This window comes from Indicator indicator, chromosome 11 (genome assembly GCF_027791375.1).
Source record: "Indicator indicator isolate 239-I01 chromosome 11, UM_Iind_1.1, whole genome shotgun sequence".
Taxonomy (NCBI): Eukaryota; Metazoa; Chordata; class Aves; order Piciformes; family Indicatoridae; genus Indicator; species Indicator indicator.
The window spans coordinates 33,262,787-33,406,247 of NC_072020.1; the positions used below are offsets into that span (position 1 = coordinate 33,262,787).

Sequence of the window (143,461 nt, forward strand, 5' to 3'; positions counted from 1 at the left end):
GGGGGTTGGACTGGATGAGCTTTGGAGGTCCCTTCCAGCCCCTAACATTCTGTGATTCTGTGATGTGGCAAAGGAGAGAGTAATGGGAGGCAAACAGTTGTTTCTGGTGCTGAGCAAGGAGAGCCTTCTGTGAAGGGTTGTATGCAATTTTGTTCAGCTGAGCAAAGTAGAGACTGCTTAACAATTTTAAGATAGTCAGCATGCTGTGCTGATACCCTGGGTAATGGTGTTTGCAATGGGTACATTCCTGTAGATAATACAAGACAAATAACTCAGTGCATTAAGAAGCAGTTCTCTTCACCGTGGTTTCTGTCTCAGGCATGCTCTGCAGACAAGACTTCAGAGAATAAAAGCACCAAAAGTGCTCTTTGAATAAATGCAGCCTGCTAAAGTGGTAGGATGCTTTTAATAATTTTTAGTGGTATTATTTAAAAACAAAATCATCTAAGTGATCCTTGCTTTGGTCTCAACTATTTGTTATTTTTTACTGTGGCTAAACCTTATCAACACAAATTCAGAAGCTTTGGTCACTCATTTTTAATGGCTCCATTGACAGGAGGGCAGAGGAAGTTAAATACAGGAAAAAACTATTTGGCTTATACAAACTTGCAGCTCACTGACTTGGTGAACTCCAGTTTTGCTCCAAGAAGGTGGAGGGAAGCCCCAGAGGTAACCTGCATATCCCTTTGGGTGGTAAATAGACTTCTAGGAACACCTAGAGAAGATTGGCAGTGCAAAACTGCTGTAGCATACTGAATTCAGTTGCTCTCAACAAGCAGAAGCAGCTATGTTGTGTTGTCCTGGAATAGGTTGCTGCTCCTTTGACAGCTCCTTGGGATCAGTTTTCCCTGATATTCCTCCAATGGCATTTAACACAAACATTGATTCCAAAGTGTAGATTAAAATGAAAGTGACAATTGGCTGCAATGAAAAGTATTGATAAAAGCAGGGTATAGGCATAGGCACTTTGAGGGAATTGGAGCAGGAGTTGAAAAATGTCTTAATATCAAGGGAGGTTCTCCTCCCCCTCTACTCTACCCTAGTGAGACCTCACTTGGAATATTGCATCCAGTTTTGGGCTCCCAGTTCAGGAGGGACAGGGATCTCCTGGAGGGAGTCTGAGGGAGGGCTACAAGGATGCTGAAGGGACTGGAGCACTGCCTGGGGAGGAGAGGCTGAGAGCCCTGGGGGTGGTTAGTCTGGAGAGGAGAAGACTGAGAGGGGATCTGATCAATGTCTATCAATATCTAAGGGCTGGGGGTCAAGAGGGAGGGGACAGGCTCTGCTCACTTGCAGCCTGGACTAGGACAAAGGGCAATGGGATAGAAACTCCAGCACAGGAGGTTCCACCTCAACATGAGGAGGAACTTCTTCACTGGGTGGGTCACGGAACACTGGAACAGGATCCCCAGAGAGGTTGTGGAGTCTCCTTCCCTGGAGATATTCCAGCCCTGTCTGGATGCATTCCTGTGTGACCTGTGCTGGATTTTATGGTCCTGCTCTGTCAGGGGGATGGACTTGATGATCTCTGGAGGTCCGTTCCAACCCCTAACTAACATCTTGTGAGCCTGTGATCCTCCTGTTACTGCTTCTCTCAATCGGAACTGGAAGAAATGGGAGGAAATACCATCCAATTTTTCATCTGAATTCTCTGGCTTCTAATGGAAACTTCAGTGGTGTAAGGGACTTATCTTATGTTTCTCTTCCACCAGAGCATTTCTGAGTGACAAGTAGCTCAGTCAGTTTCCGTTAAGTCTGATGAAAGATACCTACCAAAACTCATGCTTACTTTCTCTAACTAGGTTGATATTCCAACATATGTAAAACATAAACTCCCAGTAACATTACAGGCTTACCAAAAGTACTGGCTGTAGCATAGACCCAGAGTTGAGTGTTGCATGGAGTGTTCTCCTCCCCCTCTACTCTGCCCTGGGGAGGCCACATCTGGAATATTGTGTCCCTTTCTGGGCCACTCAGTTCAGGAAGGACCTCAGGGAACTGCTTGAAAGAGTCCAGCACAGAGCCACAAAAATGCTGAAGGGAGTGGAACATCTTCCTTCTGAGGAGAGCCTGAGGGAGCTGAGGGCTCTGGAGCTTGGAGAGGAAGAGCCTGAGAGGTGACCTCATTGCTGTTGCTAAAGATGTGCAGGGGGAGTGCCCAGAGGCTGGAGCCAGGCTCTGCTGGGTGATGCCCAATGACAGCACAAGGGGCAGTGATGGAAGCTGAGGCAGAGGAAGTTCTATGGAAACAGAAGGAAGAATTTTTTCCCTGTGAAGGTGACAGAGCCCTGGAAGAGGCTGCCCAGGGGGGTTGTGGAGTCTCCCTCTCTGGAGATATTCAAGACCTGCCTGGATGTGTTCCTGTGTGACCTGCTCTAGGTGCTCCTGCTCTGGCACGGGGGTTGGACTGGATGAGCTTTGGAGGTCCCTTCCATCCCTAACATTCTGTGATTCTGTGATTCTGGAAAGCCAAGCCTTCTCTTGCATACAGTGTCTAGTTCAAGTAAGCTAAACAACTTGTTTTGCTAATTTTTGTTAATTTTCTTAGAAAAATTTAGCTTTCTTGAGACTCCAATGGGATGCTGAAAGTGTTATAACTTTGTTCTAGATAATAACAAGTAAGAACCATGAGCATCTTCCAGTATTTTGATAGTGGCACTTTTTATGCCATCCGGATGGAAGATTTTCAGGAAGGGGAAAAAAAAGGAGGGTTATGCATTCTGAAGGTACAACTTTGGGAAGGGTTTATTTCTTGATAAGAGTTGAAGTCATCAATACTATAGGCAAACTAAGCTCTTGCCTCTAATTCTGAAGAGGTTCATTTCTGAAATTGTTGTTGGGTTTTGCTTCTTCCAGACAAGTCTGCTAATTTTATTCATAGCAGAGGTGTTATTAACCACACAACTGTGCCCATTGCCACAGGCACTCTCAGTGCTTGCTGCTATCTCTTTGCTTTTGTTTTGTATTCCTTTGGCTGCTGTAGCAACTGTGTATGGAAGTACCTAGGAAGTACCTACTTACACCACTGTAGCATCTGGGCAGGCAGCTGTGACTCCCTTTTACTTTCCTGAGCTGCTGTTGTTGCAGCACCCACTCCACTTGCACCTCATTTTGTACATCTCCAAGAAGAGCAATGGGGGGAAAACTGACAACAACAACAAAAATCAAAATGAGTATCTGCTGTACTGTAATAAAATCCCCTTCTACCCTTTTCCACATCCTCCTCCTTTCTGGAGAAAAATAAAAAATACTGAGCTTTATTGATGGCTGTTGATGAGAGAAAACCAAAGGAGGTGTCTGTGGAAGGGGGATCTGCTTGTACCTGAAGGGAGGAGGGATCCACCATGAAGGAGCAATGAATTGTCACCATGCAGAGAGTGGGTGGGAAAGAAACCACCCTCGAGCAGAAAATAGAAAATACAGGGTCTGTGAAGAAGAATTATCAGTGACACAGGAAGAGGAAGGATGAAGCTTTGACAGGTGTTGGAGCAGGTGGACTTCTAGAATGGAGATGAGAGAGATCTGGGAGAACAGCAGAAGAAATTCAAGAGATGAGCAGTGCTGAGTCTGTCCCAAAGCCAGCCACAGAGCAGGGGGAAAGCACAGCTGAGAACTGTGGTTGCTCCTGGGGCTGTGGTGCCAGTGCTTCACAGTGGCACTGCTTTTGCACTTTTTTGCACAGGGCTGGGCTGATTCACCTGCTGATGTTAGCATCAGCACAGCTCCTGCTGACTGACTTCTTCCCTCATTGATGTTACTGAGCAACCACTCTGCCAGCACAGCCCTACTGCTGCTCTTGTGGCTGTCCTCAAGCATGGGAACAGCCCCAGGTCTGAGGACCAGGCCAAAGCAGCACTTCTGCTTAGGGCCAATTTCTGTACTGTCACCATGTTCAAAGCAGAGCAGAGATATGCACTGGGTTTGTCTTAGTGTGGCTTCATACGAGCTTCTCAGGAGGCATATCTCACTGTTTTGTCACATCCATCCTCCATTCTCACCAGCTCTGCTCTTAAATCATTTGGCCAGTCTTCCAATACTTTTATATGCACTTTGCCCTCTGGGCAGCTGGCCTCCCAGAAGCATTCACCAAGAGCAGCTAGAGGCAGGATCTGCTCCAGCATAACTTAGATGTGCAAGAAACAAGATTGCAAGAAAAAGTGTTACATGTCTTATAAATGGGGAGAGTTTTGTGATGAGCTTCTCTCCTCAGAGGGAAATAACACAGTCAAGACTCTATGTGACAAAAGGACAGGAAGAGGAAGAGACTAGAATCATAGAATTGTCAGGGCTGGAAGGGACCTCAAGGATCATCCAGTTCCAACCCCCCTGCCATGGCCAGGGACACCTCACACTACAGCAGGTTGCTCACAGCCACATTCAGCCTGGCTGCTAAAACCTCCAGGGATGAGGCTTCCACCACCTCCCTGGGCAACCTGTTCCAGTGTCTCACCACCCTCATGGTGAAAAACTTCTTCCTAACATCCAATCTGAATCTACCCATTTCTAGTTTTGCTCTGTTTCCCCCAGTCCTATCACTCTCTGACACCCTCAAAAGTCCCTCCCCAGCTTTCTTGTAGCCCCCTTCAGATCCTGGAAGGCCACAAGAAGGTCTCCTGGGAGCCTTCTCTTCTCCAGACTGAACAGCCCCAACTCTCTCAGTCTGACTCCATAGCAGTGGAGCTCCAGCCCTCTAGAGTGTTTCCTTCTTCTTTCTGCTGTCAAATGTTACTGAATTCAGAGGGTCTGCATCCTTCATGGACTGCACTCAGTGCAGGAGCACCCCAGATGTGATCTAAGGCACTTCAGACTGGATAATGCTGGATAAGAATTAATTGCCATAGACAACGTCATGGAATTTGAATTCATGGACAAAGTTACTATAATATCCTGGTCCTGGTATATTCTGACTTGCCATAAAGGATAAGGATAAAAATGAAATTAAACTCACACAGTCCAGAAGAATCTTTCCATTTCTTTCTGAGTCCTGAAGAAGGCCTCCCAGGCATCTTGCTTTCCTGTTTAACTTGGCCTGACTACTTTCCCACACACTGTTAGCCTGTTGTAACTAGAAGGCAATTTAAGCTACAATTCCTTCTCTTACTTCTATGCTTTGTGCTGTCAGCTTGCCTTTGCTTGGTGTTAAAAGAATGCAGTTACACTTTAAACGTGGATACCATCAAGATTCAAAGCCCAAGAATGGAAGGGAACACAGGGAATTTAGTCTTCATTTTCTACAGTTATGCTACTGCCATTGATAGTCACTGGGGAAGCATCACCTACCATCAGTTAGGTCAGAAAATAATCATGTTGGTTTGACTAATTTATTCCATCCAATCAATAAATAGAGGAGGCTCTTGTTTCTTTGAATTTCTGGATCCTAAATTCCTGGAGTTATCTGGAAATTAAGTACACTTGTATACAACTCACAGCTTTAATAAAACTAAAAACTGTCTGTGCTTTCTTGAGTTCTCCAGCCAGATTTTCATCTGGGGTGTTTCATAGATACTGTTGTTTTCATGCTCTGAGCAGAAATAAACCATACAAACAATTGCCTCGTGTGTGTTGGAGTGCCCAACGTGGGGCAATTGCTTGTATGATTTGTTTCTGCTCAGATTAGGAAGCAAATAAAGCTGTATTTATAGGCAAAACTACAACCTATGATGAAATGCAATGATTATGTACAAACAGACACTACTCACAACATTTACAAATATGTACAATCAACAGGAAAACATGACCAAGCCCATCTGGCCCCCAGAAGGGGCTATGCTTCTTTCCCAATGGACCTCCCCCCCACCCCCCAAAGCAGGCAAGAGAGGGAAGAGAGCCAGGAAGCAGAGAGGCTGTTAGATTTAGCTTGTCAAGGTCAGTGTGTTATCTTCAGCCAGGAGAGAGAAGAAGCAGGCAGACTGAGAGAAGGTGGACTGCGAGACTGCCTGACTGCCCGACCTTGTTCTGAGTAGTGGTTCTTAACCATTTCCCTCTCTCCAATGGAAGTGTTTAGAACAATCATTATTTTGCTTTCCTACACCCAATAGTGACTTATTTACACTCTTTCACTTTTCTGCTTGAACTTAGTGAGAAAAATCAAAGACACCATCTTACAGCCATCACACATGCAACCCTCCAACTGCATGGTTTGACACTCAGTATTCCAGCTGTTCTAAATGCTGGGAAAGCTTAGTGTTTAAAATGGGTCAAAGCAGTTTTTAGCAGCACTACTTTCAAGTGACTGCCTGCTTAAAACCTGTTGAGAGAATAGAAAGTACTCAGTGCATTAAGCGTGTTGAAAGCAAAATCATTTCACTTACAGCAGCTTCTAAAGCATTTAGCTGCTAACTGTAACTGGTGTGCATACCTTTCACCTGCAAGGATGTGTGTGGGAAGCAGTAGCAGAACAAAAATAAATATTTAAGGAGTGGAAAAGGACAGTGAAATACAAAGGAGACCATTTTGCATATCTTGACTCCTTTGTCCTGAATTTCCTACACCCATACTGATGTCATTCTGGCAGAGGAAAAAGGCTGGCTCTGTGTCCACCCACTGCAGCTCTTCCAGTGAGCAAAGCCTCCCCAGCAGCTAAACCAGACAATAATCTGTACAGTGTCTCATCAGCTGTAGTGGAAAAATTACAGCAGAGAGCTGGCTCTTGACAAGCCATTGATAACATCAAGTTTCCAGGGCCTTTATGCTCAGCTGCACCTCCTCAGTCCTATGCTACAAATTTCTGGCTAGGAGATAACCCTGGAAACGTGTGGAGTGCCAGCTCCAGAGTCACACAGCATGGCTTCTCACTGGGCTGCTCCTCTGCCTTACCCTGCAGGTTCATTTGGCTTTCAGCACCAGGGCTTGAACAGGGAGGCTGTTCTGGTGGCCCGTCAGGGAACCTGTCCATCTCCTAACCACCACATCCTTATAGTTCAGCCACTTCCACTTGGAGCTGCTGAGGCACCACCATTTCTCCTCTGAAGCTGCCAGTTGTAGCAGTGGGTTAGTAGCAGGCAGCATGCATATGCTCTGGCCCTGGGTCAGCAGAGTTCAAGACAGATTTACTCTGCCCTTCACTGAGCAGGTACACATCTGAATCTGTCTTTGCAAAGAACTTCTGGCACTGTGTGATGGGTTGAAATTACACACACCCCACCCACCCCCCCCCAAAAAAAATCAAATTGCCAGACCAGCTCAGTTGGAAAGCAAATGAAGCTCCAGTTACAAGCAGACTAAAATTTAGAAATACAAAATGCAATGAATATGCCAAGCAGAGCCTGGGCTGCGTCAGGAGAAGTGTGGCCAGCAGGACAAGGGAGGTGATTCTCCCACTGCTGAGACCCCAGCTGGAGTACTGCATCCAGTTCTGGAGCCTCTATTACAAGAGGGATATGGACATGCTGGAAGATGTCCAGAGAAGGGCCACCAGGATGATCAGAGGGCTGGAGCACCTCTCATATGAGGACAGACTGAGAGAGTTGGGGCTGTTCAGTCTGGAGAAGAGAAGGCTCTGAAGAGACCTTCTTGTGGCCTTGCAGTATCTGAAGGGGGCTACAAGAAAGCTGGGAAGGGACTTTTTAGGATATCAGGTAGTGACAGGACTGGAAGGAATGGGGCAAAGCTGGAAGTGGGGAGATTCAGACTGGCTGTGAGGAAGAAGTTCTTCCCCATGAGAGTGGTGAGAGCCTGGAATGGGTTGTCCAGGGAGGTGGTTGAGGCCCCATCCCTGGAGGTGTTTAAGTCCAAGCTGGATGAGGCTCTGGCCAGCCTGCTGTAGTGTGAGGTGTCCCTGCCCATGGCAGGGGCTTGGAACTGGATGATCCTTGTGGTCCCTTCCAACCCTGACTGATTCTATGAATCTCTGTACAAAATATCCAATATTTACATATATTTACAATTTATAAACAACACAAGAACCCCCCTGGACAGAACCAGGGGGCTACCAACAGCTTCCCCCTCTTGACCCCCACTGTACAAGGGAAAAGAGAAAAGAGAAGAGAACAGCAGACAGTAGCTTTGTTAGTACTTAGCCACAGAAACCAAGGTCAGCAACAGCTAAGCAAAAGCCACCAACAAGTATCAGCTAGAGTGAAGAAGCTAAGAGACCAAGTTCGTTTATCCAACTAACTTTATTATAGTTATCAGACCAATGGGATTATTTAGACCTTATCATTATTTCCCCCTTACTTCCAATGGTAATTTATTTACATTCTACCACTTTCTACTCAAGATCTGTAGAAAAATCATCAGTCTAAAACTACCACACACTGGGATGTTTGGTTCGCTTTCTCAGAGATCTGTGCTCTGGTTGCCAGTACCATTAATAGAGCTTGAATATAAATCAAACCAAATGTTAAATATTTGAGCTTCAGTGTGCTGGGCAGATATCCATCTAGAAAGAAGGGCAATTAAATCCTCTTGCATCACAAACCTTATAGAATAAGTCTCTGGCTGAGGTCTTGTGCATGTGGGGATTTTCTCTGGTGAAGACCGATGAGTCACTGCTCTGTCTGCCAATAGTGTGGGTAAATAAAAGGCTTAACAATTAGGAAAGAAGGAAAACAAAGATAATACACTTGTCAAACTTTTTGTATTATTAATGTGCAAGTGAAAAAAAAAACAACAACCCTGTTGTGCTGGTGCAGGCTGTTGCCCTTCAGGCCTGCTGTTAGCTGTGCACATGGCTCAGTGTTTCCCAGGGGCTGAGCAGCCTCGCTGCCAGCGAGCACTCTAACAGGCAGCCAGGGGAGCAGCAGCCTCTGCACACACTCCACAGCATTCAGGCTATCCCCCACATTAATAACAACACTTAATAAAGCTTCATCTCTCATCTGTAAGGGAAACCTGCAATTAATGTTAATCAGCATCCTCAGACTGCCATCAGGCTTGGGCCGTAGCTGGACATGCTGAAGCAGTTCAACTAGCAGATGGAGCATTTCCCAACTATTCTAATTAATGGCTGCTCATTTCAGATGTTAGTGCAATTAAATACATGAGCAAAACAAATGGAAAACGTACACATTCTGAAAATGCTGCTGTCAGAGACCAAAAAGTGAGCTTTGCTCACACACTAAAAAGGCTCAACCATCTCCCCCTGGCTACATAGAATCACAGAGGAGTCCAGGCCAGGAGGGACCTCCAAAGCTCATCCAGTCTGACCTCCCTGCAGTCAGCAGGGACATCCCCAATTAGATCAGGCTGCCCAGGGCCTCCTCCAGCCTCACCTTGAACATCTCCAGGGAAGGAGCCTCAACCACCTCCCTGTTCCAGTGTTCCACCACCCTCAGAGTAAAGAACTTCTTCCTAACATCCAATCTAAATCTGCTCTGCTCTAGTTTGAAGCCATTGTCCCTCGTCCTGTCCCTGCAGGCCTTTGCAAACAGTCTCTCTCCAGCCTTCCTGGAGCCCCCTTCAGGTACTGCCAGGCTGCTATTAGGTCTCCCCAGAGCCTCCTTTTCTGCAGGCTGAACACCCCGAGCTCCCTCAGCCTGTCCTTGTAGCAGAGCTGCTCCAACCCCCTGAGCATTCTCATGGCCTCCTCTGGACCCTCTCCATCAGCTCCGTGTCCTTCCTCTATTGGGGGCTCCAGAGCTGTACACAGCACTCCAGGTGAGGTCTCCCCAGAGCAGAGCAAAGTGGCAGAATCACCTCTCTGGCTCTGCTGGCAATGCTGCTTTGGATGCAGCCCAGGCTGGGATTTGCCTTCTGGGCTGCAAGCTCACACTGCCTGCTCCTGTCCAGCTTCTCATCTATCAGCACCCCCAAGTCCTTTTTCTCATGGCTGCTTTCTATCCCCTCTTGCCCCAGTCTGTATTGCCAGTGAGGATTGTTCCAGCCCAGGTGCAGAACTCTGCCTTGCTCTTGTTGAACCTCATGAGGTTCACCTGGGCACCACCTCTGCAGCCTGTCCAGGTCCCTCTGGATGCCATCCTGTCCCTCTGCTGTATCAACAGAACCACTCAGCTGGGTGTCATCTGCACACTGCTGGTGGTGCCTGGATCCCTCTGTCTATAGCATTGATAGAAATCTTAAACTGCACAGGTTCCAGTAGGGACCCCTGAGGGACACCACTGTCACTGCTCTCCAGCTGGACTTCAAGCCATTGAGCAGCACCCTCTGGATGTGACCACCCAGCCAATTCCTTATCCACTGAACAGTCCACCCAGCAAATCCACATCTATCCATCTTGGCCAGCAGGATGCTGTGGGGACTGTGTCAGAGGCCTTGCAGAAGTCTTAAAGGGACAGGGCTCACATTTGCTGCTCTGCCCAGCTGCTTCTCTGAGATTTACGTTTATATCACTGCCATTGTAACCTGGTGGCATCCCCTGAGTCATTGCTTCTCCAGCTATTAGAACATTTTTCTGCAGAAAATAGGAAATACTTTCTTCACATATTATGTGCTTTTCTCCATGTCAGATTTAGACTTCTTGCCTTTATTTCAACTAAATGATTGCCTTTTTTTTAAGGGTTTTCTTTTATGTGAACATTGTGTATCATAGCACTGATAGAGGACCATGTGTGTTTGAGCTTATGAAGAGTTCAATTAGCCTCTTAATGCCTTGTTCAGTCACTGTTAAGCCTTCCCTGTTGACTCAGGATTGGCCTTCCTAAAGGCAGTGGTGATGTTTTTAATTATTCATTCCCTGGTTTCTTTCTTACAGCAGTCTCAGCTGTGCTTCAGTATTCAAAGTTGTCGCGGATAGGGGGAATAGGGATGGAGAATGGTGATTATTAATTATGAATTATGAAAATATGAGTTATGAAATTATTGTTTATTATTTTTAATATTCGATTAATTACTTTGTATATATTGATTCGGATGCACGGTTGTAATAATATAGACCATAACTGATTTAGTATTTACAATTATGCCCAATTATAATATTTACAGTCAATTTCTAATGAAGGGAACGAAAGGGTGCAGTTCCACCGCTTGTCCACTAGATGGAGACTCGACAAGGCGCTTGTGGCTGCGAGCTATGTATAGGGATATTTATAACCTTGTCACGAGGCAGGTTAAGCTGGAAATATCACACGGCTGTGCGCGGGCACTTTGAATAGAACGTTACTAAATGTTATACACATGAAAGATACATGCAGCGAGACAAATTGCCGGATCACGCGGGCTCGCTGGGTATCTGGCCCCGTTCGGGCGGCGCTTTCTTTCTCCCTCCCGGCTCTGGGGGGTGGCAAGGTTGGCTTTCTCCTCCCACGGTCTGCGGGAAGGGCAGTTCGCTTCTTTGTCCTCCCGCGGTCTGCGTGGGGGGGACTGGCTCCCTGACCGGAGGACGGCTCAGGAGGGCCAGGTCTTTTTGGTGCTCGACCCTACGATCGAGGGCAGTTTTCCCGTAGGCAGGTCTCCGGTGGGGGGTGCGGTGACGCAATGCTTCCCCCCCTCGCTCAGCTCGAGTTGTGAGCTGACTGCCGCTTCTCTGGGCGACTGCTTCCATTTAAATTATAATGGTACAGTCATTGCCTTGACTTCAATGGAGAGGCTAATCTTTGCTGTCTCGTTTCCCTCGGGGAAAATCCCGGGTGTTTCGCCCTGATACGGGCTGCGGAGCAGCTACAGGGGGTGGCTCCTTTCACTCCCGCGGTCTGCGGGAATCACGCAAGATGCGTTTCTGCTTATTTGGCTGCTTAATTAGCTTGCAGCGTTTCTGGACAGCCAGGCTTGGGCTAGTCCTTCCCCCTTTGGGTTACATCTTACCCTCTTTGGGGGCTTCCCTCAGTCCTTTTCGACTGGGTCTATGTCGCTTCTGGTGATGGGATCATCCTTTGCGGGTCCTCGATGCACACTCCGTGGGCTGGCTTCCATGTTCACAGAGGCTTCCGAGTACGCTTGCGTGGGAAGGCTTATAGCTTACTCAATTGTGAGTTGCATGATGGGTGAAAGCAAAGGAGAGAGCAACGTGGCACCAAAATGGGGCAATACTTATAGACACTCGAGGTTGGACTTAGCCAATGGGCTCACTTGCCAATAACCTGCTTCCACCTATAGAAAGGTGAAGCTAGAATTATACCCTTAGATGGACAGAGCATAGGCATCCCATTGAGATGGGTGCCCTCAGTTCTTTGCCCCTTAGGAGACAGGCTGGTGCCTGAGCCTTTTGTCTTCCCTTCCTGAAAGGAGGGTGGAAGGGGGACTTTCCCAGAACATGTTGGGACAAGTTAGTTGGTATCTAGGGGCAGAATTCTGGGCATGTGATGCCTTCATGACAAAGTCTAATGCAAACTGAGAAGTGGGTAAATTGTGTTTGTTTGGCAGCTAGCAAGCTGGTGTATGACAGACACTGTGAAATATGGATAGCAACACTTCTGCTGTTGTGACACTCAAAAAGCCAGGTGGTGGAACACTGGCACAGGCTGGCCAGGGAGGTGGTTGAGGCTCCTTCCCTGGAGATGTTCAAGCTGAGGCTGGAGGAGGCCCTGGGCAGCCTGATCTAGTTGGGGATGTCCCTGCTGACTGCAGGGAGGTCAGACTGGATGAGCTCTGGAGGTCCCTTCTGGCCTGGACCATTCTGTGATTCTATGATTCTATGATTTTACCCGCAAAGCAATTGCTAATTTTGTACTATGGCTGATAGAAAACGAGCATCCCATAATGCTATAGTGTCTGTCACCCATTTTTGTTAGGCAAGCACACAGTTTAGAAAGCCAAGGAGAAATAACAGCTGTTGTGGCAAATGGATGTTGGTACCATGGCTAATGAAGTGCACCATGCAGCACTGAGCCACACAGCTCTGTGCAGGGGATCCTGCAGTCAGGAGTTGTGATGAAGGGAGCTCAAGGAGTTTCAGGTGAAGGAGGATTTGATGAACTCCCAGTGAACAAAATCAATAGTTGAGCAGTGAACATGACATGACACCATATAATAGTTGTATGCCCCAGGTACATTGTGAGACATGGAGCATAGCCAAGAGCTTTCATCTGTCCTACACAGAGAGTTATTTCACAAACCCCTGCACGCTGTGGAAACTTTTATTGCAAATATAATAAGAATTGTTTTGCTAGAAATGTCTTAAGACAATACCACATCACTTATTTGAAATATCTACCAAAACTTGTGTGGTGGGTTGAAATTACCCCCCAACTAATTTGGAGAAAATTACCCCCAAAATAAATCTCCAGACCAGCTCAGTTTGGGATGGAAGCAAATGAAGCTCTAACTACAAGCAAATAGAACTCTAGAAATGTGAAATGCAATGAATATGTACAAAATATCCGAGAGGTGTACAACATAGAGATATTTACAATTTATAAACAACACAGAAACTCCTCAGACCCCCCTGGACAGATCCAGGGGCACCGTTCACCTCCTCCCCCACTCCCTCCCTCCTTCCCATTACCTCACACGGGAGTCACAACAGAGATCCCCTGGCAAGGCCACAGGAGAGGGACAGAAGAAGAAAAGGAGACCAAGAACTGTTTCTGCCTCTACTGTCTATCCCATTAGCAAGCCAATTAATTCTATAGACCTTAGCATTATTTTCCTTTCACATCCAATGGTAATTTATTTTCAGTCTTTGCAGTCAGGGACTAGGCTAAAGTTCCCCCTTCAAACTGTGACAACTTTTCCCTGAAAAAATCTTAATCAGGTATCTGGAAGTCACCATCCCAACTGATCCTAATTAAAACTCAGATCCTATATCAGTGACTTGTATCAGCAGGCTGGAGATAAAAAAAAGTATGAAAAGTCTTCATATTCCTTAAGAGGCCACCCTATGCAAAATATGTATTTTTGTGGACAAATGTGATGTTGTTTGAAAGGAGGCTGTGTTGGCTTTTGGAAGAGGTATGTCCATGAACTTTTCTTAGTTTTCAATTTTATTCTGCTTAGGAAATGACCACGTGGGTGAGAGATTTTTCTTGCTTCACACATTTTAAGTATTGTTTCAGTGTTGTGTTTTTAAACAAGGGCTTTGAGTTAACATAATCCAACAACTTAAGCCAGTTTCTGCTTCTAATAATTTTCAGACAGGGTAACAATTGCAGAGTAAGGCAGCCTGCTGTGCTGGTGACTGGAGACCTTAGGTTAGTCATTTGGAAACTGCAGCTGCAAGGTTGTTTGTACCCTGCTTAATCTTTCCTACAGCCTGTGCTCTGTAATAATGTGCATAATTGCACTACTCCTGACTGAGGAGGTAGGTGGATGAGGAGGTAGCTGAAAATGGGATGGCTTATGAGCCAAGAGAGTGTCAAGACATCTCAGCAAACACTCTGTATTCCTGCATGGTAAATACTTCACATCTGCCCACTAAAATATCTGAGATAAGAGAGTTGGGAATTTTGCGGTGCTGATTTGAATAATTTATAATATATGCTTAATACTTCTTTCTGGCTGAGTGTGTTATTCCACTGACAAAACTTAGGATACCTGTTCTGTCTTTTATTAACTGGATGTGATAAACCATTTTAACTTGTAGTATTATTGCAGAAACAGCAGTGAGCAGTGCTGCTGGGAAAGTATAACTGGTGCAGTAAATTCTTCCTTGTATGTGGTTATGACATGGCTCTTTTGTTTTCTATTTTAGTGCTGGACCCAAAGGAGACAACATTTATGAATGGAGGTCAACTATACTGGGCCCTCCAGGGTCTGTATATGAAGGTGGAGTTTTCTTCCTTGACATCACCTTTTCACCGGACTACCCCTTTAAACCACCTAAGGTTAGTAGGAGAATATTAAAATTCTTGATAGGAATCCTTTCCTTGTAATATTTTTTTAATCTGTATGTTGGTATATTGTTGTAGGATGAAATATAAAACTTTCAAGGCAATGATGAATATTTAAACTGGTTTAATGGGAAAAAAAATTAATAACTGCCTGAAATTTGCCTGGCTGTTGTCAGTATAGCTGGATGGATATGGATTTATTGAGCAATCACTTGTTTCATTTGGATTTGTTTCTAATATGAATGCATTTCTATTCAAGTTGAAGCTCACAGAATCACAGAATGTTAGGGGCTGGAAGGAACCTCAAAAAAGCATCCAGTCCAACCCCCCTGCCAGAGCAGGATCACCTAGAGCAGATCACACAGGAACACATCCAGGCAGATCTTGAATCTCTTCAGAGAGCAAGACTCCACAACCCCCCTGGGCAGCCTGCTCCAAGGCTCTGTCACCCTCACAGGGAAAAAATTCTTCCTCATGTTTCCATATAACTTCCTCTGCCTCAGCTTCCACCACTGGCATTGGGCTGGCATTGGGCATCACCCAGCAGAGCCTGGCTCCAGCCTCTTGGCACTCACCCTGCACATCTTTAGCAACAGCAATGAGGTCACCCTCAGGCTCCTCCTCTCCAAGCTCCAGAGCCCTCAGCTCCCTCAGGCTCTCCTCAGAAGGAAGATGTTCCACTGTCCTGATCATCTTTGTGGCTCTGTGCTGGACTCTGTCAAGCAGTTCCCTGAGGTCCTTCTTGAACTGAGGAGCCCAAAACTGGACACAATATTCCAGATGTGGCCTCACCAGGGCAGAGTAGAGGGAAAGGAGAACCTCTCTCGATACTTGATCTTTCCTGTTGACCTGTGTCATTCACCAGAGGTCTGTGGCAGTCTGACAGAAGTACAGACCCTTTGCACTGCCCTGCACAAATTTCTCCTGCAGAAACAAGGTGCTCTATTGTTCATGAAGTTCTAAGTAATTGCTTTTACACTATTTTTCTGGGAGAATGTGGAAATGCAACAGCAAAGGCAGGAGACTGAAGTGAAAGACAGATTTACAGAACTGCTATGGCTTCATTTCCCAGTGCTGTTAATAATGCTGCTAATCACAATCATGGAACTGTACCAGTAAACGACGGGGGCAGATCATTAGGATGGTCAAGTCAGCTCAGAGTGTCAAACAGGAAAGTTCCAGTGATTAGGAAGACTACAAAAACAGAAACTGGATGAAATATGGTAGAGTGGAATGTCATCAATAAGCAGCAGTAACAATTGCTGTGTCCAGGTGGGGATTATTACAAAGCACCCATCTAATGCATCTATAAAAACAGCACATGCACTCCTAAGGTGCATCCTCTGGCATTGCCTGTAGGGATGAGGAATTACCAATGTCAGACACAAGACACTTGTAAGACCTTGTCTGGAAGACTGAGTGCAATCCTTAACACACATGTTTAGAATAGAATAGAATAGAATCAAGAAGGTTGGAAGAGACCTCAAGGATCATCGAGTCCAACCTGTCACCCTACACCTCATGCCTATCTAAACCATGGCACCAAGTGCCACGTCCAATCCCCTCTTGAACACCTCCAGGGATGGTGACTCCACCACCTCCCTGGGCAGCACATTCCAATGGCCAACCACTCTCTCTGTGAAGAACTTTCTCCTCACCTCCAGCCTAAACCTCCCCTGGCACAGCTTGAGACTGTGTCCTCTTGTTCTGGTGCTGGTTGCCTGGGAGAAGAGACCAACCCCCTCCTGGCTACAACCTCCCTTCAGGTAGTTGTAGACAGCAATGAGGTCTCCCCTGAGCCTCCTCTTCTCCAGGCTAAACAGTCCCAGCTCCCTCAGCCTCTCCTCATAGGGCTGTGCTCAAGGCCTCTCCCCAGCCTCGTTGCCCTTCTCTGGACATGCTCCAGCAATTCAACATCTTTCCTAAACTGAGGGGCCCAGAACTGGACACAGGACTCAAGGTGTGGCCTAACCAGTGCTGTGTACAGGGGTACAATGACCTCCCTGCTCCTGCTGGCCACACTATTCCTGATGCAGGCCAGGATGCCATTGGCTCTCTTGGCCACCTGGGCACACTGCTGGCTCATGTTCAGCTGTTGTCCACCAGTACCCCCAGGTCCCTTTCCACCTGGCTGCTCTCCAGCCACTCTGACCCCAGCCTGTAGCTCTGCATGGGGTTGTTGTGGCCAAAGTGCAGCACCCGGCACTTGGATTTGTTGAATGCCATCCTGTTGGACTCTGCCCATCTGTCCAGCCTGGCAAGGTCCCTCTGCAGAGCCCTTCTACCTTCTAACAGATCAACACCTGCTCCCAGCTTGGTGTCATCTGCAAATTTACTGATGATGGACTCAATCCCCTCATCCAGATCATCAATAAAGATATTGAACAGGATGGGGCCCAGCACTGATCCCTGGGGGACACCACTAGTGACAGGCTGCCAGCTGGATGTGGCACCATTCACCACCACTCTCTGGGCTCGGCCCTCCAGCCAGTTCCTAACCCAGTGCACAGTGCTGCTGTCCAAGCCACAGGCTGCCAGTTTGGCCAAGAGTTTGCTGTGGGGGACAGTGTCAAAGGCCTTGCTGAAGTCCAGGTAGACTACATCCACAGCCTTTCCTACGTCCACCAGGCTGGTCACCTGATCATAGAAGGAGATCAGGTTGGTGAGGCAGGACCTGCCCTTCCTAAATCCATGTTGGCTGGGCCTGATTCCTTGGCTATCCTTCAGGTATGCAGTGATTGCCCCCAAGACAATCTGCTCCATGATTTTCCCTGGCACTGAGGTCAGGCTGACAGGCCTGTAGTTCCCAGGTTCTTCTGTCCGTCCCTTCTTGTGGATGGGTGTCACATTGGCCAGTTTCCAGTCTTCTGGGACCTCTCCAGTGAGCCAGGACTGGTGGAAAATGATGGACAGAGGCTTGGCCAGCTCATCTGCCAGCTCTTTCAGCACCCTAGGATGAATCCCATCAGGTCCCATGGACTTGTGAATATCCAAGTGACTCAACAAGTCTCGAACTACTTCCACATGGATTTCAGGAGTACAACACTGCTCCTTGACCCCATCAACCAGCTCAGGAGGCCAGTTATCCTGAAGTCCTCCTGCCTTACTGTTGAAAATGGAGGCAAAGAAGGTATTTAGAATCTCAGCCTTCTCCTCATCCTTAGTTACAATGTTACCCTCCACGTCCAATAAAGAGTGGAGGCTCCTCTTGCCCCTCTTTTTAGCATTAATATATTTATAAAAATGCTTTTTGTTGTCCTTCACAGAAGCGGCCAGTTTAATTTCTAACTGTGCTTTTGCCTCTCTAATTTTTCTTCTACATGATCTAACAACATCCTTAAACATATCACTAGTTGCCTCCCCCCCTTTCCAAAGGCGATAAACCCTCTTTTTTTCCCTTAAATCCTTCAGGAGCTGCTTGCTCATCCAGGCCGGTCGTCTTCCCCGCCGGCTCGTCTTACGGCATGTGGGAACTGCCAGTTCCTGTGCCTTTAGGAGCTCCTGTTTGAAGTAGGTCCAACCATCCTGGACCCCTTTCTTCTTAAGGGCTGTTACCCAGGGAACTTTCTGAATAAGTTGCCTGAACAACCTGAAGTTTGCCCTCCGAAAGTCCAAAGTGAGGGTTCTGTTACTGCTCCTCCCTATTTCCCTGCATATTGAAAACTCCACTATCTCATGGTCGCTGCACCCTAGACAGCCTCCAACCATCACATCTCCCACCAGCCCTTCTCTATTTGAGAACAGCAGATCAAGCAGAGCCTTGCCCCTGGTAGGTTCACCTAAGAGCTGCATCAGGAAGTTGTCATCCATGCACTCTAGGAACCTTCTGGACTGTCTCCTCTCTGCTGAATTAAGTTCCCAGCAGATGTCTGGTAGGTTAAAGTCCCCCACAAGGACAAGGTCTGATGATCTTGAGACAGCTTCCATCTGCTTATAGAATATCTCATCGGCCTCCTCGTCCTGGTTGGGTGGTCTATAACAGACTCCAACCAGGATGTCAGTTTTGTGTGGCCTCCCTCTGATTTTAACCCACAAGCATTCAACCCTTTCTTCTGCAACCTCAAGTTCTGAGGCATCAAAGGATTCCCTAATATACAAGGCCACCCCTCCTCCTCTTCTCCCTTGCCTGTCTCTCCTAAAGAGCTTATAACCCCCCAGTGCAGTACTCCAATTGTGAGAATCGTCCCACCACGTTTCTGTGATGGCAACTACATCATAGTTCTCCTGGTGAACCAAGAGTTCCAGTTCCTCTTGTTTGTTGCCCATACTGCGTGCATTGGTGTACATGCACTTCAGCTGGGCTGCTGATTTCACCAGTTTGTGTGGTCCTCCCTCCTCTCCAGGGAGACTGGTTTCCACACCCACCCCCTTCAGACCTAGTTTAAAGCCCTCCCAATGAGTCCTGCCAACCCCAGTGCCAGCACCCTCTTACCCTTTCTAGATAAATTCAACCCATCTTGGTCCAGCAGGTCGGGTGCAGTAAGAGTTGCCCCGTGATCAAAGAAGCCAAAATTCCGCTGCTGGCACCATCTCCTAAGCCAACTGTTGATGGTGTGGGTTTTCCTGTTCCTCTCAGTGTACACCACAGCTGCTGAGGGAACTGAGCAGAACACCACTTGAGCTCCTGCCCCGTCAATTGATTTCCCAAGGGCCTTTGATTCCTTTTTAATCTTCCTGGTGCTGCTCTTTTCAATTTCTTCACTTCCAGCCTGGATTACCAGCAATGGGTAATAGTCAGAGGGCTGGATTAGTTTAGGTAACCTCTGGGTGATGTCCCTCACCCGGGCCCCAGGTAGGCAGCACACCTCCCTATGGGATGGGTCAGGACGACATATGGGTCCCTCTGTTCCCCTCAAGAGAGAGTCTCCAATAACTATAGCCTTTCTCTTTTTCTTTGTAGCACTGGTCCTTAAGGTTTGGGGGTGCTGCTTCGTCTTTGGTATCTCCTTGATTGGTTCCTCTACAATACTCTCATCCACATTGCCCTCAGCCTGCAGAGTCTCATAGTTATTGCTCAAGGGCAGCGGGGGAGGGGAAGAGGGTCGGGGTGCATTCCCTTTGCTTCCCCTGACAGGGACCTGTATCCATCCTCCACTGCTCCCCTCAACTGGAGAGGGTTTCAAAGCCTGTTCCCACATATCCAACTCCCTTTCACATTCTCGTATGGTCCTGAGCCTTGCTACCTCCGCTTTCAGCTCAGCCACTTCATCCTTCAGCTCAGCTACCAAATTTAATAGACAATTCACCTGGTCACACCTGACACAGATGTCTCCTTCACCCTCCACACCAAGTGCCAGGCTTGAACACTCACTGCAGCCAGAAGCCTGAACACCAGCATGCTTGTAGAGAGACTCAGTCTGAGAACCTACTGCATGTTTAACGCCCTTTGTCCGAGTTGCTACCATGGTAGGTACCTGCAGACAAGAGATCTTAAGATCAGAGATTTTATTGAGGGTTGGTTTTGTTTGTTTGTTTGTTTGTTTGTTTGTTTTCCCCTGTACCCTGTCAGCTGCCCTGGCACGTGCAAGCAGGCAAGAAGCCTATAGCTCACCAGCCACAATGGCGTCGGGCGCTCAGCCCCGCGGGTTTTAAACATTCCCGCGGCTGACGTCACAATCCCGAGCAGGCAGTGAGAGGACGACCGCTGGTTGTCACTCTCTGCCAGGGTCCTTCCGCCCCGCAAACCCCGAAAAGAAACGAAAAGAGAGAGAACCCAAAGCAGGCACAGCGGACCCGGTGTCGATCCTGATCAGCTCACCAGCCAAAAAGGCCATGTTCACTAACAGGAACAGAAGCTGGGAAAATATATCCTGCAGGGCTGTTCACAGAATCAGATCAATTGATGGGCCTGTCTTTTAGGAAACACAGTTAAAAAATAGTGAATTTTGATCCTTGCCAAGGTGGAAAGTGAGGATCTAGAAGGAGTTGCTATGGGAGCAAAAATATTTGCCTTTGTTGTGACACCTTTATGAAAGAGCTAATATTGCCATGCTGGTCTGTACCAGAAGGATATCACATTGAAGGAGAGAGTGGCTGATTCCTATTTGATTGAGTACATTACTGAAAGAGAAGTTTTTGTAACCAGAATGTTGATGCCACAGTAGTACTGTTTACAGTAGTTAACTCTGATCAGGGTGAGGTGAATTCAAAGTGCTTATCCTTCTGTAAATGTCTTGGCTTAAAGAGCAGACAGAAATAATTTTACTCCCAAAGGAAGTGAAATAAAGAGGCTCTCGTGGAGTTGGAGAGAAATACAGAAACTGTATGCAAAAATATAGAGGAAAATACAGAATACATGAATCCTTCACACCTAATACATATACAGGATACATGAAAACTCCCAAACACCTTCCCCCAACCAGTCTAAACCACAAACATCAGTTGCTCCTTTTCTCCCCACCTGGGGTTTAATGTACATCCCAGGGCTCTTTCTTCCTCCCCCATTGCTAGGCTGGATTCAGGCTGGCCAGGCCTGAAACAGCCTTCCCTTGGTTCCTGGCATTAAACCTAAACAGGCCAAGATTGAGCAGTAAAAAGTAGTTCAGCCTGGAAGGCCACAGATAAGTCTGGAACCATCCTCCCCCCACAGCAGATAAGGGAGCTGGCTGCATCCAGCGAGGAGAAAGGGAAGCAAGAGAAAGACAATAACTTTGCAGTCAGATTTGTGTAGATGCAGGATTTGTGGGAGGAAATACAAAGATTAAACCTTCTGGTACACCTCCTGGACACTCTGCCTTCTGGAGCTCTGCAACTGTGTGGCTTTGTTAAGGGCAACCAGCTCAAACTGGGACAGTAAATTGGCCTTTCCCAGCCCCTGACCTAAAGGTGGGTCAGCAGACCAGTCTTAGAGATGGCCTGACTTTGATTCCCACTTTTAGCCTTCCAGTTTAGGGAAGCTTTGAAGTCACTGACAAGTCTTAGTGGGGTGGTACAGCTTGCTGACTGCATATTCTCTGACTACACAGTAAAGAAAGAATTTGAAGCTTTACAATTTCTCCTGTAGTTAGTTAAAGCTTTGGGCACTGATGTCCTGGTTTTCCTCCCTTCCTCTCAGCCCAGGCCACTCCAGACATACCCTGTTGTAGGATCTCTCAAACTGCTGCTATTGCGTTACATCTCTTTTCCAGACCCTAGAAGCTGATTTCTTAGGTAAAAAGTAGCTTGGGAAATCCCTTGAATAAAGCAGTGTGGGAAGATGAGTGCCTGTCACAAGGTAAATGCTGCCAATCACATTTCTGGGAATGCTGGGTCAGTAAGTTCACAGGCTTATCTCTGATCTGTCTGGATTGCAGGAGAGCATTTGACACTGTCTCCAACAGCATCCTTGCAGCTAAACTGAGGCAGCGTGGTCTGGATGGTCAGGCAGTGAGGTGGATGGGAACTGATTGAAGGAACAAGTCAGAGAGTTGTGGTCAATGGGACAGAGTCTAGTTAGAGGCCTGTGTCTAGTGGAGTCCCTCAGGAATCAGTCCTGGGACCAGAGCTGTTCAATATATTCATCAAGGACCTGGATGAGGGCACAGAGAGCACTGTCAGCAAGTTTGCTGATGACACCAAACTGGGAGGAGTGGCTGACACAGGAGGGTTGTGCTGCCATTCAGTGAGACTGAGACAGGCTGAGAGTTGGGCAGGGAGAAATGGAATGAAATAGAACAAGGGCAAGGGGAGAGTCTTGCACCTGGGAAAGAACAACCTCATGGAGCAGGAGAGGTTGGGGACTGAGCTGTTGGAGAGCAGTGAAGGGGAAAAGGCCCTGGGGGTCCTGGTGGATGGGAGGTTGACCATGAGCCAGCAATGTGCTCTGGTGGCCAAGAAGGCCAAAGGCATCCTGGGGTGGATTGGAAGGGCTGTGGGGAGTAGGTGGAGAGAGGTTCTCCTCCCACTCTACTCTGCCCTGGGGAGGCCACATCTGGAATATTGTGTCCAGTTCTGGGCCCCTCAGTTCAAGAAGGACCTCAGGGAACTGCTTGAGAGAGTCCAGCACAGAGCCACAAAAACGCTGAAGGGAGTGGAACATCTTCCTTCTGAGGAGAGCCTGAGGGAGCTGAGGGCTCTGGAGCTTGGAGAGGAGGAGCCTGAGAGGTGACCTCATTGCTGTTGCTAAAGATGTGCAGGGGGAGTGCCCAGAGGCTGGAGCCAGGCTCTGCTGGGTGATGCCCAATGCCAGCACAAGGGGCAGTGGTGGAAGCTGAGGCAGAGGAAGTTCCATGGAAACAGGAGGAATTTTTTTTTCTCTGTGAAGGTGACAGAGTCCTGGAAGAGGCTGCCCAGGGGGGTTGTGGAGTCTCCCCCTCTGAAGTTATTCAAGAGCTGCCTGGATGTGTTCCTGTGTGATCTGCTCTAGGTTATCCTTCTCTGGCAGGGGGGTTGGACTGGATGAGCTTTTGAGGTCCCTCCCAGCCCCTAGTATTCTGTGATTCTACCTAATGATAAGTATTTTTTTTTTCCCTGTGAGGGTTACAGAACCCTGGAAGAGGCTGCCCAGCGGGGTTGTGGATTCTCCTTCTCTGGAGATATTCAAAACCCCCCTGGATGTGTTCCTGTGTGACCTATTCTAAGTGATCCTGCTCTGGCAGGGGGGCTGGACTGGATGAGCTTTTGAGGTCACTTGCAACCTCTAAGGTTGTGTGATTCTGTGAAATGAAATGTAGTGTGTTCATGGAATTTAGCCCATGGCCTCACACTATGGTGCTCTCTGTGTCACTGGATGTTGACTTCTGCTTCATCACAAGACTTGTGCTATTTGGTGCTGCTCTCACAGGCATGGATCCTAGTGTTATGGGAAGAGATCATCTTATGTGTTTTTTCTAAGTAGAGTCCCATTCCTTCTGGCTGTATCATCTTTACAAATCTAGAGATAAAGTGCAAGGCTGTGGAATGTGCTGAGGACATGGAATGTATTCCCAAGTGTTCCCAGGATTGCCTCCCTGTAAGCACATAGCAGAAAGGGCCTCGCTCACATTTGTTGCTGTGACCAGATCCATACATTGCTCCTGAGATTTCTGTGGTCCATTTTCATCTCTTTTTCACAATGAAGTTAGGAATCATTTACATGAGTGCTGTAAAAATCAATCTTCCAAAAATCACAGTCTCACAGTCTCACAGTATATCAGAGGTTGGAAGGGACCTCCAGAGATCATCAGGTCCAACCCCCCTGCCAGAGCAGCATCACCCAGGGGAGTCTGCACAGGAATGCAGCCAGGTGGGGTTTGAAAGTCTCTAGAGAAGGAGACTGCACAACTCCCCTGGGCAGCCTGCTCCAGGGCTCTGTCACCCTCACTGGAAAGAAGTTTCTCCTCATGTTGAGGTGAAATCTTCTCTGTTCAAGTTTGAACCCATTGTTCCTTGGCTTATCACTGTGCACCGCCAAAAAGAGCCTGGCCCCCTCCCCTTGACACCCACCCCTCAGCTATTGATAGACATTGATCAGATCCCCTCTCAGCCTTCTCTTCTCCACACTAAACAGCCCCAGGGCTCTCAGTCTCTCTTCACAAGGGAGATGTTCAAGTCCCCTAAGCATCCTCCTGGCTCTCCCTTGGACTCTCTCCAGCAGGTCTCTGTCTCTCTTGAACTGGGGAGCCCAGAACTGTGACCATGAAAAGCCTGGGAAGGAACAGAAACTCTTATTTCCCAGATGCAATTACCTGACCCAGCCTGAGGTCTGAAAGGTAAATACCCAGGTCACATACCATAGGTAGTGTTAAAGGGACTAAGCCCAAGTGTATTACAATCTGCAGGAAGATCTCCACAATCCCATTTCCTTATCCATTTTCCTGTGCTGTGCACACTGCATATGTTGCACTTGGGTGTTGGGAAGAGTAAATTCGTTTTTAGAATAAGAAAACTGTGTTGAAAGTGGCTTCTGAATATTTGTTATTATTGTTAAAATTAATATATGTTAATTACAGACATATATTAGCTACATGTGTTAACTACAGACTGGTGAGCCTCACCTCCATCCCTGGAAAAATGATGGAGCAGCTCTTTCTGGAGGGCATCTCTAGGCACTTGGAAAAGAAGAAGGTTATCAGGAGCAGTCTGCATGGATTCACCAAGTCCTGCTTGGCTAAGCTGACAGCCTTCTGTGATGTCCTAACTGAATGAGTAGATGCAGAGGGACCAGGGGGTGCAGTCTACCTTGACCTCAGCAAGGCTTTTGACACTGTCTCCCAAGACATCCTTGTGAGCAAGCTCAGGAGGTGTGGGATAGAATAACAGACAGTGAGATGGATTAGGAACTGGTGTTCCATAGGAGTGCAGAGAGTGGTGATCAGTGGTGGCAAGTCCAGCTGGAGAGCAGTGACCAGTGGAGTCCCCCAGGGATCAGTGCTGTGTCCAGTCTGTTCAACATCTTCATCAATGACATTGATGAGGAGACAGACAGACAGACAGACAGAGTCTGCTCAGCAAGTTTGCTGATGATACCAAACTGGGAGGCTTGGCTGAGACACCCCTCCAGTATCTGAAGGGGGCTACAAGAAAGCTGGGGAGGGACTTTTTAGGGTGTCAGGGAGTGATAGGACTGCGGGGAATGGAGCAAAACTAGAAATGGGGAGATTCAGATTGGATGTTAGGAAGAAATTCTTCCCCAGGAGGGTGGTGAGACACTGGCAGAGGTTGCCCAGGGAGGTGGTGGAAGCCTCATCCCTGGAGGTTTTTGCAGCCAGGCTGGATGTGGCTGTGAGCAACCTGCTGTAGTGTGAGGTGTCCCTGGCCATGGCAGGGGGATTGGAACTGGATGATCCTTGTGGTCCCTTCCAACCCTAGCAACTCTAAGATGCTATGTTTCTAAGTCAGAGTACAATTTGCTGTCACTGATATTCATTTTATCCCCTTTGAAGCCAATCTGTTTCAGTCTTTCTACTTAGTCTCATGCCTTGAACCTGGCTCCATACTTTCTGAGCCGAAGGTCAGTGACCCTTTCAGCTCTGCTTTCCTTTTAAATCTGTGGTGTTTAGCTTCACTCACACTCATACAAAGGAGGGAGTTGTTCTCCCCCCCGCCAAAATTTCTGTGAGTGATGCAGCCAGAATAGAAGTGGTTGGAGGGTTTATCTCCAGTTCATCTCTGCAACCAGAGAACATGATTTCTAGAACGGCTCATCTGAGAACTGACAAATCAGCTTTGGCTCTCTGGGAGGCTCTAATCAATTAAAAATATTTCTTACCTCCACTGTAAGGAAGCTTCTGTAGCAGTGCAGAAATTAACTGAGCACCCAGTTGGCTGAGTCAGGAAGAAAGCAGAGAGCCTGCAGAACTGCAGTTCTCTCTTCAGCTGCAGCCCAAGTATCACACTGGTTTTGAGAGATGCCAAGCAGGGGCAATGGATGGAACAGACAATGCAAGGCATAATTGTGGATGTGATCTTACTTTCTACTAAAGGCCAGATGCTGCTGCAGCTTCAATCTTGGTCACAAGGTGAGGTTTCACTTCAGTCCCAAAATACCACATCTCCTTTGTAGTGAAGCAGGCTGAAGAATAGAGAAAGCTGTGCCCTGTTCAGAGCAGTCACTTCAACGAATAAAACTCCTTATGGCCTGCCAAGGAAGTTACCTTGTATTTCTCCAGTGCCTCAATGACCCCTCAACATTTTTTAGAAATACCTTTGAGATTTTCTGTTCCTACTAACTATCTTCCTTTCATCCTTAATGGCTTCAGACAGTCCAGCCCTTAGCTTTAACAAAGAAAAGCTCCCTCTTGCCCTCCCTCTTTCTTTGGGGTATTGAATGAGCTGTACAGCTCTGCACAGATAGATGTCTGGGGGTGGGGAGGCTTATTTACCTGTGGGTGTACATTTGTACATATAGATGCATGTTAAACCCAGCTGGCAGCCAGGCACCAGTGGTGTTCCTCAGAGCTCAGTGTTGGGACCACTTCTGTTTAACATCTCTACTGATGACCTTGATGAAGACACAGAGTGTGTCAGCAGTGAGCTCACAGATGACAAGTCAGGTGTCAGTGTTGATCTGCACCAAGGCAGGGAGGCTCTGCAGAGGGACTTGGATAGATTGGATCCATGGCCAACATTAACAGGAGGAGCTGCAACAAGGCCAAGGGCCAGGTCCTGCACTTGGGTCACAACAACCCCAAGCAACACTCCAGGCTTGGGGCAGTGTGGCTGGAAAGCTGCTGGCAGAAAGGGACCTGGGGGTGCTGATGGCCAAGCAGCTGAAGAGGAGCCAGCAGTGTGCCCAGGTGGCCAAGAAAGCCAAAGGCATCCTGGCTGGGATCAGCAATGCTGTGTCCAGCAGGAGCAGGGAGGGGATTGTCCCCTGGGACTCAGCTCTGGGGAGGCCACAGCTGGAGTGTTGTGTCCAGTTTTGGGCAGCTGAATGCAAGAGAGATGGGGAGGTGCTGGAGCCAGGGCAGAGGAGGGCAAGGAAGCTGTGAAGGGCCTGGAGAAGAAATCTGATGAAGAGCAACTGAAGGAGCTGGGGCTGGGTAGTGTGAAACAGAGGAGGCTGAGGAGAGACCTCATTGCTGCCTACAACTCCCTGAAAGGAGGTTGTGGAGAGGCTGCTGCTGGTCTCTTCTCCCAGGGAATTAGTGACAGAACAAGAGGGAATGGCCTTAAGCTGTGACTGGGTAGGTTTGGATTGGACATTAGGCAACATTTTTTCCTGGCAAGAGTGGTGAGGGATTGGAATGTGCTGCCCAGGGAGGTGGTGGAGTCCCCAAGCCTGGATGTGTTTCAAGGTGGTTTGGCTGTGGTGCTTGGGGCTCTGGTTTAGGGGTGAGCCTTGTAGAGTAGGGCTTTGGGTTGGACTTGGTGATGCTGAGGTTCTTTTCCAACCTGAATATTTCTGTGCTATATAGATATATATAGGTATAGATAGATAGATAGATACAGATATATAGATATATAGAGATATGTATATAAGTGTGTGTGTGCATATGAATAGGGATTTCACAGCCAGATCTGACAGAAAAAAATTTCAGCTCAGTTTCTGTCCTCAGTGCACCTAAGGAATCAGTGACTTTCTTGTGCAAATTTTTGATCTGAGATTCTTGGAAGTTTTACCCTTCATGACAAACTAACTCTACATCTTTCTGTACACTGTAGTCACTGAAGGAAGAACAGCAATTTCCTCCTCCTGCATCCTGTCCCTGGGGAGCAGGCAGCCTTGCCCCCTGGAGAAGCCAGAGCAGGTTCTTTCACGCAGGTGTTTACAGAGCAATGAATGCTCTGAAAAGAACTCTGCCCCCAGGAATTGTCACTGCAGCAGTGTCTGCATTTTCTTCAAGAATATTCTTTATTAATACCTTCTCCTCTCCTGTTTGACTGCATTCAGTCTATTACTGTGTCAATTCAATTTAGCTGTGGCTGATACATGGATGTATGGATGTATCTATCATTATCCTACTACTCTGCTTGCTTTAGCTTCCACTTTGTGTGATTTATAAAATCTCTTAATCCCAACTCTACAATTAATCTTGATAGGGGCCTTAATCTCAGCTGACTGAAAGGTTCACAGGACCGGAAAGCTGCAGTATGCTAAATCACCTCTAAAGCAAAACGGAAATCAGAGAAAACTCCTTTTCCTCCTTGTAAATCTTCGACGTCTGTCGGCTGACTGAATTTTTTTTCTCAGTACTTGAAAGCTTAGCTGTTTAAAATCACATGCCTGACTACAAGGAGAGGCTTTTTCCTTTGTAATGCACAGGGTCTATAGAGTCTGGTGGTAATGGCACTACCAAGCATCTCTTCTGGTTTGGTGGTGGGGTTTGGGTGGTTTTTTGTTTGTTTGATTTAGTTTGGTTTTGGTAACTGTCCTATAATGCACTAAATACCATTCTCCTGTGGAATCCTTCTCCTGTGGTACAAAATTTCTATCTCCTTAGTTCAGCCTCATGAACAAGGGGCAGTTCTTTCTGTTCTTGGCTTCTACTCTACTTTCTCAAACTTACTTTGTATAGTGTTTGGCTTTCAGGGACACTTTTATCTGTAGTGTGATAGAAAAACAAGAGCAGATGAGAAAAAAGAAACATTTCTTGATATTTCTAGCCTAAATTGTTAAAATGGACCTTACAAGGCAGGCCCACACTTCAACTTGCATAGCTCACCATTAACACAACATACATTTGAAGCTTGCAAACTCAGAATAACCTTAAGTACAGCCTATTTCATCATTGCTCTTTAGAATATCTGTGACCCTAGTGCATGCAGGACTTCAGTTTACCTTGCCCCTGCCCAGATGTTGCCATTGTATGGCCACCCTTCAGATGCAAGGGGCTCCTGTCACTTTTATCCCTCACATTCCTTGCCTCATCATACTCCCCTCATAGTCTCTGTCACATCACATTAGCTGCCAGTGCCACGCTGTGCCGCTCACAGCTTTTCTCAGCTGCCTCCTGCCCTCCCCATCCTCCTCCTCCTGATCATCTGGTGGTCACTCCCGTTGAGCATTCCCACACTGCTGCTCCCCTAGCCCCTTTGCTGTGCCTCCCCACTCCCTTGTTCTTCACCCAGCCAGGCTATTTGCATCTTCTCACTGAGAGCAGCCCATGGATCCTTCATCTGTGACAATAAAAGGAGTTGGCAGGCTTTCCCAGCAAGCCAAGACTTAGGGTGGCTGCAGGCTGAAATCAGATGCATGGGAGTCTTTGAGATGGAGAAATGGACAACCTGCCACCAGCAGACCATTGTCAGAGATCAGCCCAAGTCCTGCTCTCCTCCAAGCAGCTCTTCCCAGGCAGGCAAACTGCAGCGCACAGTTCCCATCCCTGCACCACCTGCACTGAAACTTGGCTGCTTCCACAGGTCCCATATGGTGGCAGTTTTAGGCTGTGCCTAGGAAAGTTTTCCACAGATCTTGAATAGAAAGTGAGAGAATGTAAATAAACTACCATTGGATGGAAGAGGATACTAATGATAAGGTCTAAATAACCCCACTGGTCTGATAACTAACAAAAGGTTAGTTGTGGAAACTAACTCTTGCTCTTTTTGCTACTGGCTGGCTGCTTGCTGACCTTGGCTCTCTTTCTTTGTTGTGGTTAAGTACTAACAAACCACTCTCTGCTCTTCTCTCTTTCTATTTTACCTTGTGTAGGGTGGGGGAAGGGAGGAGGGCGGGGGAAGCTGTTGGTAACCTCCTGGTTTTGTCCAGGGGGTGCTTGTGTTGTTTGTAAATATCTGTAAATGTTGGATATTTAGTACATATTCATTGCATTCCATATTTTTAAATTGTAGTTTTGCTTGTAAGTAGAGCTTCATTTGCTTCCATCTGAGCTGGTCTGGCAATTTTATTTTGGGGGTAATTTCAACCCACCACACACAGCTTCAGCAAACACTGAACCTATAGACTAACATGCAGTGGTAGAGGGCTTGGACCAGCTCCTTGAGAAACTTCTTGTCTCTCAAAATGGCAGAATCAGAAAGACATCATGTGGACAACAGAGATGCAGGCAGACATAGGTCAGGTTGAGGAAAGAATCAATAACTACATTTTATTGTGAATCAATGCAAAAGTCATTTTTTTCTAGGAAAACCATCATGTAAATCTCTTTTTCCTTTGAATTCAGTCATTTGGTAATTCTTCCAGTAACTGCCAAACTGAATTGCCATTGCTTCTAGTGATCAACCTGCTTTTTCACTCTGCTTTTAATATACTAATTTATGTCAGTAGTTTGTACTGATCTATCTGGTACTGATGAAAATGTCCATATCAAACTAACATTAAGCATCTGAAGAGGAGCCAGCAGTGTGCCCAGGTGGCCAAGAAAGCCAAAGGCATCCTGGCTGGGATCAGCAATGCTGTGTCCAGCAGGAGCAGGGAGGGGATTGTCCCCTGGGACTCAGCTCTGGGGAGGCCACAGCTGGAGTGTTGTGTCCAGTTTTGGGCAGCTGAATGCAAGAGAGATGTGGAGGTGCTGGAGCCAGGGCAGAGGAGGGCAAGGAAGCTGTGAAGGGCCTGGAGAAGAAATCTGATGAAGAGCAACTGAAGGAGCTGGGGCTGGTTAGTGTGAAAAAGAGGAGGCTGAGGAGAGACCTCATTGCTGCCTACAACTCCCTGAAAGGAGGTTGTGGAGAGGCTGCTGCTGGTCTCTTCTCCCAGGGAATTAGTGATAGAACAAGAGGGAATGGCCTCAAGCTGTGACTGGGTAGGCTTAGACTGGACATTAGGCAACATTTTTTCCTGGCAAGAGTGGTCAGGGATTGGAATGTGCTGCCCAGGGAGGTGGTGGAGTCCCCAAGCCTGGATGTGTTTCAAGGTGGTTTGGCTGTGGTGCTTGGGGCTCTGGTTTAGGGGTGAGCCTTGTAGAGTAGGGTTCTGGGTTGGACTTGGTGATCTTGGGGCTCTTTTCCAACCTGAATGTTTCTGTGATTCTGTGATTCTGTACTACCTTCTTGTTTTCCCTCTCTAAAACGTAGGTGGTTGATCATTTCTTCTCTCAGAAGGACATCTCATGGGGAGTAGTTTCTGCCTTACAGGGGTGGTTTGAATGCTGCTGTCAAATGTATTGTCAAAACAGGTTTTCTGATTTTTATTGGATGTTTCAGAAACTATCACACATTTTTTAATGCTGTATAAAATGCACATGTGATCTAAAAATGCAGCATATAGCAGTGTTCTTTCTTGTCCTCTTCTACACCTGCACAGATACATATATACAGATGTGAGAGAAATAATTTTATGTACATTATTACTATGGAATAAGAACAGATGAACTGATTAGGACAGAAAACTATGGGTCTGAAGTCAGTCTGCCTGGAGCTCTCTCCTATAGGGGCCACCTAAATAGAATCATAGAATCACAGATTCACAGAATGGTCCAGGCTGGAAGGGACCTCCAAAACTCATCCAGTCTGACCTCCTCACACTCAGCAGGGACATTCCCAACTATATCAGACTGCCCAGGGCCTCCTTCAGCCTCTCCTTCAATATCTCCAGGGAAGGAGCCTCAACCACCTCCCTGGGCAACCTGTGCCAGTGTTCCACCACCCTCATAGTGATGAACTTGTTCCTGATATCCAATCTCAATCTGCTCTAGTTTGAAGCCATTGCCCCTTGTCATGTCACTGCAGGTGCTTGCAAACAGTCTCTCCCCATCCTTCTTGTAATCAGAACCAGAATCCTTTAGTCTGGAGAAGTCCGTTACCCTAACACTGCCAAATTCACTGCCAAACCATCTCCCTGAGCACCACATTTACACATCTTTCAGATGCCTCAGGGATGATGATTCAGCTACTTCCCTGAGCAAGCTGTTCCAGTTCCTGCTGGATACTGTCAGCACATCCCACCAGCTGGCAGCCCTGTGCCCGGAGCCCCATGGCTGCCACACCTGCCTCTGCCTTGATCTCCTGATGGTACCCAGGTGCTCTTTTCTTACAGAAGCAGAGCAGAAATAGGAAGAAAGTAAAATGCCAGCTACTGCCTGTCACATGGTCATACAGGACTTTGTCTTTTTTCCTGTAGAATCAGTGTTTCTGTGTGCTAGGATTACTCACATTGAGATGAAAAGAGTTGGATTGCATTAATGCAAACATGAAGGACCACTCTGGCAAGCTCAGAGAGGTGTGCACCTAGGACAGCACAGCCTGCAGGCTGTGAGCTACCAAAGAGAGGATTTCTTTTATAAAACTTTAATGGCCACTAAATCTTCACCATTTCACTGTCTATATGTGGCAGTTTAGGCTGGGTGCCCCCTGCCACTGCTACATGAGATACACCTCTGGTGTCCCAGGTGCCCACCCAATAGGGGTGGACACAGGAAACGGCGTATTTCTACCCATAAATCCTGCACCCTATAAAGCCATCTGCAGAGTCATCCTCTTCCTCTTTCTTCCCTCTCTGCTCCCATGGGAGATGTCCTCTCTTATCGGGTAATGCCGGGGGGGGGGGGGGGGGGCAGGTATCTCAGGCCTCTTAGGCCTGACTAGGCCTAGTGCCAGGAGGAGAATGGAGGGGGGGGGGCAGTCTCAGACCTGGCCAGCCTGAGACTTGCCTAGCAGCGGGAGGCGGGGAAGGAAGAGCCCTGAGGGATTGGGTAGACCCTCAGGTGGGAGGAAAGGAGGATTGGGAAGCTTTTGGGAATTCTGTGAGGGGGTTCTGTATGCTTCAGGATGTTCTTTTCCACTATGCTTTGTAGTTTGTAGTTTTCTGTAGCTTCTCCAATTTGCTTTTCCATTTAAACTTTCCATCACTCTCCAATCCGTTTGCGTGTGTCATTCTTTTGTCCCTTTCGGGGGCAAGAGATGTTCTGGCTGGCCTCAAACCAGCACACTATAAAAGGGCTTCATTGCTGATTTTCCATATGGAGTTACTGATTGAAACAAAGGTTATGCTGATTAATGAAAATAATTTCAAAAGACTCCTATTGCCTTTATCAGACAAAGCTTCTGCTGCTCTGTACCTTACAGTATTGTTTGTATTCTGAGCATCCCTCATCTGAACAGTAAATCCATTTCCCTTCTTCTCTCCTACTCTTCCTTTATATTCAGAAACCCTTGTACCGTTCAGAATAATTTTTATTTGCTCTCTCAGGTACATCAACGATTATCAAGGTCCCTTTTTCACTTTTTCTGCTATTCAATCCATGTGCAAAATGAGTACATTTCTATAGCCCAGATGTTCAGTACTACTGTGCTAATTCAATTCCTTTCCCTGCAACAGTCTGTTCAGAGAAGCTGTGTCAGTAGTTACTCAGCTTCATAATTGTCATTAATATAATGAATAATTACTTACATTGCATAGTGCTGCATTATTAGGAATATAAAAGGTTAACTTTATATAGAGGGGATCTGCTGGAGAGCAGCCCTGTGGAGAAGGACCTGGGAGTGCTGGTGGACAACAAGTTCTGCATGGGACAGCAATGTGCCCTGGTGGCCAAGAAGGCCAAAGGGGTCCTGGGGTGCATTGAGAGGAGTGTGTCCAGCAGATCCAGGGAGGTTCTCCTCCCTCTCTACTCTGCCCTGCTGAGACCTCACCTGGAATATTGCATCCAGTTCTGGGCTCCCCAGTTCAGGAGGGACAGGGATCTGGTGCAGAGAGTCCAAGGGAGGGCTGTGAGGATGCTGAAGGGACTGGAGCCCTGCCTGGGGAGGAGAGGCTGAGAGCCCTGGGGCTGTTCAGTCTGGAGAGGAGAAGACTGAGAGGGGATTTAATAAATGTTTATCAATATCTGAGGGCTGGGGGTCAAGAGGGAGGGGACAGGCTCTGCTCAGTTACAGCCTGGGATAGGACAAAGGGCAATGGATAGAAACTCCAGCACAGGAGGTTCCACCTCAATGTGAGGAGGAACTTCTTCACTGTGAGGGTCCCAGAGCACTGGAACAGGCTGCCCAGAGAGGTTGTGGAGTCTCCTTCTCTGGAGACTTTCCAGCCCCATCTGGATGCATTCCTGTATGACCTGGGCTGGATTCTCTGGTCCTGCTCTGGCAGGGGGTTTGGACTCTAAGACCTCCAGAGGTCCCTTCCAATCCCTAACATCCTATGATATGCTGACCCTGTGATCAGTTTTGGCTTCCTATGTCTCACATGCTGTGTTTTGCCAGAGAAACTCAGAGCAGTTTGCATATCAGGATTTGCTGCAGGTCAAGTTAAAGTAATAGCAATTCATTATTTCCTGCTCATGCAGATTACCTGGATTTTCCTTCTACTAAAATATAACTACCAAATAAAATTAGATTGAGCAATTTTTTTTTTAAGAACTGTCTGGAATTCATTTGTTGGTATATATTTAAATAACGCTCTTTAACAGTGAGCGTTATGGGGGCACTCATGCACTTTGTGTAATAATCCATTAAGCAAATCCTGCCTGACAAACCTGGTGGCCTTCTATGACAAGGTCACAACATTAATACATGAAGGCCAAGCAGCTGACATCATTTACCTGGACCTGAGCAGAGCCTTTGACACTGTCCCACACGACATCCTGGTCTCCAAGCTGGTGCAGTCTGGGATGGATGGATGGAGCATTCAGTGGATAAAGAACTGGCTTCAGACTGAACCCCAAGAGTGACTGTCAATTGCTCCATGGCTAAGTGAAGGCCAGTGACAAGTGGAGTCCTTCAGGGATCAGTCCTGGGACCAGGCTTGATTAATGTCTTGACTGGTGACATGGACAGTGGCATTGAGGCACCCTCAGCACCAAGCTGTGTGGTGCAGCTGACAGCTGGAGGGAAGGGATCCATCCAGAGGGAACTGGACAGGCTGCAGAGCTGGGCACAAGCCAAATTCATGAGGTTCAAAAAGACCAAATGCAAGGTCCTGCAGCTGGGTCAGGGCAATCCCAGGCACTGATATAGGCTGGGAAGGGACTGGCTGGAGAGCAGCCCTGAGGAAAAGGCCTTGGGGGTGCTGGGAGATGAGAAGCTCAACAGGAGCCAGCAGTGAGCACTTACAGCCCAGAGAGCCAAGCAGAGCCTGGGCTGCAGCAAGAGAAGTGTGGCCAGCAGGGCCAGGGAGGGGATTCTCCCCCTCTGCTCCACTCTGCTCAGACCACACCTGGAGCTCTGTGTCCAGTTCTGGAGCCTCTATTACAAGAAGGATCTGGAGGTGCTGGAAGGTGTCTAGAGAAGGGCCATGAGGATGAGCAGAGGGCTGGAGCTGCTCTGCTCTGGAGACAGACTGAGAGAGTTGGGGCTGTTCAGTCTGGAGAAGAGAAGGCTCCCAGGAGACCTTCTGGTGGCCTTCCAGTATCTGCAGGGGGCTCCAAGAAAGCTGGGGAGGGACTTTTGAGGGTGTCAGGGAGTGATAGGACTGGGAGGAATGGAGCAAAACTAGAAATGGGGAGATTCAGATTGGATGTTAGGAAGAAATTCTTCCCCATGAGGGTGGTGAGACACTGGCAGAGGTTGCCCAGGGAGGTGGTGGGAGCCTCATGCCTGAAGGTTTTTGCAGCCAGGCTGGATGTGGCTGTGAGCAACCTGCTGTAGTGTGAGGTGTCCCTGCCCATGGCAGGGGGTTGGAACTGGATGATCCTTGAGCCCTGACAATTCTATGATTCTAAGTATCTCAACAATTGTTCATGTGCATGCTGCAAATTTTCCGTGGAGCAGAGGCTGGGTGCTGTGCACAGCTGAAGTGCCCTCTGTAAGAATTGTTAGGTTATTGTATGACCATTCTGGCACTCTGCACTACAGACATTTTTCCCTTAGGTTGTTCTGGAGTATTTTTCTAACATGAAAACTGTAGGCACAGTCTTGTTTTTATTATTCTCTCTATTCTAGCAGACAAATCTATTGCTCATAAAGGCTGACAAACTGAGATGGGAGCTACTTACTCCCTCCTGAGCTCCATGAACATCATCATAAGTGGCATTATATTTTTAATATATATATATAACCTTTTCTGTATGCAGTACAGCTTCTTGGCACTTCAGGGTAGTGCTACTGCAGTTTTATTAAAACAGAACTCCTGGGGAATATTTGAGGAGAATGGAAGTTTCATCTCAGGCAGGCAGGCAGGATTGAACCCTTACAAGAAATGAAGGAGTTTGAAAGAAACTTTCCACAAAGGGAGGAATGAGAGTGCTGGGATCTCAGCCCTGCTTTGACTGTTGGATGAGCAAAAGAGAGTTGGTTTTGTTTACCCTCCTCTTGACCCCAGGAATCTTTCATCTCTCCCTGCACAGTCACCAGGCTTCAGTGGGAGGAATGAGGAATAGGAGGTAAGGGTTTGAACCCAAGCAGGCTGAAGAAAAGAATTTCTCAGTGCACACTGTAACTCCTCCCGTGCCAATATGGAAAACTGAAGCACCATTTCTTCCTCCAGATAGATGTTTGAAGAGTGCTGTGGAGTCAAAGAGATGGCTCTGGCCAACCTGATGTAGTGTGAGGTGTCCCTGCCCATGGCAGGGGGGTTGGAACTGGATGATCCTTGTGGTCCCTTCCAACCCTGACTGATTCTATGATTCTATGATGTGCTATGGAACCAGCCCTTGCAAGTCACACACGTGCATGCCAACACCTCAGTGGCTGCTTGGGCCTAGATCTAACATAGGAACGTTTGGTGTGAGACAGGGAGAGTGAGATCCAGGAGTGATCTTGCCTACAACCAGTTGACTCCCATCCCTCAGCTGAAATCCATCAGTTTTCAGTCCTTAAACTAACAACAGAAGGAGAAACTTCTTTCCAGGGAGGGTGACAGAGCCCTGGAGCAGGCTGCCCAGGGAGTTGTTGGAGTCTCCTCTGGCCAGATTCAAACCCCACCAGGCTGCATTCCTGTGCAGACTCCCCTGGGTGATGCTGCTCTGGAGGTGGGGGTGGGGGGTGGACCTGATGATCTCTGGAGGTCCCTTCCAATCTCTGCTGTGATTCTGTGAACTCAGTGAGCAGCCAGCCACAACTTTACGTTTACTACTTTTCTCTCTAAGCATTTTTCCTCTCCCTTTCAAAGAGATAACTTAATTTTCTTCTTAGAGACTATATAAAGGGTCCTTTTGTTTGTTTAATTCTGTTTGACAATATTTAGAAGGGTTTGACATTCAGCAGAAGATAAACAGATTAATTTGTTATTGTTTACTTCCAAGACTGATTGAATATGAATTCCTTATCATTGCTATTCAAAAGCTTGCTTCTATTACTCTTACAGCTTTCAGAAGGTACTTCCATTTCTCCTTATTTCCTGTCCCTCTCATTCTTCTGACCTGCACTTTTATTCAATTAAAATATGATACCATCTTAAAGCTGCAGGATCAAAGAGAGTACATCCATAGAGGATGCTTATCATTCATAAAAAAAAAATATTCCTCATTACAGGTTGGAATTAAAATGTAAACAGAATTTTCATAGAATCATAGAATTGTCAGGCTTGGGAGGGACCTCAAAGATCATCCAGTTCCAACCCCCCTGCTGTGGCCAGGGACACCTCACACTAAAGGTGGCTCACAGCCACATCCAGCCTGGCTGCAAAAAACCTCCAGGGATGAGGCTTCCACAACCTCCCTGGGAAACCTGTTCCAGTGTCTCACCACCCTCATGGGGAAGAATTTCTTCCTAACATCCAATCTGAATCTACCTATTTCTAGCTTTGCTTCATTCCTCCCCAGTCCTATCACTCCCTGACACCCTCAAAAGTCCCTTCCCAGCTTTCTTGTAGCCCTCTTCAGATACTGGAAGGCCACAATAATCCTCACATTTTTTATCATGGAAGCACAGGAAAGCATTTCTGCTCAGGAAAAAAAAGAATTAAGCAAAAACTTTATTCCAACTGTGTCCTGAGCAGTAAGCATACAGTGCTTAACATGAAACATGTTTGCCTGAGTCATGGGACACCATGGCTGGAGGGGTTACATGATTCACTTTACATCAAGTAAAGGAATAGTGGGAGTTACGCTGTCTGGAGACTTAATGAGCACTGCCTTCAAATTCAGAAGGTGCTCCTCCACACCAGCTCCCCAGATGGACACTTCTGATATGCAGTTTGTGTAAGGTGGTTTACAGTGTTGGGTATGGTTGGACTAGACGATCTTAAAGGTCTTTATCCACCTAAACAATTCTATAATTTTTGGTGATGGATTACCACTTCTGTGTATTTCATAGAATCATAGAATCAACAAGGTTGGAAAAGACCTCAGAGATCATCAAGTCCAACCTCTCACACAGCACCTCATGACTAACTAAACCATGGCTCCAATCCTTTTTTTAACACCTCCAGGGACGGTGACTCCACCACCTCCCTGGGCAGCACATTCCAATGGCCAAGTTCTCTTTCTGGGAAGAACTTTCTCCTCACTTCGAGCCTAAACCTCCCCTGGCACAGCTTGAGACTGTGTCCTCTTGTTCTGGTGCTGGTTGCCTGGGAGAAGAGACCAACCCCCACCTGACTACAACCTCCCCTCAGGTAGTTGTAGACAGCAATGAGGTCTCCCCTGAGCCTCCTCTTCTCCAGGCTAAATACCCTCAGCTCCCTCAGCCTCTCCTCACAGGGCTGTGCTCCAGACCCCTCCCCAGCCTTGTTGCCCTTCTCTGGACATGTTCAAGTGTCTCAATTTCCTTCTTCAATTGAGGAGCCCAGAACTGGACACAGCACTCAAGGTGTTGCCTAACCAGTGCTGAGCACAGGGCAGGATGACTTCCCTGCTCCTGCTGGCCACACTATTGCTGATGCAGGCCAGGTTGCCATTGGCCTTCTTGGCCACCTGGGCACACTGCTGGCTCATGTTCTTATTTGTAATCTTACTTGTTCTAAGTCACTTCACTTTGTAGACGAATATTGATTTGTATCACCAAATACTCTTTGCTTGATCTTGCAGAAGACTTATTTCACTCCAAATGCTTAATGTGTTTGGATTCCTAATGGGGGTGGGGGGAGGGGGAAAGTAGATATCTGTCTATAGTGTTTGGATGGATTGAGCTCATTGTGCCAGAAGCATTTTAAATTCTCATATGTAAGTTCCAGAAGTGAAGCACTTAGACAGAAACACAATAAGCAAAACCACAACTGGGGAAAGGGGGAAGAAATAAAAGACCATTACAAATATGTAAGGTATGGAATAGAAAAACTATCAAATTATCTTATTAATTGGCAATGCCTTAGACATAATGTGTTTTAAAACTGACAAACTTGCTTTCATGTTAAAGAACTCACTGGTGCATGACAGTGGGCTCCAAAAGTACTTTCCTAGATTTATGTGAAAAAGTAGTTAGGAGAAAAAGTATTTCACGGTGAATGTAATACCAGTAATATACCACATTTCTTTACATTGTTCTGTCAAAGCTGCTTGATTTAATCCCAAAGGGCAGGATTTCTCAGTGTTAGAGAATGATCCTTAAAATCAAAATGAACTCAGGAAAAAAAAAGTGTTCATAAAAACAATTCTACAGATTCAACTTAAAATATAGGAATAAAAGCATTTTATCTGAGCAGCCTTTCTCAAAGATATTTGACTTGACATTTTCCAGGAGTTAGTGATGTGATGCCTCCTCATTTTTTTCCAGCTTAAATCTATTGGGTCAAACAGTGAACAGATGAAGGCAGTGGAAGAATCTCTCTTCTTCTGCCTCACTTCAAACTACAAAGTAGCTGTGGGCCTGAGTTACAAACCTTGTCCAGAACAGGGGCTAGAGTAGCATTTTGCCCATTGGAATGTGCTGCCCAGGGAGGAGGTGGGGTCAGCATCCCTGGAGGTGCTTAAGAACAGCCTGGATGAAGCACTTAGTGCCATGGTCTGGTTGATTAGATAGGATTGGGTGCATGGATGGACTTGATGATCTTGGAGGTCTCTTCCAACCTGGATGATTCTGTGATTTTTTTTTGGCCCCATCTTAAACTAGTGAGATGGATGAGGTCAAGGCAAGAGGAAGCTTGGGAAACATGTCCCATTTTCACCTTGCCCAAACCAGTTCTACTGCGGTTCACAGGTGGAAGAGACAGACTTGGCTTGTTCTATTTCCTCCTCAATGTCCCTATTTTGCCCAGTCTTTAACTGACAGTAGCAGAAGAGTGTCCTTTTGTAACAGTGTGAGAGCTGAAATTCCCCCACACCGACAATGACCAGGCTAGCTCAGTCTGGAAGCAAATGAAGCTGTATTTACAAGCAAAACTACAATCTATGATGAAATGCAATGAATCTATACACATAGACACTAGTCACAACATTTACAAATATGTGCAATCAACAGAAGAGCACAACCAAGCTCCCTTTGCTTCCACCAAGGGGCCTTCCCCCCAGCCAGAAGGACTCCCCCCAGACCCCCCTGGCAGAAGGCAGAGAGTCAAGAAGCAGAGAGGCTGTTAGACTTAGCTTGTCAAGGTCAGTGTGTTATCTTCAGCCAGAGAACAAGCAGAAGCAGCAGACAGAAGCCCAGCAAGCTGAGAACTGCCCAACTCCCCAACCTTGTTTTGAGTAGAGATTCTAAAACATTTCTCTCTCTCCAATGGAAGTGTTTAGAATAATCATTATTGTGCTTTCTTACACCCAAGAGTGATTTATTTACATCCTTTCACTTTCTCTGCTTGAACTCTGAGAAGAAAAATTAAAAAGGCAGTCTTTAAAACCATCAGACCTTTCAACCAGGAAAGCAAAATGTTAGTTCATACAGTCTTTCAATTGCTTAACAGTGGTGCAGTTCTTGGCTCAGACGCTGGTGTACTTAGATTTGCTCTCTTTTCCAGGTAACATTTCGGACAAGAATCTACCACTGTAACATTAACAGCCAAGGTGTCATCTGCCTGGACATTTTAAAAGACAACTGGAGTCCAGCATTAACCATTTCTAAAGTTCTCCTCTCCATCTGCTCCCTCCTCACAGACTGCAACCCAGGTAAGACTTTCACAATCACATTCATTCACAGCTCATGTTTGATCAGCTAGGAGGGGCCATACTGTGCAATAAAATTATATATTTTTGTATTTTTTACTATTCAGTGTTTCTGGCAGTGGTATCTTCAGACACCACCAGAACTTATTCACAGAGTATATTCACAGGTGCTGGTATTCGGTTGGGAGTGATACATCCCACATATGAAGACAGTTAAATGATTTAAGCACAGATCTAAGAATTTCCAACACAGCCATTGAAATTGGAAATAAAGGTCCTGTGACCTGCAGTTTCCCACCAAGGGGATTCTGTAGCAGATTAGTAGAGGACTCAGAGCTTGCCTCTCTGTCCGATATCTTCCCAGGTGCTGTGACTATGAGTGGGTCTTGGCTTGGAGAGGGCTAGGAGACCTCTCCCTCCTCTCATGCCCAGTTCACAGTCTGGAGCTTTCCCTTGGCTAAGAGAGGTCTAAGGAGCCTCTCTCCTCTCATGCCCAGTTCACAGTCTGGAGCTTTCCCTTGGCTCAGGGAGGGCTAAGGGCCTCTCTCTCTCGTTTGCTCTGTTGCCAGACCATAGCCTTTCCATGGCTCTTCTGGGATTCGGTTCTCTTGCAGCTTTTCCCCTTTCTGCCTTGGTCCAGGTGCAAGGCCCAAGTGTGGTTTGCCTGTTAGGAAGGGATCTTCAGCTGCAACTCCAGCAGCATGTGGCTCTTGTTGCTGTCTGATGAGAAGAAGGCCAATTGCCTACCTTCTTGGCTGGTTAAAATATTAAATACTGTCCCAAGGCAATTAATGCCCTTTGGTAACAGAGAAACCTGATAGCTGAACCTATAGAATGGGGCATATCCAAACATGGCCAGGGGCACACACAGGTCACAGCTGTGTCACAAGGTTAATTACATCTGCTACACGTTTGCCTGCACCATCTGCACCCCAGGAGGTGTCCAGGTTTGCACACTCACAGGTGCTTAACCCATTGTCTGGGCTAGGGCATGTCTGGGGGTTTGACCCTTTGGGACATACTGATACCTGCTTTAAAAAAGCTACACAAGTGTAATTTTTTAAGCCATTTATTTAAATTGAGACATAGTCTAGAAAGAAAGCAGAATTTCAGGAGCTCAAAAACATTTTTAGTACTTGAGAATCAAAACCTTCTAATTCAAAAGGTTTAATCAGTAGAAAATACCTTGCAGTAGTTACTGGATATTACAACCAGGATATTAGCAGCAAGAAATATTAATGAGTTAATAAATATTGAAAAGGAAAGCTTTCATTGAAATGTGCTGATGATATGGTCCCTGAAAAGAATATTAATAGTACTGACAGTGATAGATGTCTGACACAGACTCTACAAATAATGAAAATTAATTTAAATGAGGTTTATTCAATATCCTGGACAGCCACTATGAGTATTCAAAGCAAGCTGTCATTCTTCTTAACTACCACAGCACTTAACCTCTTCCCTCAGCTCTTTCAGATTTCTATTCTGCCATTGACCACTGGCTCTGTAATTTCCACTTTCTCTTACCCTGTTTACTTATGAATGGTTCTGACTGGAGCCTTGGAAAACTGCAGCTGATAGAAATTTTTCATGAATCATTGAAGAAAAATTAAGTGATCTATTTATAGATTGTGAGGGTTGCTGCTGTTGTTGTTTTTTTGTTGTTCAGTTATTTTTTTCTTTTATTTGGCATCTAATTTTTAAGACTTTCCATCTAATTTTTAAGCCTTCATGTTTCCTCATTAAACACTTTCTTCCCCCCCTCCCCCCTCCCCCTGCCAAGGGCTAAAAACTGCTTTGCAAAAGCCAAAAATGTGAGATGCTTGTGGAATAGGGGCTGGGTCAAATGCTGTAAATGAAAGCTGAATTGTTTCAGCCCTCAAAATAGAGCAGAAGTGGACAAAAATGAAATTGATTTGGTTTATTTTTGTGTAGGTTTGTTAATGGATAGGGCCTTAAAATTCACAGTGTTCCTTCCAGCTAAGAGCTGGAGCGGTGGAGGAGCCCTGTGTTAGCATTTCAGGCTATTTCAGATGTGTTGGATGCTCTCTGCTTGTGTCTCTGAAAGATAGACTTCTGCTGTAGGAAGTGAGGCAGATTGGTGACAGAAGTGTAAAGAAAAGCAAATTAATATTTGCTCATGTGTCTTAGAGAGCAGGTAACGAGCTAGAAACACTGCAAAGTAGTATTGGGGCTGAGAAACTGCACTTCAACACATGCTCATTCCAGGTCACAGAACCACAGCATTAACCAGGTTGGAAAAGACCCTTGAGATCATCAAGCCCAACCTATCACCCAACACCATCTAATCAACTAAACCATGGCACTGAGTGTCTCATGCAGACTCTTCTTAAACACTTCCAGGGATGGTGACTCCACCACCTCCCTGGGCAGCCCATTCCAATGGCCAATCTCTCTTTCTGGAAGAATTTCTTCCTCACATCCAGCCCAAACCTCCCCTGGTGCAGCTTGAGACTATGTCCTCTCCTTCTCCACCAGTCCCCCCAGGTCCCTCTCTGCCTGGCTGCTCTCCAGCCACTCTGTCCCCAGCCTGTAACACTGCATGGGGTTGGTGTGGCCAAAGTGTAGGACCCTGCACTTAGACTCAGAGTCTGCCCAGCTATGCAGCCTGGTCACCTCATTTTGTAGTGATCTGGCAAACCTGAAAGCTGGCCACATTCCAGCAGCAGTTTGAAATTTAGAAATTTACTGCTCTGCCCACTCAGGTTTTTTCCCCTCAGACTTCTACAGATATTGTCAAGCAGCTGTTTTAGCTGACCAAGTGTGTAAGAGGAACACTGAAAGAAGTTACTTGTGCAATATTATCCTGTGCAACAAGTTACACTAAAACCAGAAGTTTATTCTTTTCAGTTTCTTTCAGCTAGTAGCTGTAAGCATTGCCATTGCCATAGTAAATAAAAGAATTTTATGACATTTCATTTTCAAATGGTTGGGGTTTTTTATTGTTATAATTTTCTTACTGCTTCCTGTTAAAATTGTCCTATGATTTTTCGAGGAACAAAAGCAATTTCTTAATTTGCATTGTGAATTCCCCTCTCCTGATTCTCCCCCTCTGCTCCACTCTGGTGAGACCCCACCTGGAGCTCTGTGTCCAGTTCTGGAGCCTGTATTACAAGAAGGATCTGGAGGTGCTGGAAGGTGTCCAGAGAAGGGCCATGAGAATGAGCAGAGGGCTGGAGCTGCTCTGCTCTGGAGACAGACTGAGAGTTGAGGCTGTTCAGTCTGGAGAAGAGAAGGCTCTGAGGAGACCTTCTTGTAGCCTTCCAGTATCTGAAAGGGGCTCCAAGAAAGCTGGGGAGGGACTTTTGAGGGTGCCAGGGAGTGATAGGACTGGGAGGAATGGAGCAAAACTAGAAATGGGGAGATTCAGATTGGATGTTAGGAAGAAATTCTTCCCCATGACTGTGCCCCACTGGCACAGGTTGTTCAGGGAGGTGGTGGAAGCCTCATGCCTGGAGATTTTTGCAGCCAGTCTGGATGTGGCTGTGAGCAACCTGCTGTAGTGTGAGGTGTCCCTGCCCATGGCAGGGGGGGTTGGAACTGGATGATCCTTGAGGTCCCTTCCAACCCTGTGATGGCAGGTAGCTGTGAACTGCTGAGTCACTTCTACCTTTGAGATTGCCTTTTTCATTTTTAGATACTTTTAATGTTAAAAAGTGAGCTTTGAATGTTAGTGATGTACACAGAAAACTTGCAAAAAACTTCCAAGTTCCTACTTTTCAGCATGTTGTTCAATATGCTACAGCTTTTTTGGCTGGACTGCCTATCCAATTATTTTTTATACCTTTCCTCTGTAACAAATTGTTGTTTCCTCGCCATCCAGATTGAACATGATGAATAGATAAATAGATACATCTTGATATGTATCACTGAGATACCTAGCACTGAAATACATCATACATATAAATGTCTATCTAGAGACAGAGAAACATGCATAGATGTATTTTTCTGTCTGTCAACTGGCAGCAATTTTCTAATCCCTCAGTCCTGTCTTCATCTAACTCGTCTGCCCCTTTCTACAGGCAGAATCCTAACAGGGCTCTCAATTTGATAAGCAACTTTGAAACTGTTGTTCCCCTTTTATCAGCCAGAAGCAGACCAGGTCAAATGGAAAGCCAGCACTGACTCTCCCACAAACATAAACACTTGGGATGGGTGAGTTTTCCACCCTGGCCTCTCCGAAGGGAAAAATCAAGTATCAGTTACCCCCTACCCTTACATTTATGCAAATCTTCATTAGGACAACAAATAGCAGTGAGAATGGCAGCTAATTAACCCTCAGTCACACTCAGTGATTAAATGGAGCGGGAGCACAGCTGCAGCTTCCTTGGCAGGCGCTGCTATTCTTCTCCAGCAGGCTGAGCAAATGAAAAGAGGTCTTTGCTCCTGCCACTCCTGTCACTCACACAGTAATCCACAAAAGCCCTGGAGAGAGTCTCTTTCCTTCCCAGTTACACACCACCACCCTTTGTTCCCTATCACTCCATGCAGGAGCCAGTTTGTCCTTTTTAAACCACCAATACAATCCTTTACTCTGAGCTGTCCCAGCCCTTTCACTCTTGATGATTATTGTCTCTGTTTTGCTTGGCAGTCTCAGCCAGAAACCTGTGGTAATGAAATCAGTGAATTTTGTAACAGCTGGCTGACTTTTGTTTTCATGGGGGGGAAGGGGTGATGTCAGGTTTGTGTATCAGTGAACAAGTGTGAAAGAGCCAGCAGGAATGCTGTCAGTGAGGTGGGAGATGTGATGGGGTAGACCTGAATTCAGGGAGGTGGGAGATGTGATGGGCTAGACTAACATTCAGTGAAGTGGAGATGTGATGGGCTAGACTAACATTCAGTGAGGTGGAGATGTGATGGGCTAGACCTGCATTCAGTGAGGTGGAGATGTGATGGGCTAGACTAACATTCAGTGAGGTGGAGATGTGATGGGCTAGACCTGCATTCAGTGAGGTGGAGATGTGATGGGCTAGACTAACATTCAGTGAGGTGGAGATGTGATGGGCTAGACTAACATTCAGTGAGGTGGAGATGTGATGGGCTAGACTAACATTCAGTGAGGTGGAGATGTGATGGGCTAGACTAACATTCAGTGAGGTGGAGATGTGATGGGCTAGACCTGCATTCAGTGAGGTGGAGATGTGATGGGCTAGACTAACATTCAGTGAGGTGGAGATGTGATGGGCTAGACCTGCATTCAGTGAGGTGGAGATGTGATGGGCTAGACCTGCATTCAGTGAGGTGGAGATGTGATGGGCTAGACTAACATTCAGTGAGGTGGAGATGTGATGGGCTAGACCTGCATTCAGTGAGGTGGAGATGTGATGGGCTAGACCTGCATTCAGTGAGGTGGAGATGTGATGGGCTAGACTAACATTCAGGGAGGTGGAGATGTGATGGGCTAGACTAACATTCAGGGAGGTGGAGATGTGATGGGCTAGACCTGCATTCAGTGAGGTGGAGATGTGATGGGCTAGACTAACATTCAGTGAGGTGGAGATGTGATGGGCTAGACTAACATTCAGTGAGGTGGAGATGTGATGGGCTAGACCTGCATTCAGTGAGGTGGAGATGTGATGGGCTAGACTAACATTCAGTGAGGTGGAGATGTGATGGGCTAGACTAACATTCAGTGAGGTGGAGATGTGATGGGCTAGACTAACATTCAGTGAGGTGGAGATGTGATGGGCTAGACTAACATTCAGTGAGGTGGAGATGTGATGGGCTAGACTAACATTCAGGGAGGTGGAGATGTGATGGGCTAGACTAACATTCAGTGAGGTGGAGATGTGATGGGCTAGACTAACATTCAGTGAGGTGGAGATGTGATGGGCTAGACTAACATTCAGTGAGGTGGAGATGTGATGGGCTAGACTAACATTCAGTGAGGTGGAGATGTGATGGGCTAGACCTGCATTCAGTGAGGTGGAGATGTGATGGGCTAGACTAACATTCAGTGAGGTGGAGATGTGATGGGCTAGACTAACATTCAGTGAGGTGGAGATGTGATGGGCTAGACCTGCATTCAGTGAGGTGGAGATGTGATGGGCTAGACCTGCATTCAGTGAGGTGGAGATGTGATGGGCTAGACTAACATTCAGTGAGGTGGAGATGTGATGGGCTAGACTAACATTCAGTGAGGTGGAGATGTGATGGGCTAGACCTGCATTCAGTGAGGTGGAGATGTGATGGACTAGACTAACATTCAGGGAGGTGGAGATGTGATGGGCTAGACTAACATTCAGTGAGGTGGAGATGTGATGGGCTAGACCTGCATTCAGTGAGGTGGAGATGTGATGGGCTAGACTAACATTCAGTGAGGTGGAGATGTGATGGGCTAGACTAACATTCAGTGAGGTGGAGATGTGATGGGCTAGACTAACATTCAGTGAGGTGGAGATGTGATGGGCTAGACTAACATTCAGTGAGGTGGAGATGTGATGGGCTAGACTAACATTCAGTGAGGTGGAGATGTGATGGGCTAGACTAACATTCAGTGAGGTGGAGATGTGATGGGCTAGACTAACATTCAGTGAGGTGGAGATGTGATGGGCTAGACTAACATTCAGTGAGGTGGAGATGTGATGGGCTAGACTAACATTCAGTGAGGTGGAGATGTGATGGGCTAGACTAACATTCAGTGAGGTGGAGATGTGATGGGCTAGACTAACATTCAGTGAGGTGGAGATGTGATGGGCTAGACTAACATTCAGTGAGGTGGAGATGTGATGGGCTAGACTAACATTCAGTGAGGTGGAGATGTGATGGGCTAGACTAACATTCAGTGAGGTGGAGATGTGATGGGCTAGACTAACATTCAGTGAGGTGGAGATGTGATGGGCTAGACCTGCATTCAGTGAGGTGGAGATGTGATGGGCTAGACTAACATTCAGTGAGGTGGAGATGTGATGGGCTAGACTAACATTCAGTGAGGTGGAGATGTGATGGGCTAGACTAACATTCAGTGAGGTGGAGATGTGATGGGCTAGACTAACATTCAGTGAGGTGGAGATGTGATGGGCTAGACTAGCAATCAACCCCTGGTCTCATATTTTTCCTTTAAGGTGGTGTGCTAGGTTAAGACCAGCCCTGGAGAGGTGGGCTGAGAAAAAGCTAGCCTCAGGTGGACAAAGAAACCCATCCCAGGTGTGCAGGGAGACCTGGCCCCTTCCCCGGGGGGGCTCCCCCGATCAAAGGCTATTCCACTCCCAGTTCCTGTCCATGACCCTATTGAAGGGGAGCCATTGCCTGCCTCGCTCTCTCCTCCTGCCCTTGCCTCTCTGGTCTTCTGCTGCTGTTAACCAGATGGTCAGGCCTGTTCTATGCTGTTCCAGACACCTAAGGGAATTGCTCTAAAGAGAATGCACCTTACATCCAGAGAATCCTCTGCCAGCTGTGTCTGGTTTTGTATATATTTTCACTCATCCCTTTCCCTTATACCTTTGTAACCTTCCTTTTCCTCAAATGCCTTTTGCATTTTGTCAAACGTACCTTTTTACTTCCAGATCGGCTCAAGACTGTTCTTTCACAGTGTTACCTCTCTCTTCTCCTGCCTGATTAGATTTCCATACTGGGGAAAAGGGAGAGGGGAGGCAACCTACATCTGTTTCAGTGGGCTTTTAGGCTCTGGGAAAAGCTTAACCACAACAGGTGGTACTCTGGGGCACTGCACAGATTTCTTTCTGCAAAGCAGGACCCCGGTCCTGTAAATATTTTGACATGTTCATGAGCAGCAGTACAAAATCTGATAGATAGTTCATCTGCATGAAACTGAGCCTGTAAGTGCTCATGAGCTCTGTGCCTCAAGGCTGAAAACAATTCACAGGCTCACAGGATGTCAAAAGTTGGAAGGGACATCCAAAGAACAGAGCAGGACCGTAGAATCCAGCACAGGTCACACAGGAACACATCCAGATGGGTTTGAAAAGTCTCCAGAGAAGAAGACTCCACAACCTCTCTGGGCAGCCTGTTCCAGTGCTCTGGGACCCTCACAGTGAAGAAGTTCCTCTTCATGCTGAGGTGGAACCTCCTGTGCTGGAGTTTCTATCCATTGCCCCTTGTCCTATCCCAGGGTGCAACTGAGCAGAGCCTGTCCCCTCCCTCTTGACCCCCAGCCCTCAGATATTGATAAACATTTATTAAATCCCCTCTCAGTCTTCTCCTCTCCAGACTAAACAGCCCCAGGGCTCTCAGCCTCTCCTCCCCAGGCAGTGCTCCAGTCCCTTCAGCATCCTCACAGCCCTCCCTTGGACTCTCTCCAGCAGATTCCTGTCCCTCCTGAACTGGGGAGCGCAGAACTGGATGCAATATTCCAGGTGAGGTCTCAGCAGGGCAGAGTAGAGGGGGAGCAGAACCTCCCTGGATCTGCTGGGCACACTCCTCTGCATGCACCCCAGGACCCCATTGGCCTTATTGGCCCCAAGGGCACATTGCTGCCTTCCAGTGCTAGCTGCCAGTGCTTGCCTGCATGGGTAGTCAGTCATTCCAGAGCAACTCCACATGTAGACACTGCCCTCTTGGGAAAGTCACCAAAACCTGTCTTATTTGGAGCAGAAGTCAACTGTTTCTTAAGTATTCAAGTGGAGCCCAGGGAGTGTAAATTCCCACACAGCCCTAAGCCAGAGGAAGGAGGTGTTTTATTTTTACTGTTTGAAGTGCAAAACCTAATTAATTATTTTTCTATTTAGAGAGCTGGCAATGCTAATCTGGATTAAAATGATTACTGTTCTCAGCTGGCCATTGCCACCCTAACCCTGCCAAAGGTTTTTAAGCCCCAGGAAAACTCTCATTTGCAAATTCTTCTAAGAAAATAAATTTTAAAACTGATGAGCCTACACCACAAGGTTTTTCTATGTGTTGCCTCCTTCACATGTTCAAAGTCTGGAATTGGTTGGCCTGCATTTCTCTGATATCTGAATAATTCAGTCTAACATCAAACCATGTCTGCTTAATAACTCGTGGCTAAGCCTTGGTTAGAACATCAAAATCAAGCCTGCTACATCTTCATCACACCAGCCTTTCCCTTTTGGTGTCATCCTCTACCTCTAGCTCCTTACCATTGTTCCCACACCCAGCTTCCACAGTCAGTGGGGATTTTGTCCCTCTAATTGATGTTCCCCACCCAAATGCTTCAGCACTACTCCTGATCCTCTTCACCATGGCTGGCTGTGCCTGACTACAGTCTCCTGTGATGAGGAGAGCAGGTGGTGCAGGGAGTCCATGGTCGTGCAGGCAGAGGGTGAGGGGAGCAACCTGAGACAGGGAGCAGCCACAGCATTGCTTCCCCACAGATGTGCCTGGTTAGATTGAACACTTGGCTGGCAGCTGTAACCAAAGTAACTGCTGAGGGGCTCCACAGAGCTTCACTTGCTTTGCTCTTTGGAAACCTTGTCCTGGTTTCTGACCTGAACTGACTCAGAGGAATTTTATACCTTCCTGTTTTAAAGCAGCTGTCATCCTGTAGCTTAAGTGACCAGTGTGCTGTTTTCCATTCCTGATGTATTAATGAAGAACCATCCTCCTGCCTCCTGATCTTCCTTTGCTGCACAGTGTGTCTATTAGCCTCCTTCCGTAAGAGATGAGTTCCATTCCTCTGCTCATGCTTGCAGCTCTCTCATCTCCCTGCATCACACTGCAGTCATCCTTCCTGAACGTGCCTGACTTTTCTGGAGTTCTTCAAGGCACAGAATCACAGAATCACAGAATTACTGAGGCTGGAACAGACCTCTGAGATCATCAAGTCCAGCCTGTGACCTAACACCACCACATCAGCTAAACCATGCCACCAAGTGCCACATCCAAGCTTTGCTTACACACCTCCAGGGATGGTGACTCCACCACCTCCCTGGGCAGATCAACCCAGTGCATGAGGCACAGCTAGACAGGCTAACCCACTTATCATCACTGTCACCTGGGTGGAAATTGTTATTGCTCTCCCTTGGGTGTTCCTATCTCACTGGCAGTGCTGCCAAAGGTTCTTTCTTTCTTAGCCCTGTCATTTTCACTGCTTGTCAGCTTTCTATCCCAATTTAGTGAGATGGTGGAGAAACAAAAAGGAAAGGGAAAAAGTGAAAGGAAAAGAGAGAAAAAGGAGTAAGGGAAAGGAAAAGAGAGAAAAGGGAATAAGAGAAATCAGAAGAAAGAAGAAGCTTTTGCTTAAAAAGTGCATTAAGCTTTGGCAAAGGAAATGCATAAAGGACTGCCAGCAGCACTCACTTCACCTGGGTCAGCACTACCCAGGTTAGTTGGCCTGAGGCTCAGACACTTCAGTGGCGTATTGTATTGGCAGTGTAAAGCTGTTTGTCTCTTGTTGTCCACTAAACCCACCAAAAAGTGTGCAACAGTTTGCTGAGAGTTAGGTGGGACAGTGTGAGAGCAGAAATCCTCCTCCCACACTGACAATGACCAGGCTAGCTCAGTCTGGAAGCAAATGAAGCTGTATTTAAAAGCAAATCTACAATCTATGATGAGATGCAATGAATCTATACACATAGACACTAGTCACAACATTTACAAATATGTACAATCAACAGAAAAACACAACCAAGCTCCCTTTGCTTCCCCCAAGAGGCTTTCCCCCCAGCCAGAAGGACTCCCCCCAGACCCCCCTGGCAGAAGGCAGAGAGTCAAGAAGCAGAGAGGCTGTTAGACTTAGCTTGTCAAGGTCAGTGTGTTATCTTCAGCCAGAGAACAAGCAGAAGCAGCAGACAGAAGCCCAGCAAGCTGAGAACTGCCCAACTCCCCAACCTTGTTTTGAGTAGAGATTCTTAAACATTTCTCTCTCCAATGGAAGTGTTTAGAATAATCATTATTGTGCTTTCTTACACCCAGTAGTGATTTATTTGCATCCTTTCACTTTCTCTGCTTGAACTTTGTGAAGAAAAATTAAAAAAGACAGTCTTAAAACCGTCACATCAGGTGTAAAGTTTGCTGTGAACACCATTTGAGATGGAAGCGTATGTGTCCTCACAGGAAATACACTGTGTACACAGGAAGTACACAGAGTACATGAGTTGGACAGAGACCACCACATAGCTTTAATGTGAGCCCCATGAATGCCCATAGGAGTTGCAGAAGCTCAGCATATCTGAAAAGGAGACTGCTTATGTTCAAGAACTTTGCACTGCCTACTGTGGTTCTCCAGTACAATGTCCCTCTGCTAAATTTTGCAAGCACTGCCATGAGTCATGAATTTACAGCGATTCATACTTGGAAGTCCATGCTTTGAATTCCATACATTAATTCATACTTTGGTAACCCACATTAGGTAACATGGATGTGAATTAAAAAGGCTCTTCTGTTTCCTGACACTGGAACAGGTTGCCCAGGGAGGTGGTGGAAGCCTCATCCCTGGAGGTTTTTGCAGCCAGGCTGGATGTGGCTGTGAGCAACCTGCTGTAGTGTGAGGTGTCCCTGTCCATGGCGGGGGGGTTGGAACTGGATGATCCTTGAGGTCCCTTCCAACCTTAACAATTCTATGATTCTATTACTGTATGGCTTACAGTTAACCCACATTAAGTAACATGGATGTGAATGTTAATGACTTACATCTATCTAGGCATAAACAAAGGCAAACAAGATCCTAAGATTATGAGGATCTTTACTTGTCTCACTGAGGGACACGGGAAATGCTTTCAAGCTTTCCTTATGAGAGTCATCCTTGTGTTTTGCCTTTATCTTCTGCAGAGATGTCTTTATTTTCATCACAGAGCAGGAATAACTGGCAGGTTTTGAGAGCCTCCTATTGTTTCTCTGTGGCATTGGCAAGTTAGCCATGGGGTTTAGCACCATTTAGTTTTGCCCAAATTTTCTGCCAGAAAAAATACAACACCCTTACAGAATCACTGAATCACAGAAAATTAAGAGGATGGAAGGAACCTCCAGAGATCATCAGGTCCACCCCTCCTGCCAGAGCAGCATCACCCAGGGAAGTCTGCACAGGAATGCAGCCAGGTGGGGTTGGAATGTGTCCAGAGAAGGAGACTCCACAATCCCCATGGGCAACCTGCTCCAGGGCTCTGTCACCCTCACTGGAAAGAAGTTTCTCCTCATGTTGAGGTGAAATCTTCTCTGTTCCAGCTTGTACCTCGTGTTCCTTGGCTTATTACTGTGCACCACCCAAAAGAGCCTGGCCCCCTCCCCTTGACACCCACCCCTCAGCTATTGATAGACATTGATCAGATCCCCTCTCAGCCTTCTCTTCTCCAGACTAAACAGCCCCAGGGCTCCTCAGTCTTCTCTTCCCCTAAGCATCCTCGTGGCTCTCCCTTGGATTCTGTCCAGCAGGTCTCTGTCTCTCTTGAACTGGGGAGCCCAAAACTGGATGTGGATATTGATATTTAGAAAACTTTAGAGATGGGATTGAGTTATTACAATGTTCCTTTTTTCTTTTTTCTTTTTTTTATCCCCTCTTGTTATTTTCCAAAAGGTTTGCAAGGTTCTGTGCTCTTACTGCTGAGAGTGTAAAATCCCAGTTCTGTCATCTTAGCAAAAAAGATTCCACAGTGCAATTTTTAATTCATATCTTTGACCCTCAGTGGGGTCTGAAACAGCACTTTGCAGAGTGACTTTTTAGCATAAGCATTACAGCCCTGAAAGCCTGAATGATATTTGCCCTGCTACACAGTTGCTGGAATTACTGCTGTCTCTTTCCAGAACTTCTGCAAAGCAGTGGTAGGTGGACAGATAGAAAGTCAGACAGCTGTGAGGGGAAGAATTGAATTAGCATTCTGTCTCCATGTCTCAGTCCCCTTGTACTCAGCTCTGGGGAGGCCACACCTGGAGTGTTGTGTCCAGTTTCGGGCAGCTGAATGCAAGAGAGATGTGGAGGTGCTGGAGCCAGGGCAGAGGAGGGCAAGGAAGCTGTGAAGGGCCTGGAGAATAAATCTGATGAAGAGCTCCTGCCCCCTGCACTGCTCATGGGATTGTCCTCTGCCCATGCTAGGTGAAGAGAAGTGTGTTCACTTGAACCCTCTCAGGAAAACTTCTCTTCCACTGAAAGCTGGGGTGATGCTGCCAGCCCTTAGAATCATAGAATTGTCAGGGTTGGAAGGGACCTCAAGGATCATCCAGTTCCAACCCCCCTGCCATGGCCAGGGACACCTCACACTACAGCAGGTTGCTCACAGCCACATCCAGCCTGGCTGCAAAAACCTCCAGGGATGAGGCTTCCACCACCTCCCTGGGCAACCTGTTCAGTGTCTCACCACCCTCATGGGGAAGAATTTCTTCCTAACATCCAATCTGAATCTCCCCATTTCTAGTTTTGCTCCATTCCCCCCAATCCTATCACTCCCTGACACCCTCAAAAGTCCCTCCCCAGCTTTCTCGTAGCCCCCTGCAGATACTGGAAGGCCACAAGAAGGTCTCCTGGGAGCCTTCTCTTCTCCAGACTGCACAACCCCAACTCTCAGTCTGTCTCCAGAGCAGAGCAGCTCCAGCCCTCTGCTCGTTCTCATGGCCCTTCTCTGGACACCTTCCAGCACCTCCAGATCCTTCTTGTATCAGAGGCTTCTGAACTGGACACAGTGCTCCAGGTGTGGTCTCACCAGAGACTTGATGTCTACTGCCACACTCCTCTCTCCTGGCTCTGCTGTGAGCTGATCATCATAGAGGGGCAGTAACATCCAAAATGCCACAACCTCTTACCAAGCAGGCATGTGTCACTGTGGTAGGGTCCACAGGAATAGCTCTGTGTGTTCAGCTGACAAGCTCCAGCCATACCAGTGTGCATTCAAATGCACTAATAGATGTCTACTGGATCAGAAAAAAGAGAAGAAAAAGGAAAAAAAATCTGTTTTCAGGATTACTGAGAGATTTGAAAGAACTTAGCCTGTCAAAAAAATGAAAATAAAAATTAAAGGTTGCAGATAAGTCTAAGGCAGCTTAATAAAGGAAAATGTGTCCTAGTTGTAAAAATAAAATCTGTTCCATGATGGAGCACCTGGCTCCAAGTGAGGATTTGGCTGCCTTGTGGTCACAGCTCTGCTGTTTGGCTGCCATGTTCAAGCTCTAAAATAGCTTCCCAGCCCTGCATAATGGAAAACAGGTCTGTGCCCCTCAGCACTCAGCAGATTGGATGTATCCTATTTCCCTCTGTTCTTCTTCTCTACATCTCAATGTAGCAGGAAGCCTGGATGGTGTTTCTCCTCGTCTGGTGCTTCTCCAGAGCAGAGGCTGCTTTCTGTCTCTGCTGGCTCACAATTTTTCAGACTCCCCAGTTATCATCCTTTCTTCTCCCCTGTCCCCCAGTTGTGAAGTGGATTTAGACAGCCTGGATGACAGCAAGTTCAAGGGATGAGCCACTTCTCATTTCCCTCACTCTTGTAATCTTTTTTCCCTCAAAGCTATAATCTGCACATTTGTTACTATCAGAAACTGCTTCAGATTCCAATCTGATTTTTTTCCTTCCTATTCAGCATCTTAAGAGCTTTGTGCAGCCTGTCAAAAAGGACTCCTGCTCTTTCCTGTGCCCAGATGTATTCTGTGCTGGGTTGCAATGAGATTTTATTTCCTTTAAAACACTTTTGTCAGGACATGCAGAAGACAGCAAAATCATAAAAACTCCTTCTGTAACAATCTGTAGTGGGGGTTGGACTCGATGATCTGCAGAGATCCCTTCCAGCCCTGTGAGCCTGTGGTCCATCACATGTATGAGTAGGTTTGTTAAAGGTGGTGACTGGTCTGGAAAATGACTGAAATACTTAGAAGCTGGCAAAACAATATTTAATTTGTCCAGTTTTATGAGGCTGGCTAACCCTTTGCTATTTTGATTCTTCCCAGACAACCACAGGCTACCAGGCACAACGTCAAGTTGCAGTGCTATCAGACATAACACAAAATCATCTCCTCTTGCCATATATCGTTTTTGTAAGCAGCAGAGGATCATGTAAACAATGACATTGCTCTGCTGTCTAAGATTATTTCTATTCTTTAGCCTGAAGCTGGTTTTCCCTTTGCTTCAGAGTTTGTGTACTGTTCTCTCTCAGGAAAAGGGCAGGTTTCTGTTCCAGCACACTGGAAAATGCTTTCTTTGTATCTGGAGCAGGAAAATATTGCCCTGTCACTCAAGCATGGCTCTCACAGTACCACAGTACATCAGAGGTTGGAAGGGACCTCCAGAGATCATCAGGTCCAACCCCCCTGCCAGAGCAGCATCACCCAGGGGAGTCTGCACAGGAATGCAGCCAGGTGGGGTTGGAATGTGTCCAGAGAAGGAGACTCCACAACCTCTCTGGGCAGCCTGCTCCAGGGCTCTGTCACCCTCACTGCAAAGAAGTTTCTCCTCATGCTGAGGTGAAATCTTCTCTGTTCCAGTTTGTACCTCTTGTTCCTTGGCTTATTCCTGTGCACCACCAAAAAGAGCCTGGCCCCCTCCCCTTGACACCCACCCCTCAGCTATTGATAGACATTGATCAGATCCCCTCTCAGCCTTCTCTTCTCCAGATTAAACAGCCCCAGGGCTCTCAGTCTCTCTTCACGGGGAGATGCTCAAGTCCCCTAAGCATCCTCGTGGCTCTCCTTTGGACTCTCTCCAGCAGGTCTCTGTCTCTCTTGAACTGGGGAGCCCCAAACTGAATGCAGTATTCCAGCAGGTCTCAGCAGGGCAGAGTAGAGGGGGAGAAGAACCTCCCTAGCCCTGCTGGCCACACTTTTCTTGCTGCACCCCAGGATCCCATTGGCTCTCTTGGCTACAAGAGCACATTGCTGTCCCATGCAGAACTTGCTGCCCACCAGCACTCCAAGGACTTTCTCCGTGGAGCTGCTTTCCATCAGGGCAGCCCTAACCTGTCCTGGTGCCTGTTGTTATTCCTCCCCAGGAAACTGCACTTGTCCTTGTTGAACTTCATGAGACAGTTAAACAAAAGTTAGAGCAGCAAAAAATCAATTCATATATTAACAAGTTTTGGTTTGTTCTGTGTTGCAGTTTAACCTTTCAGTCCCTTTTTAAATTTCTGCCTTGGGCTGTCTCCAAATGAAATGAGCTCATTCTGGAGGCCCTTGCTTAGCAAATAAAAAATGCAGTGTGCAGTTCCTCTGCTGTCTTGGTGGTGCTCAATTGGGAGCAGAGTGGATGGATGTTTTAAATAAAGGTCATCATCATAATTTGTCCTAAAAGAACACAGAAGGAAAATGCAGCAGGGAACTCAGTGAGCAGTGACATCAGGGATGGAATTGCCTCAGGAAAAGCCTGTCGCCGTAAACCTACCACCATCAGCTTTGTTCACATGAGCAAAACCATCAGTTGTAACAAAGCTCTTTTTGCTAGACAGACTCATCTTTAAATACTGTGTGTTCCCCTCCAGTTCTGCACAGCCCACTGTGTGCTTCCTGAAGTCACACCTACAAGTATTTGGACTGATTGTGCCATGCATCAGAGAGTCACACAATCACAGAATGGTCCAGGCTGGAAGGGACCTCCAAAGCTCATCCAGTCTGACCTCCACACAGTCAGCAGGGACATCCCCAACTAGATCAGGCTGCCCAGGGCCTCCTCCAGCCTCACCTTGAACATCTCCAGGGAAGGAGCCTCAATCACCTCCCTCGACAACCTGTGCCAGTGTTCCACCACCCTCAGAATGAAGAACTTCTTCCTAACATCCAATCTCAATCTGCTCTGCTCTAGTTTGAAGCCATTGTCCCTCGTCCTGTCTCTGCAGGCCTTTGCAAACAGTCTCTCTCCAGCCTTCCTGGAGCCCCCTTCAGGTACTGCCAGGCTGCTATTAGGTCTCCCCAGAGCCTCCTCTTCTCCAGGCTGAACACCCCCAGCTCCCTCAGCCTGTCCTCAGAGCAGAGCTGCTCCAACCCCCTGATCATTCTCATGGCCCTCCTCTGGACCCTCTCCATCAGCTCCATGTCCTTCCTCTATTGAGGGCTCCAGAGCTGTACACAGCACTCCAGGTGAGGTCTCCCCAGAGCAGAGCAAAGTGGCAGAATCACCTCTCTGGCTCTGCTGGCAATGCTGCTTTGGATGCAGCCCAGGCTGGGATTTGCCTTCTGTGCTGCAAGCTCACACTGCCTGCTCTTGTCCAGAACTGAGATTTACAAATTCTTGATAGTCTGTCAGTGCTTCTTCTTTCCATTCCTTTCAAAAGATACTGGTACTGTACTCTCTGTATTGGAGTATGTATACAATATTAATTGCTATTCTGTAGTTTCAGAGCTGGAGACACACTTCCAATATATTAAAGCATTCAGGCACCTAAGGATGACAGCAGGCAGCCAGCAGGGTTTTCAGTACTTGCCATGGGATTTAGGCATCCAGAGTCACACTGAGAGTTTCTCAGCACTGCCAGTAATAGCTTTTCTATACATCTGGTCTTTAAATATTTGCAGACACACAACACCTGTGTGCTAAACTCTGTGGATATGATGTATAAACATGAAATCAAGCATGAGCAATGCAGCAGCACAGGATGGGAGCTACACAGAGAGAAGCACTGCAAGATAATTAATTGGCTCTGCCATAAGGACCTGATGAAAATGTTACACTGTTCTGTTCTTATCAGTTGCCCAAGTCCCCTCAAAATGAACCCATGGCTCTGGGGATTATTATAACAGCAGGAAAAACATTTGTGAACTGTCATGCCTTTAGTAGTCCTCAGGAAAATATGTCTTGGAAAATCTCCTGATTATGTATGCAGGTGGGGGAGGCTTGGTTCAGGATTGCTGTTTATGTTGGCCTAAACCTTTGCTCTCTTCAGCTGCACCCTGACAGCACCTTATGGGTAGAGGAGTGCTGTTGGTTAGCATAGAGGAGGCTTCTTGTGTGCTTAGGTTTAGGCTATTCAAAGCTCACAAGACACCATTAAAAAGATTAACACAACTATAGAAGTTGGATTGTTTAGAAATACTGAATTTTAAACCCTCCATTGTGGTCTCAGAAGTCTGCAATCTGTTTCAATTACTTTTTTCCTCTGGAAAATGTCAGGAGCTGTTTGCATAAGAAAAATTGGTGGCCTTATGTAATTTAGAGAGTGAAGGCAGAGATGACTTTTTTAAAACATCAAGGGCAATCTTCCTTTTGTGGTATCCAAGGCAGAAAGCAGTCATTAGCTCCAGATACCAGTCTCACATGCATTTACTCTCTTCTTCCTCAGCTGTTGGATCTGCAACTCCACAAAGAGTCATTCCTAAAGCTGGAGCATAGTCATTCTCTAGCAGAAAACCAGTCCTGCTTGGTTCAGTCAGGTGCATTGCCTGCAGCTGCTCATTGCTCAGTGATTCAGTGAAAAGTGTGAAATTCCTTCAAAGCACTTCACTCATACAGTAATATGCTGGGGAGGAAATTCCCTCTGAACCACAGATCATGATCAGATGAACTGCTGAAGCCTAAGCCTTTGCTATGGTGACTTAGGTGCTGCCATAACTGGTGTTCACAAATTCTTTTTCTAGTTTTGTTCAATTACCTTCTAATATTCCTCCACAGTATTCCTACACTATTTGGTGTATGAACCATCTACTTCCTTTATAACTTTTGCTAAATATTATGGGGGTTTGTTTGTATTCTTTTCTTCTCATGGAAGAGAGAATCACAAAATCACAGAAACATTCAGGTTGGAAAAGAGCCTCAGGATCACCAAGGCCAACCCAGAACCCTATTCTACAAGGCTCACCCCTGAACCATAGCCCCAAGCACCACAGCCAAAACACCTTGAAACACATCCAAGTTTGGGGACTCCACCACCTCCCTGGGCAGCACATTCCAATCCCTGACCACTCTTGCCAGGAAAAAATGTTTCCTACTGTCCAGTCCAAACCTACCCAGTCCTTCCCGAGCTGGGGAGCCCAGAACTGGACGCAGTAGTCCCAAACTGGATGCAAGGACTGACATGTTCTTAATTACATTGGAATATTTGGAACAAAGTAGATACAACCCTTCTGGTCTTGGCCAATTTTCTCACTAATGGGATTGCATTAAAGGAAAAATAATTTAAACTAGAAAATGAATACACTTAGACATCACATTTTACCTGCATTCCTGCACTTAATGCTCTAATCTCTTAATAATTTAATCTAATATTCATGACTCCCAGTTAGTACAAACACTCAGATCTCAGCTGGAATAAACTGGCATCAGTCCTGCAGAGTTTTTGTACCCCAGCTTTTTCATTTAGAGTCTGTTCCACTGTACTCAGTGAGGTTTGGGGGCTGGTTTCGATTTTGTTCATTTTTTTCTTTCTCTGTACCTTTTTCAACCTGAAAGCAAGGACTGATTTTTCAACTTTTTTTTTGTCATATGTTTCAAACTGCTTATGAACCACCATCAAGGCTCTGATTAGCACAACTGTTTTTAAAGCTGCTTTTTCCTGCTCTTAAGATACACTTAGACTTGTTTCACCATGGAAATCACACTGCTCCACATTCCTTAAGCCCCAGAAAAGAAGCCTGCTGTATTTGATTCTAGAACAGATTCACAAGAGGAATGGAGTGTCAGTCCTGGAAAGCTCAATTAATCATTAATAGCTATAAGTGTGTTAGATATTACATCATTTAGGCTGTCACTTTCTTCAGTAGGATCTCAGAAATTAGTACTCCTGAGTCATCCAGATTCCAGCTACAAAGATGATTTACACTCCTGTGAGGCAGTGCTGGCACCAGTCTTGCTTACCATCTTTGTTGGTGACACGGACAGTGGCATTGAGGCACCCTCAGCACCAAGCTGTGTGGTGCAGCAGACAGCTGGAGGGAAGGGATCCATCCAGAGGGACCTGGACAGGCTGGAGAGGTGAGCACAAGCCAACCTCATGAGGTTCAACAAGACCAAGTGCAAGGTCCTGCAGCTGGGTCAGGGCAATCCCAGGCACCAATATAGGCTGGGCAGGGACTGGCTGGAGAGCAGCCCTGAGGAGAGGGACTTGGGGGTGCTGGGGGATGAGAAGCTCAACAGGAGCCAGCAGTGAGCACTTGCAGCCCAGAGAGCCAAGCAGAGCCTGGGATGTATCAAGAGAAGTGTGGCCAGCAGGGCCAGGGAGGGGATTCTCCCTCTCCACTCTGCTGAGACCCCACCTGGAGTACTGCATCCAGTTCTGGAGCCTCTGTTACAAGAAGGATCTGGAGGTGCTGGAAGGTGTCCAGAGAAGGGCCATGAGGATGAGCAGAGGGCTGGAGCTGCTCTGCTCTGGAGACAGACTGAGAGAGTTGGGGTTGTGCAGACTGGAGAAGAGAAGGCTCCAAGCAGACCTTCTTGTGGCCTTCCAGTATCTGAAGGGAGCTCCAAGAAAGCTGTTGAAGGACTTTTGAGGGTGTCAGGGAGTGATAGGACTGGGGAGAATGGAGCAAAACTAGAAATGGGTAGATTCAGATTGGATGTTAGGAAGAAGTTGTTCCCCATGAGGGTGGTGAGACACTGGCACAGGTTGCCCAGGGAGGTGGTGGAAGCCTCATGCCTGGAGGTTTTTGCAGCCAGGCTGGATGTGGCTGTGAGCAACCTGATGTAGTGTGAGGTGGGCAGGGGGGTTGGACCTATGTGATCCTTGAGGTCTCTTCCAACCCTGACAATTCTATGATTCTAGGTCTCTTCTATTCTGCATGGCTCAGTTCCTACATCATTCAGCAGGAGGTGGGGGAGAAGACAGTTGTTTGGGTTTTAGTTTTGCAGATCTATCAGAGGCACCAAATAGAACAAATTACATACAGTGTGTGCTTCAGAATCTCTGTTTTCACAGCAAATTAAGCTCAGGTGCATTAATTAGAGCAGCAGACAGTGACTTAAGTAGCAGAATGTGGTGTAATTGGCCCAAATGTAAGGATGAGCTGCACTGCAAAATTTCTTATTCATATGAGGTATAGAAATGGAGCTCTAACTGGTGCATTGTTTGTGGAGCTTTCTGTACAAGGCTTAGAAAAAGGCCCTTCTACCTTAGGAAGCATTTCTAGTTTAAAGAGGAATTATCTCTTGGAAAAGCTTCAGAAGTTTAATCCTCATTGCTTGGCTCTTTGTAATGCTGATCAGATAAAGAGTCATGAAAGTAGAAGTTACTGTAAGACAAAATACTATACCGGCAGAAGGAATTCCTTCCTCACCTTCCATGGTCTTTTCCATCTCTACCCTGGATTGCTTTTTTTCTACAGCTCAGGTTTAGGACTGAGGACTCTTATGCCAGCACCAGAATTCATTTGGCAAACTGATTATCATTTAGGCATCACAGGACCACAGGGTGTTAGGGGTTGGAAGGGACCTCCAGAGATCATTGAGTCCAACCCCCCTGACAGAGCAGGACCATAGAATCCAGCACAGGTCACACAGGAATGCATCCAGATGGGTCCTGAAAGTCTCCAGAGAAGGAGACTCCACAACCTCTCTGGGCAGCCTCTTCCAGTGCTCTGTCACCCTCACAGTGAAGAAGTTCCTCCTCATGTTGAGGTGGAACCTCCTGTGCTGGAGTTTCTATCCATTGCCCCTTGTCCTATCCCAGGGTGCAACTGAGCAGAGCCTGTCCCCTCCCTCTTGACAATGGAGTCAATGTGACCCCTCCTGCAGGAAAGATAGGATTTCTAAGTAAAGTTATTTCACTTGCTATTAAATGTGGAATTATTGCTGTAAATATCCTAAATCCAGTAGTTATTCCCCATTGCCAAGTAACTTCATTGCAACTAATCCAGGAGCTAAACCTGCCTGCATGATGAATGCTAATTGTTTTGTTTAACCTGTTTTTCTTTCCAGTCCTGTTAGAACCTGTTTGCAATTAAACCTCATCTTATTCCTGTTATGAAGTTAATTTAGAAGTGAGGAGTCCATTTGGTTACTAAAATGAGGTGATTTCATCACTGTACTGCTGTTTCCTCAGCCATTGCCAAAGCTAGCACCACTCAGGTCCCCTACCACATCACCTCATCAATCAGCCTTAAGAAATGTTGCCATAACTGGCCTGGACTGCTCTTCAGGGCAAGATGGTTCCCTGGTTTTCATGATCTTTAGCTGTTGTGTGTTGCTGGAAGCATCTTCCTTGGATGCCTCTTTCGTCAGAGCAGCATTGCTGCAAATTCTGTAGGAGGTGAGACCTCACCTGGAATACTGCATCCAGTTCTGGGCTCCCCAGTTCAGAGGGACAGGGATCTGCTGGAGAGAGGCCAAGGGAGGGCTGTGAGGATGCTGAAGGGACTGGAGCACTGCCTGGGGAGGAGAGGCTGAGAGCCCTGGGGCTGTTCAGTCTGGAGAGGAGAAGACTGAGAGGGGATTTAATAAATGCTTATAACTATCTGAGGGCTGGGGGTCAAGAGGGAGGGGACAGGCTCTGCTCAGTTACACCCTGGGATGGGACAAGGGGCAATGGATAGAAACTGCATCACAGGAGGTTCCACCTCAACATGAGGAGGAACTTCTTCACTGTGAGGGTCCCAGAGCACTGGAACAGGCTGCCCAGAGAGGTTGTGGAGTCTCCTTCTCTGGAGACTTTCCAGCCCCATCTGGATGCATTCCTGTGTGACCTGGGCTGGATTCTCTGGTCCTGCTCTGGCTGGGGGGTTGGACTGTAAGGTCTCCAGAGGTCCCTTCCAACCCCTGACATCCTGTGAGCTGTGATCCTGTGTGTTGGCTAGACAAAATCTGTATGAAATAAAGAAAATTTACTTAATGGCTATAAATGATTGGAGTGTATTTTGAAAGGAAAAGACATTTTACTATCAACTTTGGAATTTATTCACATTAAGCTAGGATTCTATGCTGGATTCTCTGGTCCTCCTCTGGCAGGGAGGTTGGACTCGATGATCTCCTGAGCTCCATTCCAACCTTAGCATCCTGTGATCCTGTGGGTACTTGTGGGATCAGACTTCACCACTCTGGACCGTCAGAAGCCTGCTGAGCACAGATGTTAGCAGTCAGACTGACTGCAGAGGTCCCTGTCCCATACTCTGCTGATACTTGTATCTATGTCTAATTTTTATAGTGCAGTAACATCTTGGGATCCTTGCTCAAGGAGCACATGGACCACATCTGCAAATGGAAACACGAGGCACAGTGCCAACATGCTCTCACACAGCCAAGCTCCAGTAACTCCTGCCTGCAATCCAGAGAAGCCCCAAGCTCATCAAAGGCAGCACCTGGGCTACACTGACAAAAATCCCCCACAAGTTAGTTTCCAGGCATTTGCTTTCCACTCCCTCTTGTTGTAGATAGAAACTTAGACACATATGAGCCAGATACAGCCTTCAGCTAGGAGAAAGGGAAGTGCAGAGAGGGAATGGAGAGGCCTGACTGGATTTTGGCTTGTTGTTTTGGGGTAACAGTGTGAGGTGTGTTAATGCAGGACACACCTAAGTTCCAATCCCTGTTCCAAGGGATGTTCAACTTGTCAAGGCATTTCAAGGAGTCCTGTTGCCCTTGAGCAGGGATAAAATTCTTCCCCACCCCCTTCCGTAAATGAAAGCCTGTTGTGTTCTTTTTACATTTTGTATGGGATTCCCAGTAGCAGTTTTGGATTTAAAAGCATCAGATTAATGATACCATTGCATGGGATGATAAGGAGAAAATCAAATTTAGCCAAAGTGAGCAGCATTCATAACAGAGGTAGGTTTTTCTAGTTGCTCCAAAGATTTGTTTTGATAAAGGAAGATAGATTCAAGAGCAGGATTTAGATCATGCCTGCATCTGACTCAAAATAATCCTAATGTGTGTAAGTTGAAGCTTTTGGTACTGTTTACATCCAAACCATCCTTCTAAAAATCAAGATGGTTAGGACTCATTTTCCTCTCAGTGTCTAAATGCCACCAGAGAGCAGACCATGCAGTAACACTTCCTCCCCATCCTGACCCCTGGGAAGCCACACGTTAAGTGGATCCTGTTGGACCTCCTGGTGTTCTTGCACAGTAATCTACCTTTGGTACATGTAGTTGTAAGATGTCTGACACTGCACAAAGCATGGTCAGAGGGAATGCCTTTGCACTCAGTTGCTTTGGGCTTAAATAGCTTGGGATGTGTAGGTTGCTCCTTTTCCTGGAGGTGATGATTATTGAGAAGTGAGGAGAGACAAATCCTGAAATAAACTGATTCTTTTTTTCTTTAAATGGAAAAAATGCCAACCACACTGGAATTCCTATAGAGCAGCTGCCCCTCCCTTAGTAAAGCTGCAGACAAAAAAATGATCCACTAGATTTTCCTGAAAATAGAGTTATGACCCTATGGACACCTGCCAGTTGCTTGACAGCATTTTGAGATCTGAGAACTATGATTTCATTATCACAGGCTCACAGGATGTTAGGTGTTGGGAGGGACCTCTAGAGACCTTCCAGTCCAACGCCCCTGCCAGAGCAGGGCCATAGAATCCAGCACAGGTCACACAGGAACACATCCAGACAGGGCTGGAAAGTCTCTAGAGAAGGAGACTCCACAACCTCTCTGGGCAGCCTCTTCCACTGATGTGTAGTTTACATCCATTGCCCCTTGTTCCAGTCACAGGGTGCAACTGAGCAGAACCTGTCAGGTAGCAATAGGACTGGGGGGAATGGAGCAAAACTAGAAGTGGGGAGATTCCGATTGGATGTTAGGAAGAAGTTTTACACCATGAGGGTGGTGAGACACTGGCACAGGTTGCCCAGGGAGGTGGTGGAAGCCTCATGCCTGGAGGTTTTTGCAGCCAGGCTGGATGTGGCTGTGAGCAACCTGCTGTAGTGTGAGGTGTCCCTGCCCATGGCAGGGAGGGGGGTGGAACTGGATGATCTTTGAGGTTCCTTCCAACCCTAACAATTCTATGATTGTATCCCTGTCCCTTCCTTCCTGACCCCCAGCCCTCAGATATTGATACACATTGATCAGATCCCCTCTCAGTCTTCTCTTCTCCACATTAAACACCCCCAGGGCTCTCAGCCTCTCCTCCCCAGGCAGTGCTCCAGTCCCTTCAGCATCCTCATGGCCCTCCCTTGGACTCTCTCCAGCAGATCCCTGTCCCTCTTGAACTGGGGAGCCCAGAACTGGATACAATATTCCTGGTGGGGCCTGAGAGGGCAGAGTAGAGGGGGAGGAGAACCTCCCTGGCTCTGCTGGACACACTCCTCTGAATGCAGCCCAGGACCCCGCTGGCCTTCTTGTGCACTCCTGGCCACCTTTCCACATAGATATTGCTGTAAATGTTGCCCAGCCACGTGCCAGGTAATGTCTTTCATATCAAGTTCTTGTTTACTGACACCTTCCTGTTAATTCTTTCTGTAATGACAGTGACTGTTTCTCAGCTGAGCTCTGAACATTGCACATAATTCTGAGGCACATCCCAGCCTGCAGGCGAGGCGTGGGGCTTCAGGGCTGGAATTGTCACAGCGTACCGGTGCTTCGCAGAGCTGCATCTCTGAGATCAGAACACTCTGCCTCACCAAACTCCCTGCCAGCCAGAGAAGTTCATAGAAATCCTGCTGAAAACTGAAGGCTTGGGAGAAAAACCCTCACTCTTTAACCAAGAATTCTCTCCCTTGGCAAGACAGAGATGAATCTCTGCCAACGCTTCCCTTGAAGAGCCATGTTAACAGAACTGAGCCAGATAATCATAGAATCAGAGAATCAGGCAGGGTTGGAAGGGCCCACAAGGATCATCCAGTTCCAACCCCCCTGCCATGGCCAGGGACACCTCACACTGGATCAGGATGGCCAGAGCCTCATCCAGCCTGGCCTTAAACACCTCCAGGGATGGGGCCTCAACCACCTCCCTGCACAACCCATTCCAGGCTCTCACCACTCTCATGGAGAAGAACTTCTTCCTCACAGCCAGTCTGAATCTCCCCACTTCCAGCTTTGTTCCATTCCCCCCAGTCCTGTCACTCCCTGATATCCTAAAAAGTCCCTCCCCAGCTTTCTTGTAGCCCCCTTCAGATCCTGGAAGGCCACAAGAAGCTCTCCTGGGAGCCTTCTCTTCTCCAGCCTGAACAGCCCCAACTCTCTCAGTCTGTCTCCAGAGCAAAGCAGCTCCAGCCCTCTGCTCATCCTCATGGCCCTTCTCTGGACACCTTCCAGCACCTCCAGATCCTTCTTGTAATAGAGGCTCCAGAACTGGATGCAGTGCTCCAGGTGGGGTCTCACAGTGTGCTGATGCCTCACAACTTTTAGCATATTTATTCTCAGAATAGCCTCAGTGCTGGAGAAGCATTAGTCCAGTTGTAGAGATGAGAAACTAAGACACAGCTGTAAGACTGCTTAACTTTCTTGGAGTCTTCCTGACTACTTGCTAACTGAAGACCAAGAAGCACTGTGGAGTTTCATTCCTTACAAGCAGTATGACAAAACCACAGCCCTGCTTCCCTGCCCAGATGTGCACCCTGGGTACATTTTGGCTGTACAGCAGAACAAAACCTCAGGGTCTTTCATACTTTCTCTCTCCCTTGCTTTCTCCTCCTACATCTCTGATTTCTCCTGGGGAAAAGTCTTAAGGTGTATAGTTAGAGAGGCAGCCATGGCCAGGACTGTGTGATGTACTTCATAGGGAGCCTGCTGCAGAACTGTTAATCTTCCTTAGCCCTGCATTGGCACAGTGAGCACTAGGTCAGCTTTCCTATGTAGGTAAAAAACCTTTGGTGAACTTGGGCTTTAAAGTTAGGCTGTCTCTATGGTGAAGTGCATTGCAGAGTTCTCACCTAGCCTCCAGATGCAGAGGTGGTTCCTGTAAACATTCACAGAATCACAGAATGTGAGCGGCTGGAAGGGACCTCAAAAGCTCATCCAGTCCAACCCCCTTGCCAGAGCAGGATCACCTAGAGCAGGTCACACAGGAACACATCCAGGCAGCTCTTGAATATTTCCAGAGAGGTAGACTCCTGGACAGCCTCTTCCAGGGTCTGCCACCCTCACAGGGAAAAAGTTCTTCCTGTTTCCATGAAACTTCCTCTGCCTCAACTTCCACCACTGCCCCTTGTGCTGGCATTGGGCATCACCCAGCAGAGCCTGGCTCCAGCCTCTGGGCATTCCCCCTGCACATCTTTATCCCCAGCAATGAGGTCACCTCTCAGGCTCCTCCTCTCCAAGCTCCAGAGCCCTCAGCTCCCTCAGGCTCTCCTCAGAAGGAAGATGTTCCACTCCCTTCAGCATCTTTGTGTCTCTGTGCTGGACTCTGTCAAGCAGTTCCCTGAGGTCCTTCTTGACCTGAGGGGCCCAGAACTGGACACAATATTCCAGATGTGGCCTCCCCAGGGCAGAGTAGATGGGGACTAAATTGGTTTCCCAAGATTGTCTTAAGTTCTCATGCATCTGCCTGGTATTTACTTGTTTCCAACATTATACCTGGAAAGACAATCCTGGGTTTTACCTGAAACCGGATAGTGTGATAACAAAGTCAGCCTTTGTTTCTCCTGACTCCAACAGATTGGATCACCTGGTGTGTGAGAAGGCTATGTCAAAGGATCTCTTACTGCATCTCATTATTCTCCTGTGATGGGAACAGCCCTGGAAGGTCCTATGGCTGTCCATCCTGTCAAAGACACATCAGCCACAGTAGCCTGACTAATGTGGGACACATGAGCTCTGAGGCACTTTCAGCAAGCATAGCTGGAAGTATTAGCACACTGCTGTAGCACATATATTTTTCTATTGGGTGTTGAGATGTGACCAACCAAGTCTGAAAACCTAGCTCTGAAGTGAGAAGCAGACTCCATTACACTTCACCGCAGGTGATTTCTGCTCTAATGTACAATTGCTAACATTTATATTGGCTTCACTGACTTCTCCTTACTAGACATTAGAACTTTCTGGAATGACTTCCTAACTCCTCTAAGGTTACTTTTTCTCTTTACTGACACAATTCATTGTATTTATCCTCTCTTTTTTTTTTATACAATGTTTATTGATCATTTCATCCTTCTCCTTTCAGAGTCCCTCGTAGATGGTTGCTTGCATGCTATATAAATAGTTGGAACTGTGATTTTCTGAAAGTCAGAAATAAATTGTAGTCCAGCTTGTAGGGTGTGTAAAGCCATTCAGAGCCCTGCCACCACCCTTTGTTCTGACTTGAATCACTCTGTTGTTCCAGCTCACATGTGTGTGTTGAGCAGGCTCCCAACTGCGAGGCCACTTCTGTTGCCACACAAACGGATTAGTGCTGCACTGCACTCACTGATTTTCAGCACTCTTTTCAAAGCTGAAAGGTTAGTAGAGTACTTGAGTGTGCCATGTCACACTATCACAGCAGCCCAGTACAGGAGAGGTTGGAAGGGACCTCCAGAGATCATCAGGTCCAACCCCCCTGCCAGAGCAGCATCACCCAGGGGAGTCTGCACAGGAATGCAGCCAGGTGGGGTTGGAAAGTCTCCAGAGAAGGAGACTCCACAACCTCTCTGGGCAGCCTGCTCCAGGGCTCTGTCACCCTCACTGGAAAGAAGTTTCTCCTCATGTTGAGGTGAAATCTTCTCTGTTCCAGCTTGTACCTCTTGTTCCTTGGCTTATTACTATGCATCACCCAAAAGAGCCTGGCCCCCTCCCCTTGACACCCACCCCTCAGCTGTTGATAGACATTGATCAGATCCCCTCTCAGCCTTCTCTTCTCCACACTAAACAGCCCCAGGGCTCTCAGTCTCTCTTCACAGGGGAGATGCTCAAGTCCCCTAAGCATCCTCCTGGCTCTCCCTTGGACTCTCTCCAGCAGGTCTCTGTCTCTCTTGAAATGAGGAGTCCCAAACTGGACACAGGATTGCAGCTGTGGTCTCAGCAGGGCAGAGGAGAGAGGTAGAAGAACCTTCCCAGCCCTGCTGGCCACACTTTTCTTGCTGCACCCCAGGATCCCATTGGCTCTCTTGGCCACAAGGGCACATTGCTGTCCCATGCAGAACTTGCTGTCCACCAGCACTCCAAGGTCCTTCTCTGTGGAGCTGCTTTTCAGCAGGGCAGCCTCTAACCTGTCCTGGTGCCTGCTGTTATTCCTCCCCAGACAGCAAGAGACCAACACTTCTGCTATAAAACTACTGAAGGATAGTATGATGTACCAGTGAGATGGACAGGCTGAGAGTTGAACAAAGAGAAATTTAATGAAATTCAACAAGGACAAGGGGAGGGTCTTGCACCTGGGAAAGAACAACCTCATGGAGCAGGAGAGGTTGGGGACTGAGCTGTTGGAGAGCAGTGAAGGGGAAAAGGCCCTGGGGGTCCTGGTGGATGGGAGGTTGACCATGAGCCAGCAATGTGCTCTGGTGGCCAAGAAGGCCAAAGGCATCCTGGGGTGGATTGGAAGGGCTGTGGGGAGTAGGTGGAGAGAGGTTCTCCTCCCCCTCTACTCTGCCCTGGTGAAGCTGCTTCTGGAATATTGTGTCCAGTTCTGGGCTCCTCAGTTCAGGAAGAACCTCAGGGAACTGCTTGAAAGAGTCCAGCACAGAGCCACAAAGATGCTGAAGGGAGTGGAACATCTTCCTTCTGAGGAGAGCCTGAGGGAGCTGAGGGCTCTGGAGCTTGGAGAGGAGGAGCCTGAGAGGTGACCTCATTGCTGTTGCTAAAGATGTGCAGGGGGAGTGCCCAGAGGCTGGAGCCAGGCTCTGCTGGGTGATGCCCAATGACAGCACAAGGGGCAGTGGTGGAAGCTGAGGCAGAGGAAGTTCCATGGGAACGTGAGGAAAAAGTTTTCCCTGTGAGGGTGACAGAACCCTGGATGAGGCTGCCCAGGGGGGTTGTGGAGTCTCCCTCTCTGGAGATATTCAAGACCCTCCTGGATGTGTTCCTGTGTGACCTGCTCTGGGTGACCCTGCTCTGGCAGGGGGTTGGACTGGATGAGCTTTGGAGGTTCCTTCCAGCCTGTCACATTCTGTGGTTCTGTGATTGTGTGATCACATCAAGATTCACAGGATTCTTGACAATGGCTTTCTAGGAGCTCATTAAGTTTCAAACAGGTGGCATGTGGCTAACTATGGAAACTTCCTGGGGCAAAGGGATACTATAAAAACAATTTCGTGCAAGCAGTTAATTTTCTTTTAATGCCTTCTTTGCCATACTTGGCATAGGATGTCTCACACTGCTTTTGCCTGCAGTTTGCACTGGGTGGTCTTCTTGTAGCACTAGCCTGGATGCCACTGAAATCAACATAAGAACATCTTAATTAAACATTACATAATTCTTTTAATTTAAGTTGAAGGATTTTTTTAGTGTGCATCAAACTGATAGCTGTCAAGAAAACAATATTTCAGTGAATTATTAATTTCTACTTCTTCCTCAATCTTTTTTTTTTTTTTGTTTTAGTTTAGTTTTTGGAACCTCTTTGTTAATGATTGGTATTAAATATTAAAATCAGCAAAAATGTGGCCTTCACTGCAAGCCACTGTGGGAATGTATTCTGTCCTGCACTGATATTTGCATTGAAATCACCAAACAAAATGTAGCTACTAAAAAGATGAACTTCTCTTTTGTGGAGTTTTAATTTCAGGGTAACCACTTCTGCTGCTGTATAGGGATGACTCCAAAGCAGCTTTACAGGACACAGAGAGTGTACCTGGACTTTTCCTTAATGCAAAGCTCAGAAACCCCAAGCAATTCCCATTTTTCAATTGGAAAAGAAATACAGCAGAGTATTGGGAAAGAGAGGTGGCCCTGAAAAAAATAAAATCAGCATTCCATAGACCAAAAACCCTTCTAAATGGGTAGCTTGAAATACAAGTAACTGAAAGATTACTTGTTGGTTTTCCTCTACATTTGACACAGTCTGCCCAAACAAAAAAGAGCAGATTCAATTTTTAGTGACTGATATTTCACTATGAGCACTTCCCTAGAGCCTCTCAGTGGGATGCCTCTCCCCAGAGATGAGAAAGGAGTCATTTAAAGCTCAGGAGACTGACTAAGACCTTTCAAGTTTTATCTAACCTTTGGAAATTCTTCCAGTTTAATTATGCTTCTTTGTCTGGAGGCTGGCTCTGCCAAATTCCCCTGGATCTAGAGCAGAATCTAAAGCTGGGCAAGGAAAATAAAAGTACATTGTAAATATTTGGCTGAAGGAACTGTGACTATTTATATATATATATATATATATATATATATATATATATATATATAGGGCTGTGGGGCTGGGTTTTTTTTTAGTTTTCAAGGTGCTCCAGAAATCTTTCAGAGAACCACGTCACCATGGTGTAATAACTGACTCCATCAGCTGTTCTCTGCTGTTAAAATCATAGAATCATAGAATAGTCCAGGTCAGAAGGGACCTCCAAAGCTCATCCAGTCTGACCTCCCCGCAGTCAGCAGGGACATCCCCAACTAGATCAGGCTGCCCAGGGCCTCCTCCAGCCTCACCTGGAATCATAGAATCACAGAATTGTCAGGGTTGGAAGGGACCTCAAGGATCATCCAGTTCCAACCCCCCTGCCATGGGCAGGGACACCTCACACCACAGCAGGTTGCTCACAGCCACATCCAGCCTGGCTGCAAAAACCTCCAGGGATGAGGCTTCCACCACCTCCATGGGCAACCTCTTCCAGTGTCTCACCACCCTCATGGGGAAGAATTTCTTCCTAACATCCAATCTGACTCTGCTCTTCTCTAGCTTAAAGCCATTGCCCCTCAGAAATGGTAAAAGGCTGCAGCAGAAATAGAATTCTACAGTACAAACACCTATTACAAAAAAAAAAAAACAAACCCCCAAACTGTAATGCATACAAACACTCATAATGTAGATTGTCAGTTTAAATGTGTATCTCTTTAACCAGGTTGGCACTACCAGTTGGAATTTCATTGCATATCACACAGCTGATGGAGAAGGCACATTGAAAGCAAGCTGTTGAGCACCCTATCTCCATTTCATATTTCACTGGAGTATGTTTGCTGTACTTCCAAAAGAGCACTGGAAAGCCTACAAGATGAATGCTGCTCTGAAACTGCTATTTGCTGTAAAAAAATAGCTGTAAAAATACAAGCAGGGAAAAATGCAGCATAGCAATACATTTTCATTTATTTAGGGGGAAAAGGAGTTTTAAAGAAGGCTTAAAGTCTGTCTTCTGAGGGCTAAAGCAGTGGAACTAGAATTGAACACAGCTGAAATTTTGTGATGACCAAACCTCAGCTCATCCAAATCCCCAGTAATATTAACTCCCTAGAAGTGGGCTGTGAATCTGATCAGCCTTACAGCAGGCTCACAGGATGTTAGGGCATGGAAGGGACCTCCAGAGATCATTGAGTCCAATCCCCCTGCCAGAGCAGGACCAGAGAATCCAGCACAGGTCACACAGGAATGCATCCAGATGGGGCTGGAAAGTCTCCAGAGAAGGAGACTCCACAACCTCTCTGGGCAGCCTGTTCCAGTGCTCTGGGACCCTCACAGTGAAGAAGTTCCTCCTCACATTGAGGTGGAACCTCCTGTGCTGCAGTTTCTATCCCTTGCCCCTTGTCCTATCCCAGGGTGCAACTGAGCAGAGCCTGTCCCCTCCCTCTTGACCCCCAGCCCTCAGACATGAGACACAAATGTACTCCTTTCTATAGCCATATGAAGTAGCTACAAAAGAAGATAACAAGACAGCTCATCCAGCCCTCTGAAGCTGGGGACAAGCTCCAGCTCACCCAACTTGCCAAACTATATTTGCATACAGCTTATTGTCGTGCATTCTGATTACACACACTGAGGGGAGGGGGGATTTAGCAGCTGCAGTCTTCCTGGGAACAGGTTGCCCATGGAGGTGGTTGAGGCTCCTTCCCTGGAGATCTTCAAGGTGAGGCTGGAGGAGGCCCTGGGCAGCCTGATCTAGTTGGGCATGTCCCTGCTGACTGCGGGGAAGTCAGACTGGATGAGCTTTGGAGATGCCTTCCAGCCTGGACCATTCTGTGAGGCTGTGATTCTATAAATCTTCCAGAAGCTTTGCTTCATACTTTAGTTCTCTTGACTGACATTTCCCACCTTAGCTTTTAGCCATGGTTGTTTAACTTGCTTTTTATATATTTTCATGACTCTTGTGCTGTCCTTTTGCATGAAATTCAGTGCTGGAACTCCTAGTGTGTACCATTATACATGGAACTGCTCACAGTATTGGATATTTTTTTTTTTCCTTTATACATGCTGAAGGTTATAGAGGCATCCTAGAGTGGGCTTCTAGAATCATAGAATCAGAGATTTGTTAGGGTTGGAAGGGACCACAAGGATCATCCAGTTCCAACCCCCTTGCCATGGGCAGGGACACCTCACACTACAGCAGGTTGCTCACAGCCACATCCAGCCTGGCCTCCAGGGATGAGGCTTCCACCACCTCCCTGGGCAACCTGTGCCAGTGTCTCACCACCCTCATGGGGAAGAATTTCTTCCTAACATCCAATCTGAATCTCCCCATTTCTAGTTTTGCTCCATTCCCCCAGTCCTATCACTCCCTGACACCCTCAAAAGTCCCTCCCCAGCTTTCTTGTAGCCCCCTTCAGATACTGGAAGGCCACAAGAAGGTCTCCTCAGAGCCTTCTCTTCTCCAGACTGAACAGCCCCAACTCTCTTAGTCTGTCTCCAGAGCAGAGCAGCTCCAGCCCTCTGCTCATCCTCATGGCCCTTCTCTGGACACCTTCCAGCACCTCCAGATCCTTCTTGTAACAGAGGCTCCAGAACTGGACACAGTACTCCAGGTGTGGTCTCAGCAGAGTGGAGCAGAGGGGGAGAATCCCCTCCCTGGCCCTGCTGGCCACACTTCTCTTGCTGCAGCCCAGGCTCTGCTTGGCTCTCTGGGCTGCAAGTGCTCACTGCTGGCTCCTGTTGAGCTTCTCATCCTCCAGCACCCCTGAGTGGATTCCTGGCAACATGGCTGGCTATTAGTGAATAACATCTAATGAAAAAAATCCTTTGCTTTGAGAAATCTATCCTGCATTTTCAAGGAGAATCTGTCATTTGAACCTTTAGGTGGTATCACTGTGTTTGGGATGCACCAAGTCACCATAGCCTGAGTCCTGCAAACACTTACTGTGTATGCTAACCTTTAATACCTTAATATATCCAGAGGATATATATCCAGAGGATATATTAATGTGTCAGGCCTGAGTCCATGAGTGTTAAAGAAGCACATCCAATCTGAGATCCATTTTTAAAGCTTCAGACTAGACAGTGTATCACCTTTAAGTCCTCAGCCAAGGAAAAGAACTACAGAGGGGATCACCAAAAGGATTTTGCTCTGTGCAAACAGCAGGTGTGCTGGGTTGAAAATTCTCTCCAACTTGCCAGACCAGCTCAGTTGGAAAGCAAATGAAGCTCTATTTACAAGCAAACTACAATCTAATATGAAATGCAATGACTAGGTACAAAATAGACAATATTTACATATATGTACAATTTATAAACAGCACAAGAACCCCCATGGACAAACCAGGGGGCTACTAACAGCTTCCCCACTCCCTGCTCCCTTCCCTCCCCCTGTACACATGGGACAAGAGAAAGAGCAGGGAGTTGCTGTTAGTTACTTAACCACAACAAGAACACATTCAAGGTCAGCAAAGCCAGCAGAAGCCAGAAGTTAGTATCTGCCAGAGTGAGGAACCTGAAAAGAGTTAGTTTACAGATCTAACTTTTATGTTTGTTGAGATCTAACTTTTATGTTTGTTGTGTGTCCAATTTAGACCTGATCATTATCTTCCTTTTTACATCCAACAGTAATTTAGTTACATTGTACTACTTTCTGTTCAAGATCTGTGGAAAATCTTCTAGGTACAGCCTAAAACTACCACAGCAGGTTATGGGTATTTAAGGAGCACAAAGCTGTTCATGGCTGGAATGAGGTTTGAGAAGCACTGCAGGATAAATGGGGAGCTTGGGCAATGGGAAAGGGCAAAATTTCTCCTGGCAAAACATTTAGGGAGTAGCCATGGGGAAAACATTATCATAGTGTAATGAAGCAGGGGGTGAGCCCAACAGCATTGCTGAGGATTCCCACACCCTCCTTGGGTGAAGCACCACTGGTGACCAGACACTTGCACTGACTCATGGAGAAACAGAGACTAAGGGTTGAACTTTAAAGGAGTCCTTGCAGAACAGTTCCATGAATGTGCTGCTTTTCTTCATGTTGGGGAAGGTGGGACCTGGCCTCTGAGTCAAATCTGGCTGTGATAGGTTGCAAGAATACCGTGGTGTTATCATCTGGAACATGGCAAGTGTTTAATGAGTTCTAGTGAGTATTTAAAGTGCTGCTGCCAAGACCTTTATAGAACCTTCTGTGAGTCAGTGAAATGGGATGTGCTACAGTAAAGGTTTAACCAGGTCAGCTCGGAAAGCCTTTTATGTGCAGGATAGGCATTTCAGTGGAAGTGTTGTCTTTCACAAGGAGACCTGTAAATCAACGTCCTTGATATAATGAAGGAGTACTGAGGGTCCTATCATCATCTCCAGTCCTGGATGATAGACTACAATGTTTGGTTCCTAGCGTGGGTTTCCTTACGTAGCTCCTCTTGGGAGCAAGGAGGTATTTCAACAATACACATCTCTGGAAGGATCTGGAAGGAGCAGGCTCTTCCTCTTGCTGACAGGCCGCAGAAAATGCTGGGTTTGTAATACAACTCTGTGGGTAACATGGCTCAAATACACCACCCAAAGACCCACCAGAAACCCAAAGTGTCCGTAGACACAGCTGCCACGAGGGAAACTCCTGCAATGCAAGGAAAAGCCACAGGATCTCTCCCAGGCAGGCAGGATCATGGCAGGATCGGTCCCAGGCAGAATTGCTCCCAGGCAGGATCGGTCCCAGGCAGGATTGCTCCCAGGCAGGATCGGTCCTAGGCAGGTAGGATCACGATAGGATTGGTCCCAGACAGAATCAATCCCAGGCAGGCAGGATCATGGCAGGATCAGTCCCAGGCAGGCAGGATTGCGGTAGGATCGGTCCCAGGCAGGATTGGTCTCAGGCAGACTGGATGACAGCAGGATCAGTCCCAGGCAGGCAGGATCATGGTAGGATCGGTCCCAGGAAGGCAAGATCACAGTAGGATCGGTCCCAGGCACGCAGGATCATGGTAGGATTAGTCTCAGGCAGGATCGCTCCCATGCAGGTAGGATCACGGCAGGATCTCTGGAAGGCAGGATGGGTCCCAGCAGGCAGGATCGGTCCCAGGCAGGCAGGATCAGGCAGGATCTCTGGCAGGCAGGATGGGTCCCAGCAGGCAGGATCGGTCCCAGGCAGGCAGGATCACGGCAGGATCTCTGGCAGGCAGGATGGGTCCCAGCTGGCAGGATCGGTCCCAGGCAGGCAGGATCACGGCAGGATCTCTGGCAGGCAGGATGGGTCCCAGCAGGCAGGATCGGTCCCAGGCAGGCAGGATCACAGCAGGCAGACGGGTCGGGGAGTCGAGTGCAGGTTCCTCCAAGGTAGCCACAAATGCAGGGCAGGGCAGAGTCCCAAAATGAGTGCCCGAAATGGCCGAGCCGAAAATGAGCCGGCTCCAGGAAAACGGGCGAGAGCCGCGGAAAGCGAGAGCCCTGACGGCTCCCTGCTCACCCTGTTTAAGGTATTCCTAGACGATTGTCCGGGCCAAAACGCGAAGTCCTCCCTTATCACATTTCCAAATCCCAGGGGCTTCCCCTGACAGGGACACTGGGCACTTATGACTGTCCTCGGGGCAGGGCAAGGCCATCTCGCACCTGTGTCTCCCCTATTCAAACCTCTGCCGGTACATAACGAGGGAGGGGGGGAACGTGTTTTGGAACACCCTGCAACAATGTGAAGCTGAGAATAGATTTATTCTTTCTTTCACTTCTTCCAGAGCTGATGAGTGTCTCATGGTTTGTGCTTTCCTTTGCAGCTGACCCCCTGGTTGGAAGCATTGCCACTCAGTATATGACTAACAGAGCAGAGCATGACAGAATGGCCAGACAGTGGACCAAGAGATACGCTACATAGGAACCTCCTCTAGGATTTGCTGGACCTGTGCAAGCACATTCACTAAGTGCATCAATAGCCCTTCCCTTCATTCTTATTTTTTATTAAATTTTGAACCATTTTGTGACAAAAGGTTGTCCTTACTTTTCTTTGGGGGTTTTGATTGTTTGTTGTTTGTTTTTATTTTTTGTTTGGTTGTTTCGGGCTTTTTTTTTTTTTTTTTTTTTTGTTCTGTTAACCTGAAAGTTGTTTCCCTCAAATGTAGACAGGGAATTTTGGTTATCAGTGCAAAGAATGTTGGATCTGTAATAGTATAGAGCTTTGTCACAAAGCTTTGTATTACTGTGTGTCATTTTTTGGGTTGGTTTGGTTTCGTTCATGTGTTTTTTGGTTTGGGTTTTGTTTTGTTTTGTTTTTTTTGGAAAACAAATTCAGAATTATATCTGGTTTCTACTTCAATGTAGTGTTTAGGGTTATTTTTTTGTACTGAAGTCCTTTAATGGTGGGTGCATGCTACTGGGAACAAGTTTTGTACAAAAGCTTAAAAATCAAGAATCACTGTGCATTACTAAAACTGTGTTTATCACTTAGCCTTCTGTTTGCCCCACAAAAGGCTATTGCATTGAACAAATTAATATGTATTTTGATTTACTTATTAAAAAAAGAAAAAAAAGAAAGAAAAAAAGGAAAAAAAAAGTGCTTGTAAATTTCTTAGGGACCTGCCACTTTTGACTGTGGATCAGTTGATGTACACTTGTATTATGAAAGCACTCAATAAAACACTGTGGCTGATAAGTGCACACCTTGCAAGATGGTGCTTCTGCCTTTGTGAAATAGAGGCTGCATGGCCCTCACAAAATACAATTGCAGCTGAAGCAACTACTCTTAGACCCAAATTATTCCTTTCTTCTCAACAGTGAACTTCTTAACCTAGCATTCTTCACTGGGTATATCTTTCATATGCATCTTCGTAATTTTAAAACCTCTCTTTCACATGAGAGTGCTTGGCTCCCAAGCTCACAGGGTGTTAGAGAATGGAGAGGACCTCTGGAGATCATTGAGTCCAACTCCCCTGCCAGAGCTGGACCAGAGAATCCAGCACAGGTCACACAGGAATGCATCCTGATGGGGCTGGAAAGTCTCCAGAGAAGGAGACTCCACAACCTCTCTGGGCAGCCTGTTCCAGTGCTCTGGGACCCTCACACTGAAGAAGTTCCTCTCATGTTGAGGTGGAACCTCCTGTGCTGGAGTTTCTATCCATTGCCTTTTGTCCTATCCCAGGGTGCAAGTGAGCAGAGCCTGTCCCCTCCCTCTTGACCCCCAGCCCTCAGATATTTATAGACATTTATTAAATCCCCTCTCAGTCTTCTCCTCTCCAGACTGAACAGCCCCAGGGCTCTCAGCCTCTCCTCCCCAGGCAGTGCTCCAGTCTCTTCAGCATCCTCACAGCCCTCCCTTGGACTCTCTCCAGCAGATCCCTGTCCCTCCTGTGCTGGGTAGCCCAGAACTGGATGCAATATTCCAGGTGAGGTCTCACCAGGGCAGAGTAGAGGGGGAGGAGAACCTCCCTGGCTCTGCTGGACATACTCCTCTGAATGCAGCCCAGGACCCCATTGGCCTTCTTGGCCCCCAGGGCACATTGCTGTCCCATGCAGAACTTGTTGTCCACCAGCACTCCCAGGACCTTCTCCACAGGGCTGCTCTCCAGCAGATCCCCTCCCAGCCTGTCCTGCTGCAGCTATTGGGATTCCTCTCGCTGCATCTTTTATACTGTGGCTTCACTCTATCCATCTTGTTACAATTAAAATAGTTGGCTATAAAAATAGCCTTGCAGGGAAAGCAGCATGTTGATGATGATTTCATACAGCAGGCCTCCTTTTGCCTTTCTCCAGGCTCTTTAATTGTAAAATCAACTGTTTGTTATTAAAAATAAATAAAATAAAAATAAAATAAATAAAGACCCATAGAAAATGAAGGTTTTGCTGGGGAAATGGAGCCCACTGCACCAATCATTCCCAGCACATTCAATGGCAAGGATATTTCTGTTCAGATTTGACCTTCAGGCTAATTTTAGCTATGCAGTCCTGGAAGGAAAACTTCTGCTTGGCTAAGGAAATGTGTGGGTGTTGTGATTTAGAAAATATACCCTGGGATGCTGCTGGCTAAATGCTCTTTGTGTTGCAGTGCACACTGGAAACCTCCTGTCTTACACAATTAAATACTACAGCTGCTGCATACACTGCTTGCCTGGCCTCTCTCCTCTCTCCTCACCTTTTGTGTTTAAAGCAGATCTTATCTTAAAGAAGATACAACAGAGAGAGTGTAAGCATGCAGGGAGACCCAATCCCCATTACCCTCCAACCCAATCCAACTCTCCTGAAACCTGGAGTAGTCAGGGTGACCCCAAAGGATCTCTGCAAGCACTGCACTGCTCAGCATGGATTTTCTCTCAGCCATTAGATAATAACTTCACAGACAATCTACTGGTGAGTTGTCCTCTGCATGACGTCTATGTTGAGCTTGGTTCAGATGCTATAGAACTGCAGCTCCAAGAACCACGTGGAAATAATCAGTCTGTTTGGATCAAAGCAAAGAGAGAGTCTTCTGGTGTCTGCAGGAGCCCATCTCTACAACCATCTGAGGCCAACAGATCCTAAATATAGACGTGAAAGAACAATACCAGTTCAAAAATAAAACAAAACTCAACCCCGAGACTTGGTGAGACCTCACCTGGAATGTTGCATCCAGTTCTGGGCTCCCCAGTTCAGGAGGGACAGGGGTGTGCTGGAGGGAGTCCTAAAGGGCTACAAGGATGATGAAGGAGGCCCGATGAGGAGAGGCTGAGAGCCTTGGGGCTGTTCAGTCTGGAGAGGAGAAGACTGAGAGGGGATTTAATAAATGTTTATAAACAACTGAGGGCTGGGGGTCAAGAAGGAGGGGACAGGCTCTGCTCACTTGCACCCTGGGATAGGACAAGGGGCAATGGATAGAAACTCCAGCACAGGAGGTTCCACCTCAACAGGAGGAGGAACTTCTTCACTGTGAGTGTCCCAGAGCACAGGAACAGGCTTCCCAGAGAGGTTGTGGAGTCTCCTTCTCTGGAGACTTTCCAGCCCCATCTGGATGCATTCCTGTGTGACCTGTGCTGGATTCTCTGGTCCTGCTCTGGCAGGGGAGTTGGACTTGAAGACCTTCAGAGGTCCCTTCCATCCCCTAACACCCTGTGAGCTGTGACTTCTCTGAGGCAGAACACCTTCTCAGGACAACTGTTACACCTCCTACTCTTGGAAGTGTCCTGCAGCATACAGCTTGCCATGAAGCACCTCCGTGTCTGAGGGGAATCTTCCTGCTGTACGCATGCAACAAAGAGGTAATTTCAAAGTGGATTTAAAGGAACAACTGTGCCTTGCCCAGTGGAGTTCCTGCATTACTTCTCCCATCTGTTGAAGAGGAGCTGCCATCAAGGGTCTCTATCCCCTGAGACAGCAATTAATGGGCAATTGCAGTTTCCTTGTGAATCACTTTAAGTCTCTGCCTCTCTGCAGCCATTACTTACAGCTGAGCAGCATGCAGGTACATTTTAAACATGCTTGGAAAAGAAATCTTTCATTCCTACTGCTTTTTGCTTCTTTCTTTTCTTTTTTCTCCCCCCAAAATGCAAAGACATTATAAACAGAAGATCCTGGAGTATCTCTAATGATGATGTAAGTGAAGGACAGCTGAGGCAGCTTGGAAGGGATCACAGAGCTCTTAATAAATGTCTATTCTTGCTTTGCTTACCCATCAAAAGCTGCACAGTTGGAATTTGCAGGTGGGTTGCCCTCTGTGTGGAGCTGAACAGTTGCTTTGTCCTAGATAATATAAAGCTACTGCCTTAAGAACCACAGGAGTCTCAAAGAAATAATCAGAGAGGATCAACCCACAATTGATTAAAGCAGATGCAGAGCTTTCTGGCATCTGCAGGAGCCAAATGTTTGCAAGTCTGGCCATAAAACATCCTCCTCTGTTTGCAAATCTCCTCTGCTGCCCTCCCAAGTGATTTTTCTTTTTTTCTTCATCTGCTAAACCTGGGAAATACGTAGCATTATTTGAAACCTGCTGTTGTCACTGAGAAGAAAGGAGGCATCCCCAGCAGAACTCAGCCTGGCAGCAGAGCTCCAGTGACAGTAATGCTCTTTTCCCCAGATCTAGAAAACATTGCACGTTGTTCTGCCTCACAGAATCAACCAGGCTGGAAAAGACCTCAGAGATCATCAAGTCCAACCTATATCTCACCTTTGTTCTTTACATCCTCTGCAAATTTAGCTGATTCCTGCTCCCCTTTTATGACAAATCATCTTTTTAACTTCTTCTAAATGAAGTCCCACATTCTGCCCTTCTACAAGTGATCTGAGGTTCATTCTAGTGTCTTGCATGTAATAAAACATTCAGGAGCCTACATTTCTCCTAAAACAACATGCACAAGCCATCACTTCAGCAAATCTCTGCATTTTTCAGGGACACGTAGATGCTAAACCTGGGGTTAGTTCTTTAAAGACATCTTAATAGCTTTCTTTTTCTTCAATTGCAACACGGTTGCATGGTTTAGGTTGGACATGAGGAACTATTTTTTTTCTCCAAAAGGGTCATCAAGGCTTGCAACAGGCTGCCCAGGGCAGTGGTGGAGTCTCCATCCCAGCAGGGGTTTCAGAGCTGTGGAGCTGTGATGCTGAGGGACATAATTTGGAGGTGACCTGGCAGTGCTGGGTCAATGGTTGGGCTGGATGATTTAAAGGTCCTTCCAACCAAAACATTCTATGATTCCACCAATTGAACAGTATTTAATTTCCAGTAACACCAACTGTCTATCACTCTCCCATACCTCTTGAGTGCAACTCAGATGAAGAAGGAATCAGGGAACCTCCAAACTGCATTGACCTGTCACAAATTATTGAAGTGGCCTTCACATCCCCCTGGCCAGCTGCCCAGGTGATTTCCCTCTCCAGAACATTGCAGAACAACATAGCTTGAATGAAGGTACCCCAACCCACCCTGCATTTCCAAAGACAGCATTTCCAGACTGCTCCAGGAGGCAGCTTTAGCATGCTTTTAGCTTTTCATTGCATTCATTGTGGGTGACTTCAGCCAAGCACTTACAGTGCACGAAACCCAGCAGCTGTGCTATGCATGAGGAAGGAATCATTCCTTTTGAAAGATCTGGCCTCAGGTTTTCCTGTTGTGAGCTGCAGATGGGTGCACAGTCATATCCCATGTCCAATGGGCAGCAGCTCACAGACCTTTTTTCTGCACCCTGTCTGGCAGTACCGTGTAGGAATAAAACACAAGAGGTGTCAGGATCCAGAGGCCTCCAAATGGGACCCCTCCTCAAGGACCTTTTAAGGGCCTTGAAGATGGAAAGGAGCAGGCAGTGTGAGCTTGCAGCACAGAAGGCAAATCCCAGCCTGGGCTGCATCCAAAGCAGCATTGCCAGCAGAGCCAGAGAGGTGATTCTGCCACTTTGCTCTGCTCTGGGGAGACCTCACCTGGAGTGCTGTGTACAGCTCTGGAGCCCTCAATAGAGGAAGGACATGGAGCTGATGGAGAGGGTCCAGAGGAGGGCCATGAAAATGATCAGGGGGTTGGAGCAGCTCTGCTATGAGGACAGGCTGAGGAAGATGTTCAGCCTGGGGAAGAAGGTGGTGGAACACTGGCACGGGTTGCCCAGGGAGGTGGCTGGGGCTCCATGCCTGGAAATATTCAAGGTGAGGCTGGAGGAGGCACTGGGCTGCCTGATCTGGCTGGGGATGTCCCTGCTGACTGCAGGGAGTTTGGACTGGATGAGCTTTGGAGCTCCCTTCTAGCCCAGACCGTTCTATGATTCTATGAACCCAAACCCCTTGCTAAGCTCACCAACACACCAAACATGAGAGTCACTCCTGGTCCAGGCTCCTTGCAGCCCATCACTGTGTCACCACAGTGCACTGACATCTCTCTGAGGAAAGGAAAGCCTACTGCAGTGCCTGAGATTGATGCCACCTCTGTAAGAAGAGAAAGGAAAACCTACTTTATTCTCCTTTATGTGGAAGAGCAGCTACCAAAGTGAGGGACTTTTGAGGGTGTCAGGGAGTGATAGGACTGGGGGGAATGGAGCTGAACTAGAAGTGGGGAGATTCAGATTGGATGTTAGGAAGAAATTCTTCCCCATGAGGTTGGTGAGATACTGACACAGGTGGAAGCCTCATCCCTGGAAGTTTTTGCAGCCAGGCTGGATGTGGCTGTGAGCAACCTGCTGTAGTGTGAGGTGTCCCTGCCCATGGCAGGGGAGTTGGAACTGGATGATCCTTGAGGTCCCTTCCAACCCTGACAACTGTGTGATTCTATGATTCTGTTATGTGTTGTTCACCCACTACCTCCTGCTGCAGTTTTCAAAGAAAACCTTCCTGAGATCTACTTAGACTGTAAATCCCCATTGCAAAGCCTCAAAGAATAATCAAAACATGCTCTGTCATATCAAGGTAATCTAATCAGAGGGGCTCACTGAATTATTTATCTACTTACATTTTGATGATAATTTAATAATTGATAGGCTTAAAGAAATAATCTCATTTTTGGTTTCATGATGTAGATCACAAACCACTATATTTTATTACTGTCTACATTTGCCTTTTTATCTACCTAAAATAAATACAGATTTTAATAACTTCAATCAGTAGTTTCCTATTGAAAGAAGGAGCCTGTTCCTTCTGTAGCTTAGTGCTTTGTGGACTTCTTTGTCTTAAAAAAACCCATGATCCAATACGTAATTTTTTTCCCTTTCAAAAAAGAAAAGATTGAACAAAATGTGCAAACAAAAAAATGACAGCAATCACTTGAGCCCAGCTAATAATGCTGTCTGGATCTGTTAGGTCTGTTGATTCTGTCTGATTCCCAAAGAGTGGCACTGAAACTCTGGAAGCAGAAGGACAAGAGGTGCAGTCAAAGCCAAAGAAGAAAATTTTAATAATAGTAATAATAGTAATAATAGTAATAATAGTAATAATAATAATAATAATAATAATAATAATAATAATAATAATAAATGTAACAATAACAACAACAACAGAAATAAACACTGCAGTGGTACTAGGATGTATCCATGCTGCAGCATCCCAATTAGATCAAAACAAAGCCAGAAAGCCCCACAGCCAGGGGGCAAAAATCTCCATCTCTTCATTAAATCACTTGGGAAAATGAAAATCTATCAAAGTAAATCCCAGGATCACAGCTCACAGGATGTCAGGGATTGGAAGGGACCTTCAAAGGTCATTGAGTCCAACACCACCATCCCCCCACCCGAGCCAGAGCACTAGAATCCAGCACAGGTCACACAGGAATGCATCCAGATGGGGCTGGAAAGGCTCCAGAGAAGGAGACTCCACAACCTCTCTGGGCAGCCTGTTCCAGTGCTCTGGGACCCTCACAGTGAAGAAGTTCCTCCTCATGCTGAGGTGGAACCTCCTGTGCTGGAGTTCCTATCCATTGCCCCTTGTCCTATCCCAGGCTGCAAGTGAGCAGAGCCTGTCCCCTCCCTCTTGACCCCCAGCCCTCAGATATTTAGAAACATTTATTAAATCCCCTCTCAGTCTTCTCCTCTCCACACTAAACACCCCCAGGGCTCTCAGCCTCTCCTCCCCAGGCAGTGCTCCAGTCCCTTCAGCATCCTCACAGCCCTCCCTTGGACTCTCTCCAGCAGATCCTTGTCCCTCCTGAACTGGGGAGCCCAGATGCAATATTCCAGGTGAGGTCTCAGCAGGGCAGAGTAGAGGGGGAGGAGAACCTCCCTGGATCTGCTGGACACACTCCTCTGAATGCACCCCAGGACCCCATTGGCCTTCTTGGCCCCCAGGGCACATTGCTGTCCCATGCAGAACTTGTTGTCCACCAGCACTCCCAGGCCCTTCTCCTTGGGGCTGCTCTCCAGCCAGGGAAGAGGCAAGGTGCCACCTCATGCCTGTGACATCTTCCCTTACTTCCCAGAGCAGTTCTCACAGTGCTCCACTGTGCCTGAGCAGGGTCCAGTGCACAAGACTGCAGAGTCTCAAGGGATCAAGGGAGTTATATACAGTTGGTAGATCTGTACAACTGCCCATGGTCCACAAAGTTCAGCACATGATTTGTTTTTTCAACATCAAGACCTTTTATATGGTAGGTAGCTTTGCCTGGGGGGAAGATATTAGCAGTATTTTGTATCAAATCTAATGTAAAAATCAGCAGAAAAAAAAACCATTAAATATCTGCTTCTCCGTGTCAGTGATCCCCTAAGTATTTATACTTCTAACTGTATTTCTTGCAGGTATGTGAGATCTCGGTGATGAACCTGCTTCAGCGACTTTCCTCTAGGATGTTTTCCCTTCATATTATTGGGTTTTAAAGTATTTTGCTTGTTACACTACCCTTCCCTCAGCACAGGTCTGGTTTGATTTCATGGAAGGGCTTAAAAAAAAAATAGTCCTCCATGGATTTGCCACTCAAGTGTTGCAGCACTGAAAAACCTGAATAGAAAACACCACATAAACCCCAGTGAAAACTGCCCTACAGAATTGGTTGTTATTGCCTCAGATGACAGAGAAAAACCTAACCAAAACAAGCATCCTGAAAAGTAAGTTCAATTAAGTGCCAGAAATCTGAGGTGTCATTAGTAGCATAAGCAAAGAGAGGCTTTGATTTGCCACTTGCTGTTCTCAGCCTGACCCTGGTGCTCTGAGCAGCTCTGTTCTGCCAGGAGGGAGGAACCTGGCAGTGAAGGAGTGAGCTGCTGAGATTTTCAGTGGCCTGTCCTCAAAGACTACCACAGGCAGGTAGCTGAGGTGTGAGCTGGAGGGGGAGTAGGCAGGGGGGAAAACATGTGCTGACAACATCAGCCTTAGCAATCTACCAGAACAAGTTGGGTACTGCAGCAACAGTCAGAGCTATGTAGGACTTTCAGTTGTGGTTAAGGAGAGCTGCCTAGTGGCAGCTTCTTTAGCTTCTTTAAGCTTTTGGAGCTTAAATATGTGCTTGCTTTTCCCTAGCGGCTCCCGTTAATCTGTGTCCTTTTGAGACAGAAGAATAGTGAAGAGGTGATTGGGCACAGTCAGCAGGGCTTCACCAAGGGCAAATCCTGCCTGACAAACCTGGTGGCCTTCTATGACCAGGTGACAACATTAATAGATAAGGGGAGAGCAACTGATGTCATTGACCCGGACCTGAGCAAAGCCTTCCACACTGTCCCACAACACATCCTGGTCTCCAAACTGGTGACACATGGGTTTGATGGGTGGCCCACGAGATGGATAAAGAACTGGCTTGATGGCCACACCCAAAGAGTGGCTGTCAATGGCTCCATGTCCCAGTGACAAGCAGAGTCCCTCAGGGATCAGTCCTGGGACCAGTCTTGTTCAACATCTTTGTTGGTGCCATGGACAGTGGCACTGAGTGCACCCTCAGCAAGTTTGCTGATGACACCAAGCTGTGTGGTGCAGCTGACAGCTGGAGGGAAGGGATCCATCCAGAGGGACCTGGACAGGCTGGAGAGGTGAGCACAAGCCAACCTCATGAGGTTCAACAAGACCAAGTGCAGGGTCCTGCAGCTGGGTCAAGGCAATCCCAAGCACAAATGCAGGCTGGGCAGGGACTGGCTGGAGAGCAGCCCTGAGGAGAGGGACTTGGGGGTGCTGGTGGATGAGAAGCTCAACAGGATCTGTCAATGTGCACTTGCAGCCCAGAAAGCCAACCAGAGCCTGGGCTGCAGCAAGGGAAGTGTGGCCAGCAGGGCAAGGGAGGTGATTCTCCCCCTCTGCTCAGCTCTGGTGAGACCCCACCTGGAGTACTGCATCCAGTTCTGGAGCCTCTATTACAAGAGGGACATGGAGATGCTGGAAGGTGTCCAGAGAAGGGCCACCAGGATGATCAGAGGGCTGGAGCTCCTCTGCTATGAGGACAGACTGAGAGAGGTTCAGTCTGGAGAAGAGAAGACTTCGAGGTGACCTTCTTGTGGCCTTGCAGTATCTGAAGGGGGCTACAAGAAAGCTGGGGAGGGACTTTTGAGGGTGTCAGGGAGTGATAGGACTGGGGGGAATGGAATAAAGCTGGAAGTGGGGAGAGTGGTGAGAGCCTGGAATGGGTTGTCCAGGGAGGTGGTTGAGGCCCCATCCCTGGAGGTGTTTAAGGCCAGGCTGGATGAGGCTCTGGCCAGCCTGCTGTAGTGTGAGGTGTCCCTGCCCATGGCAGGTGGGTTGGAACTGGATGATCCTTGTGGTCCCTTCCAACCCTGACTGATTGTAGGATTCTATGATTCTGTGATTCTATGATTCTATGATGTGTATTTCTGGGACTGTCACCAGAGGTCATGGCCTTGCATGCCTTGGGCCACCTTAGAGGCACTGTGCTGGAGGAAAGGTATCTTTAGCTATTCAGGACTTGCTGCAGCTGCCCAGCTGCTGGGGGACATCCTCTTGTGGAGAGGTGGCTGCAGTGTGGGGCACCAGGTTTGCCCCACCCTTCACTTCCTCCTGTGCTTGTCTGGGAGGCAACCTGATGTGGGCACCAATGCTGCTGACCTTAATGTGGTATGCTGCCAGAAATTGTACCACCACAACTGTGGAGGTATATATACACTGTTAGTGCTAAATATATCCTTTCCCTTCCTGACAAGCCTTCAACAAACAAATGGGACACTTTGGATAAAACTAGTTAAGCATCTTCTCAGTGAACTTGTGGAATCCAGTGAGAGCCTCCAGACCAAGCAGTAAAAGCCAACAAAGTCAGCAAGTGATGATATATTATTAAAATGAAAAGTTTGCACAAGTTCAATGGAGGATACTGCTCAGTTTGGAGCTCCCCAGTTCAAGAGAGACAGAGACCTGCTGGAGAGAGTCCAAGGGAGAGGCAGGAGGATGCTTAGGGGACTTGAGCATCTCCCTTGTGAAGAGAGACTGAGAGCCCTGGGGCTGTTTAGTGTGGAGAAGAGAAGGCTGAGAGGGGATCTGATCAATGTCTATCAATAGCTGAGGGGTGGGGGTCAAGGGCAGGGGGCCAGGCTCTTTTGAGTGGCACACAGTAATAAGCCAAGGAACAAGAGGTACAAGCTGGAACAGAGAAGATTTCACCTCAACATGAGGAGAAACTTCTTTCCAGTGAGGGTGACAGAGCCCTGGAGCAGGCTGCCCAGAGAGGTTGTGGAGTCTCCTTCTCTGGAGACTTTCCAACCCCACCTGGCTGCATTCCTGTGCAGACTCCCCTGGGTGATGCTGCTCTGGCAGGAGGGTTGGACCCAATGATCTCTGGAGGTCCCTTCCAAGCTCTAATGTTCTGTGATTCTGTGGTATCTGGCCTTGGAACACGTCTCACACCAATGTGACATTCCTAATTTGAGGAATTGATTCATTCCCACTCTTTCTCTCCATATGCTGCATACACAATGAATCAGGCATTGCTCAAAACCATACCACTTTCAAAGCTGATGAGAATTGGCTGGGGTAAAAATAACAAACTTGGAGGCTTTAATTTTACTCTTGGTAAAGTCAAAGTCAGTTTTTTCTCCTTGTTTAAGCCTTAGCAGGGTGAGGGAATGAACTGGTTTGTATAAATCCAGTTGTTTTCAATGTAAATTTGTCTAGGTCAGATGTAACTCAGCCTTTCCATGACTGATCTCTTGAGTGTTACACAAAGTTGTGGAGAGAAAAAGGAAATGGCCCTGATGCTAAGCAGTGAGGAGTGTCCTTGGCCCTGCCTAGTAAAAATAGCCAGGAAGTCCCTGGAAGGCTGATCCCCAACTGCTCATGTCTTCCAAAAGGCAAAGTCAGAACATGTCTTTGGCCCAGAACAACGGGCTCTGGGGAAATCCCTTAGAGACAAGAATTAAACCTAAATTTCCCCATCCCTTAGGCATGGCACTTTTTTTTTTTTCTATCTAAAGACTTACTTTTGTCTATTCAGCATGGGCTCCTGGCTTACCCTATGATAAACAACAGTTTCCTTTCCATTTAACTGAAACACTTTTGTCTGCTAGGATGACCTCCAATCGCTCTTTGAGTGTCTTGGGAGTCACAGCTCATTAGCCCCCTAGGCACAGGGGTCAGGCTGAGGTACTACAGAAAAAAAACAACTAATAAGAACAAGTTGTGAAGATATTTCATCAGTTCATAAAACGTGTGAGCATGCAGAAGAATTTCTGAAGAACAAGAAAGAAAGAAAGAAAGAAAGAAAGAAAGAAAGAAAGAAAGAAAGAAAGAAAGAAAGAAAGGAAGAAAGGAAGGAAGGAAGGAAGAAAGAAAAGAAAGAAAGAAAGAAAGAAAGAAAGAAAGAAAGAAAGAAAGAAAGAAAGAAAGAAAGAGAAAGAAAGAAAGAAAGAAAGAAAGAAAGAAAGAAAGAAAGAAAGAAAGAAAGAAAGAAAGAAGAAAGAAAGAAGAAAGAAAGAGAAAGAAAGAAAGAAAGAAAGAAAGAAGAAGAAGAGAAAGAAAGAAAGAGAAGAAAGAAAGAAAGAAGAAAGAAAGAAAGAAAGAAAGAAAGAAAGAAAGAAAGAAAGAAAGAAAGAAAGAAAGAAAGAAAGAAAAGAAAGAAAGAAAGAAAGAAAGAAAGAAAGAAAGAAAGAAAGAAAGAAAGAAAGAAAGAAAGAAAGAAAGAAAGAAAGAAGAAAGAAAGAAAGAAAGAAAGAAAGAAAGGAAGAAAGAAATGAAGGAAGAAAGAAATGAAGGAAGGAAGGAAGGAAGGAAAGAAGAAGGAAAGGAAGGAAGGAAGAAGGAAGGAAAGAAGGAAGGAAGAAGAAAGAAAGAAGAAAGAAAGAAGAAAGAAAGAAAGAAAGAAAGAAAGAAAGAAAGAAAGAAAGAAAGAAAAGAAAGAAAGAAAGAAGAAAGAAAGAAAGAAAGAAAGAAGAAGAAAGAAAGAAAGAAAGAAAGAAAGAAAGAAGAGAAAGAAAGAAAGAGAGAAAGAAAGAAAGAAAGAAAGAAAGAAGAAAGAAAGAAAGAAAGAAAGAAAGAAAGAAAGAAAGAAAGAAAGAAAGAAGAAGAAAGAAAGAAAGAAAGAAAGAGAAAGAAAGAAGAAAGAAAGAAAGAAGAAAGAAAGAAAGAAAGAAAGAAAGAAAGAAAGAAAGAAAGAAGAAAGAAAGAAAGAAAGAAAGGAAAGAAAGAAAGAAAGAAAGAAAGAAAGAAAGAAAGAAAGAAAGAAAGAAAGAAAGAAAGAAAGAAAGAAAGAAAGAAAGAAAGAAAGAAAGAAAGAAAGAAAGAAAGAAAGAAAGAAAGAAAGAAAGAAAGGAAGAAAGGAAGAAACGAAGGAAGAAGGAAAAGAAAGAAAGGGGCAACCCCAAACCCCACCAGTGCAAAGTGATATATTCTGGGAGAGGGAAGGCTCATCAGTTCCAGCCCTGCCCTCCCATCTCTTGCCGGGAGCCCCGCCCGGACTCCGGCTGTGGTCTCAGCACTGCAGGGTGCCCTTCGGCGGTGTTCCTCCCAGCACTCCCGCAGCAGACCTGCTCCGGCCTGTTCGTTCTGCCTCTCCCTGCCTTGGCCATGGCACTTAGTACAGCGCTTCAGCTGTAAGCAGACAAAGGCTTGGGTCGTTGGTTTTTTTTGGGTATCTCAGCTTCTCCACAAGATCACTCGATCTTTTGTTCTGTCATTCAATAACCCCACAGCTTTTACTGCCTCTGCCATCAGAATTTTGCTGTTCCAGATGTTTTTTGGACTGTTGCACAGAGTTGGTTTGCCCGAGGCTGACTTGCCAAGGCCCTGGGAAGTCTGCATGCCCTGGCAGAGCACACCACGTCCTTTGCTCATTTCCTTCCCTTTGCCACATTGTCAGAGGTTGTACTATATGATAATGCACATGAGGCATCCTTTCTATTTAGAGAGGGAGAGAGCTATATATAAAGTGTGGAAGAGACAGTGCTACATCATGTATGCAGAAAACTTCATTGCGTTACTTATCCTCCTGTTTAAGAGTCTGTCTGTGTCTGGCAAATCAACACTGAGGGAAGAAGTATCCTGTCAGAAATCTCAGTGCTCCTCCTGCTTGTGGAGCTTTGCTTCTGTTCTCCTCCATCCCCATCATCCCCATCCCCTCCTCCCCACCCCCAACCCTGCCTTGTCCATTTATTTTTATTAGGTTCTGGCTATGTTAGTGTCTTTGAATTTCCTTCCTGAAAGATCTGACTTCGTCCTTGGTATTCTCTGCTGAGACCCCACCTGGAGCACTGCGTCCAGTTCTGGTGTCCCTATTACAAGAAGGATCTGGAGGTGCTGGAAGGTGTCCAGAGAAGGGCCATGAGGATGAGCAGAGGGCTGGAGCTGCTCTGCTCTGGAGACAGACTGAGAGAGTTGGGGCTGTTCAGTCTGGAGAAGAGAAGGCTCCCAGGAGACCTTCTTGTGGCCTTCCAGTGTCTGCAGGGGTCTACAAGAAAGCTGGGGAGGGACTTTTGAGGGTGTCAGGGAGTGATAGGACTGGGGGGAATGGAGCAAAACTAGAAATGGGGAGATTCAGATTAGACATTCACAGTATATGAGAGGCTGGAAGGAACCTCCAGAGATCATTGGGTCCAACTCCCCCTGCCAGAGTAGCATCACCCTGGGGAGTCTGCACAGGAATGCAGCCAGGTGGGGTTGGAATATGTCCAGCAAAGGAGACTGCACAGCCCCCCCTGGGCAGCCTATTCCAGGGCTCTGTCACCCTCAGTGTAAAGAAGTTTTTCCTCATGTTGAGGTGAAATCTTCTATGTTCAAGTTTGAACCCATTGTTCCTTGTCTTATCACTGTGATCCACCCAAAAGAGCCTGGCCCCCTCCACTTGACACCCACCCCTCAGAAATCCATCATCTTTCCAGGGATGGAGGTGAGGCTGACTGCTCTGTAGTTGCCTGGCTCCTCCTTGACTGTTTTGAAGACTGGAGTGACATTTGCTTTCTTCCAGTCCCCAGGCACCTCTCCTGTTCTCCAGGACTTTTCAAAGATGATGGAGAGAGGTTCAGCAACAGTATCAGCCAGCTCTCTCAGGACTCCTGGATGCATCCCATCAGGGCCCATGGATTTGTGTGTCTTGAGATGGTATAAGAGATCTCTAACCCTGTCCTGCCTGACCAGCAGAACATCCACATCTCTCCAGTTCTGCTCCCTTGCTTCTGGAGACTGAGCTTCCTGAGGGCTGCTCTTAGGAGTGAAGACTGAGGCAAAGAAGGCATTCAGCAGCTCTTCCATCTCTGCATCATCAGTTCCTGTATCTCCCCTCTCATTCAGCAGGGCCCCACCTTTTCCCTGCTCTTCCTTTTATCATTGATGGATTTGACAACTCTTCTTGTTCTCCTTCACCCCTCTGGCAGATTCAGTTCCAGGAGGGCCTTGGCTTTCCTTGTTGCTTTCCTTGTTTCATCTCTGCATTCTCTGGCTACATCTCTATAATCTTCCCAACTTCCACATATTGTAAACCTCCTTTTTGTTTTTGAGTTCTACTAAGAGTCCCTTGCTTACCCATGCAGGTCTTCTGCTTGCCTTACTTGTTTTTGTTTTTTTTTTTTCAAGGGAATACATTGCTCTTGAGCTTGGAGGAGGTAATGTTTGAACATCAACCAGCTCTCTTGGGCCCCCCTTCCTTCCAGGGCCCTAGTCCACTGGATATTTCCAAGCAGAGTCTTGAAGAGGGCAAATTTGGCCCTTTTAAAGTCCAGGGTTGAAATTGTACTTATCACCCTGCTCCTTTGTCTGTTGATATCAAACTCTAACATGTCGTGGTCACCGCAACCAAGATTACCCCCAACCTTGACATCTACAACCAGTCCTTCTTTGTTAACACCAGGTCCAGCACTGGACTTCTCCTTGTTGGATCTTCAACTACTTTAGGTAGAATTTCTTCCCCATGAGGGTGGTGAGACACTGGCACAGGTTGCCCAGGAAGGTGGTGGAAGCCTCATCCCTGGAGGTTTTTGCAGCCAGGCTGGATGTGGCTGTGAGCAACCTGCTGTAGTGTGAGGTGTTTCTGGCCATGTCAGGGGGGTTGGAACTGAATGATCCTTGAGGTCCCTTCCAACCCTGACAATTCTATGACTCTATGATTCTGATCTCAGAAGAGGGCTATTAGAATGAGCAGGCAGGAAGTTTCTAGAGCCTGCCCAGGGAGGTGGTATCCATCAGCTCCTAGCTGCAGCAAGTGCCTTGCTCCCTTCATTTGTAAAGCTTTGTCTCCATTTCTGCAGCCAGGGCCTTAGGGCAACAGGGACTCAAACACATGCAGAAGCCTGAGGGTACAGCTTGACAACACCTGATCTAATGGCTCCCTGGCTTTGGAAGGGGACAGCCCTTCTCACCTCCAGTCAATCATTTCCACGCTGGTAAGGACCCTTGCTGAGATGATTCAATGTACTGACCTTGCAGAAACCAGATGTATGTCTGTGTCTGTGTGTGTCTGTGTATGTCTGTGTGTCTGTGTCTCTGTGTCTCTGTGTGTCTGTGTGTGGAGGGATGGAGGAAGGGTCAGGTTAAGATGTGGATAACTCAACAAGGGATAGGAATAAAGAGTGTGGGTGGAGGTGGGGGGAGCAGGACCACAGCAATGAGCTGCCAGATTTCTGAACTCATGTCTGAACCTCATGGACCTACCCTGCCTCAATTGAGCAATTCCACCACTTTCTTTACACTGGCTCTAGTCAGCATCTGGCATTGTGACCTGTGGTGGGTTGAAATTCCCCCCCAATATAAAATTGCCAGACCAGCTCAGTTGAAAGCAAATGAAGCTCTATTCACAAGCAAAACTACAATCTAAAATATGAAATGCAATGAATATGTACAAAATATCCAATATTTACATACATTTACAATTTATAAACAGCACAAGAACCCCCCCTGGACAAAACCAGGAAGCTACCAACAGCTTCCTCCTCCCTGCTCCCTTCCCCCCCTGTACAAGGTAGAAGAGAGAGAAGAGCAGGGAGTAGCTGTTAGTACTTAGCCACAACAAAGAACACAGTCAAGGTCAGCAAGCCAGCAGAAGCATCAGGTAGAGTGAGGAAGGCAAAAAGAACAAGAGTGAGTGTACACAACTGACTTTATGTTAGATGCCAGGCCAGTGGGATTATTTACACCTTATCATTGTTTTCCCTTTTACATCCAAAGGTAATTTACTTGCATTCTACCACTGTTCTACTCAAGATATGTGGAAAATTGCCCTAGGCACAGCCTAAAGCTGCCACATAGGATAGGACCAGGAATAAATAGTGTGGGCAGAGGTGAGGGGAGCAGGACCACAGCAATGAGCCTCCAGATTTCTGAACCTCAGATTTCTGAACAGTCTCAAGCTGTGCCAGGGGAGGTACAGGCTGGATATTAGGAGGAAGTTCTTCACAGAGAGGGTGATTGCCCATTGGGATGTGCTGCCCAGGGAGGTGGTGGAGTCGCCATCACTGGAGATGTTCAAGAGAAGCCTGGATGAGGCAGTTAGTGCCATGGTGTAGGGCTGGGTGATAGGTTGGACTGGATGATCTTGGAGGTCTCTTCCAACCTGGTTGATTCTCTGGTCCCACCCTGCCTCAGATGAGCAGTTCCGCCCCTTTCTTTACACTGGCTCTAGTCAGTGTCTGAGGAGTCACTCTAGCATGCTAAACTGGTAGGGGAAGGATGGTGTTTGGGGTGTGCATGCTGTGTGTGTCCACCTTGCATTTCCAAATGGCTCAGAGCAGGGTTAGATGAGCACGAGAGCTGCCATAAGGAAAGAGACAGGGAATGTGCAAGCAGGAGTGGGAAGTAGAAGTGGGAAGGTGTGTGGAATTGCAGCAGATAGCAATTAAATTGGTTTAAGCTGTTGTTTTGTGGCAGCCTCAGCCAATTTTAGGGGCAGTTTAAGCCCAAGTGTAAGAACACAGTTAAGTACTCTACTAAATGAAAACATTTTCCTCAGTGATGCTAAATATGAGCATTTGTAGAGCTGTTTTTCTTGATTTCACAAATACTCCCCTGAAATGGTTTGAAATGTTGTGTTTGTTTATAGCCAAGGAGGCAGCTCTTTAAGAACTGTATCCCATTATCTGCTAGTCACTCCTGGGGCTGTGGGAACCCTGCCTCTTGCTAAGAGCTCTTTGACTCTGTTTGGAGCAGGGTAATGCCAGAAAGAGTCACAGAATTGTCAGGGTTGGAAGGAAGGGACCTCAAGGATCATTCAGTTCCAGCCCCGCTGCCATGGGCAGGGACACCTGTGGTGGGTTGAAAATTCCACCCCCAGCATTAACTTTGCCAGAGCAGCTCATTGGAAGCAAATGAAAGCTGTATTTACAAGCCAAACTACAATCTACAGTGGAATGCAATGAATGTGTACAAAATATACAATATTTACAGGTATTTACAATTAAAAAACAGCACTAGGACCCTCCTGGCCAAAGACCGGGGAAGCTAGTAACTTCTCCCTCCCTGCCTCCCCCTTGCCCTCTGTACAAAAGGGACAAGAGAGAGAAGCTGGGATATTAGACCTAGCCAAAACAAAAGCAATGCAGCCAAGGTCAGCAAAGCCAGTTGGTATCTCCCAGCCTGAAGAAACAAGAGAGAGAAATTGTGCTGGGAACCAAATCTTATGGTAAATATCTCTCCAATGGGATAGTTTAGAGCTATCATTATTTAGAATTGTTTAGAATTATGATTATTTTCCTTTCTACACCCAATAGTGATTTATTTACATATTACTACTTTCTGCTCAAGATCTCTGAGAAGGTTTTAAAGGCATAGCCTAAAACTACCACAACACCTCACACTACATCAGGTTGCTCACAGCCACATTCAGCCTGGCTGCAAAAACCTCCAGGGATGAGGCTTCCACCACCTCCCTGTGCAGCCTCTTCCAGTGTCTCACCACCCTCATGGGGAAGAACTTCTTCCTAACATCCAATCTGAATCTACCCATTTCTAGTTTTGCTCCATTCCCCCCAGTCCTACCCCTCCCTGACACCCTGAAGAAGATCTTGTCCTCTCGAGAACTGGCAATGGAAGTAGAGTTTTCTCTTACAAGTGAGTACCAGTGATTTTTTTTGGCAGGAACATTTTTCTATGTGTTGCTTTGGACCTTCCCAGTTGCTGTAGAAAGGAGAAATCATATCTGAGAGCTGATGTCCACCTGCAGAGGTTCTTCTGGGCTGTACCAGAGGATGCTCATAAATAGAGCACCTGTCTATGCCTCTGCACTGGCCTTGGAGCACATCCTGGCTGCTGTAATCTCTGAAGCCCAGCATCTTATCTGTCATGACAGTGTGGATTGATCTCTTGGTGGATCTACACATGAATAGCTGCAGGTGGGAGGAGAGATCTGGGATCTGTGCTTCCTTTGTGCCTGTCACTCCCACAAGTGTTGTTAGGAAAGCACCAAAGACCTCAGTGAAATAGCACTGAGTACTTCTCCCAGTCCTGAGGGGAGCCAAAGAGGATGGGAGCATGGTGCCTTGTACCTTTCCATCCAAAGTCTCCATCCAAAGAGCAGCCATTATCTCCTGCCACAGGGCTCCAGGACCAGTGGGAATGGCCTCAGGGGCCTGCCAGGTCATTTGCCCTCAGAATCCACTGTCTCACAAAAGCTGCTAAATAGAAACACAGAATGGTCAGAAGGGACCTCCAAAGCTCATCCAGTCTGACCTCCACACAGTCAGCAGGGACATCCCCAACTAGATCAGGCTGCCCAGGGCCTCCTCCAGCTTCATCTTGAAGATCTCCAGGGAAGGAGCCTCAATCACCACCCTGGGAAACCTGTGCCAGTGTTCCACCAGCCTCAGAGTGAAGAACTTCTTCCTAACATCCAATCTCAATCTGCTCTGCTCTAGTTTGAAGCCATTGTCCCTCATCCTGTCCCTGCAGGCCTTTGCAAACAGTCTCTCTCCAGCCTTCCTGGAGCCCCCTTCAGGTACTGCCAGGCTGCTATTAGGTCTCCCAGAGCCTCCTCTTCTCCAGGCTGAACACCCCCAGCTCCCTCAGCCTGTCCTCAGAGCAGAGCTGCTCCAACCCCCTGATCATTCTCATGGCCTCCTCTGGACCCTCTCCATCAGCTCCATGTCCTTCCTCTATTGAGGGCTCCAGAGCTGTACACAGCACTCCAGGTGAGGTCTCAGCAGAGCAGAGCAAAGTGGCAGAATCACCTCTCTGGCTCTGCTGGCAATGCTGCTTTTCACAGAATCACAGAAACATTCAGGTTGGAAAAGAGCCTCAGGATCACCAAGTCCAACCCAGAACCCTACTCTACAAGGCTCACCCCTAAACCATAGCCCCAAGCACCACAGCCAAACCACCTTGAAACACATCCAGGCTTGGGGACTCCACCACCTCCCTGGGCAGCACATTCCAATCCCTGACCACTCTTGTTGTGAAAAATTTTTACCTAATGTCCAGTCTAAACCTACCCAGTCATATCTTGAGGCCATTCTCTGTTGTTCTGTCACTAATTGCCTGTATTGCCTGTCACTAATTACCAACCTCTGCACTATCTCCTTTCAGGGAGTTGTAGATATCAATGAGGTCTCATAGATATCAATGAGGTCTCCCCTCAGCCTCCTCTTTTCCTCTATGGATGAGGCCCAGGATGTGATTTGCCTTCTGGGCTGCAAGTCCCCAAAGTGAACACTGATAAAGCAAGCATCAGTGTCTGGGGCGTTTCATTTAAATTAATTAAAAACAAAATTAAAATTAACAAGAAATATGAGTGGGAATGTTTTGCTGCTTTCAGTATCAGGCCATCAGCTCTTCTGGACAAGATGCAGGTGACTTCAGAGCTGGATGCAGTACCCCTGAACAGAGATGTCTGGAGCGTTTGGGGCAGCAGGAGGAAGGCAGTGTGGCAGAAAGTGAAGGAATTCTTTGTCTGACTGCTCAGAAATATATTCCACACATTTCTCCTTTCAGTCCCCCCCACCTGATCATATCAAGCTATAATGAGGGGTGGGATGGGCAGACAGGTAAGTAGTGCAGTCACAGGAGATCTCACCTCACAGCTCATTATATCAAGCTCCTGCTGCATGTGCCATGCTGGCACCCCAGGGATACTTGGGTCTGGCTTCACTCTTCACCCCATCTCCCCAGGGCAGCTGCACACAGTCTATTGATCCTTCTCCTCATTAATCAGGATGATTTTGAAGAAAAAAGGAGCATTTAATTTCCTATCCATCCTTCCCCTTCATTCTTTAACTTACAAACATCTTTATTTTGAGCCTTTCCTGTTTCCTGCCTCCTTTATGAGGTACCATTCAAGGACTGCTACTTATTTGGTAGTGATATGTGACTCACAAAGTGTTTGGAGTTTTGCCTGGTAAAGCATTAAGATGAGAGTAAAAAGCGAGGGAGGAGGGCTCTCTGTTTTTCCATGGGATTTGCTGTGCTGTAATTTGATCAAAGTCCAGATGAAATGATTCAGTTGTCTGGGGTGGAGGAGGGAGATCTGTACTGTTACAGTCATCTTTGGGCTTCACATGTTTCAATGAAAATAAGTGCACCTCTCTGGGAACAGATACATCTCCTTTTCCTCCAATCTCAGAACCTTGAAGTAGCTTCACAGCCCTGCTGTGCAGCAGTAAGATGCTCCTCTCTTCACTTCATGCTTTATGCTCAGATAAGGAAAGAAGGCAAGGGAAACAAAGTTCTGGCAGAACCCAGATGCAAGGCAAGAAGGTTTACAACCCTGACAGAGCAGATGGAGGCTTGGTGTCTAAGCAAACTGCAACAACTCTGCATGCTGAGTGGAGTATTTTCTACTTTGTCAGCAAAAAAAATGTGAAACAGAGGCCTGCCTTCTACTTAGGATTTCACTGCCTGAATCAAAGACACTTGGAAGATTCTCCTTCCTCTTGGATCCAGAATCTGTCTCTCCTTTGTGCTCAGAGTGGTCTTGCAAAGCACCCTCACATAGGTGGAAGAATGGCTGAAGCACAGGAAGGGGCTGGGTCTCAGAAAGACACTGAGGAGCCTCACATAGTGAGCACTGAGGGGCTTGTAGGGGTCTGTGAAACTCTAATACCTGCATAACTAACTACTTCAACCAACTACAACAGTAGTTAAACCTGGAAAGCTTGAAGCTCCTTTGGATTTTATACTCTGCTAGAGCTGACAGCTGAACATTTCTGCTGTGTTTTAGGTGCTGAAATCCTAGTTCTAAATATGGGCTTTCGTTTCAAGTCCCCCACACAAGGCTGATGAATTCCCACCAGCCCGGCACTATTTGGCTTTGTTTCATTTTTTTCTTGAGTTCTCTTTATTTTTTTTCCATCCTCCCCTTTTGATGAATCTTTATGACTGTATTGGGTTTGGGCTGAGCTGGAGTTCATTCTCCTCAAAGCATCTTTCCAATGCTGTGCTTTGCAGTGCTGTAGCTGAGAGTTGACAACACAGCAGTGTTTGGGCTACTGCTGAGCTGAGCACCCAGGCTCTGCTTTTCCAACATTTCCCTGCCCCAAAGAGTATGCTGAGGGGACACAGCCAGGCCAGCTGACCCCAACTGGCCAAAGAGGTATTCCATGCCATATGAGGCCAGCTCAGATATAAGAATGAAAAAAAGAAAGAGGTGTGGGGAGTTCATCCATGGCATCTGTCCTCCAGAGGAACCACCAAGTGCAGAGAGCCCTGCTGCCTGGGACTGACCCTCATCCTGCTGATGGGAAGCAGAGACTAACATCTCTCTGCTTTCACTCCTGTGTGGTCTATTGCTTTGCTTATCATCGTTATTAAATTGCTTCTATCTTGATATTGGCTTTTGTTATCTTTTCTCCTCTCCCCTGTCCATCTAAGAAGTGTTGCAGCCACTGTTCTGAGGGCAGCTTCTGGCTGTGTGCAGAGTGCAGGATTCCTTATCAGGCTGCCTAGAGCAAAACAATCACATCCCATGGGTGCCAAGAACAACAGCCTCACCTTGGCACCCTTGGATTGGAACATGCTGCAGAAGCCACCTCCTTGACATGCTGGCACCTCTCACTGGGAAAAGATTTGAGCTTAGAGATGTGGTTGGGTTGTGCTGGTTAAGGGATTGGTAACAAAGAGGATAGAAACAGCCACTCTGAGCAAGAGTTACTGGGGTTAGGCACTTAGGGTAGGAATGGCCTGGAGGAGTTAGGGCTGCTAGGGACTTCTGCTTCTGTTAGTTAGCTACTTCTGGGTAGGGCTTTGGTGTAGGGATGCTGCTAGGGAACGTGCTCAGGACTTCTGTTAGCTGCTTTGTCTGTTAAGGGCTTCCAGGGCTTCTGCTGTAAGTGGGACTCTGACACTCTGCAATGCAAGGGATTCTGCAATGCAGCAATAAAGGACTTCTGGGAGGACTTCTGAGATTCTCTGCTCTCTGCACTTCTGGAATCTCATTTCTACACAGCAACAGGGTTTGTGCCTTCATTCATCTCCCAATGGTACCTCGTGTCGTGGAGAGGGGGAATAGGGATGGAGGATGGTGATTATTAATTATGAATTATGAAAATATGAGTTATGAAACTATTGTTTATTGTTATTAATATTTGATTAATTACTTTATATATATTGATTCGGATGCACGGTTGTAATAATATAGACCATAACTGATTTAGTATTTACAATCATACCCAATTATAATATTTACAGTCAATTTCTAATGAAGGGAACGAAAGGGTGCAGTTCCAACGCTTGTCCACTAGATGGAGACTCGACAAAGCGCTTGTCACGAGGCAGGTTAAGGTGGAAATATCACACGGCTGTGCGCGGGCACTTTGAATAGAACGTTACTAAATGTTATACACATGAAAGATACACGCAGCGAGACAAATTGCCGGATCACGCGGGCTCGCTGGGTATCTGGCCCCGTTCGGGCGGCGCTTTCTTTCTCCCTCCCGGCTCTGGGGGGTGGCAAGGTTGGCTTTCTCCTCCCACGGTCTGCGGGAAGGGCAGTTCGCTTCTTTGTCCTCCCGCGGTCTGCGGGGGGGGGACTGGCTCCCTGACCGGAGGACGGCTCAGGAGGGCCAGGTCTTTTCGGTGCTCGACCCTACGATCGAGGGCAGTTTTCCCGTAGGCAGGTCTCCGGTGGGGGGTGCGGTGACGCAATGCTTCCCCCCCTCGCTCAGCTCGAGTTGTGAGCTGACTGCCGCTTCTCTGGGCGACTGCTTCCATTTAAATTATAATGGTACAGTCATTGCCTTGACTTCAATGGAGAGGCTAATCTTTGCTGTCTCTTTTCCCTCGGGGAAAATCCCGGGTGTTTCGCCCTGATACGGGCTGCGGAGCAGCTACAGGGGGTGGCTCCTTTCACTCCCGTGGTCTGTGGGGTCACGCAAGATGCGTTTCTGCTTATTTGGCTGCTTAATTAGCTTGCAGTGTTTCTGGACAGCCAGGCTTGGGCTAGTCCTTCCCCCTTTGGGTTACATCTTACCCTCTTTGGGGGCTTCCCTCAGTCCTTTTCGACTGGGTCTATGTCGCTTCTGGTGATGGGATCATCCTTTGCGGGTCCTCGATGCACACTCCATGGGCTGGCTTCCATGTTCACAGAGGCTTCCGAGTACGCTTGCGTGGGAAGGCTTATAGCTTACTCAATTGTGAGTTGCATGATGGGTGAAAGCAAAGGAGAGAGCAACGTGGCACCAAAATGGGGCAATGCTTATAGATATTTGAGGTTGGACTTAGCCAATGGGCACACTTACCAATAACCTGCTTCCACCTATAGAAAGGTGAAGCTAGAATTATACCCTTAGATGGACAGAGCATAGGCATCCCATTGAGATGGGTGCCCTCAGTTCTTTGCCCCTTAGGAGACAGGCTGGTTCCTGAACCTTTTGTCTTCCCCTCTGGAAAGGAGGGCAGAAGGGACAAGTTAGCTGGTATCTGGGGGCATAATTTTGGGCATGTGATGCCTTCACGACACCTCGTTATAAGGGGTCTGCAACTACATTCAGCTCCCCCAACCACAGAGGAGCGATAAAGGGAGTGATAGAGCAGATTTGGTGGCATTTTGAATCATAGAATCAGCGAGGTTGGAAAAGACCTCAGAGATCATCAAGTCCAACCTATCACCCAGCATCCCATGACTAACTAAACCATGGATCCAAGTGCCACATCCAGTCCTTTTTTGAACACCTCCAGGGACGGTGACTCCACCACCTCCCTGGGCAGCACATTCCGATGGCCAATTACTCTTTCTGGGAAGAACTTTCTCCTCACCTCCAGCCTAAGCTTCCCCTGGTGCAGCTTGAGACTGTGTCCTCTTGTTCTGGTGCTGGTTGCCTGGGAGAAGAGACCAACCCCCACCTGGCTACAACCTCCCTTCAGGTAGTTGTAGACAGCAATGAGGTCTCCCCTGAGCCTCCTCTTCTCCAGGCTAAACACCCCCAGCTCCCTCAGCCTCTCCTCACAGGGCTTGTGCTTGAGACCTCTCCCCAGCATTGTTGCCCTTCTCTGGACACATTCAAGTGTCTCAATGTCCTTCTTAAATTGAGGAGCCCAGAACTGGACACAGCCTGGGCCAAACCACCACAATGACATAAAAATAATGGTTTCCTTTGAAGGCAAACTAAGCAGGAGATTTGAACTGCTTCTGATGCTGCAGTAGACTAGGTATGAGCAAGGAGCAGTTACTAAATTTCACAGTGTGATACAGTGTGTTTTGTACTTCAAAAATAAAATTATTATTCTGTATTTACACACACAACACAAATTGAAGAGTAATTGTACCCAGTTCAGGTTGTTTGGAGCCTTCTCTGGGTTGTTTCTTTATTAACCAGTGATTCCCATGGTGCTGGAAGTGAGCAGCCTGCACTTTGACTCCTGATGAGCAAAACATTGATTGCTACATGCTTTCAGCTAGATTCCCAGAGTTCCTAAACTATGCAGTGTGGTATTAAAGATGGACCACAAAGCAGAGTAATCTATGAGGCAGTTGTTGAGTTTTTTGCTGCTACAATATTGATAGGTCAAATTAGGATAGCATGATAGGAAATGAAAACTCTCTTCTCTCTGAAGCCCAGGACTTGGGGACCTTGATTGAAAATTGCTAAGCAGCTATCCAGAGGAGAGGAAAAAAAAAGGCTTCTGCCAGGAAGCAGGTGTTGTATCTAGTTCAGAGGATCACAGCTCACAGGATGTCAGGGGTTGGAAGGGACCTCCAAAGTCCATCGAGTCCAACCTCCCCTGCCAGACCACAGACTCCAGCACAGGTCACACAGGAATGCATCCAGACAGGGCTTGAAAGTCTGCAGAGAAGGAGACTCCACAACCTCTCTGGGCAACCTGTTCCAGTGCTCTGGGACCCTCACACTGAAGAAGTTCCTCCTCATGTTGAGGTGGAACCTCCTGTGCTGGAGTTTCTATCCATTACCCCTTGTCCTATCCCAGGGTGCAAGTGCACAGGGGCTGTCCCCTCCCTCTTGACCCCCAGCCCTCAGATGTTTATAGACATTTATTAGATTCCTTCTTAGCCTTCTCTCCAGACTGAACAGCCCCAGGGCTCTCAGCCTCTCCTCCCCAGACAGGGCTCCAGTCCCTTCAGCATCCTCACAGCCCTCCCTTGGACTCTCTCCAGCAGATCCCTGTCCCTCCTGAACTGGGGAGCCCAGAACTGGATGCAATATTCCAGGTGAGGTCTCAGTAGGGCAGAGTAGAGGGGGAGAAGAACCTCCCTGGATCTGCTGGACAGACTCTTCTGCTGCACCCCAGGGTTAAGAAGAGTGTGCCCAGCACACCCTATGTAGCAGATCTGAAAGGTGCCACCGAGGTCACAGGTGTTACTGGGAGGCAGTGGCAGTTGTGTGCTTTTTGATTCTCTTCATCAAAAGGGATTTGGATTTATTGCAGAAGTTCTGATGGCTCAGGGGTGTTCTTGGCCTTACTGTGCCTACTGCAAAAGGTCAGTTCATTCTGGCTGGAGCAAATGCTTTGCAGCCAGAGCCCTCCTGGCAATAAACTATAAAGCTTTCAGCTATCAGCAGGTGATGATTCTTGGTATTGCATAGTTTTCCTGGGGTACTGGAAATACCTTTGTTTATATGCGTTCCTTTTTTCTCTGGGATTTATCACCTTGCCAGCAATTATAAACAATACCCCATGGGTTTGGGACTGACTCTAAATATTTTCAGAGAAATGTTAAAATGTGTTGGTTTCTTCCTGAAGAGACACAGATCATTAATTCTGAACTTGTGAGGGAAAAGTGGCCAGTGAATTAGCACTGAAATCTCCCTCTAGCATCAAACACAAAGGGTGTTCCCCATGGGTGACCCTGTGGGATGGATGCTCATCTCCACAGGGATGCTGCATGGAGCTCTGGTGCATGTGCCTGTGCACCCCACCAGCCCAGGATACTGCAGCAGTGTGGCCAGCAGGGCTAGGGAGGTTCTTCTCCCCCTCTACTCTGCCCTGCTGAGACCACAGCTGCAATCCTGTGTCCAGTTTGGGGCTCCCCAGTTCAAGAGAGACAGAGACCTGCTGGAGAGAGTCCAAGGGAGACTCAGGAGGATGCTTAGGGGACTTTGAGCATCTCCACTGTGAAGAGAGACTGAGAGCCCTGGGGCTGTTTAGTGTGGAGAAGAGAAGGCTGAGAGGGGATCTGATCAACGTCTATCAATAGCTGAGGGGTGGGTGTCAAGGGGAGGGGGCCTGGCTCTTTTGGGTGGCACACAGTAATGAGCCAAGGAACAAGAGGTACAAGCTGGAACAGAGAAGATTTCACCTCAACATGAGGAGAAACTTCTTTCCAGTGAGGGTGACAGAGCCCTGGAGCAGCTGCCCAGAGAGGTTGTGGAGTCTCCTTCTCTGGAGACTTTCCAACCCCACCTGGCTGCATTGCTGTGCAGACTCCCCTGGGGGATGCTGCTCTGGCAGGGGGGTTGGACCTGATGATCTCTGGAGGTCCCTTCCAACCTCTAATGGATGTGGTACTGTGACACTGTGACTGTCCCACCCAGCACCTTTTTCACTGATTTCTTCTTGGCAGCAACGGGAAAGGGGAAATCTTCTATTCTCAGAGCCTGAGCTTATTTGTATACCCAAGACTGAGAACTGAAAACATGAGCTCTTTAAAACTAGCACCAGAGCCTCATGAGACACTCAGCAGTGTATCCAGCACCTCTAGTGTCTAATAAAAGGATCTTTGCCATATGTGGGGGGGAGAAACTCCAACTGTCAATATCCTGGAGCTTGTGTGAAATACTTACACCAAACTGCTCCAAAAATTGGCCTCCAAGGGGCTTGAGGAGAGAGTGGAAAGTGTGGAGAGCTGTCACCTAAGAGGGTGGTGTAGTGGAACCAGAGCACCATAGTGATGATTGATTTCATTGTGCCACAGGCTTAACCTACTGGAACAGAACCACGGCTGTGTCAAATGACGCCAAAGGGCTAAAGGCATGAGGTCTGTGATAGGCTGCAGAGCTGGGCAGGCCCAGGTGCTGGTCTTGGTTATGGAGAAGAGCTGAAGAGCAGAGCTGCATTCATACTCACTGCCCTTAACCAGGCACCTAGGAGAGGGGGATGATTAATGCTCCCTTTGGTTCAGCTGCAGCTCTAGGGGTATTCGTTCATTGCCACACACTGCTAGGCTATCAGGAGGAGGATTCCCTGTCCTCACTCCCACCTACAACTTAAATTTCTAAGTGTGAATCTAACTCCTTTCTCAGTTAGAAAGGAGTTGAGCCATGTGTCTTGAATTTGCCTTCTGAGGAGAGCCTGAGGGAGCTGAGGGCTCTGGAGCTTGGAGAGGAGGAGCCTGAGAGGTGACCTCATTGCTGGTGCTAAAGATGTGCAGGGGGAGTGCCCAGAGGCTGGAGCCAGGCTCTGCTGGGTGATGCCCAATGCCAGCACAAGGGGCAGTGGTGGAAGCTGAGGCAGAGGAAGTTCCATGGAAACAGGAGGAAGAATTTTTTCCCTGTGAGGGTGACAGAGCCCTGGAAGAGGCTGCCCAGGGGAGTTGTGGAGTCTCCCTCTCTGGAGACATTCAAGACCTGCCTGGATGTGTTCCTGTGTGACCTGCTGTAGGTGATCCTGCTCTGGCAGGAGGGTTGGACTGGATGAGCTTTTGAGGTCCCCTCCAGCCCCTCACATGCTGTGATTGTGTGATTGTTTCTAACAATTCCTTCTGCATGCTTGTGGAGGAGGATTATTCTTCATGTAGTGAAATTCCATTCCTCTTTCCATCTGTTTCTAGTTTCAGTTTAAAAAAAAAAATGAAACTTTTATTTCTTAACATTTTTTTCTCAACTTTTTTTTTCCTCAAATGGTAGGAAATAATACTCCAGTCCTTCAGAAATACATTTTTCTGCCCTCCTACCCCCTGCTCAATTAGTTACAAGTAGCATATATTGTCAGACACCTGGCAAAAAGAGAAGTATATAAGCCAGAGCCCAATAAAACAACCAACCTACTGTACTTTCCTGGCCTGCAGTCCTTCAGCAGGCTCCTTCTACTAAAGGTACAGCCTTGTGTTTCGTGACACAGATCACATCCTAGGTGCTGGAGCATGGTAGGCATTTCTCTCACTCTATTTGTTTCTTGGGGGAATTTTTTAGTTAATTTCTAACAATACAAATGTTGTTCTTAGAAAGAGTCTTGAAAAAGTGAAACACAAACAAATGCAAGACCCAAAAACAAAGAAAGATAAAATGAATTTAAAAAAATTAAGAGGCTGTACCAGTTACAGCTCTCAGTGATAACCACCCAAACCTGAGCCCAGCAGCAGTATTTGTGACTAACCTTCACCACTTAGCTTTAGTCCTGGCTGTGCCTGCAGCAGCCCAGCTCTGCCTTACTTCTTCAGGCATTCTGGTTGCCCAGATTGTGATGGTTTGAAGGTGGAACTTTTGCCTACTTCCTAACTGCAAAAAAATAGGGACTTCCTGGACATCTTTGTTGGTGCCATGGACAGTGGCATTGAGGCACCCTCAGCAAGTTTGCTGATGACACCAAGCTGTGTGGTGCAGCAGACAGCTGGAGGGAAAGGATCCATCCAGAGGGATCTTGACAGGCTGTAGAGCTGGGCACAAGCCAACCTCAGAAGGTTCAACAAGACCAAGTGCAAGGTCCTGCAGCTGGGTCAGGGCAATCCCAAGCACTGATATAGGCTGGGCAGGGACTGACTGGAGAGCAGCTCTGAAGAAAAGGCCTTGGGGGTGCTGGTGGAGGAGAAGCTCAACAGGAGCCAGCACTTGCAGTGCCAGTGTCTCACCACCCTCATGGGGAAGAATTTCTTCCTAATATCCAATCTGAATCTCCCCATTTCTAGTTTTGCTCCATTCCCCCCAGTCCTATCACTCCCTGACACCCTCAAAAGTCCCTCCCCAGCTTTCTTGTAACCCCCTTCAGATCCTGGAAGGCCACAAGAAGGTCTCCTGGGAGCCTTCTCTTCTCCAGACTGAACCACCCCAACTCTCTGCCTAATTATCTTTTATCTGAGCTTAGTTTCAGCTCAGTAACCAATCTCCACCTTGCAGCCAATCTTTCTGCTTTTGTGAAAGCCTTTTGTTGTTGCTGTTGTTGAGAACAGTGCCATTTTGGCTTCCATTTAAAAAGAATTTAAGATCCAGTTATGCAAATTAATTTTAAAAGGTTTCTCACCAATCTTCTGGGTGAAAGGTTATTGCACAAAGCTTGCAAGAGATTTAAAACAAGGATTCTTTTGGCTTTGAAAGGCATCCCAGTGTGACACTCACCTCTCCCTACTCTCAGGAAGCTGGCAGCAGAAAAAGAGATTTGGGGCAGTTCACAGAATCATAGAATCAACGAGGTTGGAAAAGACCTCAGAGATCACCAAGTCCAACCTATCACCCAGCACCCCATGACTAACTAAACCATGGCTCCAAGTGCCACATCCAATCCTTTCTTGAACACCTCCAGGGATGGTGACTCCACCACCTCCCTGGGCAGCACATTCCGATGGCCAATTACTCTTTCTGGGAAGAACTTTCTCCTCACCTCCAGCCTAAGCTTCCCCTGGTGCAGCTTGAGACTGTGTCCTCTTGTTCTGGTGCTGGTTGCCTGGGAGAAGAGACCAACCCCCACCTGGCTACAACCTCCCTTCAGGCAGCTGTAGATGGCAATGAGGTCTCCTCTGAACCTCCTCTTCTCCAAGCTAAACACCCCCAGCTCCCTCAACTTGTCCTCACAGGGCTTGTGCTTGAGACCTCTCCCCAGCCTCGTTGCCCTTCTCTGGACACATTCAAGTGTCTCAACATCCTTCTCAAATTGAGGAGGAACTTGACCCCAAGGAGCAATGCATAGCTGCCAGCCTCAGGCAGGGAACCCTTATTGTCTAGGAAAAGAGCCAATGGAGCAGACAGGGATGAAGGAAGGAACTAAGAGGGATGGACTAGGGTATGATAAAGGAGCACCTGGGTGACCACAGGGCTCTGTGGTTTGGCTGCAGAGGTTTGAACCTCTGTCCTGTTCCCTCGAGATTTTTAACAAGGGGTACTGAGAGGAAGCAATTACTTTGCACAGATTGGAGTTTAGCTCAGAAAAAACATGTTCAATCATGAGCTTGTGCTCCTCAGGCTTTAGACATTTTCCACTGCAAATATTAGGCCAAGGCAGGGAAGATGAGGGACACACTAAAATAATATTTGTAAATACCTTGTGTCATCTCGTGAACCATCCTTCCACTCCTTTTTGTCTGACAGGGAGAAATGTTCATGTGGTGATAAAAAGCTTAGAAACTGGCTGCAGGGAAGCTCAGCAACTGTGAAGGCAGCTCCCACCCCTCTTTGTGCCCCCCCCTTCCCCACATCCAGCCTCTTCTTTGCATGGAAGCCACTCAAATAGTGATAGAATTGCTTCTCATTCATTGAGCAGGGTGTGGAAAACCACAGAGCAGAGAGGACAAAAGCAGTGCTGGCATTAAGCATATATATCTCATGGGAACTGCAGAAACATATCCATGATGATGCTGAAGCAAGTGTGGTGGGTTGAAAATTCCCTCCCCAACGTTACCTTTGCCAGACCAGCTCAGCTGGAAGCAAATGAAAGCTGCATCTGCAAGCCAAACTACAATCTACAATGGAATGCAAAGAATACGTACAAATAGACAACATTTAGAATATTTGCAGGGATTTACAATTAATGAACAGCACAAGGACCCCCCTGGCCAAAGACCAGGGGAAGCTTAGAAATTCTCCCTCCCTGCCCTCTCTTTCCCCCTTGTACACAAAAGGGACACGAGAAAGGAGCAGAAATATTTTGTTAGACTGAGCCAAAACAATGCAGCCAAGGTCAAGCAGAAAGCAGTTAGTATCTCCCAGAGCAAAGGAGGTGGAAGAGACCAAGATTGTTTTGCAAGCTAGTTTAAGTCCTTTATCTCTTCCAAAGGGATTGTTTATAACTGTCATTATTTTCCTTTTTTACACCCAATAGTGATTTATTTACATTTTACTACTTTCTCTTCAAGGTGTGTGAAAAATTTTTAAAGGCACAGCCTAAAACTACCACAGCAAGGAAATGAGAGCTGGGCAGACGTGGCAGTGAGTAGCACTGGGAACCTGCAGCCTCTTGCATAGCCCCAGAGGACTCACACAGAATCACAGAGCCACAGAACCACAGAATCACAGAATGTTAGGGGCTGGAAGGGACCTCCAAAGCTTGTCCAGTCCAACCCCCCTGCCAGAGCAGGATCACCTAGAGCAGATCACACAGAAACACATCCAGGCAGCTCTTGAGTATCTCCAGAGAGGGAGACTCCACAACCCCCCTGGGCAGCCTGTTACAGGGCTCTGTCACCCTCACAAGGAAGGAATGTTCCCTCATGTTTCCATGGAACTCCCTATGCCTCAACTTCACCATTGTCCCTTGTGCTGTCATTGGGCAACCAGGGCAGAGCAGAGGGGGAGGAGAACCTCTCTCCACCTACTCCCCACAGCCCTTCTAATCCACCCCAGGATGCCTTTGGCCTTCTTGGCCACCAGAGCACATTGCTGGCTCATGGTCAACCTCCCATCCACCAGGACCCCCAGGGCCTTTTCCCCTTCACTGCTCTCCAACAGCTCAGTCCCCAACCTCTCCTGCTCCATGAGGTTGTTCTTTCCCAGGTGCAAGACTCTCCCCTTGCCCTTGTTCTATTTCATTCCATTTCTCCCTGCCCAACTCTCAGCCTGTCTCAGTCTCACTGAATGGCAGCACAACCCTCCTGTGTCAGCCACTCCTCCCAGTTTGGTGTCATCAGCAAACTTGCTGACAGTGCTCTCTGTGCCCTCATCCAGGTCCTTGATGAATATATTGAACAGCTCTGGTCCCAGTACTGATTCCTGAGGGACTCCACTAGACACAGGCCTCTAACTAGACTCTGTCCCATTGACCACAACTCTCTGACTTGTTCCTTCAATCAGTTCCCATCCACCTCACTGCCTGACCATCCAGACCGCACTGCCTCAGTTTAGCTGCAAGGATGCTGTAGGAGATGGTGTCAAATGCTTTACTGAAATCAAGATAATGCACATCTACTGCTCTGCCATCATCTATCCACCTGGTTATGTCCTCATCAAAGGCTATCAGGCTGGTCAGACATGACTTCCCCTTGGTAAAGCCATGTTGACTGCTCCTAATGACCCTCTTGTCCTTGGTGTGCTTAAGGACAGCACTGAGGATGAGTTGCTCCATCACCTTTCCAGGGCAGGAGGTGAGGCTGACTGGTCTATAGTTACCAGAGTCCTCCTTCTTAGCCTTTTTGAAGACTGGAGTGACAGGAACTCTCTGAGCTGTTGGGGACCTCTCTGGACAGAGCACACAGATGAGATTGTTCAGTGAGAGATGTGATGCAAAACCTGGAATGGGAATGAAACTCCTGGGAGTTCAAGTGTCTTCCATACTCAGCTCAGGAGAAAGGCAGGGAGGGGAGCAATGCCTCTGTGGTGTAAGGAGCAGGAGTGGCTTTGAGCAAAATCTGCCTGCAGTAACTGCTGAAGACCTTTGGCTTGCTGTACCCTCAGCAGTCCTGGAAGGGCTAAGGCTTCTCACAGGTTTGGTGTCCCTGTCACACACTCATCAGGACATTATTCAGAGGCTTTCAGACACAAACCTGAGCCACCCAATATCTTGAGCTATGCAAGAGTGGAGAGAGTCTCCCCAGCTGGTGTGATGAAGACCACACTGATAGCACTTCTGCTGACTGCACCTGTGTGTTGATAAGCCAGTGATCAGCAAGCACTGAAGGAAGACGAGTTGAGAAAAAGCACTTTGAAAAATGGCTTATGGGCTGGTTCTGTTCAGTGTGAGCTTGCAGCCCAGAAGGCAAATCCCAGCCTGGGCTGCATCCAAAGCAGCATTGCCAGCAGAGCCAGAGAGGTGATTCTGCCACTTTGCTCTGCTCTGGGGAGACCTCACCTGGAGTGCTGTGTACAGCTCTGGAGCCCTCAATAGAGGAAGGACATGGAGCTGATGGAGAGGGTCCAGAGGAGGGCCATGAGAATGCTCAGGGGGTTGGAGCAGCTCTGCTATGAGGACAGGCTGAGGGAGCTGGGGGTGTTCAGTCTGGAGAAGAGGAGGCTCTGGGGAGACCTAACAGCAGCCTGGCAGTACCTGAAGGGGGCTCCAGGAAGGCTGGAGAGAGACTGTTTGCAAAGGCCTGCAGGGACAGGACGAGGGACAATGGCTTCAAACTAGAGCAGAGCAGATTGAGATTGGATGTTAGGAACAAGTTCTTTACTCTGAGGGTGGTGGAACACTGGCACAGGTTGTCCAGGGAGGTGGTTGAGGCTCCTTCCCTGGAGATATTCAAGGTGAACTTGACAGAGTTCTGGGCAGCCTGATCTAGTTGGGGATGTCCCTGCTGAGTTCGGGAAGGTCAGACTGGATGAGCTTTGGAGCTGCCTTCTGGCCCAGACTATTCTATGATTCTCTAAAACTTCCCTTGCAGCTATGTATTTTAAAGAGTGGAAAAAGCAGCAGGATTTGGCAAATGCATCCTCCTGAAAGCACTGCTGCATCACCAGTCTTCTGGGAGAGAGGCTACTGCACAAAGCTTGCAACAGACTTAAAACAAGGTTTCTTCTCAAAAATATGCTGCCTCTTCCCCTTCCCTCTCTAGATGCTGAGTGAGATAAACCAGATGTGAGCAAGAACAGACTGAGAGAGTTGGGGCTGTTCAGGCTGGAGAAGAGAAGGCTCACAGGAGACCTTCTTGTGGGCTTCCAGGATCTGAAAGGGACTGCAAGAAAGCTGGGGAGGGACTTTTGAGGGTGTCAGGGAGTGATAGGACTGGGGGGGATGGAGCAAAACTAGAAATGGGTAGATTCAGATTGGATGTTAGGAAGAAATTCTTCCCCATGAGGGTGGTGAGATCCTGGCACAGGTTGCCCAGGGAGGTGGTGGAAGCCTCATCCCTGGAGGCTAGGCTCATTCCTCTGCAGCCAGGCTGGATGTGGCTGTGAGCAACCTGATGTAGTGTGAGGTGTCCCTGCCCATGGCAGAGGGGTTGGAACTGGATGAGCCTTGAGGTCCCTTCCAACCCTGACAGTTCTATGATGCTAAGACAGTAAAGGCTTCAAACAGGTGGAGAGCTTCATGAAACATTCTCTTGCTTTCCTTTTGGCATGACCTGCAAATGAACAAATCAAGTCTTTCACCAGTGCTCCCACTCCTGATGCTGACAGGCTTTTGTTGGCTGTTGGATTTTGCCTCGTTTTGGGTTTTTTGTTAGATTTATTGGTGTTTGGTTTTGTTTTTTTTTTTTTCCCATTCCAACCCAACCACTAAAACAAACTCCACCACATTGTGTTTGGGAATGGTTTGAACATGCTAAGGACCAAGGGGATATGCTGCCCAGTGTTTGATGTACACTGGTTTGTAATTCAAGGTTAAAGAAGCAGCAAAAGCAAGATGTACAGAGTGGCCCCTCTTGAGAATGCATCTAGGAGGTGAAAGGAGAGACATTCCTCCTAGAACCCCCTAAAACTACACACATAAGCTTCTCCCTATTGTTAATTCCTTTTGCTGATGAGCTGTGGAGATTTTATGCAGCGGTGCAAAATGGAAATCTATTGCAGGAGGGAAGAGTGCTGCAGTTCCAGAGGGACTCTTATGTTCAAAACAAAATACAACAATGGAGTTAATTAGCATTGCATGGTTCACAAAATCCCCTTGAGGGGGTCTTTCTCTGTTCTAAATCATCACTTGTATGTGAGATGGAAAAGCTCCCACTGAGCAGGCCCCTTCCACAAACTTTTAATAGATGCTGCCATGGTTTTTCATCATTTGCCATTGGCTTTGAGCAAGGTAACAGCTGAGCCAGGGCTATTCAGCTGCATTAACCAGCTGCATGTTAATATAGAAACACTCTCCTGCTTCTCCTTTCTGCCTGCAAATCTCCCCTGTGCCACTAACATATTAACCCTTCCCTGCCACACTTTTCTCAGCCACTGTGACACAGATGCTGAGGCAGAGGCTGTAGTAAAGACAGGTGATTAGCAAGGGAGGACCTCACTACCTGAACTTGTGTCCAGAAGAAGGTACCTAAACCAGATCTTCCACCTACTATGTCCACAGCCATTTGAAGACAGTCCCTGCTCCAAAGGACTCACCTCTTCCCACTGCCAGGGAGGAATATAAGAGGTTGTAATAGTTCCAGGCTGTGCCTAGAAATTTTTCCACAGATGTTGAACAGAAAGCAGTAGAATGTAAATAAATCACTATTGGATGTGAAAAGAAAAATAATGATAAACTCTAAATAATCCCATTGGACAGAGGACTGCCACAAAACTTAGGGAAACTAACTTTTTCTCTTTTCAGCTTCCTCACTCTGGGAGATCCTAACTTGTGCTTCAGCTGGTTTTGCTGACCTTGGCTGTGTTCTTTGTTGTGGCTAAGTACCAAAAAACAACTCTCTGCTCTTTCTCTCGTCCCTTATGTACAGGAGAGTAGAGGGAAGGGAGTGGGAAAGCTATTATTAGCCCCCTGGTTTTGTCCAGGAGGGTTCTTGTGCAGTTTATCAATTGTAAATACCTGTAAATATATGTAAATATTGTCTACTTTGCATGTATTAATTGTATTTCATTGGAGATTGTAGTTTTGCTTGTAAACACAGCTTTATTTGCTTCCAGCTGGGCTGGGCTGGCAATTTAATGTTGGGGGGAATTTTTCAACCCACCACAGAGGCCAAGAGGAAGGACCCTTGCCCTAGACAACCCCACCCTTACTCGATTTTTCGGCCTACGCTTCCTCCTCCCATTCATAACCGCAGGTCTCACCATAATCCACCTCACATTCCTTCACTAATCCGGCTCAAACAACCCCTTAGGACTCATACCAAATTGCGATAAAATTCCATTCCACCCCTACTTCTCCACAAAAGATGCCCTAGGATTTATATTCCTGCTCTTCCCTCTAACAGCCCTTGCCCTATTTTCCTCTAACCTCCTAGGCGACCCAGAAAACTTCAGAGCAGCCAACCCCTTAGTCACAACCCTCCCTTCAAACCAGAGTGATACTTCTCGTTGGCATACGCCACCCTACGCTCAATCCCCAACAAACTAGGAGGCGTCCTAGCATTGGCCACCTCTGTCCTAATTCCCTTCCTAGCCCCACTTCTCCACGTATCTAAACAATACACTATAGCCTTTTGACCCCTTTCTCAATTCCTATTTTGGACCTTAGTTGCCAATCTCTTCATCCTCACTTGAGTGGGCAGCCAACCAGTAGAACACCCCTTCATCATCATCGTCCAATTAGCCTCCATTGCCTGCTTCACCACCATCTTAATTCTCTTCCCCCTCATCAGCACCCTAGAGAACAAATTACTAAATTACTAAAACACTCTAATAGTTTATAAAAAACATTGGTCTTGTAAACCAAAGACTGAAGACTCACAATTCTTCTGAGAGTTACCCTAACATACTCACCCCTCTTCCCCCCTTTCCCCCCCACATAACTACTTTTATGCGTTCACAGCTAAGCTATGCATTTCTGTGCATTCATACACATTCACAGTACACAGATACCCAACCTAGGGCATAATCTGCAATGTAACAATGTCATATGTCATGATATTGACACACCATTCAATTTCTTTTCACCATCCTACTTCCTGAAGAACTTCCCAGTTCATGATCTACGGAACAACACGCACTAACTCAAGCTAAACCCCCCTTATGTGCTCAGTTATACATGGGCATTTTCCTCCATAGGGCAGTGGTTGATCACAAGCACTCCATGGTAGCAGGCCATAAAGTGCAGTACTGTTGTACCAGGTTATTTATTAGTCGGTCACCTCGTGTGAAATCAGCACCGCACCGCATACAAGACCCTACGTGACTAGCTTCAGGCCCGTACTGTCCCCCTACACCCCTAGCACAGCCTGCTCTTTTGCACCTCACACAGGAATCACAAAAAGCCATGCCTCACAACTCCTACACCTGCTGTTCTTTTCAGAGCCTGTACCCTCAAGACTCCCAACAAGCACAGCTATGTTCTCACTGAAGCACTTGGCAGCCACACCGCACAATTTCCAGCAGGTACTAGAACTGCAGACAGTCTGTCCTCTGCTTACTAAGAGGACCCAGTGAGGGAGGAGCAATGCTTTTCTGATGGCCTCCAGATGGCCACCCCCACCATTTGGAACTAGATGATCCTTGTGGTCCCTTCCAACCCTGACTGATTCTATGATTCTATGAGATGCCCTCCCATTCAGTTTCCTGTCATGCCAAAACTGATCAGTACCTGCCCATTCTCCACCCATTTGCAGTCATGTTGGCCAGATGGCCAAGCCTGTGTTTCCGTGCAGGCTTGCACTCCAGTGCAGCTTGCTCCCACCTGCAAACTGCTGGAATCAGCAGGAAAGCTCCACTGTGAACACGACTGCAGTGCCTGATGCACCACCCCTCCTCTGATCCTGCATCCTCTTGTCTCTGGGGGGAGCCAGGAAGCCCTGAAGAAATACTGCAATATGGCAATCATTACAAAAAGCCACAGCTAATGAACTGTCAGAGCAGAAGCACGTCAGGGCACCTTGTAACTCTCAAGCAAGAGCTAGAAGCCAAAGTGCTTTGCAAGGAAGGAAGCCAGGCTCTGACAGGGTTTGTGCTACCTGCCAGGCTCCAGTGGGTGAGCAGGGGCCTTGCCATGGACCATTCCCACTAAACTACATTTTATCATGATTGCCTCAAGTCAGACTGCTGAATACTTTGGTACTGGTGGGATATTTGGTAAGGCAGACCTAACCATAAAATTCTAGTGTAGGGGGAAGATAAGAGGTAAGCCCCTTCTTTCCTCCATTTCACTACAGGCTGTGTTCCCTGCTTTGTACCTCAGCTAAAGTATGCTGACTGCCCCTTTCTCCCCTTGGTTAGCCACAGCCTCAGGGGCTGAGCCCCAAGAGCGTCTCTACAGCACAGGAGGGAAAGGTGCATGGAGAGGGCAGGCTGTGCATGAGCACAGATGCACAGATCGCCAGTTCAGGACAAGGGACCTGAGTATCAAGTGCTTGTCCTTCTTCACAATTTATTGGCATTTTAATTCTTAAAGGGTAGTGAGACCAGTGTGAAAAGGATGGTGAAGGATGGTGATCAATTCAGACAAGCCAGAGGCTAACACAAAATATCTTCCTCCAGCTGTGGCTAATCACACACATACACCCCCCCTGCTCCTCCTCCCTTCCTGACTCTCATCTGGCACATCACAGTCTTCCCTTTTCACATGCCAAAACCAAGAATCCAGGCCTGGGCAAGAGGAAATGATTAAGCACATAACTGCTGTGGAAGCCTTCTGCTGGTCTCCCATCACCCCACCACCACTGCTCTCACCTGCTTCTCACCCTTTCTTTCCTTTGTGCCCACTATGTTATTCCCTCACTTCTTCAGCTGTACTAACCCATATATTTTGGCCAACCACCTCCTTAACCACTCATGGCAAGGTGGGCTGAAAAGTACCACATGCAGTGGTCACACAGTCCTTGAATGCTGGGTGCTGTTCAGGTTTGCTACTCTTCTGTGTTGGCCAACAGATTGCACAGAGGTTACAACCTTGTGGTGCCATAAAGCTTCAAGGCTTTGTGGACATGCTCATAGCTCCATGTGCTGTGTCCCCAAGCATTTTATCAGTTTAGCAGGTCTTTGTTCTTGCTCCAGCAGCCTTACTCTCAAATGTTAGAAGCAGATGTGGTTTCCTTCTTTCTGTGTGCCCTGGATGGATGAACAGGCCCAGAGAGTGGTGGTCAGCTGCAGTTAAATCCAACTGCTGACCACTCACCAGTGGTGTTCCTCAGGGCTCAGTGTTGGGACCACTTCTGTTTAACATCTTTATTGATGACCTTGATGAAGACACAGAGTGTGTCAGCAGTGAGCTCACAGATGACAACAAGTCAGGTGTCAGTGCTGATCTGCACCAGGGCAGGGAGGCTCTGCAGAGGGACTTGGATAGATTGGATCCATGGCCAACGTTAACAGGAGGAGCTGCAACAAGGCCAAGGGCCAGGTCCTGCACTTGGGGCACAACAACCCCAAGCAACACTCCAGGCTTGGGGCAGTGTGGCTGGAAAGCTGCTGGCAGAAAGGGACCTGGGGGTGCTGATGGCCAAGCAGCTGAAGAGGAGCCAGCAGTGTGCCCAGGTGGCCAAGAAAGCCAAAGGCATCCTGGCTGGGATCAGCAATGCTGTGTCCAGCAGGAGCAGGGAGGGGATTGTCTCCTGGGACTCAGCTCTGGGGAGGCCACACCTGGAGTGTGGTGTCCAGTTTTGGGCAGCTGAATGCAAGAGAGATGTGGAGGTGCTGGAGCCAGGGCAGAGGAGGGCAAGGAAGCTGTGAAGGGCCTGGAGAAGAAATCTGATGAAGAGCAACTGAAGGAGCTGGGGCTGGTTAGTGTGAAACAGAGGAGGCTGAGGGGAGACCTCATTGCTCTCTCCAGCTCCCTGAAAGGAGGCTGTGGAGAGGCTGCTGCTGGTCTCTTCTCCCAGGGAATTAGTGATAGAACAAGAGGGAATGGCCTCAAGCTGTGACTGGGTAGGTTTAGACTGGACATTGGGAAACATTTTTTCCTGGCAAGAGTGGTGAGGGATTGGAATGTGCTGCCCAGGGAGGTGGTGGAGTCCCCAAGCCTGGATGTGTTTAAAGGTGTTTTGGCTGTGGTGCTTGGGGCTATGGTTTAGGGGTGAGCCTTGTAGAGTAGGGTTCTGGGTTGGACTTGGTGATCCTGAGGCTCTTCTCCAACCTGAATGTTTCTGTTATGGAGTAGCTGCTGATGCACAACCTTCCCTAATCCAAACCAACAAAGGTATTTGAAGATGTGATCTGTTGTTGAAAGTCAGCCTAGTTTCTAGGAACAATTTGTGGAAGTGGCTCAAATCTTAGCAAATCCTCTGACTGTGCAGAGGAATTCAGTCTGCTGCATGGCAGACTGTATCTGCAACACACTGCAGCTACTCCACAATGATGCAGCATGCAGGCTTCCTTGGTCCATTATTTTAGTGTATTTCCCCTCTTCACTGTGACCCAAACCCACATTGCCCACCCAGGGAGCTTTCCCAAACTGCACTTCTTGTTGATTTCCCAAGGAGGAAGCCTGGGCAAAACCAGAGTGCCTTACCCCCACTGCTGGATTTCCTTCATTACAGATTAAACCTGAGATCTGAATGTAAAGACTTGCAGCAGGAGCTGCTGGGAATCTGCATAGGCTCAGTCTGGTGAAACACCCTGGGATACTGAAAGGTTCACATAGGTACCCAGTGACCTTGAATTTCTTCCAGAGAAAAGTTATTGTTCAAAATCCTTAAAACTGTCAATGGGAAACTCTCTGCAGAAAAGAGTCCTGCACTGACTTGTCCTCCAATGGCCTTTCCCATCTGCAGCTGCTATGATTTATGTGCTTATAAATTCCTTTGTGTTCTGTGCTTACCTTGAAGACTCATCTGTGGCTGGCATCCAAGAACACTACAGTGGAGCTGCATTAAATTGCTTTTTTGGTTTCCCATTGTCTCTTCCCTGCATGAATTTGGATACAAGAGCAGAGACATGTCTTCTTCAGACTGGAAGAGGCTATCATGGGGTTATACATCCACTTTGATTCTGTCAGGTGACAGTGGAGAAGTGAAATCATAGAATCACAGAACTGTCAGGGTTGGAAGGGACCTCAAGGATTACCCAGATCCAACCCCCCTGCCATGGGCAGGGACACCTCACACTACATCATGTTGCTCACAGCCACATCCAGCCTGGCCCTTACCATCTTCTACCACAGCATCTTCCCTTGCTGCATTTCACTCCAGCTCTTTGGCTTCAGTCCTGCTCTATTTTATTTAAAGGTGACTGTACTGAGAGAAACATAACTAGCCTGGGGCAGAACTGGTCTGAATTCAGAACCAGTCCCCTGAGAGCACAGGCTTTTTGGAACAACTACTTCACATCAGTTTTCAAACTGAAGTTTTATTTCAAAACAGAATGGAAGGGCATTATTTGCTAAGAAAAGTCTGTTTCATGTAAGCATGCCCATAGCTCTTCTTTGCCATATATTCAGCAGCACATTTGCATGACAGAAGACTTCACACAGCTTCTCAAGTTACTGTATGTGCCTAACTTCTTCCAATTGCCAGAGTAACACTGGGGGGAAGAAAAGCCTTTACAAATGCTTCACCAGACAAATCACATTTTTAGCAGAAGCAGAACAATTCCTTTCTCTTAGAAAGATGTTTTCAATGAGGGCAGAATCAGCACAGCACTCAGTTACAATACTGGAGTGTCAAATGTTTTTTTTTGAGTCAGCAGAGGAGATATAAAAAGAACTGACAGGGCTCTGCAAATCACTTTGATTTTTAGTAGTGACTCTGCTACAATAAACAGTAAATAACGTAAATGGAAAAGGTGTTCTCATTCACAGAGAAATGAAATGGGAATGGGAAGTCAAAATCCTTTTTTTTTTCTTTTTTCCTTGTGATAAGAAATCTTTTGAAACCCTCTGATGCCATTTCTTATCCCATCAGTACTCCATTAACTTGATATGTTGCTGTTAAAGAGTTGCACTTAAATACATCAAATGGATTAATGCTGGCACTTTATCAGGTATAGTTTCAGTTGCTGTAAGACATCTCTAGACATACAGAAACTACTTAAAATGAGAAAAGAAGTTGCTTCTCTTCATTGATTCAGAGGACTGTGTGTAACTAACTGGCTGATATTTCTTGAACATCTTGATTAGTGCCAGGCTGGTCACAGCTATGACAGGGCAGAGAAGTTTAGTAGGCTTTAAAAATCACTCTAAGTGACATGATTTGGCACAACTTCAAAGTGCTCTCAGCTGTGCAGGAAAGCAAGCAGAGGCACAGTGAAGAAGAGCCTGAAGATACAGGTAAGCTAGCTGCAGTTTAGCCTGGGATCACTCAACCAAGGCTGAGGTACGAGCTCAGTGAGATGTCTTGCAGGGCCTTTGCTTGCCTGGTATGGCTCTATGCAAACCCACAGGCTGAAGGAAAACAAAGGGCAGAAGCTGGTCACAAGAGAGAGTAACTTAATCACCTGCAAATGGAAGTACGGAAAAGAATCACAGAATTACAGAATACATGCTGTTGGAAGAGACCTCAGAGATCCTCCAGTCCAACCCTCAGGTCAGCACTGAACCATGTCCCTGAAGGAATGAGTCCCTGAGCACCATTTAGAGAGCAATAAAGAAATACAGTGTGGACACGTTACTTATTTCTTTAGCATCAAAAGTAAGAATGAAAGGTCTCTGTTCCAGTCTCATTGATGGTTTTTCCCTTGAGCATGCAGCAGTTCACCAGCAGGTAGGCAGGCAGGCAGGCACCAGGCTCCCCTTCCCTTCCTGCCACCCTGGGACTTGTGTGATCTGTGCCTTGAATATATAACTGCACCCCTTGCAGCTTGTGGGCCAGGGCCTGCCTTCTCCTGCTCTCCAGGAACCCTGCTAAATCACTGCCACCCATGGCAGGAATCCTGACTCTGACTGTGTGATCTTGATCTTGTGTCACAAGCTGCTGGGGCCACAGGGAGGCCAAGGACTTGCCAATGAAACAGGAAAGGTTTGTCCAAAGAAAAACTGAACCCAAAAGCAGGAGATCCTTTCTCCTGCAGCCAGACTTTCAGTGCTCCCCTTCTTGTGCAGGACAGTTAACAGCTTCCTGCTCTTTCAGCTGCCTGTGACACAGAGCTGGGTGGTTTCCAGCCTCCTCTGAGCAGTCTGTTCTGCAAGTGTTTGTATTAGCAGTTTGGAGAGCCAGTCACACCTTGCAATTAATAAATGTGTGTCACCACTCAGTGCACACCTGATTATTATCATTACCTCACAATTAGAGAGCTGGCACAAACTTTGAGCCACCCCATGGCCTGATCCTGCCAGGTGCTCAGTGCTCTTCATTTCCATTGGCAGCAAGGAGACAGAGCAGAGGAGGCCAGGAGGGAATAAGAGAATTCAGCCGTCCAAGGGGTGCTTTTCTCATGTAGTCTCCAGTTCTGAAAGAGATAATTCCCACCAAGAGAGAGGACCAAAACAAAATTAATAGCTAGGGGCCACCCCTTCAACTGCTGTAAAACAATGCCTCTTGCTCACTTAGCATCAGTGGATCACCAGTGATTTGCATCAGCTGAGAATCTGGTGCTGCTCTGGTAAACATGAAATGGAGATTATGAAAGGAAATTAATAACAGTGGAAGCTAACTGAAAAGCTGAACCTGTTCACAGGGATTCCTCTGTCAGTTACAGTGCAGTTGTGTGGGGCTTGAGATGAATATCTAATCCATCTTGACCCCAACAGGTCAGAAAACTTCCCATTTCATGCCTGGAGCGATACCCTGCTGGAGCCAGGGTCACACTGATGGACCTGCAGGGAAGGTTGGAATCCTCAGGCTTGATTATTATTTCCACTAATGCCTTTTCTCACTGAAAATATTGTGACACCTACCTTATACCTTGAGCACTGCTAGAACGATAAAGAAACCACAGAGGCAGATCTTGAGAGGTAGTTAGTCTCCTGAAAATGCAGGCAGGACACAATTATAAAATAACTCCAGTGTAAAGGCATCTCTTCAGGCTAAGCCTTCAGCTCTCCTTGATTTAACCAAGACCTTACCATTGCTTCTGCAGCAACACTACACAGAATTTGTAGAAGTGCCCAAGTGGTTCTTCAGGGACCTTCCTGACCTGAGGAATCCTGCCTCCCCAGCAAGCAGGAGGCAGGTCATCCTGCAGGATTTGGCTGCATCTTAAGGAGCAGGTGGTTGTTGTCAAAACTGATGCATCAGTGAGAAATCAGGTTCCTTCAAAAAGCAGGAGCAGGAGCAGGAGGGGCTGCCTGCCTGGGGCTGCAAGAAGCAGCTCTGCACAGACACTGCCTGGGGCTGCAGGAAGCAGCTCTGCACAGACACTGCCTGGTGCTTTCCTTGCTCACTGCTTCATGGCCTGATGCAGACACAGTGTTGCTGGCTGAGAGCATGGTGCCTGCCTCAGCCTCCTCAGCACTGCTTGCTGGGGCTTTCCCTGCTCCTTCACCTCAGTGCCTGCCTTTGAAGGGTCTGTTCTGTGCTGGATTTCAGAGCCCCTGACTTTAAGACCTTGTTTGTGCGTTTTGCCTATAGGAGCTGAGGAAATGAGCTGATTAAAGCCTAGATCCTGAAAGGTATTTAGGGAGCTAAATCTGGCTAAGCCAGTTTGACCCCAGGGAGGTTAGGTACCCCCATGTTTTCAAGGCACTGGCTGTAGTGTCCTGGTTTGGGGAAGGAGGAAGTGAGTACAAGGAGCAAGAGGTGTTTTTTTCTGCAAAAAGACTGAATAGTGGGAATGGAGGATGTTAGATCCTGAATTACAGATCTGATGGCTTTAGAAACAAGAAGATATAGTGGCAAGAAGATTAATGTTTCTCTCGTTTTTTTCCCCAGCTTCTCAAAATGCGCTGGGACAAACCACACAGTTGCCCACGCTTGTCTCATTTGTTCCTTTTCCTCTCTGATAGCCTGCCACTGATCATTAGCCCCTTCAGGCAAGGATTGTGCTCTCCTTCATGTCTGAAAAGTGGTTGGCAGATGGGAAGAACGTGCCTTTCAGAACTGCCCAGCCACTGCCAGGACACAGGCTGCCTTCAATCCCCACACAAGAGGGAAAGCACAGGGAGCTAACTTGTTGGGATTTGTCATTGTTGGGCTTAAGTGCTGGTAAGATGGCCTCAGCTCCTTTTCACAGCATCACAGGATCACAGCTCACAGGATGGTAATGGTTGGAAGGGACCTCCAGAGATCATCAAGTCCAACCCCCCTGCCAGAGCAGGACCAGAGAACCCAGCACAGGTCACACAGGAGTGCACCCAGATGGGGCTGGAAAGGCTCCAGAGAAGGAGACTCCACAACCTCTCTGGGCAGCCTGTTCCAGTGCTCTGGGACCCTCCCAGTGAAGAAGTTCCTCCTCAGGTTGAGGTGGAACCTCCTGTGCTGCAGTTTCTATCCATTGCCCCTTGTCCTATCCCAGGGTGCAACTGAGCAGAGCCTGTGCCCTCCCTCTTGACCCCCAGCACTCAGATATTGATAAACATTTGTTAAATCCCCTCTCATGACTGCTGTGGAATACCCCAGCTTCAGCTGTGATAGGCCCTGGTGAGTACCTGACTTTCAGGGGGCTGCTGTGGCTGTGCTGCCTCCTACCCCAGAGTCCATGCCTTCACATGTGAGCCAGGCTACTTCCCAGGCGCAGTCACATGTTAGAAAGCCACTTTCTCACCAGGAAAGAGCTGAGCAGCATGCTAATGGTGGTCCTTTGTCCCAGGGGTGCCTTCACTGTCTTTCAGAGAGCTCTGGTGCCAGCTGTTGGAGGACACAGCACGCTGTGGGGGTGTGCTGGGAGTCCTCTGCCACCTGCATGGCACGACATCTACACAGCCTTGCCATGCAGCTGCATGGACAGAGCTCAGTGGTGAGGAGGGTGCAGCTTACACCTCTGACAGACATAAATATGTGTTGGTGCTTCCGTGAAAACAATGAACCCAGGGATCTGTTGCTGCAGCTTCTGAATGTTAATGGAGGTGAAGCTTGCAGGCAGAAACAGCAGCAACCAGGTCCCTCCAGACACATCTCCTCCCTTTGCCAGGCCATGTCTGACTGAACAGAGCCTCTTCCTACTGCTACAAAACAGTAAGACAGTGCCCACAGAGCCTGCTGAAAAGCATCCAGAGTGTGGTGGATGTAAATTACCCCCCAACATAAAATTGCCAGACCAGCTCAGTTGCAAGCAAGGGAAGCTGTGTTTGCAAGCAAAACTACAATCTAAACATGAACTGCAGTGAATATGTACAAAGTATATAATACTTACAGATATTTACAATTTATAAACAACACAAGAACCCCCCTGGACAAACCAGGGGGTTACTAATAGCGTCCCCCTCTCTGGTCCGTTCCCCCCTGTACACAATTAAGGAGAGAGAAGAAGAGAGTTGTTTGTTAGCACTCAGCCACAACAAAGCAATGCAGCCAAGGTCAGCAATGCAGCCAAGGTCAGCAATGTCAGCAGAAGCCAGAGCGAGGATCTGCTAGGGCAAAGGAAGAGAAAAGAGAGAAGTTAGTTTATACAAACCAACTTTGTTAGTAGCCCATCCAATGGGATCATTTAGACCTTAGTTGTTAGATGTTGGAATGTGCTGCCCAGGGAGGTGGTGAAGTCACCACCCCTGGAGGTGTTCAGGAGGGGATTGGATGTGGCACTTGGTGCCATGGTTTAGTAGTCATGAGGTCTTGGGTGACAGGTTGGACTTGATGATCGTTGAGGTCTTTTCCAACCTTATTGATTCTATGATTCTGTGATTATTTTCCTTTTTTTGCATCCAGTAGTAATTTATTTACATTCTACAGCTTTCTGTTCAAGATCTGTGGAAAATTTTCAAGGCACAGCCTAAAAACCACCACAGAGAAGAAGGATTCCTCAAGACATGAGTGAGGAAGCTCTGCTCACAAGGCAGTCCTTGCAGGGGTGCCAGTGGGATGCAGCAGCAGCCACCTTCCCTGCCCCCTGGGAGACGCTGGGAGAGCTTCCTCTTCAGCTATTTTCAGGCAGCAGCTGTGCCTCTTACCAGCCATGGCTACCACCAGGCATGGAGCCAAAAAATCAGCGGCTTGGCAGCTCCTCTACACGGACTCAAGAAATATATTCTGGATTATCTGTACCATCTGCCTCTCCCAGGTGTTCAGTTGGGAGAAGGGGGGAGGAGGAGGGCACCTGAGGGCACCAGAATTGAACAGAAGGTGTTGTACAGGGCAATAGGCATGGTAGCAGCTGGTGCTGATGGAGGAGGAAGGAGGAAGAACAGACACTAACTCCTTCCTACCTTGCAAAGAGAGATCAAGTTTACTGTGCAGTCTCGCTGGAACTAGGCCTGTCTCTGGGTCTTTACCCCTTGTTCTGATGGGGTGGACAGGGGAGGTTTGAGGTAAGGATACCCAAGGTTATATATTGTGGGGGGTGGCAGCTCTCTGGGTAAGTTTGGAGAGGAACCATGTGGTGACTTCCTTGGTTTTGAGCAGGTGGAAGTTTGGTGTAGGCATCCACAGGCTTGGTGTATTGCCATCAGCTATTGCAAAATACTGCTGCCTCTCAGCAGACACCCCAAAGGTGTCATCCTTCTTGACTTATTCATACTTAACCATTAATATTTTCCTGAAAGTGGAATGCTACTGATTCTCACAGAACTACAAAGGCACATTAGTGAACAAAGATCTCATTTGTGAGGAGATGTAACCACGACAGCAGTGCATGCTGTGCTTTCCACTGCACTACAGATGCCCCTCCCATGAAAAAAACTACAGAACCACAGAGACATTCAGGTTGGAAAAGAGCCTCAGGATCACCAAGGCCAACCCACAATGTTGCTCTGCAAGGTTCACCTTGAATTTTACTCCTAACTTACCCTTTAACACGAATCATTTATTATATTCATCACACCCCTAAACCATATCTCCAAGCACCACATCCAAAACACCTTTAAACACACCCAGGGTTGGAGACTCAACCCTTTGCAGTACATTCCAATCCCTGACCACTCTTACCATGAAAAAATGTTTCCAGTCTAAACCTACCCAGTCACAGCTTGAGGCCATTCCCTCTTGTTCTATCACTAATTCCCTGGGAGAAGAGACCAGCAGCAGCCTCTCCACCACCTCCTTTCAGGTAGTTGTAGGCAGCAATGAGGTCTCCCCTCAGCCTCCTCTGTTTCACACTAACCAGCCCCAGCTCCTTCAGTTGCTCTTCATCAGATTTCTTCTCCAGGCCCTTCACAGCTTCCTTGCCCTCCTCTGCCCTGGCTCCAGCACCTCCACATCTCTCTTGCATTCAGCTGCCCAAAACTGGACACAACACTCCAGGTGTGGCCTCCCCAGAGCTGAGTCCCAGGGACAATCCCCTCCCTGCTCCTGCTGGACACAGCATTGCTGATCCCAGCCAGGATGCCTTTGGCTTTCTTGGCCACCTGGGCACACTGCTGGCTCCTCTTCAGCTGCTTGGCCATCAGCACCCCCAGGTCCCTTTCTGTCAGCAGCTTTCCAGCCACACTGCCCCAAGCCTGGAGTGTTGCTTGGGGTTGTTGTGCCCCAAGTGCAGGACCTGGCACTTGGCCTTGTTGCAGCTCCTCCTGTTAACGTTGGCCATGGATCCAATCTATCCAAGTCCCTCTGCAGAGCCTCCCTGCCCTGGTGCAGATCAGCACTGACACCTGACTTGGTGTCATCCGTGAGCTTACCTCTGATACACTAAATTCCCTGCACAGTGCCAGCACAGACTGTGCACCTACAGAAATCACAGGCTGCTCACACCAGCAGCACCAGCACCAGCCACCTGCCTAAGCTCCAGGGACAGCCATGGATCAGGAGAAGCAGGAGCTGCTACACACATGAGGCTCCATGTACCTACTGCCTGCTGAAAGAGGCCAACTGCTCTTGCAGCTTGTTTTTTAATCTGTCACAAGGGATTACTTTGTCTCCACACCAGAGCAAGGAAACAGGTCAGAGGGTATTTCTGGTATATATATCACTAAATAGATCTGCCCCACATCTTGGCTGGTAGTTGGTGCTACTGTCACCCTGCTGTGCATCTTGAAGATATCATAGCATCAGAGAATTGTCAGGGTTGGAAGGGACCTCAAAGATCATCCAATTCCAACCCCCCTGCCATGGCCATGGACACCTCACACTACAGCAGGTTGCTCACAGCCACATCCAGCCTGGCTGCAAAAACCTCCAGGCATGAGGCTTCCACCACCTTCCTGGGCAACCTGTGCCAGTGTCTCACCACCCTCATGGGGAACAACTTCTTCCTAAAATATCAGACAATAAATTGCATAGCTGCTGTGATGGTCATCAGCAAATGTCTTCCCAAGGTTTTGGGGTCACCCCATGATGTACAGATTGGTTGGGATGACTTCAATTACAGGAGAAAAATAAATAGAGAGAGAGAGAGAGAGAGAGAGAGAGAAATAGATAAATAGATAAATGAAATTATGAAATAAGGTTCAACTAATAGTGAATTAGAAGACCAAACCAGAATTCCCGCCAGCCAACAGATATTGTGGCAAACAAGTCAGACAGACTGACCATATTACATCCCTGTGGTTATTTTTACTAGCTGGTATGTTCCACATGCTGCTTTGTTTAAATTTAGCTCTATACGATTTCCACAGAGTATGCCTACAGTGGCCTGGGAAACACTACTAAGCTTTCCAAAAGCAATAGCAACTGTTCTGAGGGGGTTCCTATCAGATTTCCCTAAGCATCAAAATTAGGATTGAGGGCAGTCAACATCTCAAACTAATGTCCTGAAAATGAATATAAACCACTGCTAAAAAAAGATTGGCAGATGGACATGGAGACAGTGATGAAGAAAGAGCACTCATACAAACTGACCTGGAGCTTAGCAATCCTGGATCATAACCAAGGGAAATGGGAAGCAATTCATTTAGCAGCATGGAGTCCAGCCAGAGTTACAGACTTCATCCTGTCAAAGAATGAATGCAGCAAGAAAAGTGTGGCCAGCAGGGCTAGGGAGGTTCTTCTCCCCCTCTGCTCTGCCCTGCTGAGACCACACCTGCAATCCTGTGTCCAGTTTGGGGCTCCCCAGTTCAAGAGAGACAGAGACCTGCTGCAGAGAGTCCAAGGGAGACCCAGGAGGGTGCTTAGGGGACTTGAGCATCTCCCCTGTGAAGAGAGACTGAGAGCCCTGGGGCTGTTTAGTCTGGAGAAGAGAAGACTGAGAGGGGATCTGATCAATGTCTATCAATAGCTGAGGGGTGGGTGTCAAGTGGAGGGGGTGTGATGGTTTGAAACTGTCTTTTTAATTTTTCCTTGCAAAGTTCAGAACAGAGAAAGTGAAAGAATGTAAATAAGTCACTATTGGGTGTAAGAAAGCAAAATAACGATTGTTCTAAACACTTCCATTGGATAGATAGAAATGTTTAAGAACTATTACCCAAACCAAAGTAGGCATTCTGCACATTCTGCGTTCTGCAGTGGGGGCAGTTGCTGGGCTGTCTGGCTGCTGTTTCTTCTTCTCTTCTGGCTGAAGATAACACACTGACCTTGGCAGCTAAGTTAACAACTTTCTGCTTAACTAACTCTGCTTCTCTGTCCAAGGGGAGTCTGAGGGGGAAGCTCCTGGTAGAGGGAGGCCCCTTTGGGAGGGTCCCCTTGGGGGGAAGCAAAGGGAGATCAGTTGTGCTTTTCTGTTGATTGTATATATTTGTGAATGTTGTGAATTTTGTATATTTGTACATATTCATTGCATTTCTCTGCTTGTAAATACAGCTTTTCATTTGCTTCCAGACTGGGCTAGCCTGGTTATTGTCGGTGGGGGGGGGAATTTCAGCTCACACCGACACAGGGGGCCAGGCTCTTTTGGGTGGTGCACAGTAATAAGCCAAGGAACAAGAGGTACAAGCTGGAACAGAGAAGATTTCACCTCAACATGAGGAGAAATTTCCTTACAATGAGGGTGACAGAGCCCTGGAGCAGGCTGCCCATGGGGGTTGTGGAGTCTCCTTTTCTGGACACATTCCAACCCCACCTGGCTGCATTCCTGTGCAGACTTCCCTGGGTGATGCTGCTCTGGCAGGGGATTTGGACCTGATGATCTCTGGAGGTCTCTTCCAGCCTCTAATGTACACTGATAGAGTGATAGAGCAAAAAATCAATTCAACATGGGCTGCAAAGGCAACTCTGTCATAAAACATGAGCCCTGGGACTTCTAAACTGATGATTAGTGATTAGGACAAAGAAAATTATTTTATTTGGTTAAACATCGGGGCAACTTCCATTGGAACACAACATCTGGGTTTGCTGTCTGTGTCTTTAAAGGGTAATTGAAACAGGAAAGGACCTCCAAAAGCAGAGCAATCTTTGCAGCAGGAGATGCAAGAGCTCATTGCTTTGGCTTATTGAAAAGGGTATCAAAGGGACTGAATTATAGCACAAGAACTACTTTCATTGTAGGCAGAATATAGAAGGTTCCACAATGATCTTTCAAGGTCCCTTCCAACCTCTATAATTCTGTGATCCTGTGTCACATTCTGTGAAAATGTAACAAGGGCTAAGGGCTGGGAGCTAAGGCAAGGCAGAGACAAATTAGAAAACTGAGAGCTATTGTCTGTTCTGTTTTGTTTGGGGATTTTTTTGTAGTGAGGGTGATAGAATCATAGAATTGTCGGGGTTGGAAGGGACCCCAAGCATCATCCAGTTCCAACCCCCCCTGCCATGGGCAGGGACACCTCACACTACAGCAGGTTGCTCACAGCCACATCCAGCCTGGCTGCAAAAACCTCCAGGGATGAGGCTTCCACCACCTCCCTGGGCAACCTCTTCCAGTGTCTCACCACCCTCATGGGGAACAACTTCTTCCTAACACCCAATCTGAATCTCCCCATTTCTAGTTTTGCTGCATTCCCCCCAGTCCTATCACTCCCTGACACCCTCAAAAGTCCCTCCCCAGCTTTCTTGTAGCCCCCTTCAGATCCTGGAAGGCCACAAGAAGCTCTCCTGGGAGCCTTCTCTTCTCCAGACTGAACAGCCCCAACTCTCTCAGTCTGTCCTCATAGCAGGGCAGCTCCAACCCTCTGCTCATCCTCATGGCCCTTCTCTGGACAACCTGTTCCAGGGTCTCATCACCCTTATGGTGAAAAGCTTCTTCCTAACGCCCAATCTGATGAACCACTGGAAGACATGCCCAAAGAAACAAGGCATTCTCTGTCTCATGGCAGCTTCAAATCCAGCTGCACCACAGCCTAATGCAGATGATTGGCCTCATTGCAGACATAAGTGCAAGGGATGTGATGGCCTGTGATGTGCAGGAGGCTGTAACAGATGATCTAATCATCTCTTTTCACCTTGACCTCTGTGCATCAAGGAATGACAGGAATTAATTCTTATACTACAGAGACATATTGCCAACTGGGAAAGGATGAACTTGTGCTGTTGGCATTCAGAGAGGAGTGGGAGGTGATTATTAACAATCAGAAGCTTTTTACTTCAGTTACTTCTTTGTTAGAGTACAAGAAATTATTTTTGTTGAGATTCCTATTGCTGAATTCTTTCCTAGCAGCAGGCTTAGAAATTAAATATGTCTTTATTTCCTGCCCTCTAAATTTATGCTTCCGATACATTCATTTAAGCAAATGAATGTTTTCAGTTTCTAAGCAAACAAACCAAATCATCCTGGGTTTGTGTTATCTGTGGGAAATAGTTAATGCTAAGCCCAGTTCAGAGACCACAGAGTTTTTCCACTCCAAGTTTCATCAGATTCACTGACATTCAGGTAGTCATTACAAGGCTAAGTGCAGAGTTCTACACTTTGGCCACAACAACCCCAAGCAGCACTACAGGCTGGGGACAGAGTGGCTGGAGAGCAGCCAGGCAGAAAGAGACCTGGGGGTGCTGGTTGATAGTTGACAGAACACGAGCCAGCAGTGTGCCCAGGTGGCCAAGAAGGCCAATGGCATCCTGGCCTGCATCAGGAATAGTGTAGCCAGCAGGACAAGGGAGGTTATTCTTCCTCTGTACTCAGCTCTGCTCAGGCCACACCTTGAGTGCTGTGTCCAGTTCTGGGCTCCTCGATTCAAGAGAGATGTTGAGGTGCTGGGATGTGTCCAGAGAAGGGCAACGAAGCTGGGGAGGGGTCTGCAGCACAGCTCTGTGAGGAGAGGCTGAGGGAGCTGGGGGTGTTTAGCCTGGAGAAGAGGAGGCTCAGGGCAGACCTCATTGCTGTCTACAACTACCTGAAGGGAGGTTGTAGCCAGGTGGGGGTTGGTCTCTTCTCCCAGGCAACCAGCAGCAGAACAAGAGGACACAGTCTCAAACTGCACCAGGGGAAGTTTAGGCTGGATCTTGGAAAGAAGTTCTTCACAGAGAGAGATTTGCCATTGGAATGTGCTGCCCAGGGAGGTGGTGGAGTCGCTGTCCTTGGAGATGTTCAAGAAAAGCCTGGATGAGGCACTTAGTGCCGTGGTCTAGCAAACCTCCTTCAGAACTTGACCTTTAGGTGTACTTAAAAAAAAAATGTGTTAATGAAAGTAAAAATCTTGGATATGGAATGTACAGCTCTACTTCTGTTGATTTCAGTGGGAACTGTAAGTAAATTTTCTCAGTATTAACCTCAGCAATTTTTTTGATGTAAGTAGCAGCAATATTGAATAGTGGACATTAAATGAGTTAGAAAACATATAATAAGGCCATTGATCTTCAACAGGTTTTTGTGTTACTTGGCTCCTTTGATTAAAATGTCCTTCCCTATAGCTGATGGAAGGGAAGGGAAGGGAAGGGAAGGGAAGGGAAGGGAAGGGAAGGGAAGGGAAGGGAAGGGAAGGGAAGGGAAAGGGAAAGGAAGGGAAAGGAAAGGAAAGGAAAAGGAAAGGAAAGGAAAGGAAAGGAAAGGAAAGGAAAGGAAAGGAAAGGAAAGGAAAGGAAAGGAAAGGAAAGGAAAGGAAAGGAAAGGAAAGGAAAGGAAAGGAAAGGAAAGGAAAGGAAAGGAAAAGGAAAGGAAAGGAAAAGGAAAGGAAAAGAAAGGAAAAGGAAAAGGAAAGGAAAGGAAAGGAAAGGAAAAGGAAAGAAAAGGAAAAGAAAGAAAAGAAAAGAAAAGAAAAGAAAAGAAAAGAAAAGAAAAGAAAAGAAAAGAAAAGAAAAGAAAAGAAAAGAAAAGAAAAGAAAAGAAAAGAAAAGAAAAGAAAAGAAAAGAAAAGAAAAGAAAAAGAAAAGAAAAGAAAAGAAAGAAAAGAAAAGAAAAGAAAAGAAAAGAAAAGAAAAGAAAAGAAAAGAAAAGAAAAGAAAAGAAAAGAAAAGAAAAGAAAAGAAAAGAAAAGAAAGAAAAGAAAAGAAAAGAAAAGAAAAGAAAAGAAAAGAAAAGAAAAGAAAAGAAAAGAAAAGAAAAGAAAAGAAAAGAAAAGAAAAGACCTACTGTACATTACTGATTTGTAAAGTATCTACCTAGGTACATTACTACAGCACAGTGGCAGCAGAATATGTGGCTGTATGAAGATGAAGAAGGGACTGACCTACTAGGAACTTAACTGCATAACAAGAGAATAAGATCGGAACAAGTGGAACCAGAGCACTTGGAGAATGTATGTTATAATAAAGCCTAGAGATAAAAATCTGTTCTTTAACTTATTTAAGACATTATGTATCACAAAATCACAGAGTGGTCTGGTTTGGAAGGGACCTCCAAAGGTCACCCAGTCCAACCCTCACTGCAGTCAGCAGGGACACCCCCAACTAGATCAGGCTGCCCAGGGCCTCTTTGAGTCTTACTTTCAATATCTCCAGGGAAGGAGCCTCAACTACCTCCCTGGACAACCTGTGCCAGTGTTGACCACCCTCAGAGTGAAGAACTTCTTCCTCACATCCAATCTCAATCTGCTCTGCTCTACTTTGAAGCCATTGTCCCTCGTCCTGTCCCTGCAGGCCTTTGCAAACAGTCTCTCTCCAGCCTTCCTGGAGCCCCCTTCAGGTACTGCCAGGCTGCTATTAGGTCTCCCTGGAGCCTCCTTTTCTGCAGGCTGAACACCCCCAGCTCCCTCAGCCTGTCCTCATAGCAGAGCTGCTCCAACCCCCTGATCATTTTCATGGCCTCCTCTGGACCCTCTCCATCAGCTCCATGTCCTTCCTATACTCAGGGCTCCAGAGCTGTACACAGTACTCCAGGTGAGGTTTGCCCAGAGCAGAGCAAAGTGGCAGAACAAATAATCCATATGAAAACTTTGCCCATTCAGAAAGCTTCATTTTATTCTGCACTGAAGAAAACCCTATAATATTGCTATGTTCACATCCATTCCAAGCAGACCAGCTAAAGCTTTTGTTCTCAAAAAACAAACAAACAAACAAACAAACAAACAAAAACAAAAAAAAAAACCACCAGAGCAAAGACTGGCCTGTAGAAATGCATCCCTGAGGAACTCTCTCTTACTGGCAGTATCTTCTCAGCTGGGAATGACAAACTATCAGTAGAGAGCAGACACTTTGAGAGTGGCAAGGAAAGATACAGCAGAGAGGAAGGAGAGTTCAAAAAGCTGGAAACTCATCACTGTGATGATTTCACTCTGCTGTCACTGATACTTCTGTGCCTGTGGCCACACAGACAATATTTAGTGTCTTTGGTCCCTCTACATTAGTTCTTCACCACACAGCCATGTTGTGAGTCTCTCAGATCTGATTGCAATGAGGAACCACACTGAGAATGAGCTGAGTTAGTTGAGACACAGCAGGCTGATACCTTCCTGTATTAGGGGACAGATACTGCCTTGAAAAGGCAGGACATGGATCCTTGCCACCAGGACACAAACACAAGCATTATGAAGTGAAATGGTGTCATGGCAGAAATTATAACACTGACCTCTAGTTTTCATCAGTCTTAATGTCGTTCTCTCATTATAACAAACTACTTACCCTCTGGCCTTATTTTATGCACATGGGAACCAGATTATTGCCTCATAAAACAAAGGAGCAGTGAGATGATGACTTAAGTAATGGCCCTAACCATACTGTTAGCACAGTGTCACAGACCATTGCTGTACAGCAGAGTAAGTATAATTCCTACCATTAAGGCACAGCCCCAGTTACCTGGGCAGTGGAGCAGGTAGAAAGGCCATGAGGCAAGCAAGCAGAACTTTACCATTCACCTTCAGAGCAGAGCAGAGCAGTCAGTCCACAGAATTTTAGCCCCAGGATTTGTTAAACCCCAGAAAACTGATAGCCATTTGAAAGCAATGTCCTGCCTGCCAAGCTGCTTGGTCAGCTTCAGAGACCTGATGTTTCCCTCTTAAAATGTTTGCACACTGCTAGGCGGGGAAATACAGAGCACTCCGGGGAAAAAAAATTAAGAAAAAAAAAAAGAAGAAAAAAGGCCTTGATAATGGGAGAGCTGGCATTTCAGAACAGGAATGTCAAGTACTTCAGATCTTGTGGAGGTTGACCCTTGGGGGTCTTCCTCCCTCCCTCATTTACTTCATCAGAGTGATCCTACATTAAGGGCACATAGTCAGATACCTCTGCTGGGGATTCTTTCTTTTTTTTCTTTTTTCCTTTTTTTTCTTGAGTTGGAAGGGACCTCAAGGATAATCCAGTTCCAACCCCCCTGCCATGGGCAGGGACACCTCACACTACAGCAGGCTAGCCAGAGCCTCATCCAGCCTGGCCTTAAACACCTCCCTGGACAACCCATTCCAGTGTCTCACCACTCTCATGGTGAAGAACTTCTTCCTCACATCCAGCCTGAATCTCTCCATTTCCAGCTTTATTCTTCTGACCAGCTTTGAGCTCACAGCAGTGACTGAAGCCCACAGAGACAAGGCTCTGTGGATACAATGCCAGTGTTGTCTACACTTTAATTTCTGCTGCATGTTGGTCCCTCTCCTGCATTCCTTATCTTGGGAGAGAGGCCACCATAGGCTGCATATTTATGAATCATTCTTACCTACTTCTCTCTTTGTTCTTTGCTCTCCTTCTTTTCCGTATAGGGAGGCAGGAAGACAGCTGCATATCATAGCACAAGTACTTGCAGAGCACTCTTTTTATCCACAGATCAACACAGGTAAGTGTTCATATAGCAATTATCTTCTCTGTTTGTCACATTTGAGAAGCAAGGCTGAGAAAAACACAAAGGCACAGAGCAGACCATTGATAGAGGGCAGAAGAGACCTTCCATAACAGCATATTGAGGCTTCAGTTTGGGGCTCCCCAGTTTAGGAGGGACAGGGACCTGCTGGAGAGGGTCCAGCAGAGGGCTATGAGGATGATTAGGGGAGTGGAGCGCTGCCTGGGGCTGTTTAGTCTGGAAAAGAGAAGACTTAAAGGGGATTTAATGTTTATCAATACCTGAGGGCTGGGGGTCAGGAGGGAGGGGACAGGCTCTGCTCAGTTGCTCCCTGTGATAGGACAAGGGGCAATGGATGGAAACTGCATCACAGGAGGTTCCACCTCAACACAATGGGGAACTTCTTTACTGTAAGGCTCACAGAGCACTGGAACAGGCTGTCCAGAGGGGTTGTGGAGTCTCCTTCTTTGGAGACTTTCAAGACCTATCTGGATGTGTTCCTGTGTGACCTGAGCTGGAGTCTATGGTCCTGCTCTGGCAGAGGGGTTGTACTCCATGATCTCTTTGGGTCCCTTCCAACCCCTGATATCCTGTAGTTATGCTTTGTGCTTCTTACGTCAAATAGGCTGGTGGAAAGGGGGAGGAGGGGATGTGGGGAAAAGTCTTCACTGCAATCAATTTATCACCTTCTCAAAAGTGTTATCATCACTTTAAAAGAAGCCAAATGTCAGTATCATTCTCTTTTTGTAACTGAAAGTTTTGGTAGATTTGTGGTTTAAGCATCTCCTTCTTGGCTTTCCCCAGCATTTGAACCCCATGTAACTTTGCACATTATTACATCCACTGAAAATATTCTGTGGTTTCTTTTTCCCTCCTGGGATAAGTACAATATATGTGTGCTACTTCCAGCCACTGCCAGGGCTGTGGACAGTTGTAGGGGGAAATGTGAACTAAAAGATGACTGGGGGGAAAAAAAATCCCTTCTTTAATGGTACCTTTGTAAGTGATGAGATTTGGTAATGGACTTGCAAATGAAGTTTAAACATTAATCTAAGAGCTCAATTAGGTAAAGCATTATGGTGCAGCAGAGGTTTCCTCCATTCCCCAAGGAAGTGGAAAAAACCTTGGAAATTAAGACAGAATCAGCTTCTTTTCTTTCTTGTCTGTTGAGAGGTTTAGCAAAGGTTGCTCCTGACTTACTGAAACACTATGGATTCCATATAGCCATTGCAATAAGCAAAAGGGAAGGGGATATCTCTTCTGTTTCCTGCAGCAGTTTCACACTGCAACTGGTGGTACCACTGAACTCCCACAAGCCTGAAAACCCCAAAGCAAACCAAACTTCTCTGGAGGTCACCTGCTGACTGGAGATACATTAGCAAGCCATATGACTCTTATGAATAAACTCTGGTGGCCTTCTATGACAAGGGCACAACATTAATGGATGAAGGACAAGTAACTGACATCATTTACCTTCGACACTGTCCTGGTCTCCAAGCTGGTAAAGCCTGGGATTGATGAATGGATCTCTGGGTGGGTAAAGAACTGGCTTGATGGCTACACCCAAAGAGTGTCTGTCAATGGGTCCATGTCCAAGTGAAGGCCAGTGACAAGTGGAGTCCCTCAGGGATCAGTCCTGGGACCAGGCTTGTGCAGTATCTTGTTGCAACTGTGACATGGACAGTTGCATTGAGTGCACCCTCAGCACCAAGCTGTGTGGTACAGCAGACAGCTGGAGGGAAGGGATCCATCCAGAGGGACCTGGACAGGCTGCAGAGCTGGGCCCAAGACAACCTCATGAGGTTCAATAAGACCAAGTGCAAGGTCCTGCAGCTGGGTCAGGGCAATCCCAGGTACCGATATAGGCTGGGAAGGGACTGACTGGAGAGCAGCCCTGAAGAAAAGGCCTTGGGGGTGCTGGTGGATGAGAAGCTCAACAGGAGCCAGCAGTGAGCACTTGCAGCCCAGAGAGCCAAGCAGAGCCTGGGCTGCAGCAAGAGAAGTGTGGCCAGCAGGGCCAGGGAGGGGATTCTCCCCCTCTGCTCAGCTCTGGTGAGACCACACCTGGAGCTCTGTGTCCAGTTCTGGAGCCTCTGTTACAAGAAGAATCTGGAGGTGCTGGAAGGTGTCCAGAGAAGGGCCATGAGGATGAGCAGAGGGCTGGAGCTGCTTTCCTATGAGGACAGACTGAGAGAGTTGGGGTTGTTCAGGCTGGACAACAGAAGGCTCCCAGGAGACCTTCTTGTAGCCTTGCAGTATCTGAAGGGGGCTCCAAGAAAGCTGTGGAGGGACTTTTGAGGCTGTCAGGGAGTGATAGGACTGGGGGAATGGAGCAAAATTAGAAATGGAGATTTAGATTGGATATTAGGAAGAAGTTTTTCAGCATGAGGGTGGTGAGACACTGGAAGAGGTTGCCCAGGGAGGTGATGGAAGCCTCATCCCTGGAGGTTTTTGCAGCCACGCTGGATGTGGCTGTGAGCAAGCTGATTGTGGCAGTTTAGGCTGGGTGCCCCCTGCCACTGCTGCATGAGATACACCTCTGGTGTCCCAGGTACTCGTCCACTAGGAGTGGACACAGGAAACGGCGTATTTCTACCCATAAATCCTGCGCCCTATAAATCCATCTGCAGAGTCATCCTCTTCCTCTTTCTTCCCTCTCTGCCCCCGTGGGAGATGTCCTCTCTTATCGGGTAATGCCGGGGGGGTATCTCAGGCCTCTTAGGCCTGACTAGGCCTAATGCCAGGAGGAGACTGGAGGCGGGGCAGTCTCAGACCTGGCCAGCCTGAGACTTGCCTAGCAGTGGGAAGGGGGGGGGAAGGAAGAGCCCTGAGGGATTGGGTAGACCCTCAGGTGGGAGGAAGGGAGGATTGGGAAGCTTTTTGGGAATTCTGTGAGGGGGTTCTGTATGCCTTAGGATGTTCTTTTCCACTATGCTTTGTAGTTTGTAGTTTTTTCTGTAGCTTCACCAATTTGCTTTTCCATTTAAACTTTTCCATCACTCTCCAATCCGTTTGCCTGTGTCATTCTTTTGTCCCTTTCGGGGCAAGAGATGTTCTGGCTGGCCTCAAACCAGCATACTGATGTAGTGTGAGGTGTCTCACCGTGAGAGTGGTGAGACACTGGAATGGGTTGTCCAGGGAGGTGTTTAAGGCCAGGCTGGATGAGGCTCTGGCTAGCCTGCTGTAGTGTGAGGTGTCCCTGCCCATGGCAGGGGGGTTGGAACTGGATGATCCTTGAAGTCCCTTCCAACCCTGACAATTCCATGATTCTATGATTCTATAAACTCTTAAGATTTCACTTGGAGTCATAAAGTACACCTATCAGTATGACCCAGCTACTGGATCACACTTAACTGCATGTTTCAATAGGAATTAAGCATATTATTAATGCAAAGTGTGTCCTTAAGTAGTGCTCTAAATAGAAAGCTTTCCTGAATCCAGAATAGCAGCCAAGAGTAATTCCTTCCACTGGAGGTCTTGCAGGGCAGATCACCACAGGCTGTATCACTCAGGAGGTCAGATGGGATGCTTGGCTGCAGTCATCCTCTTTGGACATCCAGCCTGTGAACAGGACACGTCATTGAGCAAATACCACCTCCGCAGATGCACTGTGTCCAGCACAAGTGAACAGTGTTTGGAGTTGCAAGAAGGCCAAAAGCCAGGCTGGGGTCATTAAACATGGGGGAGGGTGTTCCCATTCGCCAGCCCTAGCCATCGGTGTGCTGGATAACTTGTTCCATTAAAAACCTGTCTTGCCACAATGTATTTGAACAATCCTTTATTCTGCTCATTCTATTAAGGCTGCTCTAAAATTATTCCACTGAGCATTGCCAGCAGCTTTGAGACCTTTAGCACAGAGCGTTTGGTAAGAACAAGTAAAAGACTTGGCTGAAATAACATGCAGCAGCTCCACAGGCACTGTCAGGACATTTTATACCTTGCAAGTTCACAGGCTCACAGGATGTTAGGGGTTGGAAGGTACCTCTGGAGGTCATTGAGTCCAACCTCCCTGCCAGAGCAGGACCAGGTCACACAGGGATGCATCCAGATGGGGCTGGAAAGTCTCCAGAGAAGGAGACTCCACAACCTCTCTGGGCAGCCTGTTCCAGTGCTCTGGGACCCTCACAATGAAGAAGCTCCTCCTCATATTGAGGTGGAACCTCCTGTGCTGGAGTTTCTATCCATTGCCTCTTGTCTTTGCATAGTGTAAGGGACCAAATGGCAGTGGGAAGAATCCAATATGCTCAGAGGCTGCTTATAAATGAAGAGGTGAGAAAGAACAGAGAGTGAGAGAGATTAGGAACCGGTTACGAAATAGAGTCCACAGAGGCAGGTGATTCTCCCCCTCTACTCCACTCTGGCGAGACCCCACCTGGAGCTCTGTGTCCAGTTCTGGCATCCCTGTTACAAGAAGGATCTGGATGTGCTGGAAGGTGTCCAGAGAAGGGCCATGAGGATGGAGCTGCTCTGCTATGGAGACAGACTGAGAAAGTTGGGGTTGTTCAGTCTGGAGAAGAGAAGGCTCCCAGGAGACCTTCTTGGGGCCTTCCAGGATCTGAAGGGGGCTCCAAGAAAGCTGGGGAGGGACTTTTGAGGGTGTCAGGGAGTGATAGAACTGGGGGGGAACGGAGCAAAACTAGAAATGGGGAGATTCAGATTGGATGTTAGGAAGAAGTTTTTCAGCATGAGGGTGGTGAGAGACTGGAAGAGGTTGCCCAGGGAGGTGGTGGAAGCCTCATCCCTGGAGGTTTTTGCAGCCAGGCTGGATGTGGCTGTGAGCAACCTGCTGTAGTGTGAGGTGTCCCTGCCTATGGCAGGGGGATTGGAACTGGATGATGCTTGGGGTCCCTTCCAACCCTGACGATTCTCTGATTCTATGATTCTGCTAGTGGTGGCCAGTGGTGCCCATGTCCAGCTGGAGAGCTGTAACCAGTGGAGTCACTGAGGGATCAGTGCTGGTTCCAGTCCTGTTCAACATCTTCATCAATGACACTGATGAGGGGACAGACAGACAGACAGAGTCTGCTGAGCAAGTTTGGTGATGATACCAAGCTGGGAGGCTCCCACCTCCTCTCACCCATGCTGCTCTTAATCAGGAGGATGTCCATAAGAGACAGAGAGATCCAGTTTAAAGTATTACAGTACCAAAGTACACCATAGGTTGGAAGGGACCTCCAGAGATCATCAGGTCCAACCCCCCTGCCAGAGCAGCATCACCCAGAGGAGTCTGCACAGGAATGCAGCCAGGTGGGGTTGGAAATTCTCCAGAGAAGGAGACTCCACAACCTCTCTGGGCAGCCTGCTCCAGGGCTCTGTCACCTTCACTGGAAAGAAGTTTCCCCTCATGCTGAGGTGAAATCTTCTCTGTTCCAGCTTGTACCTCTTGTTCCTTGGCTTATCACTGTGCACCACCCAAAAGAGCATGGCCCCCTCCACTTGATACCCACCCCTCAGCTATTGATAGACATTGATCAGATCCCCTCTCAGCCTTCTCTTCTCCAGACTAAACAGCCCCAGGGCTCTCAGTCTCTCTTCACAGGGGAGATGCTCAAGTCCCCTAAGCATCCTCGTGGCTCTCCCTTGGATTCTCTCCAGCAGGTCTCTGTCTCTCTTGAACTGGTGAGCCCCGAACTGGGGTGCTGGGGACAGCAAACAGCACAGCCAAAGCACCAGACACAAACAGCTCTGTAAATCTTTCTACAATGTATGGCAGCCATCATTGAAGAATAAGCCATCATATTCATCCAGATTTTGAGGAAAGAAATAGGTTCCCAGTCTGAGCCTTTCTGGAGTTGTTTGTCTTCTTTGAGACCTCAGTAACCTCCACGTGACTGGAAAGCACAGCTCCTTCCAGTACCAAATACAGTATCTCTACCCTTTCCAAGGCAGATCCCCTGTTAAACTCAACGAGACTTTACCATCTGTATCAGCAAGCAGTTTGGCCCTTCAAAATAAGGTATAAATATCACAGAATCACAGAATGTTAGGGGCTGGAAGGGACCTCAAAAGCTCATCCAGTCCAACCCCCCTGCCAGAGCAGGATCACCTAGAGCAGATCACATCCAGGCAGGTCTTGAATGTCTCCAGAAAGGGAGATGTTCCACTGTTCTGTCACCCTCACAGGGAAAAAATTCTTCCTATGGAACCTCCTATGATTCAGCTTCCACCATTGCCCCTTGTGCTGTCATTGGGCATCACCCAGCAGAGCCTGGCTCCAGCCTCTGGGCACTCCCCCTGCACATCTTTAGCAACAGCAATGAGGTCACCTCTCAGGCTCCTCCCCTCCAAGCTCCAGAGCCCTCAGCTCCCTCAGGCTCTCCTCAGAAGGAAGACGTTCCGTTGCCTTCAGCCTTTTTATAGATCTGTGCTGGACTCTTTCAAGCAGTTCCCTGAGGCCCTTCTTGAACTGAGGGGCCCAGAACTGGACACAATATTCCAGATGTGGCCTCCCCAGGGCAGAGTAGAGGGGGAGGAGAACCTCTCTCCACCTACTCCCCACAGCCCTTCTAATCCACCCCATGATGCCTTTGCCTTCTTGGCCACCAGAGCACATTGCTGGCTCATGGTCAACCTCCCTCCACCAGGACCCCCAGGGCCTTTTCCCCTTCACTGCTCTCCAACAGCTCAGTCCCCAACCTCTCCTGCTCCATGAGGCTGGTTTTCCCAGGTGCAAGACTCTACCCTTGTCCTTTTTGAAATATTCAAGGTGAGGCTTGACAAGGCTCTGGGCACCCTGATCTAGTTGAGGGGGCTTGGACTGGATGACCTTTGGAGGTCCCTTCCACCCCAAACCATTCTATGATTCTATGACACTATAGCTTCAGCTCTCAGCACTTTTGAAAGTCACACACTTGAGGCAGGCATCTAAACAGGCACTCTGGAGATGGTTTACCTTAACTAATTCCCCAAAGCCACACAGATTATTAGAAAAATAGCTAAAGAAGTCTTTTTACTCAGGAGGCAAAACATAATGCAGTGTTAAACTATTACGCATCATTTAAACTATTGAGCACCATAAGACAAGGAACAATGGGTGCAAACTGGAACATCGAAAATTTCACCTCAACATGAGGAGAAACTTCTTTCCAGTGAGGGTGACAGAGCCTTGGAGGAGGCTTCCCAGAGAGGTTGTGGAGTCTCCTTCTCTGGAGACTTTCCAACCCCACCTGGCTGCATTCCTTTGCAAACTACCCTGGGTGATGCTGCTCTGGCAGGGGGGTTGGACCTGATGCTCTCTGGAGGTCCCTTCCAACCTCTGATATACTCTGATACTGTGATGTGCACAAAAGTGAGGTGCACAGCACAAAAGGTGAGGAGCACAGCACAAAAGTTGAGGTGCACAGCACAATTCCCTCTGTTTGAACTCCCCAGCCTTTCTATATAATATACCAGCAATAATTTCCCCCTTGTTATATACTCAGTAGGTTTCTTTTGCTTTGGGGGATATTAGGTGATGAAGTCTGTGTAGGTAAAATACAATTGGGAATGAAGGGTAAGATTGGGTAGCTGAGTGGCTGCAATGCTTTGAATAATGACAGCGTGATAAAGACAGCCCTGCAAAGGCTGCACAGCATTTTTCATTTTGAGGTCAGTGTTCATGATTCCACTAACATTTCTGACAGGTTTAAGGATGAGGTTCCTTCTGTTTAAATGTATCACAGAGCTGTATCTGTAGAAATCCAGCAGAAGCAGGGAGGGGATTGTCCCCTGGGACTCAGCTCTGGGGAGGCCACACCTGGAGTGTGGTGTCCAGTTTTGGGCAGCTGAATGCAAGAGAGATGTGGAGGTGCTGGAGCCAGGGCAGAGGAGGGCAAGGAAGCTGTGAAGGGCCTGGAGAAGAAATCTGATGAAGAGCAACTGAAGGAGCTGGGGCTGGTTAGTGTGAAACAGAGGAGGCTGAGGGGAGACCTCATTGCTGTCTACAACTACCTGAAAGGAGGTTGTGGAGAGGCTGCTGCTGGTCTCTTCTCCCAGGTAATTAGTGATAGCACAAG

At 47.4% G+C, this 143,461-nt stretch overlaps 1 protein-coding gene and 1 pseudogene across 1 annotated transcript; both read left to right on the top strand.

Moving 5' to 3' along the window:
- The first annotated feature begins 2,627 nt into the window (after positions 1 to 2,627).
- LOC128969874 (ubiquitin-conjugating enzyme E2 E1-like) lies at positions 2,628 to 77,625 on the top strand. The gene is made up of 5 exons (XM_054384844.1): positions 2,628 to 2,726; positions 3,088 to 3,182; positions 14,525 to 14,657; positions 40,723 to 40,870; positions 77,517 to 77,625. Exons 1-5 carry the CDS (start codon positions 2,628 to 2,630, stop codon positions 77,612 to 77,614), a joined length of 573 nt encoding a protein of 190 aa, XP_054240819.1. The 3' UTR covers positions 77,615 to 77,625.
- Positions 77,626 to 102,014: 24,389 nt separating this feature from the next.
- LOC128969875 (cytochrome b-like) lies at positions 102,015 to 115,244 on the top strand (annotated as a pseudogene).
- The last annotated feature ends 28,217 nt before the right edge of the window (positions 115,245 to 143,461 follow it).

What these genes read in the sequence shown, in the direction of transcription:
- LOC128969874 (XM_054384844.1), top strand. Translation starts at nt 2,628, where the DNA reads ATGAGCATCTTCCAGTATTTTGATAGTGGCACTTTTTATGCCATCCGG. An exon ending in GAGGGTTATGCATTCTGAAG is followed by an intron (nt 2,727 to 3,087) that starts GTACAACTTTGG and finishes CTGTTGTTGCAG; the next exon opens with CACCCACTCCACTTGCACCT. An exon ending in AATCAAAATGAGTATCTGCT is followed by an intron (nt 3,183 to 14,524) that starts GTACTGTAATAA and finishes TTTCTATTTTAG; the next exon opens with TGCTGGACCCAAAGGAGACA.